The 125868-nt window shown below is 47.3% G+C and overlaps 2 protein-coding genes, 1 long non-coding RNA gene and 2 pseudogenes across 6 annotated transcripts; 1 reads left to right on the top strand and 4 right to left on the bottom strand.

Moving 5' to 3' along the window:
• Positions 1-8107: 8107 nt before the first annotated feature.
• LOC118151723 (small nucleolar RNA U3) lies at positions 8108-8259 on the bottom strand (annotated as a pseudogene).
• Positions 8260-16568: 8309 nt separating this feature from the next.
• Positions 16569-16863, bottom strand: LOC108588415 (small nuclear ribonucleoprotein E pseudogene; annotated as a pseudogene).
• Positions 16864-32079: 15216 nt separating this feature from the next.
• Positions 32080-98108, top strand: CCNJL (cyclin J like). 4 transcript variants are annotated; one of them, XM_035284059.3, is made up of 6 exons: positions 32080-32204; positions 32976-33090; positions 67521-67734; positions 91629-91931; positions 94337-94496; positions 95955-98108. In XM_035284059.3, exons 2-6 carry the CDS (start codon positions 33025-33027, stop codon positions 96373-96375), a joined length of 1164 nt encoding a protein of 387 aa, XP_035139950.2. In that variant the 5' UTR covers positions 32080-32204; positions 32976-33024; the 3' UTR covers positions 96376-98108. The 4 variants fall into 4 exon arrangements, with proteins under 4 accessions (XP_035139950.2, XP_054105319.2, XP_002744160.2 ...); XM_054249344.2 differs by lacking the exon at positions 32080-32204 and adding an exon at positions 32384-32584 and having other exon boundaries at positions 97749-98108; XM_002744114.5 differs by lacking the exon at positions 32080-32204 and adding an exon at positions 32384-32584.
• Positions 47976-55945, bottom strand: LOC144580702 (uncharacterized). Its single transcript, XR_013530702.1, has 2 exons — positions 55899-55945; positions 47976-49998 (listed from the first exon to the last, which is right to left on the bottom strand). It is a non-coding gene; the product is annotated as an uncharacterized LOC144580702 (long non-coding RNA).
• An 11821-nt stretch (positions 98109-109929) lies between the features above and the next one.
• On the bottom strand, positions 109930-119681 carry FABP6 (fatty acid binding protein 6). The gene is made up of 4 exons (XM_008984248.6): positions 119582-119681; positions 116665-116840; positions 114157-114246; positions 109930-110077 (listed from the first exon to the last, which is right to left on the bottom strand). Exons 1-4 carry the CDS (start codon positions 119646-119648, stop codon positions 110024-110026), a joined length of 387 nt encoding a protein of 128 aa, XP_008982496.1. The 5' UTR covers positions 119649-119681; the 3' UTR covers positions 109930-110023.
• Between the last annotated feature and the right edge of the window lie 6187 nt (positions 119682-125868).

The following is a 125868-nucleotide window of genomic DNA, read 5'->3' as shown; positions in this document are numbered from 1 at the left end:
AAATTGGCAGGTGCTGACCGGGCGTAGTGGCTCATGCCTGTAATCCTAGCACCTTGGAGGCTGAGGCGGGCCAATCATTTGAGGTCAGGAACTCAAGACCAGCCTGGCCAACGTGACAGAACCTCATCTCTACTAAAAAATATACAAAAATTAGCCAAGCGTGGTGGTGCATGCCTGTAATCCCAGCTACTGGAGAGGCTGAGGCGGGAGAATCACTTGAACGCGGGAGGCGGAGGTTGCAGTTAGCTGAGATCATGCCACTGCACTCCAGCCTGGATGACAGAGTAAGACTCTGTCTCAAGAAAAAAAAAAAAGGCAGTTACTCAGAGAGCCCCACGGAAAGATTGCTGGAGAGAATTTTCGGTTGGCGCTGCAGCTCCCTAGCAGTTTTCTCTGGCTACTCCCAGAGATCCTCAGGGACAGGTAATGCCGCACGGGATGGTTCCGGAAGGAGTGGTCATCTCCAGAAATAAAATGGGATTTATTTAAAATAACTCCACTCTCTCTGGGCCATAAATGGTTTGAGATTGGGGTGGGTCTGAAAAATTCAGGAAGGGCTTTGTGGCCCAATCAGATCGATGTGTGGGTTGGGGTCCCCTGCAGCACTCCTGTGAGAAGGGGTCAGCTTTGGTCAGTGAACAATTTTTTTTTCTTTTCTTTTTTTTTTTTTTTAACAAAAATAAATTTTAGGAGTGCCTTTAGCTACTTCCTCTTCCTTTCCCCAAGGATATAGGCATTTGAAGGCATTTGACTTAACACTTTGTAGCCAAGGTAATAAACTCAAACTCAGCAAGATGGGCTGGACCCCAGAGCTCTGTGGTTGCCACTTTTGGGCCCATATTGAACCAATGTCCCCTTGGCATATACCAGAGGCTCTTCAGGGAGAGTGTGGGAATGGTGGGGGAAAACTCGACACTCTTTTGTAGAGAGAGGGTGGGGCAGATGATGGCAGAGACCTTCCAGGTCTCAGGGCTCAAGGCTGGGGTCTTGTCTTCCTTGGATGTGGTCTAGGGTTGCTGCAGTTAGTGGGTTTGTGGCAGGTGGGGCCGAAGCGGGTGATGCAGTTGAGTGGGGTCTCTGGTAACTAGTGATGTCAAGGATGAGTGCTCCTTTATCCCCTGACACTTGGAAGATGGCTGCCTCCTCGGTGAGCCACTTGGAGGTCTCAGGCTGACAATGCAGGATGGTGGCCTGGATGAGGAAGGGGCTCCAAGGCAGTGGCCTTCCCAGATGCACTGGGGCCCCAGCCCTTCTTCCTCGCTACGGCTGATTCATGGGCTTCAGCAACCAGGGCCTACCTGTAGGTCTCCATGTTTGTAAGCACCACAGAACCCAGTGCATCTTCATACACACAAATCACCCTTGATTCGGAGGTCTTTTCTTATTCAGGACACACTTTGAAAGGCAGCCATTCCCCTTCTGGAGAAATCTGCAGCTCCCATTATTACAGTGCAAAGAGCACCAGACCCACAAGGCCCACCAGGCCAGCCCCATCCTGGGTGGAGCCTCAGGGTTCACCTGTCAAATGATGGGAGTTGCACTCCATATATCTAGGGGGACTTCGTGGGCTGACTTCTGCATCAGGACTATGATGAGGGTGGGGGAGGGCAATTGAGGCACTCACCTCATGCACAAAATGTAAGAGGGTGACAGAAACCTCAGTAATCAATATAATTTTTTTTTTGAGACAGGGTCTCGTTCTGTCACTGAGGCTGGAGTGCAGTGACATGATCATGGCTCACTGCAGCCTCCACCTCCTGGGCTCAAGCAATCCTCCCACTTCAGCCACCTGAGAATCTGGAACTACAGGCCTGTGCCACCACACGTGACTAATTTTTAAATTATTTGTAGAAACGAGAGTCTTGCTATGTTGCCAAGACTGTTCTCTAACTCCTGGCCTCAAGTGATCCTCCCACCTCAGCCCCCCAAAGTGCTGGGATTACAGGTATGAGCTAGCGCACCTGGCAGAAACAATTTTTTTTAGATGGAGTCTTGCTCTGTCACCCAGGCTGAAGTGCAGTGGCACAATCTCAATTGACTGCAACCTCCGCCTCCCTGGTTCAAACAATTCTTGTGCTCAGCCTCCTGAGCTCATCCACTACCACATCTGGCTAATGTTTTTTTTTTTTTTTTTTTTTGTATATTTAGTAGAGACGGATTTTCACCATGTTGGCCATGGTGGTCTCAAACTCCTGACCTCAAATGATCCGCCTGCCTGACCTCCCAAAGTTTTGGGATTATAGGCATGAGCCACTGCCCCGGCCAGAAATAATATTTTAATACAGTATTTTAATAAATCAGAATTAACCCAAAAATCTCTATGATAAACAAAATAGCAAAATGTTGAGTGAAGATGAGATCTGACAGGGCTGGGATCAGGGTGAGGTGAGGGAGGGCGAGTCATGCAAGAGCAGCTCGGGAGCCCTCGGCAGTCAGGCCTTGTAGGTGGAAAAGCTTACCCCCCCCCCCGCCTGTCATCTTCACTTTTGCCACTAGAGGGAGACCGTCTACTACACAAACCTCCAGGTCTGCGGCGTGGAGGCTGGGAGATCCACCCTGCCCTCTTAGGCTGTTTTCTAGATTCCTTCCCACAAAGCGGGTTCTTGTCCAGTCCACTGGTCTATTTCAACTCAGCAGACATGATCCGAGTATTCACTGAGGCAAGGCTGGAGAATGCACCTGGGGTCTCCAAGCCAGGTGGGCAGTTAGATCTATTTGGCACCACAACCTCATGCAGCAGCAGAACCTCCTGTGGGGACAGCTGCCTCGCGCTTTCATAAAAGCTCCTCAGCTGATTCTAACCCACATTCTAACCCAGCTTTGCCAAGCCCTGGGCCAGGCTGAGGAGAAAACTAACACAGGAAATACTCCCGTTCTGCCCTTCAAAGGAGGACATTGTGTGTGCCTCCCCTGTTCTGGTGTCACTTCCACGGTTGTCCTCAGGCCAGGGTGGCATTAGAGCATGGAGCTGAGTGTGCGTTTGAAGGTCACCTCACAAGCCCAGCTCCTCAGCCACAGCATCTGAGGGTGCTCCCAGCCACCTCTGTGGCTTCTCCAACATTCCTCTCTCCCTGGTCCAGAGACAGAGACCCAAAAAGAATTTCTCAGAAAGAGGCTGGGCGTGGTGGCTCATGCCTGTAATCCCAGTACTTTGGGAGGCCAAGGCGGGCGGATCACTTGAGGTCAGGAGTTCAAGACCAGCCTCGCTAACATGGTGAAAACCCCGTCTCTACTAAAAATACAACAACAACAACAAAAAAAAAATTAGCCAGGTGTGATGGCAGGTTCCTGTAATCCCAGCTACTCAAGAGGCTAAGACATGAGAATCACTTGAACCTGGGAGGCAGAATTTAAGGTGAGCCAAGATCTTGCCACTGCACCCCAGCCCGGGCAACAGAGTGAGACTCTGTTTCAAAAAAAAAAAATTCTCAGAAAGAGCCTAAAGATGGCTCCAGAAAATGGTGGGTTTTCTTGTTGTTTTCAGACATTCTCCACCGACTTTATATTTTTGCCTCAGATTGGCCCTGAGTTAAAAACAGGAATGAAGAGTTCAACTTCGTCACTGGCATTTGTTTTTGCCGAGGCCCTTGCAAACTTCCAACACTCATTTATCTCCACCCCAAGTGGTTTTCAAGCTGATGCTGACAGCCATTCGAAATGACTTTCTCGTGAGAAATGTCCATATTCTTTCTATTTGGGGCTCACTTATCCCATAAAACACATTTAATGTGTGACCTTCATGACATGGAGATCAAGGGCCTCAGAGGTGGAAGGCTAACTGGGCATTAATTCTGAAACACATCACAGCTCCCAGTCACTTGGCAGAACTGTATGAGAAAATCACTTGGAAAATCTCCTTATTCCCTAGTGTTGAGCCTGGTTCTAGGCGCCCTACAACCTGAACCCGAGGAGGGTGCAGAGGGTCTATAGGTGCACCTGCCATAAGGAGTGGTGGCTGTTCAGCCTTGAGAAGACTGGGAGTCCTGAAGGCTCCCACCCACCCCTGAAAGGTGGTCTTGGGGTAGAAGTGCTGACTGCTTTGAAGAGCTACAGAGGGCAGAACTTAAACTGCTGGTGTACTTTATCAAGAAGCCAATTGGAGCCAGTTTGTTTATGCAACACATATTTATTGAACCTCAGCTATGTGCCAAGCAGTGAGTTAGATACAGAGGGATCATGGGATCAGCAAAACAGGATCTCTGTTCTCCTGGAGCTTAGCATCTAACACAGGTGACAAGCATTGCAAAAATGACCACACTAATAAATGTAAGATGTCAGCTGCGGCATGATGCCTTGAGAATGGCAAGGTGAGGATTTGTCCTGGTGAGAATGTCAGGGAGGGGCACCGGTAGAGTAACAGCAGAGCTGAAGGGCAAGTGGGAGTTGGCAAGGGAAGCTGGGCGGAGAAGGCTTTCCAGGAGGGGCATGGCAAGCAAAGGCGCCATGGTAGGGCAAAGCATGGCTGAGGGGAGAATCAAAGAAGCCCCTCCCCAGGTCATGAGGGCAAAGGGTGCAAGGGGAGAAGATGAGGGGGCAGAGCCCAGACCTTGAAGGTTGATAGGTCAAACTAAAGACATCTATCTTGACCGTGAAAATGACAGGAAACCACAGAATGATTTTAAGTGGGCAAGTGACATAAGTACACTTCGCTTTTGAGAAGACCATTCTTGCAGCCATAGGAGAAACATTTCAACTTACCCTATAGAAGAGCTCTCGTTGTTTTTTGTTTGTTTATTTGTTTTTGAGATGGAGTCATGCTCTGTCACCCATGCTGGACTGCAATGGTGCCATCTCAGCTCACTGCAACCTCTGCCTCCTGGGTTCAAGCAATTCTCCTGTCTCAGCCTCCCAAGTAGCTGGGATTACAGGCACCCACCACCACGCCTGGCAAATTTTTGTATTTATAGCAGAGACAGAGTTTCACCATGTTGGCCAGGCTAGTCTCAAACTCCTGACCTCACGTGATCCACCCACCTGAGCCTCCCACAGGGCTGGGATTACAGGCATGAGCCACTGCACCAGGCCCAGAAGAGCTTTCTAATAGAATGCTAGACCTTGGAAAGGTAGTAACAATAAAAGCTACCATTTACTGGGTTTTTACTAGGAATGAAACACTGTGTGCTTTTCATGGATTGATACATTTGGCCTTAAGAACAATATATAAGGTAGGTGTATTACAACAATCCACTTTTCACAGATGAAGAAATAGAGGCTGCAAGAGGTTCAGAAAGTTGACTGAGGTTATCCAGTTGGAGAAGCTGACAAGCAGGAGCTCAAATCCAAGTCCATCAGACCTCAGAGGTCAAGCTCATAATGACTGCAGCACCCTGACAGCCAGGCTGCAAGGGACCACAACTCTGGTTCTAGCCCTGATTGCACCTGGGTGGAGGGTTAAAACTTCTGTCTCCCACCCGCTAAGTGACTCTAATGCAATTAGTCTGGAGTACAGCCTGGACACTGGAATTTTTGGAAGCTCCCCAGCTGAGTCTGTGGTGCAGCCAGGTTGAGACCCGTAGGCCTACAGCTCGTAAAACACTTAAGAGAGATGTTGCAGGAAAGAGCCATCTCTCTGGATGGACTCAGTGATCTCTGAGTTCCCTTCTAGCTTGGATATTTCTTGATTTTATGGTTCACCAGTTCTGCTGCCAGAAGCCTTTTCCCCAAGGTGACTGAATTTCTAGAACTGACAGATGGAGGCTGAGGGACCTTGGTAATACTGTATCAGCTCTAATGGCCGATCAGGGAGAGCAGAGTCCTCAAGGCTACATCTCCATGCCCTGCCAACCATCTTCCCTCTGACCCAGACCAAGCCTGCAGACCAGTGAGAGGAAAAGAAGAAATGAAGTCAGCTGACCCACAGTCAGCACTGCGAGGACCGGCTGCTGCTGGCTATTGGCCAGAATCTGATCCACTCCTTTGAGCTTGTCAGAAGCTGTGGAAGGTGGACGGGGTTGGCGTGGGGGAGGGGGGGTGGGATTCCTCCCAAAGCCAAGTTCCCATAGAGATCAGATGAGACTGAGCTGGAGCAGTGCAGTGATCTTGACTCACTGCAACCTCCGCCTCCCAGTTCAAGCAATTCTCCTGCCTTAGCCTCCTGAGTAGCTGGGATTACAGGTGCCTGCCACCATACCCAGATAATTTTTGTCTTTTTGGTAGAGATGGGGTTTTGCCAAATTGCCCAGGCTGATCTTGAACTCCTGACCTCGAGTGATCCACTCACCTCAGCCTCCCAAAGTGCTGGGATTACAGGGCATGAGCCACCTCGCCCAGTCCTCCGGGTGTTTTGAACAATAAAGGACTAGTAGGTAAACAGGAAATACATGTGAACTCAAGATCCCCCTGCAGAGATGCTGATTGTGTGGGCCAGAATCTGGCATTGTCCTGATGTAGGTTTCATAGTGAGTAACAAGAAAAGGGGAGCAGGGTAGGAAACAGCTCAAGAGAAACGCATAACCCTAAACAAGTGATAGATAAGAAATAATCCCCCGGAGTAGGGCGGGGATGCTTTTCCTAGCCTTTTTCTGCGGAGGTTCGGCAAGGCGATGGTGGAGATCTTAGCGGCACACAGCACTGGGAACTGGGACGTCCTCACCTGGCTGCAGCCCTTCTCACCTCCCCTCATCTGCCCGGGGGTCCAGACACTTCTAAATGCTTTACAAACAACATCACACTTTAAGGAATGTAATCCTCACAGCAACCTCGAGGGGGTTCTGTCATCTTTGTTATGTTTTAAATCAACACCATGTAAAAGAAATGCTTTCAATTTTAAAATTTATCTGTTAAAAGACAAGCACTACCCCTTCAGATTGATTGATTGATTAATTAATTAAAACACATTCTCAGTAGCAGAAATGCCGAAAAAATTAATAATACAATAGAGGAAATGTGGAATGGACATCTATTTCATAGATAATGAAATTTAGCCTCCTGCACTTGGAAGTAAACTGTCAGAGGCTCAAACCTGAAACTGCTTCTTCCAGCCCCAACTCCCTCATTTTAGTAACTGGCAACTCCATCCACCCAGGTGCTCAGCTCAAAAATGTAGAAATAATTCCCTCTACCACAGTGTTGTCACAGAAGGTTTGTCTTAGTCCTGAATTAGCGGGACCTTGAATTGGCAGATGGCACCTCCTACCATAACTCCCATCTGTTGATTTCTTGATCCATGGCTCAGCTCGTGAATTTTGCTGATGCGTTTTAATCTTTCAACTATATGTGATTTTGACATTCTCCTTATTAATATCTCTATTTGTATGAACATAAAAATAAAATGTTTTTCTTAGCCAAATGTTTGAATAATATTGAAGCTTGAGGAAAATGGGCCATGGCCTTGGGTACCTGGAACACGCTGATAAAGCTGATCCATTTGGTTGTATGTTTCCAATTAGCCAACCACAGCTTGCAACTTGGCAGATACGAGTAACAGATGAAAAAACACTCTCTGTGTCAGCACTAACGGATAACTGAAAGCAAGTCGGTGAAGATTTGTAAAATGAAGCATACATCTAAAAGAAAACCACAATATTATTGACTGAACTATCACAAACACTTGGAGGAGTAAGTCAATCTTAATGTATTTAAATAGAAGCACATGTTTGGATGTGTTTTGGGGTTTTGGGGTTTTGTTTTGTTTTTTTTTGCATGTTGCTTATTATAAATTCTTAAAGTTAAAAAGTGATAATCACTTTCACTCTGGCAGTTATACTTTTGATTTATTCACATCATGTATACATATATATACATACACATATAATGTATATATACATATATATGTGTATATACATGCAATATATATACATACTATATTATATATACACATACATTTCTTTTTTTTTTAATTTTTTATTGCATTTTAAGTTTGGGGGTACATGTGCAGAACATGCAAGACAGTTGCATAGGTACACACATGGCAGTGTGTTTTGCTTCCTTTCTCCCCTTCACCCACATTTGGCATTTCTCCCCAGGCTATCCCTCCCCAGCTCCCCTTCCCGCTGGCCCTCCCCTTTTCCCCCCAATAGACCCTAGTGTGTAGTGCTCCCCTCCCTGTGTCCATGTGTTCTCATTTTTCATCACCCGCCTATGAGTGAGAATATGCGGTGTTTCATTTTCTGTTCTTGTGTCAGTTTGCTGAGAATGATGTTCTCCAGATTCATCCATGTCCCTACAAACGACACAAACTCATCATTTCTGGTACTCTACACGTTCAGAGAAACTTCTCTAGTAACAAATTATAGAAATGATCCCTGAAAGTATAGTCTTAAACTCATCATTTCTGATTGCTGCATAATATTCCATAGTGATATACATACATTTCTTAAGTATTATCCATGTCTTGGATTTTACTGCTCTATCTTCAAAGCCATCTCTTGTTTATAGGGATTGAGGTTTAATTACAAGTGCTAGGCTAGATTATGGCACTGCAGTTAATTTTACCAGGTCTTTTTTAGGTCTAAGAGTAGTTTTAGTTCAGGTGCAGGGGCTCACACCTGTAATCCCAACACTTTGGGAGGCCGACGCAGGTGGGTCACCTGAGGTCAGGAGTTCAAGACCAGCCTGGACAACATGGTGAAACACCATCTCTACTAAAAACACAAAAAATAGCTGGGCATGGTGGCACATACCTGTAATCCTAGCTACACGGGAGACAAAGGCAGGAGAATCACTTGAACCTGGAGGTGGAGGTTGGAATGAGCTGAGATCACGCCACTGCACTTCAGCATGGGTGACAGAGCGAGACTTCGTCTCAAAAAAAAAAAAAAAAGAGTAGTTTTAGTATACTTAGGATGAATGCAGTTACTGAGCTTTTACAATGTGCCAGGCCCTATGGTAAGTGCTTTATATGCATTACCTAACTTAAGTCCTTACCTATCTGAGATTTCATGGGCCAAGACTATAATCATTCCTTTATACACATGCCCTTATGTCCCTGCCCTTTTCTCTCATCATTCTTTCCTAGCAAAACCTTAATCCAGCCAAACCCAATCCTCCTCTCTCTTCATTCTGTGAATAAAAGTTTTCTAAAAAGGAATTTGGAGGAAAGAGGCCTTATTTCAGTGAACAGTTTACAGACCAAGGAGACACCACTTTTGGGGAAAATGGAGATATGTTCCAAAAACAAAGAGAGGATTTGGCTTTTTTTGTTGGTTTTTTTTTTTGGGGGGGCGGTAGTGGGCAGGGTCTCACTCTGTCACCCAGGTTGGAGTGCAGTGGCCGGATCTCAGCTCACTGCAACCTCCTCTGAGCTCAAGATTCTCCCACCTCAGCCTCCCAAATAGCTGAGACTACAGGTCCACACCACCACACTCGGCTAGCTTTTTTTGTATTTTTTGTAGAGATGGGGTTTCACCATGTTGGCCAGGCTGGTCTCAAACTTCTGACCTCAAGTGATCTGCCCCCCTCGACCTCCCAAAGTGCTGGGATTACAAGTGTGAGCCACCCGTGCCTGGCTACAATGTATGTTGTATATATAAAATATTCGGAAGCAGTGGTGATGGTTGCACAGCAGTGTGAATGTAATTAATGCCACTGAACGGTACAGCAGCATCACCTGGGCAGTTGTTGGAAAAGCTGATCATCAGCCCACCCCTTCTTGTGATGGATTCAGAAGCCCAGGCAGTGAGGTCCAGCCATCTGTGCTTAACAAACCCTCCAGGTGGGTCTGAGGTGGGTGTCATGTGAGAAGTCTGGCTAAAGGAAATGTGGGAGAAATGCTGGATAACACTGAGGGTGTGTGAAGTTCATGAATCCTGAGAGGCCAGTGTGGTGATCCTGAGCATCAGTTCTGGGGCTGAATTGCTGGTTCTGTTCTAATTCCTCCACCCACCTCTGTGATCTTGGGCAAGTCTCTTAACCTTTCTGTGCCTCAGTTTTCTCATCTTGAAATGGGGATGATAATAGTAGTATCTCGTAAGTTTGTCGTGAGGATGAAATGACGTACTATATGTCAAGCACCTATAATAGTACCTTGCCCATGGAGAGCACTGTGAGGATAGCTACTATGATTGATTTAAAGTGAGGCCAACGGCATTGATTTGTATCGTTTTATCGTGCCATCTGGTTGTGCAGGTGCTGAGTAGGTGGAGTGCCGTCTTTGATAAGGGCTGGGGTTTTGCCAGGTGAAAATCATGAATCGAGAGTAGGCAGCCTGGTGGAGCATGTGTGCAACCAAAGGATTTAATGATGAACCATGGAATCTGCACTGTGTAAAGCAGCAAGCATGGTCAGGGCAGTGAAAAGGTGGAGGGACCAATGGATGGAGAACAATCGGAGCAGGGTGGTTGCTAAAGGTGGAGTGCCTGAAGGGTGAGCTGGCAAGACGGGGTTGGTGATCATAGCATGCGATTCCTGAAGTGGTCAGTTTGCAGTTATTAGGAGCAACAGAGTCTGGGTGTTGGCCACAGAGTAAGTGGCTGAGTTAGGGTAGAGAACAAGATTGCTGGAGAGAACTTCAAGGAACTGAAAAACCCTGTGTCTTGGATGAATCATCCACCAAGATAGCAAAGTCACCAAGAATTTTGATGAGGTAATGTTGGAATTGCAACAGCAAATCTTCCAGGAGTGAGGGGAATACCTGGGGGGTCCACAGGAGACAGGGGCAAGATGGCTTAGTCTGATTATGTGAATTTCTAAGCTGGGTTGGGGAGGGTAGAGAAGGGAAGGAGAGTGGCTTGGCTATGGTGATGGGGAGCAGGGGTCACTATCTTCCACTCAGGCCCCTTGGCACAAGGGGAGAGGGACAGAAAACAACTCCACCTAAGGGGGCTACAGTGGAAGCTTGTTCTCAGAAGAGAGCCAAGTTTTAGCTAGACGGAGAATAGGAAGGGATTTTTTTTTTTTTTTTTTTTTTTTTTTGAGACAGGGTCTCATTCTGTTGTCCAGGCTGGAGTGCAGTGGCACGATCATGGCTGTGTGCAGCCTTGACCTCCTAGGCTCAAGCAATCCTCCTACCTCAGCCTTTTGAATAGCTGGGACGACAGGTACACACTGCCATGCCTGGCTAATTTTTTAAAAATTTTTTATAGAGACAGGGTATTCATATGTTGGCCAGGCCAGTCTCAAACTCCTGAGCTCAAGCAGTGCCCCCGCTTTGGCCTCCCAGCATGCTGGGATTATAGGAGTGAGCCACCACACTCAGCTGAGGAAGAGAATCACTGATGAGGTTGATGATCTTAATTCACTGATCCACTTCTATGCCTGGCACTCAGCCGACCACTGAGACGGAGAACAGAGTAAGGTATTTCCGCTGTCATGGACTTCACACTCCACTCAGGATATGAGAGTAAACAAGATTTTAAAAGCCAAACATGTAGTCTATTAGTGCTAAGGACTAGGAGAAAAAAAGAAAGCAGAGAAGACAGATAGAAGTGTCAGTAGTTAAAACTATAATAGGTGACCAGGAAAAGCCCCCCTGATAAGATGATATGGAGTAAACTTGGAGGATACTGGAGAGCTGGCTGTACAGATATGCGGGGCTGTGAAGAACGGCAAGTGCAGAGGCCCTGAGGTGGGTCCATGCCCAGAATGTCTGAGGACTAGCAAGAGGCCAGTGCGGCGGGAGCAGGTGGACAGGGCGGGGAGCGCGGGAGAAGATAAGGTCAGACGGGAACAAAAGTGTAGGTAGATCACACAGGGCCCTGTAGGGATAGGCCTTTACTCTGAGTGAGATGAAGAATCACAGAGGAGTTTTGGGCAATGGAAGGATGTGAATTGCATTTTGATGGAATCGTTCTGGCTGGGCAAATTTGGGGGCAAGGGCAGATGTAAGGAGACCGGTTTGGGAGATTTTGCCACTATCCAATGGCTAGTTGGTGGCAGCTTGGACCAGGGAAGTCGTGGGACCCAGCTTTAAAACAAGATGGTCTGTGGGTTCTCAATAAAAGAGAGCAGGCAGCATGTATAGGCACAGGTGCAGTAAGAGGAGGCAGAGGTGTGGTGTGGGAGCTTGTGGAAGTTCCTCTGATGTCTCCTATTTTCGTAGTATATAAGGAAACTAGCTGATTGTGAGGAGGGGCGAGGAAGTATTAGATGTCAGCAGGGAAAGGAGATGGCATGAAATATTCATCTTGGAGAGAGGGAGGGGGGACAGACTCTAGCAATGGTTTAAACTGTGGTCCATGCATCAGACTCCCCTGGAGGCCTGGTTAAAGCAGAGGGCTGGGCCCATCTCTAGAGTATTTGATTGAGTAGGTCTGACATGGGGTCTGAGAATTTGCATTTCTAACAAGTTCCCAGATGATGCTGGTGCTGCTGGTTCAGGGACCATCTTTGAGAACCACCAGACAAGAGAAATATAATACGCTTGCTTGGCCAAATGGAAAACCCATTTGTGCTTAATGACGGTGAATTCACTGGAAGGCCATCAGCATGGCTGTGCTTCTGTCTCACGCTCAAGGCACAGGACCTGGTGCAGAACAGGCAGCTGGATTGAACCTGGGTTGAAGGTTGGCTCAGTGGGTGCTACAAGTTATGAGAAAGTCAAGAGGGTTAAGGGGAGATATAAACGATTGATTCCACTGATTGACTTTGGAATTGAATCTGGACAAGGTGAGAAGAGAGGAGGTGAGACAGCAGAGAGGTGACCAGATTCAGAGCTTTAAGGACAACTGGAGTCGGGGTCCTGGGGAGGATGAGCTGGAAACATGGGAAGTGTAAGTGGTGAGTGGTAAAGGAGTTATTGGAGACTGAGACCACGGATGGTGCGAGACCATCACAAGGAACGGCAGAGATGGGTGGAAGACAGGTGACTAGAGGACAGGAGATCAGAGTTTCAGAAGGTTTATCTATCTGTTTGGATATCGAACACTGAGAATTAAGACAGGAGCAATGGGCCGGGTTCGGTGGCTCATGACTATAATCCCAGCACTTTGGGAGGTCAAGGCAGGTGGATCACTTTAGATCAGGGCTTCAAGACCAGCCTGGCCAACATGGTGAAACCCCGTCTCTGCTAAAAATACAAAAAGTAGCCAGGTGTGGTGGCACATGCCTGTAATCTTAGCTACTGAGGAGGTTGAGGCAGGAGAATTGCTTGAATCTGGGAGGCGGACGTTGCAGTGAGCCAAGACTGTGCCACTGCACGCCAGCCTGGGGACAGAGCATGAAAAGAGCAGTGTTAGAGAGAGTGGCAGTGAGCCAGGAGCTAAAATCCTAAAGCAGTCAGAGGTGACCTGGTGGTCAGGAGGTGACTTTGATGACATGAGGTTCAAAGCCTGAAGGTTTTACAGGAACAACGATAGAGAAGAGTGTGGCAGTGACAAGGGGGAGCAGAGAGGAGAGAGGAGCCCACTGCACCTTCAGACCCAGGGTTCGGGGGCAGCAGAGAGCAAACACAGCCACTTGAGGCAGCTGAGCTCTGAGGGAAAGCCAGGGACTATTCCATCTGTGGTCCTCGACCCAGCCACAAATTAGGAACACCCAGGGAATTTTGAGAACATGCCAATACCTGGACACCACAATCTGAAATCTTACTTAATTGGTCTGGTGAGGAGCCTGGACTTCAGGATGTTTTTAAGCCCTCGAGGTGACATGAATGTGCAGCCCAGGAATCAGAGCAAGAAGATCAAGGGGACCCTTAGAGATCTGCACAGGAGTCCAGAACACAGAGTGGCAGGTTTCGGGAGACAGGGTCAGAATTGAGGACAATGGCAAAGGGGGCATGGGGATTCAAGTCTGGAGGAGCAAGGGGAGACCTGGAAGACCTGAGCTTCTATAGTAACAGACATGAAGAGGGCTCAGGTGCCTCACTGTGGTCTCAAGGCAGATCGTGGTGCTGAAGCTGTGTTGGAAAGTAGCAGGGGTGAGTGGGGGTCTTGCCAGGAGCACAGAGAGGGTGGTGGTCTCTCTCCATAACATCCACAGTGTTGATGTGGACAGGAAAGGGGTGTCCTAACAACAACACCTGTCTCAAAGAACAAAAAGTCAACAAATCGAGTTTCAAATATTTAATTGACTTTTACTAGCAACTCATGAGTTGGGCAGATCCCCTCTGCAAACTAGAAGGGTGCCTCAGTGAGCTGAGCAGAGGTGGTGGACTTTACAGGCAGAAAAAAGCTGAAGAAACTGGAAATGAGGATCAAGAAGCAGAGGGATCATTTCCAAGTTACCTTCCCTAGGGTTAAAGCAGAGAAGACTTCCTTATGGTGCTGGCTCAGGTTGATGAGCCCCTTTGGGCTGGTAGCTGTGAATCTCTTGTTTTTCAAGAAACTCCCCTGTTTCCAAGTTTAGTTTGACTACATGGCACCTAGCATGAGGGATTCCATTCTGGTTTGATCTGTTCTGTTTGGGTCTAGTATAGGGGCTCAGTCCAAAACAATGTTTTTTTGTCTCATAAATTGTATTTAACATCTGGGCCTCCAGGGCTGCAGCTTGGCTCCTAGCTTCCTCTTCCCCTTACCTCCATGTCAGATCCCTCAGCCAGGGGGTGGGTTCTAGTGGGGCAGGGAAGTCTGCAGTGGTTAGAGTACAGACTGTTGAACCAGATGGTCTTGGTTCAAATCTCTGCTCTGGGCAACCTTAGATAAGGTACTCAATTGTTCTGTTCCTCAGTTTCCCCATCTGTAGAATGGGGCTTATAATAGTACCACCTCTGAGGGGTTTTGTGAGCATGAAGTGATATATCTCCTTGCTAGAAGAATGCATTTCATATTGTAGGGCCTAGTGTGTTTGCCATTATTCTTTTTTTTTCTTTTCTTTTCTTTTTTTTAAGAGACAGGATCGGCCAGGCGCGGTGGCTCAAGCCTGTAATCCCAGCACTTTGGGAGGCCGAGATGGGTGGATCACGAGGTCAAGAGATCGAGACCATCCTGGTCAACATGGTGAAACCCCATCTCTACTAAAAATACAAAAAATTAGCTGGGCACAGTGGCGCGTGCCTGTAATCCCGGCTACTCAGGAGGCTGAGGCAGGAGAATTGCCTGAACCCAGGAGGTGGAGGTTGCGGTGAGCCGAGATCGCGCCATTGCACTCCAGCCTAGGTAGCAAGAACGAAACTCCGTCTCAAAAAAAAAAAAAAAGAGACAGGATCTTGCTGTATTGCCCAGGCTGGTCTTGAACACCTGAGCTCAAATTATCTTCCCATCTTCACCTCCCAAAGTGCTGGGATTATAGGCTTGAGCCACAATGCCCGGCCACCATTATTCTTTACAAAACGTCTCCCAAGTCATCTATTTTTCTTCATCCTAATTATTCCAACACCAATCCAAGCCCCCGTCATCACTTGCCAGGAGTCCTGCAGTAGCAGGACCTTAATGGGTCTCCTGTTCCCACTCCATGTCTACTCTAACCCAATGTCTCACTGCAGCCAGGGCGATTTGAAACTGAAGATCAATCCCTGTTCCTCCTATGCTTAAAATCTTCCCATGACTTCTCATCCATGGCATTTAGAATAGAGTCCCAAATCAGTATACCCAGGTTACGGCAAGGTCTGTCACAATCTGGCCTTCCCTTTCACCTCATTTCTTCACCCACTGAATTCCAGGTTTGCTGCCCTTTCTCTTCTTCAACATGCCACGCACACTCCCACTGTGATCCTTGGCACCAGCTGTTCCCTCTGCAGAGTACTCATCCTCCAGCCAGCGCGTGGCTGGATTCCTCCTGTCACTCAGGTCTCATCGGAGGCCTTCCACGGCCCCAGTTCGGGGGTCTCCGATCACTCACTTTGTTCACACCTATTCTCATTTTCTGCTTGGCACTTACTACTCTTTTATATTTTCTTGTTTTCATTTGTTTACAATTTGCTCTACTTTGGATTTCTTCTGAAGGAGAGACTGCAACAAAGGTTTGGATACGGGCAGTTTATTTGGAGAATGTTGCCAGAAAGCAGGGAAGGTGAGACAAGAAAAGTGCGGTCATGGTGAGGGTGTTACCAGCCTCTCTCCTTACCCTGGAGCTTTATCCTGCCGGGACCTCTGAGGCGGGTCATACAGAAAGCCTCCCAGAGTCGTTCTTCTGAAGGACGGGGTCCTCAGCCTCTCTCGCCCGCTCCTGGCCCACACTGTTGAGGGCTGCCTTTGGGGCAGTAATTTCTCCCTTCCAGGTTGTGCTTGCCTGAGAGCCAAACTGGTTCCAGAACTTTCCCCCACAGCTGTGGCTGAACTCAGCGGTGGCCCAAGTGGCTGGGACAGGCACCAGTGGTGTCTGCGGCCTGCTCCATTTCCCTCACAGAGTTTAAGCTCTTCCTAAGTGGAAATGTGGCCGTTTCTGCTCACTGATATATCCCAAGAGCCTAGTACATTGCCTGACACAAAGTAGCTATCACTGAATATCGGTTGAATGGACTCCTTCATCAATGCAAGGGTAGGCACTGCTGTTATCCTCATTTTCAGACAAGGAAACAAAGACTCACCCAGCTCACACAGGTGGCACAGCTGGAATATGAGTCCAGGCAATCTGACTTTAGACTTCAAGCTTTTAAAAAAATAAAACAAAAATACAAACAATCCCATAGCATTTATTGCCATCTTGTAATAACATAAGAATAATCAGAACAATATGAACAAATGTTCATATTGGACAAAGGACATCAGAAAACCAACTGTATCCTTCTCAATAAATTCTCACTTCATGGATCATTTCTAGTTGGAGACACGCTGTAGCCAAGTACTATCATCTCCTTTCAGCATAATCCGACCCATTGTTTTCTTGACTTTGTTTTAGAGTGACTCTCCTCTGCGTCATCTAATACAAGGTTCATATACTCATCAAAACTAACGATACAGCCTTCTATTCATATATTCACTCGCTCATAGAGCCACACCTCAATCTGGGATCCATTTTGTAAGTACCTGAAGATGAGGTTGATGGGCTGCACCATAATCTTCTGCACTTTCTGGCCTGGCCACAGAATGCCTTTGTGGAATTTCACAAAGAGCACACCTGCACACGGACTTCAAGCTTTTAACACTAAAAACCTAGGTCATCAGTAGCTATAGTTACTGAGGACTATTATTAGAGTTGATCATTTAATTTACATTGGCAGTGTAATGGTTTGGGATATTTATTTTAGAGATTGCCTTGCCTATATGGCAAAATGGCTTTTTTTTTTTTTCCTTTTCGAGACAGAGTCTTGCTCTGCTGCCCAGGCTGGAATGCAGTGGTGCAATCTCGGCTTACTGCAACCTTTGCCTCCTGGGTTCAAGCTATTCTCCTGCCTCTGCCACACAAGTAGCTGGGATTACAGACGTGTGCTACCACGCCTGGCTAATTTTGGTATTTTTAGTAGAGACGGGGTTTCACCGTGTTGGTCAGGCTGGTCTGAAAACTCCTGACCACAGGTGATCTGCCTGTCTCAGCCTCCCAAAGGGTTGGGATTACAGGCACGGGCCACCACACCCCACCAGGCATAATGGCTTTCGAATTATGTTAGAGTATGAGCAAGAGTACTAAAAAGAATGAAAAACCCCAACATTTTGAAGGCCTTGGAAGACAGGATAAATACTTGCAACCAGCCTGGTCTAATACGCAGTAGGAAGAGGTCCTGGGGCATGTGCGTGCTCCACAGTTGGTGCCTGGTAGCAGGAGTCGGCAAGGCTTTTTTGTAAAGGGCTGGATAATAAACAGGCTTTCTAGGCCATAGCGTCTCTGTGGCAACTGCTCACCTCTGCCGCAGTAGAAGGAAAGCATCCACTGCGAATAGATAAACAAGCGGGTGGGGCTGTGTTCCAACCAAACAGAGGCCAGGTCAGATCTGGCCCACAGGCTGTGGCTCTCTGACCCGTCTTTGAGGATGTAAGCTAGAACTTCTGACCTTTCAAGAGAAGATGAAAATCAGGAATTTTATGTAAAAAAAATTTCCCAATTCTGAAAATACAGTATGGGCTCCCCATTTGCTTGCCATATCACCTCAAATATGTGTATACTTTTGCTCAGTAAATAGGATATAAATATCACCAACCATAATACCCATGGCATGTGAAAAATACTGTAGTTCAAATGAGTGACAGATTCCCCTGGAACAGGCTAATAATCACTAATGGCTTAATTCAGGAGATGGCGCTTAGCTGGGATTTAAAAGTTAGATAAAGTTTACCCATATAAAATTTAAGGTGTGGGAACATCCCCAGCAAAATCAGTAGTATGAGCAAAAATATCTGAGGAACCACAAATATTCATTTTGACAAAGAGCAGCAGGCGATAAGTTTCGACACGTGGGAAGGGAGACCAGTGACTGCTGAGGGGCTGGAGACTGGTTTATGGACTGTTCCAAACGGCACTTGTAGGGAAGCTGGCGTTAGCAATGCCCGTTAACAACTGGGACATGGAGCAGTCAAAAATGGGGGGACCAGTTAACAGACTGCTGTGCTAAGTGGTAACTGTATCTTGAAATGAGCTCTCAACCCATAGCCAACATGCCCAATTTGTAGCTCAAGAACTAAAATCATAGGATGCCAAAGCTAGGAGGAAGCTCAGAGGTCTAACCACCTCTGCCCCCATTTACAGATGGGGAAGCTGTGATCGGAGAGATGTCGCTTGCCCACAGCCACAGAGCAAGCTAGGGCAGAGACAGGCCTGGAACCCGGTTCCCAGGAGCACACACACCAAGTGCTTGGAAATACATACTCTCACAAAGGAGAAAAGGTTTGGCTGCTCGTATTCTATAGTGTAGGTCACAAAATCCCAACACAAAATTTAAAGACAGCAGGAAAAACATGTACAACAAATCAGCAGACCAAGGCTTGTTAGTTTTAATGGATAACTAATTTTTCCTTTAGCAAAACTCTAAGACACCAACAGAAAGATTGATAAAGGACAGTTTGTAGAAGAAATGCATATGACAGAGTTTCACATTCAAAAAAACAACAGTCTTGCTGGAGAGCAAAGAAATGTGAACTAAAATCATATATTCAATTTCATAATCAATCTGAGGACACACTGATTCTAAATATATATTTGTGATATAGAGATAGATAGATTTTTTTTTTTGCACTCCAGGCTGGAGTGCAACGGCATGATCTCAGCCGAGTGCAACTTCTGCCTCCTAGGTTCAAGCAATTCACCTGCCTCAGCCTCCTGAGTAGCTACGATTACAGGCTCCCACCACCCACCATGCCTGGCTAATTTTTGCATTTTTAGTAGAGATGGGGTTTCACCATGTTGGCCAAACTGGTCTAGAATTCCTGACCTCAGGTGATCTGCCTGCCTCAGCCTCCCAAAGTTCTGGGATTACAGGCGTGAGCTGCCACGCCCAGCCAGATATATTTAACAATGACTTAGTTTCGGTGGGAGTCCACTTTTTCACATTGTTGATGGGGATGTGTTTTAGTATAGCCTTCCTGGAGGTCAATTCATAATCTATTTCAGAAGTCTTAAAACTGTTCATACCCTTTGTCTAAGTCAAGGTTCAATGGATTGATTGATTATAAGGAATTGATTCACATGTTCCTGGAGGCTGACAAGTCTCAAGATCTGCAGTTGGCAAGCTAAAGACCCATGAGGTCTGAGGGTGTAGCTCCAGCCCAAGCCCACAGGCCTGAGAACCAGGAAGGCCTTGGGGATAGGTTCCAGTCAGAATGCCGGGGCGCTTGAAACCCAAGAAGAGCCAGTGTTTCAGTAACTGAGTACAAAGGTAGGAAAAACCACAGGCAGAAAAATAAATTCTCTTTTACTCAGCCTTTTTGTTTTATTCAGGTCTTCACCTGACAGGATGAGGCCCGTCACTCTGGGGAGGGCAGTCAACTTCACTCCATCCATCAATTCAAATATGACCTAGAAATACCTCCACCAACATATGCTGATCAGTGTTTACCTAAATATGTGGGCACCCCCTGGCCCAGTCAAGTGGACACACAAAATTAACTGTCATACCCTTCGTTGCAACAATTTCACTTCCAGGAGCATATCCTCAGGTTACTGGAGAAGCATAAAGAAAGTATGTTTTTAGGATTTTCACCTCAGTGTTGTTTACAATGGATGGAGAAAAGCCAGAAGCAATGTAAGAGTTGCCAATAGCTCTTAGTCATATTTGAGGCCGGGCGCAGTGGCTCAAGCCTGTAATCCCAGCACTTTGGGAGGCCGAGGCGGGTGGATCACGAGGTCAAGAGATTGAGACCATCCTGGTCAACATGGTGAAACTCCGTCTCTACTAAAAATACAAAAAATTAGCTGGGCATGGTTGCTTGTGCCTGTAATCCCAGCTACTTGGGAGGCTGAGGTAGGAGAATTGCCTGAACCCAGGAGGCGGAGGTTGCGGTGAGCCGAGATCGCACCATTGCACCCCAGCCTAGGTAACAAGAGCGAAACTCCCTCTCAAAAAAAAAAAAAGAGTTGCCAATAGCTCTTAGTCATATTTGAAATACCTAACAATAAAAGACTGGTTAAATAAATGAATCGTCTATATGACAAAACATTATGTAGCCTGTAAAAATCCCAGCACTTTGGGAGGTCGAGGCGGGTGGATCATGAGGTCAAGAGATTGAAACCATTCTGGTCAACATGGTGAAACCCTGTCTCTACTAAAAATACAAAAAATTAGCTGGGCACAGTGGCACGTGGCTGTAATCCCAGCTACTCAGGAGGCTGAGGCAGGAGAATTGCCTGAACCCAGGAGGCGGAGGTTGCGGTGAGTCGAGATCGCGCCATTGCACTGCAGCCAGGATAACAAGAGCGAAACTCCGTCTCAAAAAAAAAAAATACTTTCTGAGCCAGGCATGGTGGCTCACACCCATAATTCCAGCTACTTGAGAGGCTAAGGTGGGAGGTTTGCTAGAGGCCAGGAATTTGAGACAAGCCTGGGCAACAGTGAGACCCTGCTTCTAAATAAACAAACCTTTGAGGGAATCTCTTTTTCTTTTTTTTTTTTAGTTAAAAGACAGGGTTTCACCATGTTGGTCAGGCTGGTCTTGAACTCCCAACCTCAGGTGATCCGCCCACCTTGGCCTCCAAATTGCTTGGATTATAGACATGAGCCACCACGCCCGGCCTCAACTTTTTTTTTTTTTTGAGATGGAGGCTTGGTCTGTCGCCCAGGCTGGAGTGCAATGGTGAGATCTCAGCTCACTGCAACCTCCGCCTCCAGGGTTCAAGTGATTCTCCTGCCTCAACCTTCTGAGTAGCTGGGACTACAGGCGCCCGCCACCATATCTGGCTAATTTTTGTATTTTTTTAGTTGAGATGGAGTTTCACCATATTGGCCAGGCTGGTCTTGAACTCCTGACCTTGTGATCCACCCACCTCGGACTCCCAAAGTGCTGGGATTACAGGCGTGAGCCACTGCACTCGGCCTTGAGTGACATTTTGAAAGGTATCTCATGAAAAATGCTCATGAGATCATTCTGGGTTTAGAAGTAGCAGGCTAGAAAACTATGTATGCATACAATAACAACTTAATGATTACACAGTAATTTGGGCTCACACTTATTCAACACCCTTTATGTACCAGGCATTGTATCATTTGACCTCCATATAACCCCATAAAGGCAGTGCTATTATTATCCCCATATAGGAAAGAAGGAATCTGGGGTTAACTAACTTGCTTGAGATTATGAACTAGAAAAAATCAAGGCCAACATTGAAATCTGGGGCAGTCTTAGACTCTTAGCTGTAACCACCGAGCAGGTGGAGGCAGGCTGGGTTGGGAAAAGAGGGAAGTGGGTAACACATCAACAATGTCCTGTGAGATGTGATTAAGTTCCACATCTCAGTAAATGGGAACTTCACTCTTTGGGTGCACAAAGCTAACAGCTGGGGTCATCCTGATTTCTTTCTCTTACACCATCAGCAGATCCTATTGGCTCTCATTTCTAACTATGCTCAGGATCTGGCCTCTCCTCACTTCCTCCATCCACCTCTTCCCCTGCCCAAGGCACCCCCATCTCTCAGGATTATTACAGTATACTCTGACCTGGTCCCCTATTGCCTATGTGCCCTGCCAAAGACTATTCCATGGATATCACAGAGGTTTCCTGCTGGTAGGGGGCGGGGGGGGGGAGGCGTTGTTCGGCATCTTAATAATATGCATATTATTTGAGACTCAGTCTCACTCTGTTACCCGGGCTGGTGTGCAGTGGCGCCATCTCGGCTCCACACCCAGCTGATTTTTTTTTTTTTTTTTAGTAGAGATGGGGTTTTGCAACATTGGCAAGGCTGGTGTCGAACTCCTGACCTCAGGTGATCCACCCACCTCAGCCTCCCAAAGTGCTGGGATTCTAGGCATGAGCCACCTCACCCGGACAGGATCTTAATAATAGTTTAAGCATGCTTTAGTAGTGGTACAAGGAGAATGATACTTGCATAATCAAGAAATTTTTTCGTAGATTTCCCCCAGCCTGAGTCCCCTCAGCTGAGCATCTGGAACCATAATCCTTGGTTCTTTGACTTTGGGTCTTTGCAGCCCTGGAAGCTATGGCAGCTCCTCGGAGAAGGCGGCTTTGTGGCATCCAGGTGGCCCCAGGAAAGCAGCGCCCTGATGCTGGGAGGAACTGCTAGGCATGAGGGTCCCCCGGCAGGCTTGTCTGGTCACCTTTCACTGTCCAGTCTCAGTCTCCTTCCTGTTTATTGTCTGTTGGAGGAGGGGGGCTGGCAGGCTCGGGGGCTTTGAAGTTAATGGTGCCTTTTATTTCCTCCTCCTGGAGTCTGGGGAGCTCTTATCACATTATTCCCTGCAGAATCCCCGTCAGGCTGGAGGGCTCCTATCATGCACCTACTCCAGGGTTCCCAAGCCAGGGCGGCGTGTGGTCCACATAGTGTTAAAAGAAAAGCCAGTATTTTAAAATCAGGAGATATCTCAATTTCCTCTTTCTTTTGAAGTCAAACAGTCTGGCAATGGTGGGCACCAATTCCCAAGCTATAACAATCTGAGGGGGTGCAGAGGGGGCTCCCCACCCTGGATGCAGCACATGCCCACTGGCCCACTGGCCGACCGCAGTCCTCACTGCTCTGCACTGCTTCCCGGCGCTGTGGCTGGTGTGGATATTGACTGTCAAATGCAGGGTGTTTTTTCCTCACAAAGAGGAGTATTTCTCTCCCTCCGAGTTTCTTCCAAAGGTTGGAGAGAGGGGGAAGTTAGACCAGGAGGGCTGTAAGACTTCTTGTTCATGTTGCTTTCCTGACCCTCTTATCCCCCCTGGGTTTCTGTCCTCTGGGATCAAATCCCACCCTTCCTTTCACAGAAGGAGAAACTGAGACCCATGGAAGGAAGGCTACTCACTGAAGCCTCACCATGGGTCCACACCGCTTGTTTCGGCCTCCAAAGAGCAATGTCATCAGAAGGTTCTAGCCTGTTCTGTTATTATGAATGACAAAATAATATTAGAGGGCAATTTATACTTCATGATGCTTCATGTTGTACAACAGTTCTTTAAGGAAAGAGTAGTTTTCTCATTTTACCAGAATGAACAAGGAGGTCCAAAGAGCATAGGTGGCCTGTGGAGAGTCACACACTCTCTAGATGCCATCTGAAAAAGGAGGACAGTAACTCCTGACCAGTCTGAAGTCTGGGCCACGTGATTCCCATAGCCCCCGTTAGTTCCACTATCCACGTGTCCATTGTTTGTTTGCTTGTTTGTTTGTTTATTTGTTTATTGAGACAGAGTCTTGCTCTGTTGCTCAGCCTGGAGTGCAGTGATGCAATCAGGGCTCACTGCAGCCTCGATCTCCTGGGCTCAAGCGACCTCCCCCACCTTAGCCTCTCCACCTTAGCCACCTGGCTAAATTAAAAAAAAAAAAAATGTAGAAACAGAGTCTTGCTATGTTGCCTAGGCTCATCTTAAGTGCCCGGACTCAAGTGATCCTCCCAACAAACTGGGATTCCAGGGGTGAGTCACCTTGCCTGACAAATTATTTATTATTTCAGTAAACCTATATTGACCATGTCCTTTACTGCAAGCACTGGGCTAGCTGCTGGGGATACAAATATGGAAAAGAAACAGGTCTTGTCTTCAAGGAGCCTGAGCTGTGTGATGTAAATAGATGTAGGTGTGGGAGAACAGGAAGAAAGGCAATGGATAATTATTTGGGAAGTAGGCAAGCCTGCTCTCAGTGATTGCTTGGGCATGTGGCACAGTGCCTGGCATATGCTAAGCATGCCAGAAATGGTAAATTTTCTCATGTTTATCAACAAAAATATATTACTAGCAAGGGGGAAAACTTTGCCACAAGGATTGCTCACAGAGAAGAATGGGTGACTTCAGGTTCAAAACAATATGGGCTGAGTGAGGTGATCCTTGCCTATAGTCCCAGCTGCTCAGGAGGCTGAGGCAGGAGTATCCCTTGAGCCCAGAAGTTCCAGGCTGCAGTGAGCTATGTTCATACCACTGAACTCCAGCCTGGGTGACAGAGCAAGACTATCTCTTAAAGCAAAAGAGAGAATCTCTTTGAAAGGAAACATCAATGAATTCCTTCTGGGATGGCAGTCAGGTGGGACAGGGTGGGAGCAGTGTGGGATAGTGTGGGGACAGCTTATGGAACCCTCTCTCAACTTGCTGTGAGTTCTTTTTTAAACATTTTTTATTGAGATATTTTAAAAATATACTATTTAATGTCATTTTAAGTAAAGAAAAGTTCAAAATTTAAAGTATTAGCATGAGTTTTTATCATTTATCTTTATATTATGCAATGCCAGTTTTTGTTTTTTTTTTTTTGAGACAGAGTCTCACTCTGGGATACAGTGACGCAATCTCAGCTCACTGCAACCTCCACCTCCTGGGTTCAGGCAATTCTCCTGTCTCAGCCTCCCGAGTAGCTGAGATTACAGGTGCTTGCCACTATGCCCGGTTAAGTTTTTGTATTTTTAGTAGAGACCAGGTTTCACCACATTGGCCAGGATGGTCTCGATCTCCTGACCTCGTGATCCACCCGCCTCGGCCTCCCAAAGTGCTGGGATTACAGGCGTGCGCCACGGAGCAGGGCCTGCCATGCCAGTTTTAAATGCAAAAGTAAGAACATTTAACTCACAGGCAAAATCACTGAAATTATGTGATTTGTATTTTGTAGCTCGAACATGCATATGTATTTCATTCTTTCCATAATGGTGAAAACACTGCACAAAATTAACTATTTTTATTTCACTCTTGATACGTGCACATCCAATCAATAATCTCTACCTTAGGCACAATACCAATAAGTAAGAAAGAGCTGAAGGAGGAGGAACTGGGGGTTGCCCCATTTTCCCCTTTCTTTCTATGTCATAATACATGGTTTCCTAACACAGGGAAGTAACACCCCTTTGTCATTCATGTTTCCTAGAGTACTACTGCCTTCTGTTAGGAGTTGAATGGAATACCTCCACAAAAGATATCTTGAAGTCTTAACCCTCAATACTTCAGAATGTGACCTTTTAAGGAAATAGGCTTACTGCAGATGTCATTAGTTAAGATGAGGCCATATTGGAGTATGGTGGGCCCTTAGTCCAATATGACCTGTGTCCTTATAAGAAGACATAGTTGGGCCTGGTGGCTCATGCTTGTAATCCCAGCACTTTGTGAGGCCTAGGAAGGCAGATCACTTCAGGTCAAAAGTTCGAAACCAGCCTGGTCAACATGGTGAAACCCCGTTTCTACTAAAAAGTAGTTGGTGTGGTGTTGTGTACCTGTAATCGCAGCTCCTGAGGGGGCTGAGGATGGAGAATTGCTTGAACCTGGGAGGTGGAAGTTGCAGTGAACCAAGATCGCGCCACTACACTCCAGCTCTAGCCTGGACCATACAGCGAGACTCTGTCGGAGAAGAAGAAAGGAGGAGGAGGAGGAGGAGGAGGAGGAGGAGATGACTATGTGAAAAGAGAGAAAAGCCATGTGAAGACAGAGGCAGAGTTTGGAGTGCTGTAGCTACAAGCCAGAGAAGAACTGGCTCCAGTTGCAATCCCTGGCCAACCCCAAAACCAGGAAGAGAAAAAGAGAATTTTTCCTTGGAGTTTTCAGAAGGATTGTGGCCTGCTGATGCCCTGATCTGGAACTTCTAGTATCCAGAATTGTGAGGGAAGAAAGTTCTGTTGTTTCAAGCCATCCCATTGCTGTACTTTGTTATGGCAGCTGCAGAAACTGTTAACACCTTCTTTCTGTGTGCCAAAGCAAGTTCTAGTTCAAATAGAAAACGTCCTCTCAGGTATTCCCCACACCTCACCCCATGCCCACTTGCATGCATGATCTACTGGCCTTCTACTCCCTTTGAATCTCAGCAAACTCCATGCATCACAGGTCCACTAGAATTCTGTGCATATGAGGCATGGGGAATAGTACATGCAAACAGAGCGAACGGAACAGCAGACACTTATCATGTGTCTCCTCTGTTCCCTGCATGCTCCACTGTCTTGAAAGACTTCATTTACAAAACACAGGTTCAACAATAAAATTTTCTATATGCGTGGAGCTGACCCTGGGTGAAAGGGAGATTTATTTTTCACTTATTCCTTCTGTACTGTTTTAAATTTAAAAAAAGTAATGTGGACCAGCTTTATAAATGTCCTAGGTTAGAGTTCTGTTTGCAAAATGCTGCTTTTTTATTCTTCCTGCCTGGTTCTCAGACCTAATCTGCCAACTCATATCTCAAGAACTTGTAGTCAAGGGTCATAAAGGATTTAGCAAATGTTCTCTTGACTAAGTAGAGCACACGACTAAAAATCATTTAAAGGCATTGGAATGGTTTTTGGTTAAAGATCAAAGTGGTAATAAGGCAGATGTCTTCCGTCTGTCTCTATAAACTAAGCCAGGCTTCGTGATTTTGGTCCTGAATGGAGCAGTGCAAACCATTAACACCACGAGGAAACACTGTTCAAAGCGTATGCCTCAACTTCCCCTGAACAGCTGAGTATTTGAGGAATTTATATGCTTGACCCTGTGCAGGATATTCACTGTGATGTGGTTACATAGAAGCAAAAGGCTAGAAACGTATGGACGTTCCCAGGCCAAATGTCCGTATATCATGATACTATGGGACTACGGGATGCCATGCAGCTCTTTGGGCGCTGTCACGAAACAACAAAACAGAAAACACTAAGGCACAGGCGGTTGTGTAGAGTATGCTACCAGTCACGTAAAAGGAGAAAAAGGCGTGAATGTCTATGTTGGTGAATGCATAAATCACTTCCAAAGGAAACATAAGGTTATCACTCGGGAGGAGGAGAACAAGGCCTGGAACCACGGGGAGAACATGTATATTTTGCTATGCTCGAGAGTTTATATCACATGAAAAGCAAAAGAAAAGTTCAGTGCAAACTGAGCAGTTGATGATATTACAGTGAAAATATTACACCAATTTGTCCTCTAAGAAAGATTGAAAAGGGCAGATTTTTATTTTTATGGATACATATGAAAGTTGAAGGGAAGGCCGGGTGCGGTGGCTCATGCCTGTAATCCCAGCACTTTGGGAGGCGGAAGCAGGTGCATCACCTGAGGTTGGGAGTTCGAGACCAGCTTGACCAACATGGAGAAACCCCGTCTCTATTAAAAATACAACATTAAGGCCGGGCGCGGTGGCTCATGCCTATAATCCCAGCACTTTGGGAGGCCGAGGCGGGTGGATCACGAGGTCAAGAGATGGAGACTACCCTGGTCAACAAGGTGAAATCCCGTCTCTACTAAAAATACAAAAATTAGCTGGGTGTGGTGGTGCACGCCTATAGTCCCAGCTACTCGGGAGGCTGAGGCAGGAGAATTGCTTGAACCCAGGAGGCGGAGGTTGCGGTGAGCCGAGATCGTGCCACTGTGCTCCAGCCTGGTACCTGGTGATGGAGTGTGACTCTGTCTCAAAAAAAAAAAATTAACCAGGAATGGTGGCACATACCTGTAATCCCAACTACTCAGGAAGCTGAGGCAGGAGAATCGCTTGAACCCAGGAGATGGAGGTTGCGGTGAGCTGAGATTGTGCCACTGCACTACAGCCTGAGCAACAAGCACAAGACTTCGTCTCAAAAACAAAAAACAAAAAAAAAAAAAAAGAAAGCTGAAGATAGGTAGAATGTACTTGCTCTAAATCTGTCATTCCCAACCTGTGAGCTTCAGAGGTTGAGGGTGGAGGGATGGTAACTGACTCATGGTAAGCAATTAATAAAAGCTTAGTTTTTGAATTACTTAATGAATATTTCTTCTTGGCTTGGTTGGGGGTGGATGGGGGAAGTGATTCCAGTTGCACTGATACTTCCTGCTGCCCAGCACGGGAAGCCTTCTCTGCTAAGAGCACCTGTGGACAGTGACTCACCGCAAAATCATCAGTTTATTGGTGCAATGTATATGTACTCTTCAGAAATACTGAGAAAATGAGGGACTCTGGAGAATTACACGCAAAGGGGTGTGGAATGAGTATGCTTAGTATCCTACTGAAAGAGCCTCTGGAGAAAAGCCCAAAGTTTCTGCTTCCCTTCTCAGTTATCCAAACTCCTGATAATTGATAGCCAAAGTTTAGGAAAAGGGCAGTACAAACCAGTGGCTGGCTGGGCGCAGTGGTTCATGCCTGTAATCCCAGCACTTTGGGAGGCCGAGGCGAGTGGATCATGAGGTCAGGAGTTCGAGACCAGTCTGACCCACATAGTGAAACCCCATCTCTATAAAAAAAAAAAAAAAAACCACAAAAATTTAAAAAAAGCAAACTAGTGGATAATAAAGGCCTATCTTCTTTCAATGTACCCAGCATAGAAAGACTGAGAAAGAAATAATACTGCTATGAAAAACAAAACAAAACAACGCTGTGCATTGTTGTTGAATGGAAGAACCCTCTAGTACATATTGAAAGGTCAGGTAATTATTTTAAAGTAACATTCACTCTTTTTTTCTGGTTATGAAATAATGCATATTTCTTGTAGAAAATTTAGAAAATACAGAAATATTAGGAAAAAAGGTGAATTAAAATTTACCATAATCCTACCACTCTGATTCTACAGTTAATATTTTTGCATATGTGTGTGTGCATGAATGTAGTTTAACTGGGATCATACTGTAATCTTTTTTTTTCTTTTTTATCCTCTTAAAGACAGCTTATTCTTTCTCTTGTTTTGTTTTCAGAGACAGAGTCTCGCTCTGTTGGCAAGGCTGGAGTGCAGTGGCACAATCATAGCTCACTGTTGCCTTAACCTTTGGTGCTCAAATGATTCTATTTTAACTTTCCGAGCAGCTAAGACTACAGGTATATACCACCACACCTGGTTTGTGTGTGTGTGTGCGTGTGCGTGTGTGTGTGTGAGTAGGGGGGTCTATGTTGCCCAAGCTGGTCTTGAACTCCTGGCCTCATGCAGTTCTACCGCCTCAGCCTCCCAATGTCCCGGGATCACAGGCATAAGTCACTGTGCCCAGCCCAGTTTATCCTTTTCATTTAATATATTATAAACATTTTCTCCAATTCATTATGCCTCCTTTTAAAAATGTTTTAAGAGACAAATAATTATTAAACCAGTTCCCTGTTCTAATGGTTCACCATAATGAAGCAGCGTTTTTAATAAAACCCCTCTGAAATAAATCTGCTTTTTTTTATTTTTTATTTTTATTATTATTATTATTTTTTGAGACGGAGTTTCGCTCTTGTTACCCAGGCTGGAGTGCAATGGCGCAATCTCAGCTCACCGCAACCTCCGCCTCCTGGGTTCAGGCAATTCTCCTGCCTCAGCCTCCTGAATAGCTGGGATTACAGGCATGCGCCACCATGCCCAGCTAATTTTTTGTATTTTTTTTTTTTTTTTTTTAGTAGAGACGGGGTTTCACCATGTTGGCCAAGATGATCTTGATCTCTTGACCTCGTGATCCACCCGCCTCAGCCTCCCAAAGTGCTGGGATTACAGGCTTGAGCCACTGCGCCCGGCCAATCTGTTTTTTTAAAAAGAATAAATTTCTATAGGTGGAAAAGTTGGATCAAATAATACAGTTTAAAATGTTTTGATTTATGTTGTCTTTCAGAAAGATAGTATTAATTTATATTCCCAACGACATTGTGTATTTATCAAAAATCCTTAACAAAAAGTATCCCACTGTTTCTTAAAAAAAGCATTTAATTTTGTGTGCTGGGGAGTATGAGCATTTTAAAAATAACATCTACCTGTATGAATTCCCTCTTTGACGGCATACCTATTCATGTCCTGCACCCATTTCTGCATGTAGGGTGCTAATGTTTTATATACTGGTTTCTCAGAGGTCTAGACACTAACATCAACCTTTTATCACATTTGTTAAAAGACATTTTCTCAAATATATCATTTGCCTTTTCGGTAATGATATTTGATGTATCTAGATCTTGCATATTTATTCAAACATGTCTACTCACCCTTGCCTTCGGTTTCCTCCCATGCCTTAACACCTAGGCCTTCCCACCATATAATTCGTGTATGTTTCCACCTAATTCTCTTGTGATTTGTTTGTTTGTAGTTATCTGAGTTCTTATATTTATTTTGATGATATTTAAACAAGTCCTTAGTTTTACTTTTTTTCCAAAGTAATTTCCCCAACCTAATTTATTAAATAATTTAGCCATTTGTCCTTTTCCTCACAAAAGTGAAATGCCACCTTCATCATACAGTGAATTTTTAAGTATATTAAATGTTCCTAGACTTTCAGTTATTCCACTGATGCTTAATCCATCCATTCTTTTTTCAACACTACCCAGTTTTAACTACAGTGTTGCAATACGCCTTAAGATTTTATAATCCACGTCTATCTCCCCCTGTGTTTGTTTGGTTTGGTTTGGTTTTTTTGGCTTTTTGAAATAGAGTTTTGCTCTTGTTGCCCAAGCTGGAGTGCAATGGTGAGATCTTGGCTTACTGTAACTTACGTCTCCAGGTTCAAGCGATTCTCCTGCCTCAGCCTCCCAAGTAGTTGGGATTACAGGTGAGCGCCCCGATGCCCGATTAATGTTTTGTATTTTTAGTAGAAACAGGGTTTCACCATGTTAGCCAGACTGATCTCGAACTCCTGACCTCAGGTGATCTGCCCGCCTTGGCCTCCCAAGGTGCGGGGATTACAGGCGTGAGCCACCAAGCCTGGCCATCCCCCTCATTTTTAAAAGATAAATTTCCTAGCCTTTCTCACAGATATTCTCCCATTGAATGTTAGAAAAAATGTTAAGTGCCCCCTCCCCCAATCTACCCACAACTATGAAAATTTTATTAAATAGAGTAATTTGCATTAAGTTGGTCTTTGTGCTTCTATTCCTTCAAGCCTTCCTTATGTTTCGACCTTTGTAATGTCTTCATTAAGAGCCTGCACATTTATTCAGTTTATTTTTTAGGTATTTTACAGTTTTCCAATAGTTGGGTTTCTTGTTTGTTTGTTTGTTTGTTTTTGCTTTACATTAAAACTGCTCTTCAAGGTCCAGTTGAAGCTTATGAACGCTGATTTAATTTTTTTTTCCCGATACGTCTTTATGTGCAGGAAAGCAGTTAGAAACTAAAGGCTCGGCCGGGCGCGGTGGCTCACGCCTATAACGCCAGCACTTTGGGAGGCCGAGGCGGGTGGATCACGAGATCCATCGAGACCATCCTGGTCAACAAGGGTGAAACTGTCTCAAAACAAAAAACAAAGAAAGAAACTAAAGGCTCTTCAGTAGCAGTTATTTATTGAGTGTTCACTTTATATCTGGTATAGTGATTATCCTTTTACACGCATTATCTCATTTAATTTCCAGCAGGTTCGTGCAACTTTTATTCCCATTTTACACGACGGATTCCAAGCTCCGAGTTTCAGGAACTTGACAAATATCACCCGGTTGGTAGGTGGATTTGATTCTAAATTTGCGAATCTCTAAAAATATCACAAAAATCAATCCGTCAAGAGGATAGCCCAATATTACGCCATCGGATGGGCTGACTTAAAAGAATGACCCTCCAAAAACAATCAACTGAATTAAAACGACGATGTTTTCCATCTACCGGACGACCCGGCAAAAAAAACAAACGAAAACAAAACAAAAACAAAAAGTTTTCCTTCAGTGTGAGGCGTGAAGTATTCGGTAGGAGCACAGCAAATACCAGCGACTTAGGCTCCTTTAGAATTAGGGACTCGTGGGTGAACAAGGGTGGTTTTTCCGCAGCGTTCGCAGGAATTGTCCATTTGGAAATCTACCTCCTCATGGCAGGACAGGTTTAAAAGAAGAGGAAAAACAAAAAAACAGAAAAAAGAGAGAAACAGAAAAACAGGTGGAACCGATGTAAGGACGGCTAGAGCAGAGCGCGCGGAAGGCAGAACTTTCTGGGGGCGTCCAGCCCGCGCGTTTCACGCATGGTGAGCGCAGGTGGCGCCGCGGTCCCTAGGCTCCCCGGGCAAGCCGGCGGGGTGCCCAGAAGGCCACTGCTAGTCTCAACGAAGGTGAGAGGGAAGCTTTCTGCCGAAGCGAGGGAGGAGGGAGGGCAGGAAGCGGAGCCAGAGCTGGCAAAGAAAGGCTCCAATTCCCAGCCCCCCGCCCCGCGGGGCGCGGGGCGCCCGCAGCGCATGCGCGAGGCCCGGCCCCCAATTCCCCCAGCGAGGGAGGGAGGGCCCCGGCGGCCGGGAGCCTGCGAGCCGCGGCGGGACCCGAGCGCACGTAGGGGCGCGGCGGCGGCCAGGACTAACCGGGCTGCAGAGGCGGCCGTCAGGAGTGCGGGGCGCCCCGGGCGAGGGTCCAGCCGCCGGCAGGCACCAGAAGGCACAGCTGCCTCGGCCCTGGGAGGGGCCTGGCGCCCGCAGCCCCCCACGCCCAGAGAGGATGCGTGAGTTTCGCCCCGGCTCGAGGGCAGGATGTGGGAGCAGGACAAAGGCTGGGCGGCGGGGGAGGAGTTGGGGACTGCGAGCCGGTGGCCGCCGCCAGAGCCCCAGCCTTGAGCGAGCTAGCAGAGTCGGCAACTTTCTCTGCAACTTTTGGAAAAGGGAAGATAAAAATTCTGCAAGTTGTTGCACAGCTCCATATCGCCCCGTGTCCGGCGAGCTGAGGGGAGAGGGCACCGAAGCCTTCCCCAGACGGGAGGCTACCGCCCGCTCCTCAGAGCGGCGCAGGAGGGGGCGCCCGCCCGGGCCCGGGGCTAGGGGCGAGCGAGGATAGGGACACAGGGGGTCGGAGCCGGGAGCACGCTCCGGCCGCTGAAGTTGCCCCTGTCCACGCAGGGTGCGCCCTGAGAGCCCGGTAGCCTCGGATCGCGGCGCTGCGTACGCGATGATGGATGAGCCGTGGTGGGAAGGGCGCGTCGCCTCGGACGTCCACTGCACCCTGCGCGAGAAGGTCAGTCCCTCCCTGCCCTTGTCACTCGCAGGACTGGGTAGTCTCCTTCAGTCTCGACTTCGTGTTCTCAGGTCGCCCGCGTGGGAACTCAGAACTCCCGGGTGCCTTTCTTTCCTCCTACCCTTTACCTTCTCTCGAGTGTCTGGGTGGAATTGGGGTTCGGGGGTTAGAGACGAGAGATTGGAGAGATTGAAGTTGATTTTTTTTATTAGGAGCTCACAGCTCTGGGCCAACTAGTCAGAGATAGCCACTGTACCTCTAAGGCAGTGTTTCCTATAGTATTGCCACCCTAGATTATTTTAAACCATACGTGAATGGGTCTTTTAAAAATATTGTGCATTTATTCTCATGTGTAATTTAAAAATGTGTATATGCCTAACAAGCTCTGCATTTGCGATTTTCCATTTATTGTAATAATTATATAGCAGTTTCTCTTAAAACAAATTTATTTTGAGTAAAAGTAGTGACTTTTTATATATTTTGTATAAAGATGAGTGGTAGTACAGGGAATACATGGTTATGGCTAAATACATGTATCTGTGTATATATCTGGAATGGGACCGAATGAAATGTAAGGAACACCAGTGTAATTGAAAGAGGCTACAAAACTGGGAGGCTGAGGGATGAAAACAAAAACTCCCCTGCGGGTTTGCCTCCTGTGGCAGAAGGTGGGTGGCAGCAACTGAAATGTGATCTGTGCACACCCCTCCCCTCGAAGAGAGAAGAGCTGAGGGGCACTGGGAAGGTGGAAGAGTCCAGGTGGGCTGGAGGCATGGCCTGTGTGTCTTGCCTCCAGCCCTCCGGCTGAGCCTGGCAAGGGGTGGTTTGGGGAACAGGTGTGAAGTAGGAAGTGGATTGGTTTCCTAGGGCTGCCATTGTGAAGGACCACAAACTGGAGGGCTTAAAGCAGCAGAAATTTATTTCTGCTCTGGAAGCTGAAGATCCCAGATCAAGGTGTTAGCAGGGCCGGGACTCTCAAAAGGCTCTAGAGGAGGATCTTTGCTTCTTCCTTCTTAGGTTTGCTGGTGCTTGGTCATCCTTTGTCATCCTTGGCTTGTAGGTACATCATTCCAGTCTCTGCCTCCACTGTCATGTGATTCTGTCTGTGTGTCTGTCTGTCTTCTCTTCTTTCAAGGATACGCAGTCATTGGAGTAGAACCCACCCTAATCCAATGTGATGTCATCATAATTTAATTATACCTGAAAAAACTCCATTTCCAAGTAAGGTCACATTCTGAAGTTTCAGAGTGACAGATATCAGATTTGGGGGGACACTACTGAGCCCAAGACAGGGAGGAAAAGGTCTTCCTAGTGCGGTACTCGAGTTCCCATGCAGGTCTCACAGTCAGTGCGTTTGTACCGAGTGTCTGGAGGAGCCCTGCTTAAATAAAGGGTCTCCGGCTCCTTAGTGTTTGGTCCTCGTTGAGTAGCTGTCTTCCAGTCAGATTAATGCTGTTTTCTTTTCTTTCTGCACCTGCTGACCTGTCTCCGTCCTGCATTGCTCAGCAAGGCCGTAGCTTTTCTCTGTTCCCTTGGTCTTCTTCCCAGAACAGAGTGGCCAAGGTGTAGTACATTCTAGGCATCTGGACAAGAGGAAATCTTGTAGTACATTCTAGGCCTCTGGACAGGAAGCTTTTCTCTGTTCCCTTGCTCTTCCCAGAACGGAGTGGCCAAGGTGTAGAACATTCTAGGCATCTGGACAAGTCTTGTTGGTTCAGTTGAAATATAAGGGAAGTGGTAGGGGGATGTGGACCAGGCAGTATGGTTCTGGTCCTTTTCTGGAGGTAATGGCTGAATGGAGTTAGGACTGCCGTGGGAATTGGGCTTCCTTGTTAATCAATCATAGGCTCAAATGTTGTCGTTTCTGCTCATAGCTTAGGAGGAACGACTTCGACCTGGTTTGCCCCTTTCTAGAAGGAAGGATTTCTGGGAGCAATAAATGCCATTTGTTTAGTTACCTGAGAATGCCCAACCTTTATATAAGAGAGGTTGTCCTAAGTGTTCCTTCAGCTGCTCAAAGAAGCAGGAAAGGCAGTTCTCCATTAACTGCTTTAGCTATGTCATAGTGTCATATGAGTTTACTATTGGGCTGCCCACCTGGAAGACAAGATGGGTTTGTCCCAGAAATAGAAAGCTCACCCAAGGACTGATGTCCAAGGTCAAACTTGACTTAAAGCTGGCCATATTAGGGCAAATCCTAAGTTTCTTTGGTTATAATGCCCCATCTCCTCAAAATACTGCTAATTGCTCTTCTTTATTTCCTCTCCCTCTTCAAAGAAGAAAATGCTTCTGGCCGGGTGCGGTGGCTCAAGCCTGTAATCCCAGCACTTTGGGAGGCCGAGGCGGGTGGATCACGAGGTCAAGAGATCAAGACCATCCTGATCAACATGGTGAAACCCCATCTCTACTAAAATTACAAAAAATTAGCTGGTCATGGTGGTGCGCACCTGTAATCCCAGCTACTCAGGAGGCTGAGGCAGGAGAATTGCCTGAACCCAGGAGGCGGAGGTTGCGGTGAGCCGAGATCGCGCCATTGCACTCCAGCCTGGGTAACGAGCGAAACTCCGTCTCAAAAAAAAAAAAGAAAATGCTTCTTCAAAAATTTGGCTTCATGGAGTTTGGCAAGAAGAGCCAAGACTAGGGGAACTTAGTAGCCAAACTGGCCTCGCCTTTCTTGAGGAATGAGGGCTGTCCTTCTGTTTTACCCAGACAGGGTAAATTTTATTTTAATCAAATATCTACTCTCATAATGTGTTTCTAACACTATAGAACAACTTTATAAGTGCCTGGCACACAGTAGACACTCTTTGTTGCATGTTGCCAGGTGAATACAAAGCATGTTTACATATATGCTGTGTAACTGTTACTATAGAACCACAAGCAGTTATCCTCACGTGACCCACACAGGAGGTGAAGCTGAGATCACTGAGACAGTGGGAGCCCCGCTTTGTCAGATATGAGATTCCAGTTGAGCATCATACTACAGGATATTAAAAACTTGACACCATGGAAACAAGTCTTGGTATTGCCTGCACGCTAGTGATGGAAGTGAAACCCTGAGCTGCTCATTCAACTTCTCTAAATCTGGCCCCTATCGTCCATTCTTCCCAGAATAGCCAGAATTTAGATTGTATCATTCTCTGCTTAAAGACCTCCAATGTCAGGCGGGGCACGGTGACTCACGCCTGTAATCCCAGCACTTTGGGAGGCCGAGGTGGGTGGATCACGAGGTGAAGAGATTGAGACCATCCTGGTCAACATGGTGAAACCCCGTCTCTACTAAAAATACGAAAACTTAGCTGAGCATGGTGGCGTGTGCCTGTAAGCCCAGCTACTCCGGAGGCCGAGGCAGGAGAATTGCCTGAACCCAGGAGGCGGAGGTTGTGGTAAGCCGAGATCACGCCATTGCACTCCAGCCTGGGTAACGAGCAAAATTCCGCCTCAAAAAAAAAAAAAAAAGACCTCCAATGTCACCCACTGCACTTACAATAAAATTCCCAGTCCTTACTGCTGCTTGGAATACCCAGCAGTCTGGCTCTGATCTGCTCTCTGACCTTGTCTCCTACCCACTCCTAGCCCCCACCCTCCATTCCATTGCTCTTGAGCCACACCTCTTTTCTGTTACTGGAATAAGTCAAGCTTGTTCACATCTCAGGGCCTTTGCACTGGCTGTTTCCTCTATTTGGATTCTGTGTTTCTCAGACTGACACATGGTTGCTTGCCTCCCTTAATCTATTACTGCCTCTCCATGTCACTCTACTAAATCACCTTGTTTTTCTCTTCCTAGCATTGACTGGGGTCTGAAGTTATTTTTTGTTTGCTGCCCTTCTTCCCACACTAGAATATATGCTGCATGAGAAGAGGCCTGCGTCTGCCTTGTTCTGTGCTGGGGTCTCTCGGTGCCTTGAACACCGCCTCCCAATGTGTATGGAATGGCAAGGAGAATAAGTCAGTCTTTGCTTTTCTGTTCTGTAAGCTGGGAGAAATGTTTTACAGCAATTTGGGAGGCCGACGCGGGTGGATCACGAGATCGGAAGATCAAGATCATCCTGGCTAACATGGTGAAACCCTGTCTCTACTAGAAATATAAAAATTAACTGGGCATGGTGGCGTGTACCTGTAATTCCGCTACTCTGGAGGCTGAGGTAGGAGAATGGCTTGAACCAGGGAGTTGGAGGTTGCAGTGAGCTGAGGTTGTGCCACTGCACTCCAGCCTCGCGACAGAGCAAGACTCCATCTCAAAAAAAAAAAAAAAAAAAAGGACAGTGTGAGATGCGTGGTGGGTTCTTGGCAGGCATTGTGCCTCTCCACCTGGGGTTGCTGCAAGACACTCGTAGCCCGTTCACATAGTGCTGCTCGGAGTAAGGCTTAGAGTTTGTGACCACCCTCCAGAGGGTCCACAGATGTTATAGGTAATCCTTGTAAGATAGGCACTGTTAGTCCATTGGACCATTGGTCCTGTGATGGGATTGAAGTCAGGAGAGGGAGGAGTTTGCCAAACATTATGTGTCTGTTGAGGGCTGAGACCCAGGAGTGAGACCCCATTGGCAAGGCCCTCTACCAACCTGGCATTCCGATGGGTGAGTGTGGGGAGTTGAACCCTCCTCCTGCCCAAATTGCTCTGGAGAAATCTCTCCCTCTCCTTTCTGTAGCCACCTTTATCCCATGCTCAGCCCTTCAATTCCTCCTTGGATCCTCCTTCCTGTCCCTGTTTCATCTGCAGAAGCTCACCTAGTACCCGCTCCCTTCAGCTCCTCTCCTCTGACCTTTCTGCTGGGGATGGGGGTGCCAAGCAGTACAGGAATGTGGGGTTTCTTACCTGCTACCTGGCTGCCCCTTGACTGTCTTCTCTGAACCAAAAGGAGGAGCAGATTGTCACCAGGCTGGAGTCACCAGTGAGGAGGCTGTTAGTGGTGTTTTTCTGGTGACCAAGTCTGTGCCAGGTCTGTCCAGACTAAAACTCGGGGCCACTTGTTTTTTTCTTGAAAGATGCATCCACCTAAGTTTAAAATTAATAAGGTATTGAATCCAAGAACTAATAGATTTTGGTGAGTTCTAGTTATACATGATGGAATGAGGGCATTGAATGGTACGCAGCTTGAAGGGCATGTTCCTTGTCCCTCAAGCCTTTCCTTTGCCATGTGTCCTGGCCCTGACCCCAGCCTCATCCTTGATTCTTTCACCATCTTTGTCACCCTGTGTGGTGACTTGTCCTACCCACTAGACTGTGAGCTCCTTGCAGGTATGAGGTGTACCTTGTTACCTTGGCATTCCCAAACCAGTGTCTGAGTCAGAGGGGGACCTTGGGGTGTCCCCACCTCACCTGATGCAGGCACAGGCATTGTGAGTGCACAAAAGAGTGAGACAGCCCCAAATGGACTCTTCTGGGAAATGTTGAATGAATGCTTGTGCAGGAACGCTTCCTGGGAATCCTTCATCATGTCTTTGGCATCTGCCAGGAGATGTCCCTGGCCCGCCCGGTACAGTCTTTGCATGTGTGGCCACAGCATTGGCTGTGGTGCCCAGCACAGGATCTGGTTGCTGGGAGACGCTGCCCCAGCTTCCTACAGACCTGCATGTTCTCCTGTCAGATAACATGGGGCAGGAAGTTAGAAAAACAGTTATCCAGGCCGGGCATGGTGGCTCACGCCTGTAATCCCAGCACTATGGGAAGCTGAGGAGGGCGGATCATGAGGTCAGGAGTTCAAGACCAGCTGGGCCAACATGCTAAAAACCCATCTTTACTAAAAATACAAAAATTAGCCGGGTGTGGTGGTGCACGCCTGTAGTCCCGGCTACTCAGGAGGCTGTGGCAGGAGAATCACTTGAACCTGGGAAGCAGAGGTTTCAGTGAGCCAAGATCGTGCCACTGCACTCCAGCCTAAGCCTGGGTGACATAGCAAGACTCCGTCTCAAAAAAAAAAGAAAAGCAGTTACTCACAAGAGCAGATTTACTGGCCTGGACCAAAGTACAGCTTAAGGATCTTAGAAAAATAACTGCAGGTTGAGCCTAGATAACAGAAATCTAGATAATTCCTCCCACACTTCTAACAGGAGGTCCCATTTTTCTTCCTGAATTTTCTGAGTAGCAAAGTCGATCGAACTTGCACTTGTCTCCTTTTGATTTATGTCCATTTTACACATAATCTTCACTTTCCAGTTAGAAGGAAGTAGTTATGTTAGTAAGCAAAGACAGACACCCACTGTCACTCAAGGCTTCTGGAGTATGTAGAAGACCTTCTGAATATAGGGATTTCTGGAGTTCTTGGGGGAAAAAAATCTCCCTCCCAAAGCCATGTTTATAAGCTCTGCTTGACATGACCTGGTAGCTTTATCTTCCTGGGACCGGGGAGTCGGGCACTAGGGGCTCCCTCCTGCTCCTCCACTGGGTGTTTACCTTCTCCCAGGGTGGGAGTCATGTGACACCTTAGGGTCTTCTCTTATCCTGCGCAGACTTGAGATTTGCAGAGCAACCAGCCACCTAATGCGTTTTTCCCATTTCCGCCTGTAATCCCAGCTACTCAGGAGGCTGAGTTGGAGAATTGCCTGAACCCAGGAGGCGGAGGTTGCGGTGAGCCGAGATCGCGCCATTGCACTCCAGCCTGGGTAACAAGAGCGAAACTCCGTATCAAAAAAAAAAAAGATGTTTGATTTGTGACTGAATCTGTGCAAAGATCTTCCCAAACATGAACGGCAAACGTTTTGTTTAAGGGTGATAATGTTAGTAGCTACTATTTATTGAGCACGTTCTAGATTTCAGGCAGTATGCCAACATGTCCCGTATATTATCTCATTTACGCCTCACTTTGGCCCTAGTGCTGGGATTAGCCCCAGTTTACAGATGAGAAACTGCAAGGCTTCGAAGATTAAGTGTCTGAGATGAAACCACGGATTGTATCAAGGCTTGAACATAAATTCATTTTTAAATATTCATTTCAACAAAAAATGGAAATACAAAGCAGGAGAAAATTGAGGTTCTGTCAACCACGACGCTACAGGCTCTTGTGTTTTAGTTTGTTTTTTGGTAGTCTCTAAGGGATGCGCTCTCTCCAAACTATCCTGAAAAGCTAGCCTCTGTGGGCGCGGGTCTTGCTCTGGGCATTGGAAAGGGGGGATGAGTAGGTGAAGGTCGCCTTTATTTGGCCCTGGCGGGTGGCCATACCTGGCCCTCACCTGTGTGTGGTGCCTCTCCCCTCTACGTGATTTGGCCTCTGCCATTGCCTGTCCCTAACTTGCCAGGGAAAAGGACACCTGAGGGCTGGGTAGTGGTAGAATTTCATTCTGGCTTCGTCCTCAGCCCCTGCAGCAAAACCGCATCATTTTTAGTGACCCCTAAAGCTTGCATACCCTTTTCTTTCAACATCAGTATTTTTTTCTCACTCCTTCCCCTAAATTCCTCAAATTTCCCCACTTCAGGGCTCAACATCTGTCTCCTTATAGAAAGCAGTGACCAAGGTCCATACTCAACACAGAGCTCAAGGATTTGGGTAGGTCATCCTCCACTTGGTTGTCCTATTCCCTTCCCCTCCTTTTGGGTTTCTGCATCCCCCAAAGGGAAGTTCTCCCCAAATCGCAAGATGCTCCCAGATCTACCAATAAGAAAGTGTTCCAAACTCTGGTGGTGGGATGTGTCTGCCCGGCTTAGTTACAGGACTGTGTCATTCAAATCTTTCAAATTCAAACGCTGGCCTTGACAAGCTCCTTCCTTCTCTAATGATAGGGCTGTCTCATGGTTGTGGTCTTCAAGCGAGACCCTAAGCAGTCTGCCCTCATGACCCCTTCCTGGAGATGAAGGTGTGGGGGCTCTTAGAATAAGGAGAAGTTTCCTGCAGTGTAACCTGCAGAGGTGATTCAAGCTGCCTTAGAAGGTGTATACAGAGGATGGAAGATGGATTGTGAAGAACTGAAAACCACAAATGAGGTTGGGGGACAGGATGGGCTGCCATTCAGGATAGTGTCTAGCTTTGAGACTGACTGCAATGTTTCACCCGGATTCTGGAGAAGCTGGTGACAAAACTGAACCAGAACTTGGCGTTGTCACTTGAGGTCTTAGAATACCACAATTCTCAGTGTGCACAATACCCAGTCAGGACATGGTCTCAGGGCACCTTATTGTGACAGAAGCAAATTACCTTCGAAGGTTTCCTTTCCTCTGCAAAACGAGGACAGCAATCCCTGCCCCACCTGCCACCCAGGTATCCCAGGGAGAAAATGGATGTGGGTATACCCCATCAATCTCCGGGGCCTTCAGATTGTGGGATGGGCAAGGGACTTGGCTGGGCACCCTGGTTGGCTGGGGAAGCCTGTGCTGTCTAAGGGAGGGGAGGACATTTAAGTCTTAGAGCTGGCCCTGTGCCCTTGCCCTTGACGACTTCTTTGTCTTCGCAAATCACAGAGTCCCTCGGGTAAAGGGAGTGCAGCCAACAATTCTTTAGTGTGTCTGAGCACCTGGCAGAAAGAGGTGACACTGTGACTCTGCTGTTCTCTTTCTCCTATTCTTTTTTTTTTTTTTTTTTAGATATTACACACACACACACACACACACACACATTTGTTTAGGAAATGACAAAAACGAATACAAGCAAACAAAAGAAAGTAAAATTCCCCTCACAATCCTACCACTCGGAAACAAACTCTGTTGACATTTAGGTGTGTTTTTTTCTGTGCGTGTCATCGCAATCCATTTTTATTTTGAATTTTTTTTTGTTTTTTAAGTAAAAATGGAAAATACTGGCCAGGTGCAGTGGCTCATGCCTGTAATCCCAGCACTGTGGGAGGCTGAGGCGGAAGGATCACTTGAGGTCAGGAGTTTGAGACCAACCTGGCCAACATGGTGAAACCGTGTCTCTACTAGAAATACAAAAATTAGCTGGGCATGGTAGCACACGCCTGTGATCACAGCTACTTGGAAGGCTGAGGCAGGAGAATCACTTGAACCTGGGAGGCAGAGGCTGCAGTGAGCCAAGATCAGGCCACTGTACTCCAGCCTGGGCGACGGAGAGAGACTCTGCCTCAAAAAAAAAAAAAAAAGGCATAGGACATTGCCATCAACCTAGAAAGTTCCTCATCAGTCCCATCCTGCCCCTAGCCTCAGGCAATCACTGATCTGCTTTTTGTCCTTAAAACTTAATTGGTCTTTTCTAGCGTTTCCTGTAAATGGAGTTATATATATGTACTCCTTTCTGCCTGCCTTTTTTTTAATGTAATGCAATGCTTTTGAGATTCATCCATGTCATTGTGTCTATCAGGAGTTTATTTCTTTTTATTGCTGATTACTATTCCATTTTATGTCTATAACAATTTGTTGATCCATTTCCCCACTGAATGCCTCTTTGGGTTGTTTCTAGTGTACCATTTGATTTTATATAGCACTGCTGTGGTGATCTATAAGTAGGCTCAGGAATAAGTTCCTAAAATGGACGCTCTGATCACAGGGTATGATTTTAAGAACCTTGCATCTCACCAGTTAATAAATTTCCACAAGATTGCACCAGTATACTTCCACTGGTGGTATGAAAGAATGCCTGCTTCCCAGCAACTCTGCTAACCCTGTATTTTCCCCTTAAAAAAAATTAGTACCATTTGGATAGATTTAAATGGTCTCTGAATGGCTGTGTTTAAAAGGACCAGGAGCTGGGCATGGTGGCATGCACCTATAGTCCCATCTACTAGAGAAATTGAAGTAGGAGGATCACTTGGGACCAGGAATTCGAGGTTGCAGGGTGCTATGATCATGCCAGAATGAGACCCCTATCTCTCTCTTTTTTTTTTTTTTTTTTTAAAGAGTGGGTGAATCCAGCAGCACATCAAAAAGCTTATTCACCACGATCAAGTCAGCTTCATCCCTGGGATGCAAGGCTGGTTCAACGTAAGCAAATCACTAAACATAATCCATCAAGTAAACAGAACCAAAGACAGAAAACATATGATTATCTCAATAGATGTAGAAAAGGCCTTCGACAGCCTGGGCGTGGTGGCTCACACCTGTAATTTAAGCACTTTGGGAGGCCGAGGCAGGCAGACCATGAGGTCAGGAGTTCGAGACCAGCCTGACCAACATGGAGAAACCCCATCTCTAATAAAAATACAAAAATTAGCTGGGTGTGCTGGCGTGCGCCTGTAATCCCAACTACTCAGGAGGCTGAGGCAGGAGAATCGCTTGAACTCCAAAGGTGGAGGTTGCAGTGAGCCGAGATCGTGCCATTGCACTCTAGCCTAGACAACAGAGTGAGACTCCATCTCAAAATAAATACATAAATAAAAAGGAAAGGACTTTGACAAAATTCAACAGCCCTTCATGCTAAAAGCTCTCAATAAACTAGGTATTGATGAAACATATCTCAAAATAGTAAGAGCTATTTATGACAAACCGACAAACCCACAGCCAATGTCATACTGAATGGGCAAAAACTGAAAGTAAGCATTCTCTTTGAAAACCAGCACAAGACAGGGATGCCTCTCTCACCACTCCTATTCAACATAGGATTGGAAGTTCTGGCCAGGGCAATCATGCAAGAGAAAGAAATAAAGGGTATTCAGTTAGGAAAACAGGATGTCAAATTGTCTCTACTTGCAGATGACATGACTGTATATTTAGAAAACCCCATCGTCTCAGCCCAAAATCTCCTTAAGCTGATAAGCAACCTCAGCAAAGTCTCAGGATACAAATCAATGTGTAAAAATCACAAGCATTCCTATAACAGACAAACAGAGCCAAACCATGAGTGAACGCCCATTTACAATTGCTACAAAGAGAATAAAATACTTGGGAATGCAACTTACAAGGGATGTTAAGGACCTCTTCGAGGAGAACTATGAACCACTGCTCAAGGAAATAAGAGGGTACACAAACTAATGGAAAAACATTCCATACTCATGGTTAGGAAGAATCGATATCGTGAAAATGGCCATACTGCCCAAAGTAATTTATAGATTCAATGCTGTCCCCATCAAGCTACCATTGCCTTTCTTCACAGAATTGGAAAAAACTACTTTAAATTTCATATGGAGCCAAAAAAGAGCCTGTATAGCCAAGACAGTCCTAAGCAAAAAGAACAAAGCTGGAGGCATCACGCTACGTGACTTCAAACATATGAAAAAACTGCTCATCTTCACTGGTGATTAGAGAAATGCAAATCAAAACCACATTGAGATACCATCTCACGCCAGTTAGAATGGCGATCATTAAAAAGTCAAGAAGCAACAGATGCTGGAGATGATGTGGAGAAATAGGAAGACTTTTACACTGTTGGTGGGAGTGTAAATTAGTTCAACCATTGTGGAAGACAGTGTGGTGATTCCTCAAGGATCTAGAAATAGAAATTCCATTTGACCCAGCAATCCCATTACTGGGTATATAGCCATAGGATTATAAATCATTCTACTATGAAGACACATGCACACAGATGCTTATTGTGGCACTGTTCACAATAGCAAAGACTTAGAACCAACCCAAATGCCCATCAATGATAGACTAGATAAAGAAAATGTGACACATAGACAGCATGGAATACTACGCAGCCATAAAAAGTGATGAGTTGATGTTGTTTGCAGGGACATGGATGAAGCTGGAAACCATCATTCTCAGCAAACTAACACAAGAACAGAAAACCAAACACTACATGTTCTCACTCATAAATGGGTGTTGAACAATGAGAACACATGGACACGGAGGGGAACATCACATATCAGGGCCTGTTAGGGGGCAGGGAACTAGGGGAGGGATAGCATTAGGAGAAATACCTAATGTAGATGACAAGTTGATGGGTGCATCAAACCATCATGGCATGTGTATACCTATGTAACAAACCTGCACTTTCTGCACATGTACCCCAGAACTTAAAGTATAATAATAAAAAAAAACTAAATAAATAAATAGAATAAGAACCCAAAGTGGGAAAATGACTAAAGCAGGGGTATCCAGTATTTTGGCTTTCCTGGGCCACACTGGAAGAAGAATTGCCTAGCTTATACTAACACTAATAATAACTGATGAGAAAAAAAAAAATCACAAAAATACCTCATAATGTTTTAAGAAAGTTGATGAATTTGTGTTGGCCACATTCAAAGCTGTCCTGGGCAGCATGTGGCCTATGGGCTGTGGGTTGGACAAGTTTGTGCTAGAGGATGGCAAGGCGAAAGGGAGCTCTGAATCCTTTAGGTTGCATGGAGCCCCGTCTGCAGCACGGAACTGGCCTGAGACCTGCATCGGGCTGGGTGAGGGCTGTTAAGTTGACCCGTCTGGAAAACTCCTCCAGCTCCCTGTTAGCCCCCACATTGCAGTGTGTGCTGTGATTGCTAACTGGATCCTTCAGAGGCAGAATTTGAATCATCCTGAGACACTGAGTGTCTTGTAGGTCCCTGGAGCAGATGGTTCCAGGGCCTGGGCATTCTTGTGATAGGAATACCCATGCCATGACACCAGCTGCTAAGTCTGGAAGTGGTCATCAAGTGATTTATTTGGGAGGGTTGGAGGGACATGAGGAGGAAGGAGAGGATGTCATTCAGAGCAGAAGATCAGGAATTGGATAGAGTCAGTTATTGCAAAGCAAAGTTGGAAAGAACTTCAACGCACATCGGAAGGAAATTGGCCATACTGTGGTCCATCCATGCATGAAAATACGGTGCAGTCTTTAGATGTGATGTGGTAGAAAGCCATGGTGTGCAATGGACTTTTCTGATCATTGTAAAAAGTCCAGGCAATTCAGAGCACTTCTGACTCTTTAGAGTGAACCGCTGTTTTTTCCTTACCTTTTTGTTATGGAAATTTTTTTAAAATACACACATGTGGAAGGAACAGGAGAATGAGTCCCCACATACCTTCCACCCAGCTTCATCACCTGTTTCATCTGTTCCCCAGTGTGTCATTTTACCTGTAAATACAGCTACCTGATAAGGGCTTTTTTTTTTTTAACAACTATGTCATTTTCACACCTAAAAAAGTACCAATAATTCATTAATATCTTCTGTTGTCCATTCCTCTGTAGTCTCAGAAATGTTTTTATAGTTGGTTTGTTCACATCATAATCCAGATAAGGTCCATGCATTACATTTTTTTAAAAATTTTTCTTAAACTGGGCATGACAGATGATTCCTATAATCCCAGCATTTTGGGAGGCCAAGGCAGGGGGATCCATTGAGCTGAAGAGTTTGAGACCAGCCTGAGCAACATGGCAAGCCCCTGTCTCTACAAAAAAAAAATGAAATATTAGCTAGGCATGGTGGCACACACCTGTAATCCCAAGCACTTGGAAGGCTGTGGTGGGAGGATTGCTTGAGCATGGAGGTCTGGGCTGCGGTGAGCTGTGTACATGCCACTGCATTCTATCCTGGGCGACAGAACAAGACTCTGTCTCAAAAAGTAAATAAATATAAAATACATAAATGTTCTCAAGTCTTTTATTCTCTAATGGTCCCCTCCCCTGCCTGAAAATATTTTTTTCATACTATTGATTTTCAGAGAAAACAGTCCTGATAGTTGTCCTGATAAATGTCCTCTATTCTGGATTTGACCTGTTACCGCCTCATGCTGTCCTTTAACTTGAATTCATTGTTGGCAGATCGGTTTCTACACTTCCCTACTCGTGTGAGATTATAATATGCTTTAACATACCTGTTTTCTAGCCATAGACTCAACACCGCTTCCTCAGAGAAGCCGTCCCTGACTCCCAGACGAGGACAGGTTCACCCTTTGTGTGTTCTCCGAGCACCCTTGGCAATTCCTTCAGCACTTAGCACAATTTGTAATTATACACCTGTTTCTGTGATTGTTTGATGCCGAGCTAGCTCCCTCTCCAGACTGCAGGCCCAGGGGAGCAGGCACTGGGTCTCCCCATCTCTCAGCAGTGTCTGTGGCCTAAGAGTCCCTCCGTCAGAATGTGCCCGTCACTGACACCTGATCTGACTGAAGTCTGTGCTGTGCAGCCCACAAATTGCCTACCTGGACTTCACTGTCGAAACAGTTTTTTTTTTTTAAACAGTCTCTCTCTGTTGCCCAGGCTGGAGTGCAGTGGAACAGTCTCACTGACTGTAACATCCCCCTCCTGGATCCAAGCCATTCTTGTGCCTCAGCTTTCTGAGTAGCTGGGATCACAGCGCACCACCACGGTCGGCCTCAGCAGAGTCTTGTGGGGTAGGTCGCGTGGCTACCAGTAACTCCACCATGTGCTGGTAGAAAAATGGCATCTGAGGGGTTAAGCATTTGACCAGAGTCCCCCTTTTTTTTTTTTTTTTTTTTTTTTTTAATTTTTTATTGGATTATAGGTTTTGGGGTACATGAGCAGAGCATGCAAGACAGTTGCGTAGGTACACACATGGCAGTGTGCTTTGCTTTTCTTCTCCCCTTCACCCACATTTGGCATTTCTCCCCAGGCTATCCCTCCCCACCTCCCCCTCCCACTGGCCCTCCCCTTTTCCCCCCAATAGACCCCAGTGTTTAGTACTCCCCTTTCTGTGTCCAGAGTCCCCTTTTTAAGCAAGGCAGTTACTATTTTGCGGCTCTGTTGTCACCTCCCCACCCCGCCCCGCTTCGACAAGGCACACATGGAGCAGGTATTTGCAATGCAGCCTCCAAGATGGTGATGGTGTAACGTGGACTTCCCCTCAGCAGAGCTGACACCCTGGGCAGCCACCAAGCTAGGTGAGAAGGCGGGGGCCAGTGGAGCAAAGCTGTTAACTCAGCTTTGAAATTTCTCTTTGGCCTCTCCTTTTGTGTTAACTTTTGGTTTTGAAATCATTTCAAAGTTGGAGAAGAGTTGCAAGCATAATGTGCAGTTCTGTGAGCATTTAAACACCTTTGCCCTGGCATTCTTTTTCTCTGTGTGTGTCTTTTCCTGAACTAAGTTGCAGAAATAATGCCCCATTATCCCTTGATAGTTCAGGGTTTATTTCTCCTGTTTTGTTTTTTTTTTTTAAACAGAGACGAGATCTCATTATGTTGCCCAGGCTGTCTCTTAGGTTCAAGAGATCCTCCCACCTTGGCCTCCCAAAGTGCTGGAATTACAGGTGTGAGCCACTGCACCCAGCCATGGTTACTTTTAAAATTGGCTATGAAGTGGCTTCTGTGGGAATTTTTGTCAGATCACTAGGGACATCTTCCCAGGCATCCAGGACCTCCCTGAGCATTGTTTTAGGAGGAGGGGATTCAGCATTCTGGTTAGGAAGGAAGAAGCCAAACGGCCGCTGATGGGCTTTGCTGGCCTCAACTGTGGGGAAGGTAGCACTGATTTCCTGGGGCCGTCTCCTTGGCTTGGTTGTCAAACAGGGCCCAGGAAGCAGCGGCTGTATCTAGCGGTCATTTAGTGAGCCCCATGTGTAACCTGCAAGACTTGCGGGAGACTCTGCCAGGAGAAACCATGACCCAAAATCTGCCCTGGGGCCCTTAGCATAGCTGAAGATACAGTCATATAAAACCACCTACAGCCATATGTTAATGGCCATTATGACCATTTACTGTTAGTAGTGATAGTCCACTTTTAATGGGTGCTTATCTGTGCTGAGAGCTTGAGCTTCCCTCCATTAGCTAAGTCCTCAGGCAACTCCTCCTAGTAGGTCCTATAATTATCCTCATTTTACAGATGGGACTCGCAAAGTTTAGAGAGTTACATACCTTCCCCAAGCCCACACAGCTAGTAGGCAACCCGGCTCCAAAGCTCACACCCTCACTCTACCAAAGATGGGTCCAATTGCCCAGGGAAGTCTTAAAAAGCTTCAAGGAGGAGATGTTGTTTGTGTTGGGTTGAAGGATGAGTAGAAGTTTGGCAGGCAGAGAAAAGTGTGAAGTTCATCTCTCTGCAGGGTCCAGGGAAGCTCAGCAGAGTCATGCATCAGTGGCCTGTGAGGCGTGGCTCAGTCAGTTGTGGGGAGGACTGGGAGTTGCTCCAGGAACATTGCTTTGAGGATGTGGGTCTCCCTAGTTGTTTGCACCTTATCCTGAGAACCCATGGAGAGTAATAAGAAGGATGTGGGGAGGGGAGTGCCAGCTCCCCGGAAATGCACCCTGGCCTCAGAGACTAGTTATTACAGGTATTGCAGCTGCCCCAAAGTGATGGCATCTGAACTAGGGGAGGAAGTGAGGAGGCTTGTCAGGTTTTAGACAATAGGGTCAAAAGGACCAGCCAACAGAGAGTGGAAGATTTCAAGTTTCTTGCTAGTTGGAACAAAGTAGCTTTCCTGAGCTGAGCTTGTTCAGCCTTTTCCATAGTGAACATTATTCTTGGAGGGCCGTTTCTGGAAACTGTCAGTTGAAGGACTCCCACTGCCCAGGAGGTTGAGGGAACTGACTTTCATTGGGCACCTGCTGAGTGCCAGCGACTGTTAAATGCCTCATGTGTGTTACCTGGTTTGATAATTAACGTTGCTTCAGGAAAAAAAAGGATGAGTTAAACGTACCGACCAAGGCACTGATAGTTCTTGAATATCTGTGCATGTTTATTCCTGCGTTTAACATACTGTTTGGAGCAGCCAGCTGCATGCTACACGCTGCTAGCCACCACGTAAGGGATGAACAAAAATTGTGTCATGGAGCTTTCAGTTGAGCATCAGGCTCAAGTGGAGAACTTGTAAAGCTCCATCCTCAGGAATTCCGATTCGGTAAGACAGGAAATAGAGGGTGTATTAGGTTCCTAGGGCTGCTGCGACAACGCGCCACAAACTTGGGCTTTCTCACGGTTGTGGAGACCAGAAGTCTGACATCAGAGTGTCGGCGGGCCACGCTCCCTCTGAAGGCTCTAGGAGAAGATCCTTCCCTGCTCTTCCAGCATTTGATGGCAGCTGCCATTTCATCCGTGCTCTTCCTTGGCTTATAGCCGCATCACTCTGATTTCCGCCTCCATCTTCACAAGGCCTTCTCCTCCGTGTCTGTCTTCACCTCGTCTTCCCTCTGTATGTCTCTGTCTCTGTTTGCTCTTCCTAAAAGAACATAGTACACTGGATTAACGCCCATCCTAATCCAGAATGACCTCATTTTAACTTGATTGCATCTGTAAAGACTCTGTTTTCAAAAAGGTTACATTCTGAGGTTTTGAGTAGGCAGGAGCTGTCGGGGAACACTATTCATCCCAGTACAGGGGAGGAACCCCCTTTTTAAGTAGGTCCCCAGGGATTCGGATGCATGTGGTCAACTGGCAACCCATTTGAGAAATCTTGGATTGTAGATGAGTAGGGAGGTAGAGCCACAGCAAGGGGATAGTGGTGCAGTCACCCTACTGTCCCATTTTGGGCTTCTTATTAGGGTTGAAGCTCCCAGGAGAGTCTGCAAAAGGGATCTGGAAATCGGGGCCAGGAGCTGGAGGTGTGGAGGGAAGAGCTTTGGAGCCACTCTACAGAGTGATCCAGGAGGAAAGCAGAGAGATCCAGGAATTGGATTTTTGGACTTGTGACAGAGAACCAGCATGGAGGGCACACTGGGACCTCTTCCCCTGGATAACAGAGGGCATGGGAGGATGAGGGGCACCCCAGTCCTCCACTCCAGAACGTATGGGGGATGTGGTCCTGTAGGAAGCTGGCAGAAATAAAGAATTCAGTTGAGGGGGTGCAGTGTCTTAAAAAGGCTATAAGCAGCCATTTCTGTGCATGTTATCGCAATACATTTATATTTTGGATTTTTAATTTTTTTTTAGTAAAAATGGAAAATATCAGCCAGGTGCTGTGGCTAGGGCCTATAATCCCAGCACTTTTGGAGGCCGAGATGAGTGGATCATGAGGTTAGGAGTTTGAGACCAGTCTGGACAATATAGTAAAATCCCATCTCTGCTAAAAAGATACTAAATTTAGCCAGATGTGGTGACACGCCCCTATAGTCCCAGCTACTTGGGAGGCTGAGGCAGGAGAATTGCTTGAACCCAAGATATGCCACTGCAGTCCAGCCTGGGTGACAGAGTGAAAAAAAAAGGCCATGAATGTTGTCTGTGGAGGTGTTTGGAGGTCCCAGAGCCATGGGTTGGATGGGGGGTGGCCAGTGAGGGCCATGCAGGCATGTGTGTGGTCACTGTGGATGCTCTGGCAGCTGTGGCTGAGCTTGGTACAGACTTGGCCTGGAAGGGCAGTGGCTCTGGTTCCTGGAATGAGGAGGTGTGCTTGGAGCTGGCCTGCCTGCCATCTGCCCAGGAGTAGTACAGGGGCTGGCTGTGGATGTGGTGGCGGGGTTACCTTTCACTCTGCCGGAAGGAAGCCACAGGCTGGACTTCAGCAGGAAGGGACGTTTCAGGCATTGTTGACTTCACGTGCCACCGGCCACCCTCTCAAGAATGTTGAAATAGTGTTCCCACAGAGGTGTTGATGCTTTACGGAAAATGCCTCCTTGGGCCTTATGAAGCAATCAGGGTAGACAGAGGAAGGAGGATGAGCCTCCCGCCTTGCTGGGCCTCCCAGGTCGTGCTATGTAATCCTGAGGCCTCTGAAGAACCAGGCTTTCTCCCCCCTTCCTTTGTCCCTTTACATTTGCAAGTCTCCACTTCCTGTTGGTCACCTTGGTTACACATGGTGTTTCTTCACCTCTCTGCAGCTCTTTGTTCTTAGACAAGACCCCTCTAGCTGTTGTCTCAGTCCAGGGCCTGGATTTCCCCGCTCTTGTGTTGTTGATAGCAGTGGGGAAAAGCGTGGTAGGGAGATGAGAGGAGAGCAGAGTGGTTTCTCTTGGTGGCTGGTGTTTGAGAGCAGCTCAGCCCTGCTTTACTGGACCTTGCGCTGTTTACGAAATGGTTGTCACCCTCCAAGTTGTGTTATACCCCAAGCCCTGGCCAGCTCCTCTGATACCCAAGCCCAGGATTCACCCCTCACCTGCAGTGTGGCATTGGCAATTACACTTCTGTGCCTCAGTTTCCTGGGTACTTGGGCTAGTGCTGGGCCCACCTCAGGAGGGTGGGTGTGGGGACATAGCAAATGCATGTAGCACCTGCATTAATTCTAGTTGTAAAGGAGAAGATGGTCCCATAAGAGAGAGAGAAGTGGGCATGAGTGCGCACAGAGAAACAGGATTGGACCGGTGTATGCCAACATGTGTACATACGCTCAGTGTTTTCCTACTGGTGGAATTGCTGGTGACTCTAATTCTCTTTGTGCTCCTCTGTGTTTTCTAAAATTCATATAGCGATTAAGTATTTTATAATCAGTTAAACATTATTATTATTATTTCTGAGATGAAATCTTGCTATGTTTCCCAGGCTGGAGTGCAGCTCACTGCAACCTCTGTCTCCCAGGTTCAAGCAATTCTCTTTTTTTCAGCCTCCTGAGTAGCTGGGATTACAGGCCGTGTGCCACCACACCCGGCTAATTTTTTTGTATTTTTAGTAGAGATGGGGTTTCACCATGTTGGCCAGGCTGGTCTTGAACTCCTGACCTCAGGTGATCCACCCACCTCGGTCTCCCAGAGTGCTGGGATTACAGGCATGAGCCACTCCGCCTGGCCTAAAACATTATTTTGAAAGGAAAATACAAACAAACCTAAACAATCATATGGCGCATTAAAACATAGTGTTTTGAGAGCACAGTGTCTAGAGAACAGCAGAGTCAGAAGACCCAGGTTCAGATTCACCATTTACTAACTGGGTGATCTTAAGCAAGTGACTTAATCTCTCTGAGCCATCCTTGTCTGTGATATAGGGATGCTGGTAATCTCAGAATCCTCTTCTTTAGGAAGCATATTTTGACATTGTGTGACACAGAACACATATTGAGAAATTGCCTTTGAAATGAGTGCTGGGTACATAGTTTATAATTTTTGAAGCTTCCAATCTTTGTGGGTCTATTGGAGAATTAAAGGACAAGATGCATGGAATGGAATGTCTGCCAAATTATAGAAAAAAATATATATTAAATTTTGAATATACATACATATAGATTTTCAAGATATATATATATATATATATATATATATATATATATATATATATATATATAAAACATATATGTGTTAGATTAGAGACAGGGTCTCACTCTGTCACCCAGGCTGGAGTGCAGGGGCATAATTACAGCTCACTGCAGCCTCAAACTTCTGAGTTTAAGTGATCCTTTCACCTCCACTTCCCAAGTAGTTATAACTACAGGTGCTCACCACCATGCCTGGCTAATTTTTTATCTTTCATAGAGATGAGGTCTCCCTAAATTGCCCAGGCTGGTCTTGAACTCCTGGCCTCAAGTGATCCTCCCACCTCAATCTCCCAAAGTGCTGGGATTATAGGCATGAGCCACCACGCTTGGCCTCAAGTTACATATTTTTAATGTATATCTATCTATCTATGGACAGCTATATCTATACATCTCATAAGGCTGTATAAAACTATTCGTCATAATGAGCAATTCCAAATGTTCAAGAAGACTTGCAGGGAGGTAGAGAAGCTGGAGTTGCTAAATTTTAGGGGAAAGAGAAGGCTGTGTCCTTCCTTGCCCTAAGATGGTGCATGCCTCGGTCTATCAAGTAGCAACAGAGGATTTCCAAGGAGGAAGCGGTTCAGTGTTTTTGTTTTGTTTTGTTTTTTAAAAAGACAGGGTCTTACTGTGCTGCCCAGGCTGGAGTGCAGAGGCTGTTCACGGGTGCGATTCCAGTACTGATCAGCATGGGAGTTTTGATCTGTTCCATTTCCGACCTGGGCCAGCTCACCCCTCCTTAGACAAGCTGGTGGTTCCCCACCCCTGAGAAGTCACTGTATTATATACATAAAATGTAAGGGATGGGCCCCTGGACCTCCCAAGGCAGGGTATCCAGCACTTGGCTGCCTAGGGCTTCCGTGAGCTGGAATGTGCTTTTTGTCGGCATCTCCTAGGCTCCTGATGCCATGGCCATGTGGACATTCTTACCAGGGCATTTCCACAGGTGAAAGCTGTTGTTCTTAATCTCAGCAAGCTTTTCAGTAAATCTCTAGGCTTACAATCAGCAAATTATTAGGTACCACGTCAGGGGTTTTTGCAAGTCTTGCCTTGCAGATGCACTGTAGTTTCATTTTCTCCACCGTACCAGTGCCCTGCTGCCAGCACCCTCAAGCACCTTTCCCCAGAGTCAGCTTTCTGGGATGCTGTTACTCTGCGTCCCCCATCCCTGCCAGGGAGGAGGGCAGGAATAGTGACCTGTGGATAAATTCGACCTACAGTTTCCCAAAGTTATATTAGTTTTTTGCTGAACAAATGTTTCAGGACCTCTACTGGGCTAATATAGGCTTCCTTTTAGGAAGGAGCAATGTAGTGCAATGTTTCGCCAAACTGGGGCCCACAGAACCCCTTGTTTCAGGGAGCATATCTTGAAACCGGTGTTTCACAGAACACACACTGGGAAGCATTGCCTTTGAAAAATGACTGCTAGGTGCACAGTTTATAATTTCTGAAGCTTCCATTTCTCCATAAACACTGACCTGCTTCCTCCATGGAAACCCACTGTTGTTCTTGGGTAGACTGAGGCATGTGTCACCCTAAGGCAAAGACAAAGCTTTCTCTTTCTTCTGCTGGAATCCACCTCCCTCAATTTCCTTTCTTCTTCCCTTCCTCCCTCCCTCCTTCCTCCCTCCCTCCCTCCCTCCCTCCCTCCCTTCCTTCCTTCCTTCCTTCCTTCCTTCCTTCCTTCTTTTCAAGGGATGTTTCTATGTTGCCCAGGCTGTTCTCATCAAGCTATCCTCCTGTCTCAGTCTCCCAAAGTGTTGGGATTACTGCTGTGAGTCATCCTACCTGGCCCCTGCCCTGTTTCTTGTGCCTCCTCGCTGGTCTTCATGAGTACTGGGAATTGCTCATTATGATTAAATAGTTTTATACAGTCTAAGATCAGGAACAAATCACTTTGTTTTCCCTCCTGTTCAAGTATTTGCCATTCCTGAAATTTAGAGGTTTTGGTAATTTTCAAGTGTTCCTTTTGTATCAGATATTAAGGTCATAGAGCTGAACAAGACAAGCCCAGTCCCTGCCCTCATGGTGGTTACAGTCTAGCAGGCAGGAGGACAGTAAGAACAAATGAATGAGTACATAAAAAGTCCTAGGTGCCTGGGGAGGATCTCACAGAAGCATAAGCCTGAAACATCTTTTTCAGAAGTGACTTTTAGGCTGGGCGCAGTGACTCATGCCTGTAATCCCAACACTTGGGAGGCCAAGGTGGGCGGATCACATGAGGTCGGGAGTTCAAGACCAGCCTGGCCAACATGGTGAAACCCCATCTCTACTGAAAATTACAAAAATTAGCTGGGTGTGGTGGCATGCACCTATAATCTCAGCTACTCAGGAGGCTGAGGCAGGAGAATCACTTGAATCCAGGAAGTGGAGGTTGCAGCGAGCTGAGATCGTGCCACTGCTCTCTAGCCTGGGTGACAGAGTGAGACTCCATCTCAAAAAAAAAAAAGAAGAAGAAGTGACTTTCAAGCTGAGATCTGAAGGAAGAATGGATTAATAATTAGAAGTAAAACCTCAAGGCAATTAGAAGAAAATAATGCAGTGCAGGACACTAAAGGTTAAACTGAGGACTTCACTTCCACCCATAATATAAGAAACCAAGGTGCCTGGCAGAATTTTCACAGTACACGTCACCTTCTGACCCCTCTGAGGTTAGCCTCAAAATACCTTCAGAGCCTGCGTGTGAAGAGCACGTGCTGAATTTTCCACCTGTACTCCCCCGTTTCCTGCAGCAGTGATAGTATGGGTCTCTTGGGGGCAGTCTCTGCCCTGCACATCTGGCTGTGGGCCCAGGGTCTAGAGTGACTGACTGCATTGCACCTGGCCTCACCTGCACTCCCAGGCACATGTGAGCCCAGCACAGGTATGGGAAGTGTTTGCCACTCTGCCAAGGTCAGCACCTGGGGAGGCAGGTTGGGAAGAGTAGCCAAGGACCAGGCACATACCTGGAATCGTCACAGACCTGTCCAGGCAGCCCTGCTTCCTCTCTGTCTCTCTGTGTAGCTTGGTTTGAGGTTTTATGTGGGCTGTGATTCATGAGTCCTTGGCCTTTCCCAGGGCACTTTCCCTCTCTGATAATCCTCTTTCTGCTTGAGAACTCCAAGGCAAAACTCTTGGGCAGCAAGGAGAGTGGTTTCTAAAGAGGTAACCACCTCTCCTTCCCCCAAAATGGCTCCTCTGGTCTCAGAAATGCTGGCTCACACGTCACAGTGGGGGTTTCCCACTTGGGGGCGGGGCAGTGACCCCTGCCTTGGGTTACCCTAGGGAAGGAAGCCCGGGTTAGGTAAGGGAGCCCTGAGGGGAAGGGAGGGCGTAGAGGGTCACAGGCAGAGGGAAGCTTCCCCAAAACACTTCATTTATTCAAACGTCCATTCACTCAGCCAGCAGCTACTCATTAGCCCTTACTGTGTGCCAGGGACTGAGGGTACAGCCAAGAGCAGGAGAGAAAAGCAGCTCCCTCCCTCACGGAGACCCCCTTCTCTAGGGGGTGGGAGGACGGTTCCTAAACACGCTTCAATGTCCAGTGACGGCTGGTGGTGGCTGCTGGGTAGCAGGGAGGTCAGGGATGGCCTCAGAGGAACAGTCTGAACAGGGACCTGAAGGAAGAGAAACAGCCCACATGCCCAAAATCTGGTTTTGATGACATCATGGCTCAGCCTTACTGTGAAAAACTAGGCAGCCCTTGCAAACATTGTTTTCCATGCTCTCTGAGGGGGAAGTGGGAAGCAGTTGTAGAATGTGATGGCATTTCATGAGAGTTTGCACAGAGAAACCTCTGAAGAATCCAGGTAGAACCTAATAGTACTTCTCTCTGAATCCCTCTAAGTGAGGGATTATGAATGATGTTGGTTATTCTTTTCTACTTTTTAAGATTCATCGGTGAACATATAATGTATAATTAGTGAAAAGGAAAATTCCTTCTGGAAGGGGCTTTGCATTGCACGAAGATGAAGTGAGATGCTTACAGGGCATGGGGTATTGCTGTGACAGGGCTGATTTTGTTCAAGGGATGATGTGGGATGGCCAGGAAATCCTAGGGGATAAATTTTGAGCTGGGCCTTAATACATTGGGTATCTAGTCATTTTGTTTGTTTGTTTCCAAACTGAAAGCATAGTAACTGAAGTAACAAAATGGCTATGCATTGAACATTTTTTAAAAATTCAGCCTGTTGAAAAGCACGATTGTGAAAATCATGTGAGGTATCAGTGCCCACCCCAACCTCCCCTCCGTAGCCACTGTTAGTATTTTGATGTAGGCTGGGCATGGTGGCTCACACCTGTAATCCCAGCACTTTGAGAGGCCGTTAAGGGTGGATCACCTGAGGTCAGGAGATCGAGAGCAGCCTGACCAATATGGTGAAACCTTGTCTCTACTAAAAATACAAAAATTAGCCAGGCATGGTGGGGCCTGTAATCCCAACTCCCCGGGAGGCTAAGGCAGGAGAATTGCTTGAATGGGGAGGTGGAGGTTGCAGTGATAGCGCCACTGCACTCCAGCCTGGGCAACAGAGTGAGACTCTGTCTCAAAAAAAAAAAAAATTTGATGTATATCTTCTAGGTTTTTTTCTAGCACCTAGCTATTATGTTACAAATAATAATAATAATAATGATAATAATGAAGGATGATGATAACAAAAGCAGGGGTTTTTGTAAGGTGGATTTCTTGTTCCCGGAATTCCCCCATGGCCATCTGTCCACGACTCCACCTGTTCACCCCTAGATACTCCTGCAGCAGATGGGCTTCCCCGACTCAGGTGATCAAGGGCCAACATCTGGGGAGGGAGAGTAATCAAGAAGCCTCTGCCCTTCCCTCCTCTCCTACTTCAGCCCCCTTCTTCTCAAGCCTCCCCACAGCCTTGCTGCTGCCCACACTCATGCTGCCTATGGCCCTGCCAGGCATGCCGACAGGAAGGTCACCCTGCCTGGCCGAGTTCCTGCCCGCCCAACGTCTGCCTGATTGCTGAGTGCCTGCCAAGCGCCAGTCTAATCTGAAGAGAGCTTTAGAAGCCACCCTAGGGCGGGCTGCTCTTTTGTTTCTGGAATCCAGGCCACTCCGCAGAGGGGCTGGCTTACTGCACTGCTGCTGCAGCCTGCCTCTGAGCGAGGGGACTTAGGTCAAGAGTGTCTGGGGAGGAATGCAGACCCTTAGAGCAAAGCCCTTGTTATGAATGCCTTCCCCGCACCCCCTAATTGGGTTAGCAAAGTGATCATCGGGACTCTCAAACTACACAGGAAAAGCATGCTGCAGCCCTATGTTATTTATATGCCAAAGAATCTCCCTTTTCCCAGTGAGGAGAACAAGCTGAGGCTCACAGCTGCTATCTCTACTTGGTTTGGGGGCTCTGCAGAGAACACGCTGATAGACAGGTGTCCTTCCACGCAGAGGCGCCTCTGCTCTAAGGTAGAAAGCCTCATTGCACTTTCCTCAAAGCAGGTTTCTTTGAAAGCCCAAAGAGCCTTTGACAGAGGTAGATCAACTCAACCCTGAGACTTGATTCCGCAGCTTGAGGGTAGGGGAAGGGCCACTATGCTTGCTGAGCTGCTGTTATCACCAAACACGCTACATTTATGGCAGCGTGACCGCCATTTCTCAGATAAGGACACTGAGGGTCAGTTCACATGCCCAAGGTTAGTAAGGAGTGGAACTGAGATTCCAACCCAGAACTGCCTGACCTCACACTCTGTATGTATCAAGCTAATCCCCAGTGTACGGGGGCGGGAGGTGAGGTGGTTGGTACAGGAAGTGATTCTGCATTTATTCTTTTTTATTCAGTACATATTTATTGAACACCTGCATCTGTGCCAGCTACATAAACAAGTAAATTTTTGGCCACAAACAGGAGATTACTAAAAGAGAGGATAAGGTGAACCTGATTTGGAATGATAGAGAGGTCAGAGAAGGCCTCTTAGGAAGTGACATTTAAATCAATATTTGAGGAACTGGGGAGAGAGAGCATCCCAGGAAGCCAGTGTTCTAGCTTCAAAATCCTGTCCTCTTGAGATTAGCCCCTTCCAGCATGCTGTCCCTACTAAGCCCTTCTTGACATGTACTGCTGCGCATTCCAATTGTCCATAACTTTTCCTTCCTTCATTCCCTTCTTTCTCTCTTTTTTTTCTTTCTTTTTTTTTTTTTTTCATATAAAGATGGGGTTTCACTATTTTGGCCAGGCTGGTCTTGAACTCCTGACCTTGTGATCCACCCATCTCAGCCTCCCAAAGTGCTGGGATTACAGGTGTGAGCCACTGTGCCTGGCCAGCCTGCCTTCCTTCCTTCCTTCTTCTACTTTCTTTCTTTCTCTTTCTTTCCCTCTCTCCTTCCCTTTCCCTTTCCTCTCTTTTCTTTCTTTGAGTCTGACTGTCACCCAGGCTGGAGTGCAGTGATACAGTTTCGGCTCAATGCAATCTCTGCCTCCTGGGTTCAAGCGCTTCTCATGCCTCAGCCTTCCAAGTAACTGATGCCACAGGTATGCACCCCCACACCCAGCTAATTTTGTATTTTTAGTAGAGACAGGGTTTTGCCATGATGGCCAGGCTGCTCTTGAACTCCTGGCCTCAAGTGATCTGCCCACCTTGGCCTACCACAGTGCTGGAATTACAGGCATGAGCCACTGCACCTGGTCCATAACATTTTCTTTTATGCACCAATGTCTCTCTTTGAGAATCTGCTCAAGGTAAAGGACCCTCTTCCCAGGAACATGTACAGGAAAGACGTTCTGTGTGTTGAGCTCTCTTCTCTCACTTGGCTCAAGGGAAAATCTAGAAGGCTTTGACTTTGGCGAGTTGAATGGGGAGGGAAGTCAAGACGTTGCCTATCTGACCTGTGTTGTGGGGTTTTGGACTGCACTGATGAAGGCAGCGTGGCCTGGCCAAAGGTCACTTGGCTAAGGCTTAATTTCCGGCAGCTGCAGCCTACCAGACATCAAGGATCTGTGGCTGTGGCTGCTTCTTGTCATGACCCTGAACTTAGAGCCCTGTGCTTAGAGGAAATACCCACATAGCCTGCAAGCTTGTGAGGGCTGATGGAAGGTGGGAGCACTGTTGAGGGGAGCTGCAGAGCCCCACACTGGCTGCTGCTACCAACTATTTAGCCTTACCTTGGGAAGAAACTGTCCGAAAGATCTCTGTGCAAGGCTGTTCAGATAGGGCGGATGCCCTGTTCTAATCCCTTCAGTTAGTATTGCCCTCAGGGTAGGGCAAGGCAGTTTTCTTAACAGCACGAAAGCCGGGCCCCTGCCGCATTTCCAGCCTGTGTCTAGGCACACCCTGCCTGGCTGGCTGTTACCCAGATAGGACACTTATGTGGCTTTACAGCTGCTGTTTATCCTAGTGAGATTCTTACCTTTCCTGCATCTTCAACAGGTAAATTTTTAAAACTTGGCTCAATCTTCAACTTAGGTCTTCTTTGAAGTTCCCACGGACTTGCTTCTCTGTGGAGTTGGTCACTACTTCCCTCTGTAGGCCACGACCTTCTGTATCCACCACTGCAATTCTTTCCTTTCTTTCTTTACTGCCTCTCCCTCCCTCCCACCCCTTCTTTCCTTCAACAGTTAGTTACTAGGCACCAAATCCTGTTCTTGTCACACTGGGGTGCTGAGGAAATAGTGATGTGTAAAGGAGACCCAGATCTGCCCTCAAGGAGTTTGAACTCCATGGTGGCCACATAAATTCATCAAATCATGAAGATGAAGAATACACAAGCACATCAGTTATTTTCCTTAAAGAAGGTAAGCTGGGACTAAAAGAGCTCCATGACTTATTTGTTTATTTAGAGACGGAGTCGTTCTCTGTCATCCAAGCTGGAGTGCAGTGGTGTGATCTCAGCTCACTGCAACATCCACCTACCAGGTTCAAGTGATTCTCCTGCCTCAGCCTTCTGAGTAGCTCAGATTACAGACACGTGCCATCACACCCAGCTAATTTTTATATTTTTAGTAGATATGGGGGTTTCACCATGTTGCCCAGGCTGATGTTGAACTCCTGACCTCAGGTGATCCACATGCCTTGGCCTCGCAAAGTACTGGGATTACAGGTGTGAGCCACCATGCTCAGCCAAGCTCCATGACTTAAAAAAAGAAAAAAAAAAAAAATTCTGGTAAACCCAAGCAATTTTTTAAAAAATTGAATAAGGGGATACTTTGAAAGTCTTCTAATTCAGATCCTTGCTAGTTAGATAAAGCTCAGGGACTCGGGGATGTTTTGAAACGGAATTTTTTCATATATAAACATAAGGGAGAAGAAATAATTTATTAGCTTTGAGCACCTTCCATGAGAAAAGCTCCAGGACTGTGAAAATAGCTGTCCTGACTTCTGGGCTCTCCGGAGGGTCAAGTCAGAGGAGAAGGAATCAGTGTGAAATCTCAGCTCAAGTCTCCTTGCAGGAGGCAGGCCTCCCTCCCTACAGAGACTGCGGAGCCTCCCAGAGCGTCTGTGGCTTTCCTTTGTAGTGTTTGCTCGTCACAATTTGGAATTCTGCAACTGTCTTGTTGCTGGATTACCACCTCTCTCCCTCGTTGGACCGTGGTGGACTCCATGACTGTGGGTGATACGGCTGTCTTACCTTTTCTATAGCAGCTTTTTTGAGATATAATAATTCACATATCGGCCGGGTGCGGTGGCTCAAGCCTGTAATCCCAGCACTTTGGGAGGCCGAGGCGGGTGGATCACTAGGTCAAGAGATCGAGACCATCCTGGTCAACATGGTGAAACCCCGTCTTTACTAAAAAAAATACAAAAAATTAGCTGGGCATGGTGGTGCATGCCTGTAATCCCAGCTACTCAGGAGGCTGAGGCAGGAGAATTGCCTGAACCCGGGAGGTGGAGGTTGCGGTGAGCCGAGATCGCGCCATTGCACTACAGCCTGGGCAACAAGAGCGAAATTCCGTCTCAAAAAAATAATAATAATAATAATTCACATATCATAAAATTCACTTTTTTTAAGACAGGGTCTGGCTCTGTCGTCCAGACTGGACTGCAGCGACACAATCTCAAGTCACTGCAACCTCTGCCTCCTGCGCTCAAGTGATCCTCGCACCTCAGCCTCCCAAGTAGCTGGGACTACAGGCATGCACTACCACACCAGGCTAATTTTATAATTTTTTGTAGAAATGGGGTTTTGCCATGTTGTCCAGGCTAGTCTCAAACTCCTGAACTCCAGCAATCCACCCACCTCAGCCTCCCAAAGTGCCGGGATTTCAGATGCGAGCCACTGCACCCAGCCAAAATTTAGCTTTTTGAATGTGCAATTAAGCAATCTAACTGTCCGTCAGCAGATGAATGGATAAAGAAAATGTGGTACATATACAAAGTGAAGTATTATTCAGCCATAAAAAAGAGTGAGATCCTGTCATTTGCAACATGGATGGAACTGGAGATCATTATGTCAAGTGAAATGATCCAGGCATAGAAAGACAAACTCAGTGTGTTCTCACTTATTTGTGGAAGCTGAAAATCAAAACAGTTGAACTCATGGACATAGAGAGTAGAAGGATGGTTCCCAGAGGCTGGGAAAGGTAGTAAGGGTTATGGGGGAGGTGGGGATGATTAATGGGACAAAAAAAAAAATAGAAAGAATGAATAAGACATATTATTTTATCACACAACAGGGTGACTATCATCAATAATAACTTAATTGTACATTTCAAAATAACTAAAAGAATGTAATTGGATTATTTGTAACACAAATGATAAATGCTTATGGGAATGGATACCCCATTCTCCATGATGTGATTATTTATTTTTTTTTTTTAATTTTTTATTGCATTTTAGGTTTGGGGGTACATGTGAAGAACATGCAAGACAGTTGCATAGGTACACACATGGCAGTGTGTTTTGCTTCCTTTCTTCCCTTCACCCACATTTGGCATTTCTCCCCAGGCTATCCCTCCCCAGCTCCCCCTCCCGCTGGCCCTCCCCTTTTCCCCCCAATAGATCCCAGTGTTTAGTACTCCCCTCCCTGTGTCCATGTGTTCTCATTTTTCATCACCCGCCTATGAGTGAGAATATGCGGTATTTCATTTTCTGTTCTTGTGTTAGTTTGCTGAGAATGATGTTCTCCAGATTCATCTATGTCCCTACAAATGACACAAACTCATCATTTCTGATTGCTGAATAATATTCCATGGTGCCACATTTTCCCAATCCAGTCTATCATCAGTGGGCATTTGGGTTGATTCCAGGTCTTTGCTATTGTAAACAGTGCTGCAATGAACATTCGTGTGCATGTGTCCTTATAGTAGAACGATTTATAGTCCTTTGGGTATATACCCAGTAATGGGATTACTGGGTCAAATGGAATTTCTATTTCTAAGGCCTTGAGGAATCGCCACACTGTCTTCCCCAATGGTTGAACTAATTTACACTCCCACCAACAGTGTAAAAGTGTTCCTTTACATTACATGCCTGTATCAAAATGTCTCATGTACCCCACAAATCTATACTCCTGCTATGCACCCACAAAATTAATAAAAATGTGCAGTTTAGTTGTTTGTATATTCACAGAGCTGTGCAACCATCACTGCTATCTAATGACAGAACAGCTTTATAACTCCAAAAAGAATCCCCATACCTGTTAGCAGTTACTTCCCGTTAACTGTTACCCCTAACCTCTGCCAACCAGTCATCTACTTTCTGTTTGTATAGATTTGCCTATTCTGGACATTTCATATAAATGGAATTATATAATACATGGCCTTTTATGACTGGCTTTTTTCACTTAACATAATACTTTCAAGATTCATCCCTATTGTAACATGTATAATATTCTATTGTATGAGGCCGGGCACAGTGGCTCACGCCTGTAATCCCAGCACTTTGGGAGGCCAAGGCAGGTGGATCACGAGGTCAGGAGTTCGAGACCAGTCTGACCAACACAGTGAAACCCCATCTCTACTAAAAATACAAAAATTAGCCAGATGTGGTGCTGGGAGCCTATAATCCCAGCTACTCGGGAGGCTGAGGCAGGGGAATTGCTTGAACCCGGGAGGCGGAGGTTGCAGTGAACCGGGATGGTGCCACTGCACTCCAGCCTGGGCAACAGAGCTAGATTCCACCTCAAAAAAAAAAAAATCTAAAAAAAAATATTCTATTGTATGGTTATACTACATTTTGTTTATCCATTCATCAGTTGATAGGCGTTTGAGTTGTTTCTACTTGGGAACTGTTAGGAATAATGCTGATGTGAGTGTTCATAAACAAGTTTTTGTGCAGCTGTATGTTTTCATTTCTCTTAGGTATATGCCAAAGACTGGAATGGCTGGGTCATGTGAGAACCCTAGCGTTTTGAGGAGTTGCCAGACTTTCCCACAGTGTCTGCACCATTTTACTTTCCCACCAGTAGTATATGAGGGTTCCAATTTGGCCCTATCCAGCACTTGTATATTTTCAGTTTTGTTTTTTATTTTGTTTTGTTTTTGAGATGGAGTCTTCCTCTGTTGCCAGGCTAGAGTGCAGTGGCACAATCTCAGCTCACTGCAACCTCCACCTTCTGGGTTCAAGCGATTCTCCTGCCTCAGCCTCCTGAGTAGCTGGGACTACAGGCGCCTGCCACCAAACCTGGCTAATTTTTGTATTTTTAATAGAGGTGGGGTTTCACCATGTTAGCCAGGATGGTCTCCATCTCCTGACCTCGTGATCTGCCCGTTTCGGCCTCCCAGAGTGCTGGGATTACGTGTGAGCCACCGAACCCAGCTCAGTTTTGTATTGATTTTTTTTTTTTACAACAACCATTCTAATGAGTTCGAGGTCATATCTTATCGAGGTTTTAATTTGCATTTCCCTAATGACTAGTAATGTTGGACACCTTTTCATATGTTTGTTGGTCAGTTCACTGCTCATTTTTAAATTGGGTTGTTTGTCTTTTTACTGTTGAGCTGTAAGAGTTCTTTATATGTTCTGGATACAGTCTTTTATTAACATAATGATTTTCAAATATTTTCCTCCATTTTGCAGGTTGTCTTTTTACTTTCTAGATGGTGTAATTAGAAGCACAAATGTTTTAAGTTTTGAGATTCAACGTATGTATTTTTCCCTTGATTGCTTCTTCTTTTAGGGTCATATCTAAGAAACCGTTGCCTAATCTAAGGTCATGAAGATGTCCTCCTGTTTTCGTCTAAGAGTTTTATAATCGAAGCCAGTGGTGGTGGCTCACATCTGTAATCTCAGCACTTTGGGAGGCCAAAGCGTGTAGATCACAAGGTCAAGAGATTGAGACCATCTTGGCAAACATGGTGAAACCCCTGTCTCTACTCAAAATACAAAAATTAGCTGGGCATTGTTGCAGACGCCAGTAGTCCTAGCTACTCGCAAGCCTGAGGCAGGAGAACCACTTGAACCCGGGAGGCAGAGGTTGCAGTGAGCCAAGATCATGCTATTGCACTCCAGCTTGGGTGACAGAGCAAGACTCTATCTCAGAAAAAAAGAGTTTTATAATTGTAAGTCTTTTTTTTTTTTTTTTGAGACGGAGTTTCGCTCTTGTTACCCAGGCTGGAATGCAACGGCGCGATCTCAGCTCACCACAACCTCCGCCTCCTGGGTTCAGGCAATTCTCCTGCCTCAGCCTCCAAGTAGCCGGGTTTACAGGCACGCACCACCGTGCCCAGCTAATTTTTTGTATTTTTAGTAGAGACGGGGTTTCACCTTGTTGACCAGGATGGTCTCGATCTCTTGATCTCATGATCCACCCACCTCGGCCTCCCAAAGTGCTGGGATTACAGGCTTGAGCCACCGCGCCCGGCCAATTGTAAGTCTTATATTTTGGTCTGTGTCTAACTTATTCCATACTGTATCCCCAGTGCCTAGAATAACAGCTAGTGTAGAGAAGGTACTTGTACTTATTGAGTGAAGTGAATAAATGAATGAATAGCTCTTGAAGGAATAAATGATTAAGCAGATACCTCTTTCTAGTCCTGGATCTGCTGCTGGTTAAGTAAGCCCCAGGGTTAAGAGAGAGGCATTAGGGCCAGGGGCAGTGGCTCACGCCTGTAACCCCAGCAGTTTGGGAGACTGAGGTAGGTAGATCAAGAGGTCAGGAGTTCAAGACCAGCCTGGCCAAGATGGTGAAACCCCATCTCTGCTAAAAATACAAAAATTAGCAGGGTGTGGTGGTGGGTGCCTGTAATCCCAGCTGCTCAAGAGGCTGAAGCAGAGAATTGCTTGAACCCGGGAGGCATTGTATAGAAGAAGGGCACCAATTTATTTCAGTCTCATCTCCCTGTGAGCCTGCCATTAATGAGTATTCACATTCCTTTTCTGTTAACTTATTTCCTGTTTTCCTTCAATTTTAACTCTTTTTAGTTTCCTTCTTTGGCAAAATGTTACAACGACATTTCCTAAACAGATAATGTCTAGGCTGGAAGTGGTGGCTCAGGCCTGTCATCCCAGCCCTTTAGGAGGCCAAGGTGGGATGGATCACTTGAGGCCAGGGGTTTGAGACCAGCCCAGGCAACATGATGAGACCCCCCTGACTCTACAAAAAAATTCAAAAACAACTAGCTGGGTGCTATGATGCACGCCAGTAGTCCTAGCTACTTGGGAAGCCAAGGTGGGAGGATTGCTTGAGCCCAGAAGTTCAAGGCTTCTGTGAGTTTCTATTGCACCGCTGCACTCCAGCCTGGGTAACAGGGGGAGACCCCTCTCTTAAAAAAAAAAAAAAAAAAATCTTAAAAAAACCCAAATAGTGTCTAATCTACTTTGATTATATGGTAAATATGATAGATACTGCATATAAGATCATTTTTATGTTGTAAAAATCTTTGTTGGTTTGATATTTCTTTTATTAGTTTTTCTTGAGTTCAGTAATGTGGCAGTATATAAATTGCAAGGTAGAAGTAAAACTCATCTAGCCGCCTCTCGGGGGCGTGGGGAGTATCATGATGTCTGAACTTACTATTAGAAAAAAATGTATATGCATGTAGAAAGAAAGAAGACAAATGTCAAAAATTAGGGAATTGAGGTAAATGGTATTTGGGAGTCCTTGTACTATTATTTCAACAACATGTTTAGGTTAATTTTTTTCAAAAACCCATCCCTCGTAATCCTGCCCTTAGAAAGAATTACATGTGGACCCTGAAAGGTCACAGGTGTGGTAACATTTGCATACATTTTAAACTTGGTTCTCAGCTCTTGAGGAGGAAGCAAAGATGATGGCAGGTGAGCAGGGTCACACAAGTTGGCTGTGTAGTGGAACCAGAATTTGGAAGTGTTACTTCAGATCAGACCCTGGGTGAACGCAGGGGAGCATTTGGACTTAGACCTCTGACCTCAAGTCCTTTATTCCTTTATGGCCTTGTGTATCTCAAATAGCAGACCTTTCCCCTGGGAAGGAATGACTGGCTTCCTCGCTCATCCTCTAAGCCCCTGATATTTTTTGAGCCTGAGCTTAGTGAAAGCAGACGGGAGATAGCCCAGGAGGGGCTGCCATCCTGGGACTTGCAGGAAAACTAATCAGCGTATGGAGGGAATCGTCACCTCCCATTCAGTCAGCAGGCAGGCCTTGAGGTCCCATTTCCTGGAACCGCTGAGACTCTGGGGAGGCAGCCCTGACCCACCCTTCCGCCCCACCTGCCCTCCAGGAACTGAAGCTGCCCTCCTTCCGAGCCCACTCCCCACTGCTGAAGAGCCGCCGGTTCTTCGTGGACATCCTGACCCTACTGAGCAGCCACTGCCAGCTCTGCCCTGCAGCCCGGCACCTGTCCGTCTACCTGCTGGACCACTTCATGGATCGCTACAATGTCACCACCTCCAAGCAGCTCTACACCGTGGCCATCTCCTGCCTCCTACTTGCAAGTAAGCGAAAACCTATGTCTTCCTCTGCACTTGTGCGGTTTCCTCACGTCAGTGCACCTGGCTGCTTCCAAATCACTTTACATCTCAATGATCTTTGCAGGTCTTCTGTATTCATCCTTCACCGAGTGCTTTTTAGCATCAACATTTTTAGATGCAACATTTTTTTAGCATCTATAATGTACCAGACCAAGTAATAAGGATGTTAGCAGCTTGTCTCAATTAATCCACACAGTGGCCCTAGGAGAGAGATACTCTTAGTATACCTCACTTTACAGAGGCACAGAGAGGTGAAGAAGCCGGTTTGGGCCTGCCCAGATAGTATATGGCAGACAAGATTTGAGCCCAGAACTGTGTAATGCCAGTCTGTGCCCTTAACCTCCTGTCTCCTGCTTTCAGTATGGGGGATCTGAATGGACTGGGAGGGGAACCGTAGCAACCACTGTTCTTAGAGGTGTTTTGAAATGTGACAGCTTGATTTGGTCCTAAGCAGGACCTATTGTGTGTCACCAGGCCTGGGCATAGCCCTCTTGGGGTTTGCACCTTCCAAAGAGGCCTCACTAAACTCACAGCATAGCTTTGACCATCTGTCTGTCTGCCTTGGTATTGATTACTGTATTAATTCGCTGCTACTTGGATGATCTTAAAACACAGTTCTGCCATGCCACCCTGCCACTTAACATCACCCGTGATTTACCGGCAGTCTTAGGATAAACAGCAACCCTCGAGTTCCTGCCTCTTTGACCTGTGCCTTTCTCCTCATCACTTCCTGGGTTCCAGCCACACTGGCCAGGCCCCCTCCTGTCATAGAGCTTTGCACCTGCTGTTTCCTCTACCTGGATCACTTCTCACTCCCTCCCGCTGCCCACCTGGTTCTGGGTAAACATCACTCAGGCTCTACATCCCTGTGAAAACCTTCCCTCACTTCCCTCAGCAGGTGAGGTCTCCCGAGTATACACACCCTCAGCATGGTATGCTTTGAATTAAAAACCACCGCCCCCCATGGATAGTTTCAGGGATGGAAATGAGCTTGGCACATAATAAGACCTCAAAAACAATTTCTGGAATCAATGAAACTAATGGAGCTAAGGGTTTCTTGAGAGCCAGACCTCTACACTTCTGTAGGTTGCCCTTAATGCAGAGGAATGGAATGCCCCAGAGGCCTCAGGCTCAAAGTGGCCAGGTTCAATTAGGACATTTCTTTGACATCTGGTGTTGTATTCTTGACAGTCAGATTTTACATTCTCCTCTGAGACCTGTTTCTGTCCTATTTCATTATACATTTCCCCTCCCAACCCTGCCATCCTTCATCCTGCTTGATGCTGCAGGACTGTGGCACCCACTTTCTTCTGTGGCATTGTCTGCTTTTGGCAGGCTGCCATAAACCCTGTGGGCACAGTCACCCTGTTCCAGAAGCACAGATTTAGAGTTTTCAGAATTCCATCTCATTTTCCACGCTGGCACCTTCCACCTGCATGTTTGTGATCACAGTGGCTGCTTTGGGCTCACAGACCCACATTTGGTGATTTTCCTCTACCTTGGGCTGACTGGATTCCCTTGTTACACATGGGAGCCAGTCTTGCCAGGTGTCCAGTCTGTCTCAGCATCCCAGATCAACATACAGCTCCCTTTCATCTGTGGGGCTTGGGAGACATCTCCATCAGTGGAGGGCATGCTGGGCCTTGTATTTCATGCAGCACAGGAGAAATCCATGCCATGGCCTTTGGCTGCCGGTGTTGTCTATGACCTGTGGGATGCATCGAGGCCTGCTGGGGCAGGGGACTTATATTTCCATGGGGCCATGGGAGCTCTCCCCGATTGTCTGGGGAGCTGGGACGTGAGGCACACACTGGAGACTCCTTTGTGCTGCTGCCACTGTGGTGGAGGGAGGGGGCATTTCAGACTGAGAGGCAGACGCCCCCACCCACATGTCTGAGGGCAGCACAGCCCTGGGGCAGCAGGAACGGATTTTTCAGGGCACCTGCCATATGCTCCAGAGACCAAAAGGAAGAAAAGTTTCCATGACAGCCTGAAATCCTATTCTTCCCTCCTCCTCTCTCCCCAGGCCATTGTGGGCCACAGTGAGGGGGGTCACCTTGCCTCAGGAAGTTTGGAGATCTGCTAATTTGGTACCAAATTATTCTGAGACAAGAAGAGCTGGGTTCTTGCCTCCCCCCGACTTGTCAATCTTCGGTTTTTAAATCTGCTTTCAGAAAGACAGGCCAGGCACGGTGGCTCACGCTTGTAATCTCAACACTTTGGGAGGTGGAGGCAGGTGGATCACCTGAGGTAGGAGTTCAATATCAGCCTGGCCAAGATGATGAAACCCCGTCTCTACTAAAAATACAAAAATTAACCGGGCATGGTGGTGGGTGCTGTAATCCCAGGTACCTGGGAGGCTGAGGCAGGAGAATTCTTTGAACCCAGGCGGCAGAGGCTGCAGTGTGCTGAGATGGTGCCACTGCACTCCAGACTGGGCAACAAGAGCAAAACTCTGTCTCAAAAAAAAAAAAAAAAAGATAGGAAGCAGGGATGAGATCTTCTCATCTACCTACAGCCCTTTCTGCTCCATAAAACAGGGCTCAGCCAAGAGCCCATGTCTGCAGGCCGCAAGAGGAGGCAGAACAAGCAAGAGCTTTCCGTCATTCCACAGTGGACTCCTGGCGAAGACACCTTCTCTCCCTCAGAGTTCATTGTTTGCGTCCACTACCTTAACACAGGATAGAACTGTTCTATAAATACAGTATAGAGATCACTCTGCTGTAAATGTAGTTGAGCCACCCTCTTCTTTTATCTTTCATATATACAGCACCTCTCCCACCATGTCTTTTTGTTGTTCCTACTGTTTAATTAAAAGAATAATCTGACAGCCGGGCGCGGTAGCTCAAGCCTGTAATCCCAGCACTTTGGGAGGCCGAGGCGGGTGGATCACAAGGTCAAGAGATCGAGACCATCCTGGTCAACATGGTGAAACCCCCGTCTCTATTAAAATACAAAAAAAAAAAATTAGCTGGGCATGGTGGCATGTGCCTGTAATCCCAGCTACTCAGGAGGCTGAGGCAGGAGAATTGCCTGAACCCAGGAGGCGGAGGTTGCGGTGAGCCGAGATCACGCCATTGCACTCCAGCCTGGGAAACATGAGCGAAACTCTGTGTCAAAAAAAAAAAAAAAGAATAATCTGACAACATGGAAACCCCACGACTTCCAGGTGAGTTGGCCTTGGCAGTGTCCCCGGATCATTGGCATCGCAGTGGCTATGGCTTCCTTTCTTACTGTTCTCTTTCTACGTGCTGGACCCCCTGCCAGGCACTTTACACACATCGCATGGATCCTCACAACCAACCTATGCGGTCACCACCCCTTTTATAGGTTCAGAGAGGCGACGTAACTCACCCAACTTCTAGTATGGGGTTGTGTGTTGTTTTTTTTTAATTGAGATAAAATAAACCAGATGCAGTGTCTCACATCTGTAATCCCAGCACTTTGGGAGGCTGAGGTGGACAGATCCCTTGAGGCCAGGAGTTTGAGACCAGCCTGGCCAATATGGAAAAACCCCATCTCTACTAAAAAGAAAATACAAAAATTGACTGGGTGTTGGTGGCCTGGGCCTGTAGTCCCAGCTACATGGGAGCCTGAGGCTGGAGAATTGCTTGAACCCAGGAGGTTGCAGTGAGCTGAAATCACTCACGCCACTGCACGCCAGCCTGGGTGACAGAGGAAGACCCTATCTCACAGAAGGAAAAAAAAAAAGAGATAAAATTCATGCCACAACATAAAATTGAAGATTTTAACCATTTTAAAGTGTACAGTGGACTGGTGTTTAGTACCTGCACACTCTATCTACTTGCAGACCATTTTTATCACCTTAAAAGGAACCTTTGTACCCATTAAGCAGTCATTTCCCTTTTCTTCCTACCCCCAGCTCTGGCAGCCATGAATCTGCTTACTGTCTGTATGGATGTGTCTATTCTGGCTCTTTTATATAAAAGGAGTCATACAATATGTGACCATTTGTGTCTAACATCGTTCGCTTCATACAAAATGTTGAAGCCTCATCCATTTTGCAGCACATTATCAGTACTTCATTTCTTTTTCTTCCTTTTTTCTTGAGATGGAGTTTTGCTCTTTTTTTTTTTTTTTTTAAATAGAGACAGCGTTTCAGCCAGGATGGTTTCTATCTCCTGACCTCGTAATCTGCCCACGCTTGGCCTCTCAAAGTGCTGGAATTACAGGTGACCAGCCTAGGTGGAGTTTCACTCTTATCACCCAGGCTACAGTGCAATGGCATGATCTCTGCTCACTGCAACCTCCGCCTCCCGGGTTCAAACAATTCTCCTGCTTCAGCCTCCCAAGTAGCTGGGATTACAGGTATGCTCCACTACGCCCAGCTAATTTTGTATCCTTAGTAGAGATGGGGTTTCACCATGTTGGCCAGGTTAGCCTTGAACTCCTGACCTCAGGTGATCCACCCGACTTGGCCCTGCAAAGTGCTGGGATTACAGGCGTGAGCCACTGTGCCCAGCCTTCATTTCTTTTTATGACTGAATAATATTCCATTGTATATCCCAGAGTGTGTTTATCCAGTCATCTGTTGATGGATGTTTAGGTTATTTTTGCCTTTTAGTATTGTGAACAGTGCTGCAGTAAACATTCAGGTACCAGTTTTATTTGAACACCAGTTTCTTTTTTCTTTTTTTGAGGTGGAGTCTTGTTCTGTGACCCAGGCTAGAGGGTAGTAGTGTAATCTCGGCTCACTGCAACCTCTGTCTCCCAGGTTCAAGTGATTCTCCTGCCTCAGCCTCCCGAATAGGTGAGATTACAGGCACCTGCCACCATGCCTGGCTAATTTTTATATTTTTAGTAGAGACAGGGTTTCACCATCTTGGACAGACTGGTCTCAAACTCCTGACCTGGTGATCTTCTCGCCTCAGCCTCCCAAAGTGCTGGGATTACAGGTGTGAGCCACCGAGCCTGGCCTTGAATACTGGTTTCTAATTCTTTTGGGTATATGCCTAGGGGTTGGATTATGGGTCATGTGGTAATTTTGTGTTGGACTTTTTGAGACACCTTGGAGTTTTGCTTTTGCATGGTGGTTGCTGCCAGATGACTGCAGTGTTGAGTCTTTGGCCCCAAGACATGGACCACCCTGAGGAGGGAGGGAGGGTGGGGGAGAAAGCCAGGAGGGCAAGAGGTGACCTTTTGCTAGGCTAGCTAGGCCTTAACTGTAAGACCTTATTATTTCATACAAGAAGTGTGAGATACGTTTTTACTTTTCAAAACCTGAAAGAATTTAGCCAGGCCTGGTGGCACGTGCTTGTAGTCCCAGCTACTTGAGAGGCTGCGGTGGGAGGAACTCTTGAGCCCAGGGGGTAGAGGCTGAAGTGAGCTGAGATCTTGACACTGCACTCCAGCCTGCGCAACAGAGCCAGACCCTATCTTAAAACAAACAAACACAAACAAACTGAAAGTTACAGAAGTACCTAGCACGAAAGGTTGGTTTCTTCCCTTTGCTCACAGGCCCACTCCCACAGTTTTGTGTGCATCCTTCCAGACCTGGGCCGGGTGCGGTGGCTCATGCCTGTAATCCCAGCACTTTAGGAGGCCGAGGCAGGTGGACCACTTGAGATCAGAGTTCGAGACCAGCCTGGCCAACATGGTGAAATGCCATCTCTACTAAAAATTCTAAAAATTAGCCAGGTGCGGTGACACACACTTGTAATTCCAGCTACTCAGGAGGCTGAGGTGGAAGAATTGCTTGAACCCGAGAGGCAGAGGTTGCAGTGAGCCAAGATTGCACCACTGTACTCCAGCCTGGGTGACAGGGAAAGACTCTGTCTCAAAAAAACAGAAAACAACACAAATCCTTCCAAACCTAGATGTGTTTTCATAATTGGGAAAATAAACTTATTTTCATTTGTGGGGCAAAATGAATCACAGAACCCATCTCTATACACTACCCAATGAACAAAATTGCCAGATTCCCTCTCTTTCTTCCTTTTCCATCCCTATCTAATTGCAATTCTATCATACTTTTTCTTTGCAAACTTCTGTTTTCTTTCACTGTCACTTCCGGGCCCTGAGCCTGTCCCTGAGAAAACAAGGTTTCTCACTGCTGAGTGGTTTTCCTCTGTCCTCTGAGCCCCTCCTGCCCCTGGCCAATTGCCTGTCATCTGTGAAAAGCAGTGGAAGGTGAGGCTGATAGATCTGACTCTTAAAGTTCTGACATCTGGTTTCTGTAGGTGGGGCCACGTCCCGTGCTGACCCCGTCCTCTTCCCTAGGAGAAAGAAGTGAAAAGTGTCTGGCAGGAGGTGGTCGCAGGGCCTTTATTTCAGGGGAGGGGAAAACCCCCGCTCTGGCCCTGGTCCTCCTGCAGAGCAGGGTTCCTTAGCTCTGTGAGTGTGTCATGCTGTGCTGAGCTTACCTGTGTAAAGGCCCATCCCTTTACTATAGATTTTTTTTTTTTTTTTTTTGAGACAAAGTCTTACTCTGTCACCCAGGCTAGAGTGCAATGGTGCGATCTTGGTTCACTGCAACCTCCACCTCCTGGGTTCAAGTGATTCTCATGCTTCAGCCTCCCAAGTAGCTGGGATTACAGGTGAGTGCCACCATTCCCAGCTCATTTTTTGTATTTTTAGTAGAGATGGGGTTTCACTATGTTGGCCAGGCTGGTCTCAAATGTCTGACCTCAAATGATCTGCCCAGCTCGGTCTCCCAAAGTGCAGGGATTACAGGCATTAGCCACTGAGCCTGGCCCTTACTATAGATTTTTTAAATTACAAATATTATACTCACTTGTAAAGTGAGATCCAAAGAATAAAATAAACATCCTTTTTCCCTCCCACTCTCCAGAAGTAACACACAGTTTCTTGTGTCTTCTTCCGAATTTGATCTGATGTATTTTTCTGGAATTATTCCGTGCATATACAGACACACAGTTGATCCTCATTATTCACGGATTTTGTTCTTGTGAATTTGCCTACTCCCTAAAACTGTTTTGCAGGCCGGACACGGTGGCTCATGCCTGTAATCCTAGCACCTTGGGAGGCCGAGGTAGGTCTTTGGGATCACCTGAGGTCAGGAGTTCGAGTCCAGCCTTGCCAACATGGGGAAACACTCTCTCTACTAAAAATACAAAAAATTAGCCGGTGTGGTGGCATGTGCCTGTAGTGCCAGCTACTCAGGAGGCCAAGGCAGGAGAATTGCTTGAATCTGGGAGGCAGAGGTTGCAGTGAGCCAAGATCGTGCCACTGCACTCCAGCCTGGGTGACAGAGCGAGACTGTCTAAAAAAGAAACCACTTTTGTAAACCCGGAATCAGTGGCAGCGCTTTTGCAGTGCTTCATGAACACACACAGAGCCGTATGTTCCATATGGGTTGACCCATACTCATATTTCGAGCTGAGACCCAGCAAGAAGCTCTCTGCCTTCTTCTTTCAGCAATCATGCTGTAAACAAATGTCTTTTTGGTGGACTTAGTGCCACATTATTCATATTCTTATGCTTTTTGTTGGTGATTTTGGTGTAAACAAGTCCCTGAGAACAGGGCTGAAGTGCCGTCTAGAACTCCCAAGGTAAAGGCTGTGATGTGCCTTGCAGAAAACATGTTTGTGTTAGAGAAGCTTTGTTCAGGCAGAAGTTATAATACTGTTGACCAGGAGGTCAATATTAGTTAATTAATGTATTAAACAAATCCACAACACAAGGTTATATGCTGATCAGTTGATGAAATGTTGGGATCAGAGGCTTACAGGAACCTAACCTTGTACCTTCCCCTAGGAGCAGTGATTCAGTATTCACTAATTCAATGTTCACAATGGCTTTATAAAGCAAAACTCACATGAATAGCAAGAATTGGCCAGATATATTTACACAGGTGGGTTGCTACGAAAGGTGCTTTCTTTATAGTATGTTAGGGAACCTCTTTTCCTATTAGCCCTTGCGGATTTACTTCACTCTTTATTGACTGCAGAGTCCTCCGTTTTATAAACACTGCCATTTATGTAATAATTTCTTTATTTTTGGACATTTAGGTTGCCATCTGTTTTTTTCTTTTCACTGCTAGCAAAACATTTTTTACTTAGAAAGGTCCTATTAAAAAAAAAAGAAAAAAGACATTTTTTCAGGCAGAAGAATATGACAATGACTGGCTTTTTCCCTGTGTCTTTGCACACTTACATGAGTCTGTAAGATAAATTCCCAGAGGTAGAGTTGTTTTGGTCAAAGGATAGGTGCACTGAAGATTTGGTAAGTAGTGCCAAATTGCCTTCTGGAAGTTTTAACTCAACTGACAGCTGATGAGATCCGTTTTTCCCTAAATCTAACTTTATTTGTGGGAGACTTTGGAACTGTTAGCATTGGTGGTATGGTGGTGAGCACAGCTGCCTTCCAGAAAAACATCTATTTGACTTATGTACCTAATCAATAAACATAAAGAACAAGTAGTGTCTCTAATGCATCCTGGCCCCTCACCTGTGTCCACTTGGGGCTTCCCTTCTGTGCTCCCAGCCACCAGTGCCTTTGCCCTGCGTTTCTGCCTTGCCCTGTCCAGGAAGCACAGACAAGAAATCCTTTCCAGACCGATTGCTTTTAGTGCTTGGGCAGATACCACTAAAAGCTATTGCCTGCCAGGTACTTGCATTGGTGCTTTAGGAGATTCTAGGAGAGGCCTCTCTTCCTCCCAGTAAACCAGCATCACTCCCCCTGCATCCTCCGTCCCTCACTCACCCCTGCTTTGATTATTTGGCAGCCGTTGCTTCTGAAAAGTAACTTCTTTGACAACTAGGTAGGGGATGAGATGGGGTCTCGCTGTTGGAGATTTCAGAAACTTGAAAGTAGTCTTAATCCTTTCTGGTCGACAAGGATGAACGAACACGCTGCTTCCTGCCTGGAGAAGTTACGCACATCAACTCTCCCCAAAGCTGGGAATGCTTGAGATGCCTCCACGGCTCTAATTGTAGGCGATGGCTGCAAATGGGACAGGATTTCCAGGTGGTCTTTTTCAGGGCTGTATGTCTGACAAATCATGAGATTTATTGATAGAATTAAACCTAAATCTGCAAGAAAACATGGCAGCCCCCCTGCAGGAGATAATTTAATAGCTCCCTGCATCTCATGCAAGAGTGGCCAGGAGGAAATTCCATTTCCTCCCCGTCTCGGAGAGCATTGGAAGTGCTTGAGCCTTTCAGTGTTTGAACATTTCCGGAATCAGAATAGGTCTTACATTTGATGTGTGCAATTAAAGTGACTGTTGGCTGTCTTTCTTCCAAAACAGTGCTATGACATCAGTGGTGCATCTCTAATCAGTGCTGTTTGGGTGGTGGCCACGAGGCATGGGGCCACTGGAAAGGGTGGTCCGTCACATTAGTGAGTGCCACGCTGAGCAAATCCGGGCACGGGGCTCGAATGTCACAGCACAAGTGAGCGGAGGACATGGTGATTTTCCATTTCCTGTTCCCATCTCTGCAGACTGGCAGGCTTAGAGCTATTTCAGAGGAGGGATTTTGTGTAAACTGCCTGTCAGACAGCTGGCTGGGCCGGAAACTCTTAAATTGTTCAATTTGCCTTAGCAAGTCTAACACCCAGACTTGTTTGTCCAGAGCCTAAGTTTCTGGGCTCTGCCCAATAAAATAAAAGCCGTTTTATTTTATTTTATTTTGTTTTCTTGGAGTGGGGTTTGGGTTTCAAGCTGCATGAGTTAATTGAACATGCAGTGTTCAGAAGCCCCTGATCACAGCAGCCCACCCCTTACCACGCAGGCACTCACCTGTCAGTATTGTCAGTTGTGATGGCCAACACTGCAGGGCAGCTTTGGTTGGTTTTGAAATCAGTTTCAGACTCAAAGGAGATATGTCGGCCTGTTCTATCCCTTGATGCTCAGATCAGAGATTATTTTTATGTGTGGAGCATTTGCCTGGATTTTTGAAATTGTCTTCAAGAAGTGTATGTTGCCTTCCCCGACCTCCTAAATCTTCATTTTAATTACAAGCATTGTGGTGTCTAGACAGGAAAAGTCTCTTCTTTGTCACTGACACTGGGGTTTCTGGGACTTTTCTAGGAAAGTCTGACGCCTCCTGACTTGTGGGCACTTGTAAACCAGGTTCATGCCGAGATATTCTTGGACCGGAGCAGAGCTATGTTCTGGAACCTTCTCTGGCAGTTATTCTGCTAACTCTGGCTTCTAGATTCCCAGCAGCAGGGTCTTGCCTTCTGAAGAGTTTAAAATGTTTTTATCAGCAGGAGAGTAATATTTGTTCCTGCAGAAAACCAGAAGATGGGGAAAAAATTAAAAGAACAAAATAAAAATCACTTGTAATCTCACTACTTTTCTTTTTTTTTATAATCAGAACCTGGGAGTGGAGGGTAAATCCTAGCCTCAGTGGTGATGGGATAGCTAATGTTTATTGAGCATTTATTTATTTTTATGTATTTATCTTTTTGAGACAGGATCTCACTCTGTCACTCAGGCTAGAATACAGTAGCATGGTCACAGCTTACTAAAGCCTCACCCTCCCTGGGCGATCACCTCAGCCTCTGAGTACCTGGGACCACAGGCGCACTCACACCACCAGGCTCTGCTAATTTTTTTTTTTTTTGAGATGGAGTCTCACTCTGTTGCCCAGGCTGGAGTGCAGTGATGCAATCTTGGCTCACAGCAACCTCTGCCTCCTGAGTTCAAATGTTTCTCCAGGTTCAAACAATCCTCCTGAGTAGCTGGGATTACAGAAGTGCACTGCCACACTGAGCTAATTTTTCTGTTTTTAGTAGAGACAGGGTTTCATCATATTGGTCAGGCTGGTCTTGAACTCTTGGCTTCAAGTGATTCACCTGCCTCAGCCTGCCAAAATGCTGGGTTTACAGGCGTGAGCCACTGTGCCCGGCCTTTTTTTTTCTGTAGAGACAAGGTTTTGCCATCTTGCCCAGGCTGGTCTCTAACTTGTGCACTCAAGCAGTTCACCTGCCTTGGCCTCCCAAAATACTGGGATTACAGGCATGAGCCACTGTACTTGGCCTGTTGAGTGTTTATATGTCACACAGTGTTCTAAGTTTTTTACACAGGTTTACTCATTTAATCCTGAAAACAATTCTACAAGGTAGGCTGTAGTTGTATTTTTCCCAAGTATCAGAGGAAGAATCTGAGGCCCAGTAAGTTAGGACACTTGCCTAAAAGTACATAGCTAGGATGTGGCTAGGGATGTGGCTATGGCCCTAGTTGTACAGCCAGACCATGTCCTTCCTTGGCTGTGCCGGGAAGCCTCGGGTCAGAAAACGGAGAGATTGCTGGGAGACTCCTAGGCCCACTGCCTCCGGAGCCAGCAGAGCAGCATTCGTGCTGATCTGGATGAAAACATCAGCCCTCAGGACCAGCTCTTGTGTCTGGAAGCACACAACCTCTGAACTTCAAGTTACCCAAGATGGTCTCTCCTCTTCCTTCTCCCTGCTCTCTGCAGAGGTTGGAACAAAGGATCAGAGTCCCCAGTGCCCACACATTCAGCGCAGCACCCCCATCAGACCTGGGCCAGAGACAGCCCCTTTGAGTTAGGAGTGAGCTTTCTTTAAAGCAGTGACACCAAAACCTTCGTGACAGGAGATAACTCCTGTCCTCCGTATGAGGACAGAAGCACTTGTGGGACCCCAATGCCACAGATCCCAGCTATACTCGTGACAAATGGCCCCCGCCCCACAGGCCCGGCTTTCAGTCAGTGACACTTATTTGGGTCCAGTGTAAAGCGGAGCGTAAAGGAACCAGGGATTGCCTGAGGCCACAGCGTGACGTCATCCCAGCAGTTTCTCCATCCTGACACAGGGAAGTCCTCCCAGCAAGAAGGGAAGCCCGTGGGTGACCCAGCTGGCCCAATGCCACCTCTGACCCGAGAGGCATTTTCACAATTTCCTCCTAAGGAAAACAACCACCCACAACCTCACCTCTGGTCTGTGTTTTTAAAACTGGTCTCAGGAATTGATTTAGCTGTCAGAAACAGGCTTGCTTTCATTCTTTCATCCATCTGTCCTTCCATCCATTCATTCATTATGTATCAAGGCCTATTCTGTGCCAGAGACTGGAGATGCAGCCATGAACAGATCAGCAATGATTTTGAGAGAGGAAAGAGAGGAAGAGAGCTTTTTCTTTATTTCCTGAGCATGAAAGGGAGCTCAGCCAAGCAGGGTACCCAGGCCCACCTTCACACCAGGTCCACCCAGCAGACCTCGGAATCCCAGGAATGGCTGGCTTTGGAAGCTTGTTTCTCCAGGGCATTGCCTAACCACAGGATCAGAGAGGGACCAGAGACCTTGGACATAGCTACAGCAGGTCCATAAGAGCAGAGTGGGAAGGAGAGGCTACCTGGCCTCTAACCCCTGTGATCCTCACAGCTTTCTCCCTTCCTTGAAGACCACTGAAGCACCTTCTTACAGATCAAGGATTTTCTTGCTTTGTCCCTGGCTTTCTTTCTCCCCCACATCAAATTGCATCCAGAAACCAAACTGTCATTGTATCTGTGACTGTCACTGCAGGGCTGGGTCTGAATTGAGCACAGGTTTTTTTGGGTTTTTTGGGGGGTTTTGTTTGTTTGTTTGTTTTGAGATGGAATTTTGCTCTTGTGTGTTACCCAGGCTGGAGTGCAATGGTGTGATCTCGGCTCACCGCAACCTCCGCCTCCTGGGTTCAAGCAGTTCTCCTGCCTCAGCCTCCCGAGTGGCTAGGACTACAGGCGCGTGCCACCATGCCCAGCTAATTTTTGTATTTTTAGTGAGAGACGGGGTTTCACCATGTTGACCAGGATGGTCTCGATCTCTTGACCTTGTGATCCACCTGCCTCTGCCTCCCAAAGTGCTGGGATTATAGGCTTGAGCCACCGCACCTGGCCCAAGCACAGGTTTATAAAGGGCACTGTTCTGGCCAGGCACAGTGGTTCACGCCTGTAATCCCAGCACTTTGGGAGGCTGAGGTGGGCAGATCATGAGGTTAGGAGATCAAGACCATCTTCGTAAACCCCGTCTCTACCAAAATATAAAAAATTAGCTGGGCGTGGTGGTGGGCACCTGTAGTTCCAGCTACTCAGGAGGCTGAGGCAGGGGAATTGCTTGAACCCGGGAGACGGAGGTTGCAGTGAGCTGAAATCGAGCCACTGTACTCCAGCCTGACGACAGAGCGAGACTCTGTCTCTAAATAAATAAATAAGAATAAAATGCACTATTTTTTTTTTTGAACAATCTCGCTCTGTTACCAGGCATCAGGCTGGGGTGCAGTGGTGCAATCGCGGCTCACTGCAACCTCTGTCTCCCGGGTTCAAGCAATTCTCCTTCCTCAGCCTCCCAAGTAGCTGGGACTACAGGCGTGTGCTGCCATGCCCAGCTAATTTTTGTATTTTATTAGAGATGGGGTTTCACTATGTTGGCCAGGATGGTCTTGATCTCTTGACCTCGTGATCCGCCCACCTTGGCCTCCCAACGTGCTGGGATTATAGGCTTGAGCCACAGTGCCTGGCCTAAAGGGGACTATTCTAAGCACACTAAGCCATCATGTCACCCTTGCCACAATTCTATCTATTTCTCTTACTCCCATTTCACAGATGAGGAAGCAGAGGTCCAAGAAGTTGTGACTTACCCCAGACCACATGGCTAGTAAGTGGCTGCCACTCTGTAGAATCCAGGACAGTCATCATCAGAGTGTGTACCCTGCCCCCTGCACTGCCTTACACAGCAAAAACAGCTTGCCAGAGCATGGTGTCCTCAGAGTAGTTTCACAGCCTCTCCATCCGTTGCTCAAATTCTATCTCCTCTGGTTCCTTGAAAAGACACTTAGCTGCTGGACATATGAACAGTGCCTTTTTTTGCAAAGAGTAGGAAGCACCTTTCTTGCCTTCAATAACTTCAAGAAGTCAAAGAGGGTTTTTTTTTTTTTTAAGTTGGGCAGGGGAACACCTCCAGTACAAAACGTTTCCTGACAGAGAGCTGCTCCTTTAACTTATATGCTGTCATTGGAAGAAAAAACTTAAGTCCTGTTGATCATCTAGCTCTTTAGAGGAAAGGCTCTGGAATTAAATTGCTAAGTAGCATAAGCAAAGGGGAGATTGAAGTCAGGAGGCTTTGTGGAAGGGCCAAGTGTGGTGGTGCATGCCTGTAATACGAAAACTTTGGGAGGCCGAAGCAGGAGGATCACTTGAGCTCAGGAGTTTGAGACCAGCCTGGGCAACATGGTGAGACTCCATCTCTTCAACAAGTAAAAAATTTTAAAAGAACAGGGTGATTATATGGGGTGAAGCTGAAACTAGTCTGACCCCCACATCCAAAGGAGTTCCTCTACCCAGATAGATACATCATTATGGAGCTTGTAGCATTGCAGGGGGCTTGTGACTGAATGTAAGATTTCCTGCTTAGGGTGTAGAAAGCTTGGGACTTTGGAATCATTTATTCATTCATTTTTTTAAAAACATAAAAGCTGTTTGTTATTAACTTTATGCCAAAGGCTGTGCTAGGTGAACAGGATCTGTGATGTTCTACAAGACAGATTTGGTCCCTACCCTCACCGAGCAGACAGACAGACCTTTAAATGTTGTTTTGTCCCTTATCAGCTGGGAGATTGGGGCAACTCAACCTTTCTGAGCTTCTGTTTCCATGTGGGAAATGCGCCCAACCTTCCAGGATTGTTGCCAGAATTAACTGAGAGAGCATCTGTTAAGGGCACAGCAAGCGCAGTTCATGGACCCCTACCCAGCCCACCCCACCCTGCAGTAAATCGAGGTGTGGTCCAGGGGCTGCCAGCACATTTGAAGCCTGCTGTGCCTTGGGCCTGGGATGCAGCAGAGAACCGGATGCTGAAGCTCCCTGGCCTCCCAGAGCTCACATCCTGGTGCGTGGATTCTCTGCCTCTTGCTAACCAGCTGGGTTACCTGGGAAAAGTCTTACCCTGGGGGAGGGGGACATCCGGGAAAGGCCTTGGGAGCAGCACTCACTCCCTTTCTTCCTCCTTGACTGTAAGCCTTGAAATCACCAGCAGGAGGTCGGAGTTCTAGGTCACAGTCCTGGGAAAAGGAAGCTGCAACGACTCTAGTCCACTCCATGCATACAGCACATACTGGGCTGTAGAGTCGGGTAGGGGCAAGGAAGCCTTTTGTTGGGCTTTTTTCTGCCCCTTTTTCAGAACCTTTAAGAAAATATTTCTAGCTAACAGGGCTTGAGAAGATCCCATGTCTGGAATACAAAGAATACCATGTTCAATAAATAATACAGCAGCTGCTACCATTTATAGAGAGCCTCCCACGTACCTGTCATGTTACCCAGGACGCCCCTTGCACCTTCCCTACTGTCCTGTGAGATGTGGCTTTCCAGGTGACTGCCCAAGATCACACAGATGATACCAGGAGTGAGCCCCCTGCCTTGCCCTTGCCCCAGAACATTCCTGCCTGTTTCTGGTGGGGACCTCCCCCAGAATCCTGGCTATCTCTGGTTACACTGGCTGCAAGGCCATAAATAAAGCTGGTAGGAGTTCTGCCTTTTCTAGGGCAACATTTCCCCCCTCCAGGAAAGAGGAATCTGAGCAAAAAAAGCATTAGCATCAGAAAGGTCTCTATTGAGCCTGGCCCTGCCTGGGCTTCCACCCTTGGGACACGGGCCTCCCTGCCCAGCAAAGGCTGCAACGCTGGGGAAAAGCCCTTTCAGCCTGAGCTTTCTCTTGCCTCTTCTTCTGTCCCTGCCACCTGACGGCCTAGCACTACCCATGTGTGCCTGGGAAGATACATGTCAGTCCCCACCCGGGACAAGGGAAGGCCTGGACAGCACTGGGCAGCTCTTGATCCCTCTGACCCACCAGCCCCTCTTTCCTTTACCATCAGCACCTGCAGGGTAAGCCAGCGGCTGCTGGAGCGGAATGGGATAGCCACGGGGTCTCAACTTCTGATAAAATTCTGGTCTCATTCTCAGATAAAATGAGGAAGAGATTTTTAAATAGGAGAGTGGCCATTCTTGGGGAAAAGTAGCTTTGCCTGTTTTTAAAGGCGTTGCATTTCTTTCCCCCCTCCCGCCCCAGACGGAGTTTCGCTCTGTTGCCCAGGCTGGAGTGCAGTGGCGCAATCTTGACTCACTGCAGCCTCTGCTTCTGGGGTTCAAGTAATTCTGCCTCAGCCTCCTGAGTAGCTGGGATTACAGGCACGTACCCACCATGCCCAGCTAATTTTTGTATTTAGTAGAGACAGGTTTCACCATGTTGGCCAGGCTGGGGCATTGCATTTCTTTTTTTGTTTGTTTTGTTTTTTAAGATGGAGTCTCAGCCAGGCGCAGTGACTCATGCCTATAATCCCAGCACTTTGGGAGGCCGAGGCAGGTGGATCACAAGGTTGAGGGATTGAGACCATCCTGGTCAACATGGTGAAACCCCATCTCTACTAAAAATCCAAAAATTAGCTGGACATGGTGGCGCAGCCTGTAGTCCCAGCTACTCGGGAGGCTGAGGCAGGAGAATTGCCTGAACCCAGAAGGCGGAGGTTTCGGTGAGCCAGGATCGCGCCATTGCACTCCAGCCTGGGTAACAAGAGAGAAACTCCATCTCAAAAAAATAAATTAATAAATAAAGATGGAGTCTCACTCTGTCGCCCAGGCTGGAGTGCAGTGATGCAATCTCGGCTCACTGCAACCTCCGCCTCCTGGGTTCAAGAAGTTCTGCTTCAGCCTCCCAAGTAGCTGGGACTACAGGCACTCACCACCACACCTGGCTAATTTTCGTAGTTTTTAGTAGAGTCAGGATTTCACTATATTGGACAGACTGGTCTCAAACTCCTGATCTCATGATCTGCCCACCTCGGCCTCCCAAATTGCTAGGATTGAAGGCATGAGCCCCAGCACGCAGCCCGCATTGCATTTCCTTAGGGAAGAAAAGTAGCCAGCTGTGGCTTTAAAACCTGTTTGTCTTTAGCCGGGAAACTTTGGCCTCTGAGTCTGGCTTTAGCACCTGAATGGGCAGCAGGTAGCCCTGAATGGGTCCGTCAGTGGGCATCTTCCCAGGCATAAAGGACTTTTGGGGGAATTCGTGGGGCACTGTGCAGAACACAGCGTGTCTAGTTGGGGGTAGGCCGTGCTTGGGCCTGAGCAACAGGAATGAGGCAATGTTGAATTTTTACAGAATCTTGTTCTGTGCTGGTTACCTTTTTGTTTAGGTTATTGGTTTTATTTTAAAGTCAGTGTAAATGTTGATGGTTCTTGGAACTGGATAATAACATTCAAGGGAACTCATTATAATAACATTTCTCTCTTTTTTTGTGTATTTAAAATTTTCTAAAATAGGCCAGGCACGGTGGCTCATGCCTGTAATCCCAGCACTTTGAGAGGCCGAGGTGGGCAGATCATGAGATCGATATCATCATGGCCAACATGCTGAAAACCTGTCTCTACTAAAAAATACAAAAATTAACTGGGCATGGTGGTGCGATCCTGTAGTCCCAGCTACTCAGGAGGCTGAGGCAAGAGAATCACTTGAACCTGGGAGGCAGAAGTTCCAGTGAGCCGAGATTGCGCCACTGCACTCCAGCCTGGTGACAGAGCGAGACTCCATCTCAAAAAAAAAAATTGTCTAAAATAAAATGGCTTTTTAAGCAATTAAAAATACTGCTTTTCTTGGCCCTAATTCAGAAAAGTCAGGAATTCCGTTTGGTCTGCCTTGAGGCTTGATTGCCAGGACAGTAGGTAGAAGATAAGCCAGTCTTCATAGTGGTCACCTTCATAGAGAAAGAAAGTAGAACGGTGGTTGCCAAGGACTCGGGAGAGGGGAGGACTGGGAATTATTGTTTAATAGGGACAGAGTATTAGTAAGATGAAAAGAGTTCCGGAGGCTGGTAGAGTGGCTCATGTCTGTAATCCCAGCACTCTGGGAGGCCAAGGCAGGCAGATCATCTGAGGTTGGGAGTTCAAGACCAGCTTGACCAACACAGTGAAACCCCTTCTGCAGTAAAAATACAAAAAGCCGGGAGTGGTGGTGCATGCCTGTAGTCCCAGTTACTCGGGAGGCTGAGGCAGGAGAATCTCTTGAACGTGGGAGGTGGAGGTTGCGGTTGAGCCGAGATCGCGCCATTGCACTCCAGCCTGGGCAACAAGAGTGAATCTCTGCCTCAAAAAAAAAAAAAAAAAGAAAAGCGTTCTGGAGATGGATGGTGGTAATGGCTGCCCATGAATGTGAATGTCCATATAATGCCACTGAACTGTGCAGTGGAAAATGGTAAATTTTATATTATGTGTTCTTTACCATGAATTTTTTCTGATTCAAAAATAAAAAAGCCAGTCTGTAAGCATCTTGCCACCATGGCCTCATCCATGGTTAACCATGTAGGCCACATGGATGGACACATGGTCATCCTAACCTACCACAAATTGCCTAGGAGCTCTGTGCGCCAGCGTCAGGAAGTGGTGTTCGGTATCAGTCAGCCAGGTGCATAAAGGGCACATAAGAGGCATCACTTACAGGCGCCACCATCACCACCAACACTAAAGGTACACGTGCGGCTGTGTGGCCTCTGAGAGCCAGAGGAAGTGCTTCAGTAGGTTTCAAGTGTTTAGTTGTTGTTGTTTTGAGGCAGTCTCACTCTGTGGCCAGGCTGGAGTCCAGTGGTGCTATCTCAGCTCACTACAACCTCCGTCTCCTGGGTTCAAGCGATTCTCCTGCCTCAGCCACCTGAGTAGCTGGGATTACAGGCATGTACCACCATGCTCAGCTAAATTTTGTATTTTTAGTAGAGATGCGGTTTCACCATGTTGGTCAAGCTGGTCTCAAACTCCTGACTTCATGATCCACCCACCTTGGCCTCCCAGAGTGCTGGGATTACAGGTGTGCGCCACCGTGCCCAGCCTAGAATGTTTTTTAATCTTAGAAGTATGTTGATAGTGGCCAGGTGCAGTAGCTAATGCCTATAATCCCAACACTTTGGGAGGCTGAGGCCAGCAGATCACCCGAGCCCAGTAGTTCAGCCAGCCTGGGCTTTAATAAAAACACAAAAACTAGCTAGGCATGGTGGCGTGCACCTGTATTCCTGGTTACTCAGGAGGCTGAGGTAGGAAGGTCACCTGACGCCAGGAAGTTGAAAATGCTATGAGCCGAGATTGAGCCACTGCACTCCAGCCTGTGCCATAGGAGTGAGACCCTGTGGTCCCACACCTGTAATCTCAGCACTTTGGGAGGCTGAGGCGGGCGGATCACCTGAGGTCAGGTGTTCAAGACCAGCCTGGCCAACATGGTGAAACTGTGTCTTTAAAAAAGAAAAAGAAAAAAATTTTTAAATTGAAAAACTTTTTTTAAAAAAGGAGGTTGATAGGGCTCCTGCTGCTCCAATTTAGGACAATATGAACATCAAAAAAGAAAAATGAAATAACAAAAAAAAAGAAAAACAAAAATTAATTAATTAATTAAAATTTAAAAAAAGAAAAATGTAGATGGAATGATAGGATTTTTAAAACTTCCTTTTCAACCCCCATTATAATAGTTTTTCAGGAAAGGATCATCCATGGCTGCAAAGCCATTGAGCTAAAGGTTGTTGAGAAATTGGATATTCACCAAGTGCCCCCTCACAGATTACTTGTTAATCTCACAGGGAGGCTGGTACCTTGAACTGGAGCAGCCTGTGTCACCACCTTAATCAAATGATGTAACGTAGGCTGGGACACAGTGAATTTGCCAAGGACTCCTGCTGTGGTCCAGTGGGTGAGGAGGACAGAACAGCCTCTGTAGTTTCTTGCCCGTACTATTTGACCTGCATCTAATTGTGAGGAAACAATCAGGCGGATCCAGAATGTGGAGCATTTTACCAGACAACTGGCCTCGATTCTCCCAATCGGTGTCATGAAAAACAAACAGAACACGGGGCCTCAGCAGTAATAGACTCCGTGTGTAAACCTGGTTTGGATCCCGCATCCAAAAACACAAAGCAAAGGTTATAAAAGGCATTTTTAGGACGCCTGGAGAAAGTCAGATGTGGACTGAGTATTAGAAAATGTCGTTGCAATTGCTTTAATTTTCCAAGGCTTAAAAAAAAAATAAAAGAAAAAGAAAATATCATTGCATTAATGTTGATGTCTTAGAAATGCAAATAGCATTACGGTTTGTAGGAAAATGACCTCAGGAACGGATGTGAAGTGTTCGGGGGTAGCATGTCACATCTGCTACTTCACTAGAAATGATCCAACAAAACCAGTATTTATAGGCAGAAGACACCCAGCCAGAGCACACACGGATCTGGGTCAGCAAGGGCAGGATCTGGTGAAGGGTAATATGTGTTCATCGTTCTCTTTCACCTTTTCTCTGGATTTGAAAATTTCCAAAATCAAAAATGCATCAAAGGAGTCGGAGAATCTGTGGCTATTGTCTGGCTTGGAAAAAAAGACTCAGACTTCTGTTCCCAGCCTCTCCCAGGGGACCTGCCTGAAGTCTTCTAGGCATCTGTTGCCTGTGCAGTTTGTCAATAAGGAGGAAGTAGCTGAGTAACGGGTGCTTGGTGGTGGCAGCACTGGGGGTCAGGGGTCAGCCCCACTCACAGTCCTGGGAGGAGGGGAAGACATGTCTGCCAGGCACGTGCAGCATCAGGAAACTCATAAAATCTTTTCTGGCTGCGAAAGGTATTGTGCTGGGCAGTAGTCGCTAAGCTGGGCTTGGCCTGGCCAGCAATTAAAGCAAGGGCTCTGAAGTCGGCTTCTGGGTATAGAAGCTGAGTTCTCCCATCAGCTTTTTCTCTGAACCTCTGAGGACTGTAAAGCACCTACCTAGAAGGTTCCTGTGAGGAGCCAGCGCATGTCCAGCTGGAAGCACAGCCCATTCTGTGTGCTGGGGGCTTATGAAGCACTTTCCGTTCTGCAGCACCATTTTATCTCCATGTGGGACACGGTCCTACATCACAGACAAACAGCCTGTGGAGTTTAGTGCTCGTAGGTCTAAAGCAAACTCCTGAGGACTCAGACCCAGCTCTGCCTGGCTCTGGCCTGGCGTGTGGTGGGTCCCCAGGAGGCGGAGGGAGCAGGTGAAGTCAGATTCTGCAGTAATCCTTGGCGCCTTCCAATGGAAGATAATCCTCCTGGGCCTGGTAGCAGAGCTCTGAAAGGTTTGAAAAGCAGGGAGGGGAGGAGAAAACTAATCTGATTGAGCACATCTGCCAGTTGTAAGAGATTGCTGGCTGGCAGCAGTGCCATGCGAAGGGTCTTAGTGCCACCCCAATACAGTGTACCCTTACCTTGCCACCTCCTGCTCTTGGTGGGAAAGAGATATCTATTGAATGCATGCGACCAAGGCTGGCTCAGCACAAGATTCATGGAAACTAGGGCAACTTTGCAAAAAATAAAAAATCAATAAAATTCTTCCTTTTTAAAACTGCACAAAGAATACATGATCATTGGAGGAAAAAACCGAGGAATACAAGATCGTCAGAGAAAAATTCAAACGGCCTAAAATTTCTCTTTCCTGGGAGGACTATTCATTCATTTTAACAAATATTTATTGGGCACCACTTATGTGCCAGGCATGTGTTGGGAACTGGTGGCAGAGCAGCAAATGGGTCGGACTCAGTTCCTATTTTTACGAGGCTTGGAGTCAGATGCCAGCCATTAATATTATTACTTGATGTTAAGCAAGTAATCTGAGAGTGGGAAGTCCCTTTGATGTCTGGGGGTCTCTAAACTGAGCTCTGAAGGACACAGATAAGTTGGGGGTGGGTGAGGGGGAGAGCACTCACAGCCAGAGGAGGGGTCTGAGTGCCACGTGGCTGGATTCTGGGCTTGGAGAGGCAGTGCTGTGTCAGGGGGCTGCAGAAGCCAACAGAGCCGGTCGGCCAGAGCCTCAACCCTGGGATTTCCAGCCATGCAGGAGGCTCTTCCTGTTTTGGCAGCTTTGACCTCACAGTGGCCTGCCTTGTGTTCAAGACAAGAAGGTGTGTACTTCAGACACAACACCATTGTACGCTGAGCGACTGGGCTCCGGAACGGGATGGAATGTGGGCTTGCTATAAGCTGCATGGTGCGAGGCTGGTGGTGTGTCTGCCTTTCACTGTCTTGCACGTTTCCACTCACTCCACTCCTCCACATCAAAGACCAGAGCTTTGTGTCGGGTCATCATTACCACTGAGTGGGCTGCCAAAAATCTTGCAGAGAAGGGAACGACCCTGGCCTGCCGAGACGGGGTGATTCATTCTGCAGTGACGTCTTTTGAGCCGTCCTCGGGAATGTGTTGTATCTACTGTGGAGCAGCCTGTGGTGGTTACTTCCTTATCTCCCCGAAGCAGCATGAGAGGCTGATGGGAACTGGGTCAGAGGCACTTGTAGCTGGGAGCAGGTGTGTGCATGTTATTTGCCCTTCCCTTCGTGATCACCAATGTGTGCTTTGAGGTCAGCTGGGCCACCCCACTGCCTCTTTTGGCATTTATTCAGTGGCAGCTCCACACCCTATGAGGCTGGTGTGGGGTCACAGGTGATCAGACTGAGGCCAGGCCCTTGAAGGCCTCATCACCTGATGTGGGAGTCATACAGTACAGGAGGCTGGTGTGGAAGACAGCTTCTGAGAGGTGGGGATTCGAGTTGAAAGACATGTCAGGGTTGGCTGAGTAAGGAGCGGATAGGGAAGTGTTCTCCAGGCAGGGGCGGGGGCTGCGTAAATGAAGCCTTATAGGCAAGAACTGCCAGGGATGGGGTCCATGGCCACCTGTGGGGTGGTTTCCCCAGAGTGAGTAACTTTTTTTTTTTTGAGACCGAGTCTTGCTCTGTTGCCAGGCTGGAGTGCAGTGGCATGATCTTGGCTCACTGCAACCTCCGTCTCCCGGGTTCAAGTGATTCTCCTGCCTCAGCCTCCTAAGTAGCTGGGACTACAGGTGCCTGCCACCACGCCCAGCTAATTTTTTGTATTTTTAATAGAGACGGGGGTTTACCAGGATGGTCTCGATCTCTTGACCTTGTGTGATCTGCCCACCTCGGCCTCCCAAAGTGCTGGGATTACAGACGTGAGCCACCATCTGGGCCCAAGAGTGAGGATCACTGAGGCTGGAGAGGCCCACACTCTGCAGCACTTCACACAGTGGAAGCTGTCATGCCCCCCCAGCCCCTGACTCTTGACTCTCAGTGCACAAGGAGCTCCTTTTTTCCCCGGGAGCATCCACACTGATGACTACAGGGGTTGCTATGCAAATGTCTCTGTTCTTTGACCCCTGGGTAGGGTAACCTGAGGCCTGTGTTAGGCTATTTCTCAGAAATCCTCAGTAGGATTAAGCTCTGATTGTCCACAGTGGTGACTAGCGTATGTGTCCTTTTGGGCTTTCTTCCCTTTCTGTTCTCTTCCCTCACCTACTGATCTTCCCTGGGCTTACCTTTCAAGCCCTGGAAATCAGAGGGGACCCAAACTAAGACCCCATTTACACAGTTTGAACTCAATACCAAGGATAGTGGGAAGCCATAGAAGGGCTTTTTCTATATGTGGAGGGACAGAGCCAGGTTTGTGCAGTCATGCTGACTCTAGGCAGGAGGTTGGATTAGTGAGGGCCGGTTGGGGAGTAGGGAGGGGACTATATTCCCCAGCCCCTGGATGCTGCTCCTGACCACTGTCTCCTGCCTCCTCTGTTCCAGTGGTTGGTTTGAGCATTTGGTGTGCATTTTCCCATTGAATCTAACAAAAGCCTAATGAAGTATAGGTTCCATCTTACAGATAAGGAAGCTGAGTCACAGAGAGGTTGAGACACCTAGTCATGATCCCACAGCGGGAAGTGATGGCTTAGAGATTCAAGCCTAGGTTTGACAAATCTGGAATGTGTGCTCTTATCCCTTTGCAGTCCGGCCTGTCTGCTTTCTGTTTTCTCTGCCAGCACTGTCCAGGCACTGTAAGGTGGGCTGTTAGCTTCCTGAATGCAGGTAAATGTCTTCCAGTAACCTCTGCTTCCCCTGCTTCCCCACAGGTAAGTTCGAGGATCGGGAAGACCACGTCCCCAAGTTGGAGCAGATAAACAGCACGAGGATCCTGAGCAGCCAGAACTTCGCCCTCACCAAGAAGGAGCTGCTGAGCACAGAGCTGCTGCTCCTGGAGGCCTTCAGCTGGAACCTCTGCCTGCCCACACCTGCCCACTTCCTGGACTACTACCTCTTGGCCTCTGTCAGCCAGAAGGACCACCACTGCCACACCTGGCCCACCACCTGCCCTCGCAAGACCAAAGAGTGCCTCAAGGAGTATGCCCATTACTTCCTAGAGGTCACCCTGCAAGGTGATGGCTGGGGCCCAAGAGCAGGACCTCCTACCCCCTCCCCACCCACCCAGGGGTCAGGGTTAGGTGGCTCTCAAGGGCATGTCCATCCAGATAAGGCCTTCTCACTGGGGCCTGTGCACCACCCATATCAGTCTTACTTTGCAGGGAATAAGCAAAGAAAGGGCAAAAATTTGCCCAGTGTGTTACCAGTAACATATAAAAGAGAAATACCTGCTTATATACAGGCAGCCGGAAACCTAGAAACTTACAGATCACCTTTTTCTTACAGTAACCTAGAACATTGCAAATGATTTAAATAGCACAGATTTGCAGGTCGGTTATTCTCAAACAGCTGCCGTCATACAGATAGTATGGGGAGAGGGAATTAGGTTTCCATCTGCTTTAGCAATAAAAGTTACCCTGTTTGGAGAGTCTTACTTGAAACTCACTCTTCCCAGTGTTTTAAAATCTAGATGTTAACTGGGTCAAAAATACTGCTGATAGGGCCAGATGTGTGGCTCACTCCTGTAATCCCAACACTTTGGGAGGCAAAGGTGGGAGGGTCATGAGGTCAGAAGATTGAGACCATCTTGGCCGACATGGTGAAACCCTGTCTCTACTAAAATACAAAAAATTAGCTGGGCATGATGGTGCGTACGTGTAGTCCCAATTACTCAGCAGGCTGAGGCAGGGGAATCGCTTGAACCCGGGATGCCGAGATTGCAGTGAACCAAGATTGTACCACTGCACTCCAGCCTGCAGTCAGAGCGACACTTTGTTTCGGGAAAAAAAAAAAATACTACTCATAACAACCATCCCATAACCTACCACAGACTAAAATGTTTGGGCATGAGTATCAAGATCGATGATTGGGCTGACCAATCAGTGACTGGTCGGACTCCCCAGCTTCAAATCCTACCAATGAGTAGGGCATGGAAGCTCTCGCCTTAATCCCAGGAGTTTGAGACTAGCCTGAGCAATGCGGTGAGAGCCCGTCTCAAAAAACATTTTTTTTTAATCCTGGCAATGACTTTGGGTAAGTTACAGCATCAGTTTCCTCTTTTGTAAAATATGATTAATGGAGGTGGTGTTGGTATAGGGTTGCTGTGAGGTTCAAATGAGATAATGTATGCAAATCACTGAAGCAAGATACCTGGCATGCAGTAATGCCCAGTTAATGCTTGGGATCATGGTTCCTTTTTTTTTTTTTTTTTAAGATGGCGTCTCACCCTGTCACCCAAGCTGGAGTGCAATAGCGCGATCTTGGCTCACTGCAACCTCTGCCTCCCGGGTTCAAGTGATTCTTCTGCCTCAGCCTCCCAAGTAGCTAAGATTACAGGCACGTGCCACCATGCCTGGCCAATTTTCTGTATCTTTAGTAGAGATGGGGTTTCACCATGTTGGCCAGGCTGGCCTCAAATTCCTGACCTCGTGTTCTGCCCGCCTTGACCTCCCAAAGTGCTCACAGGCGTGAGCCACCACGCCCAGTGAAAATCATGAACAATTTAAGACAACATAGTAATAAACTGAAAACCCAGTGGCATTCAGGAAAACTACAGAAATTTCAACTGTTTGCCTTTGCACATCAATAGTACCAGCTTTGCCATGTGGCCAGATATCTTAGTTGGACATTAAGATTCCTCAGTCAACCTAAGTGCCGGTTTTAGTTATAAATATCAAACTCTTACAGCCATTCATTCAGTACATTTTCACTGAGTACTGTGGGCCAGACATTGTTACAACTAATAAATAGCTTCCTCTAGTCATACCCCGAAACGGAAGCCTTTGAAATTGTATGTCATACACTCACATAACCAAAGAAAGGCCAAATGTTTTGCAGTTCTGTTTGTAGAACATTGGCGAGCTCCTTGCTGCCCCCTGGGAGCCATGGACAATATTTTGAAAACACTGTTCTAGGCTGCTATCAGAAATACCAGACTGGTCTGAGCATAGTGACTCACACCTATAATCCCAGCACTTTGGGAGGCTGAGGCGGGAGGATTGCTTGAGCTCAGGAGTTCAAGACCAGCCTGGGCTACATGCTAAAACTCTATCTTTCAAAAAAGTACAAAAATTGGCCAGGTTTCGTCGTGCACACTTGTAGTCCCGGCTACTCGAGAGGCCGAAGTAGTAGGATCTCTTGGTCCCGAAAAGTTGAGACTGCGATGAGCCACGATTGACCCAGTGCACTCCAGCCTGGGCGACAGAGTGAGAGAACCTGTCTCAACAAAAGAGAAATCCCAGATTGAGAGCCAAGGTTAAGATTCAAAAATGGAACTTCACAGTTTCTAATTTTCCATCCTATTTGTAGGGCAGTGATTAACAGGCTTGCAAATGATTCATTTGTCCATCCATTCTCAGGGTGGGCCTGGGATTGCAAGGGGAGGCTTTGGATGCTGACTCCCTCCATGGCTTTCTTTCAGATCACATATTCTACAAATTCCAGCCTTCTGTGGTCGCTGCAGCCTGTGTTGGGGCCTCCAGGATTTGCCTGCAGCTTTCTCCCTATTGGACCAGAGACCTGCAGAGGATCTCAAGCTACTCCCTGGAACACCTCAGCACGTGTATTGAAATTCTGCTGGTGTAAGTTTCTCCCCTGAATCCCGTGTTTCTGAAATAGTGATTTTGAAAACACTATTCTAGGCTGAAATAGTGAAGTTCCTCTTGCCTTGAGGCCTGCCTCAGGCCACGGGCAGTTTCCTGAGTCTGGAGCTTGTGGTGGTTCTTCCAGCTACGAGGTCTCAGGGAAAGTGGGCCATGGTGACTCCTGATAGAAGTGGGGTTCCAGAATCAGTTCTTCCTATTTTGGATAGCTTCGGGTTTGCATTTTTAAAGTCAGGCAGCAAGGAAGAAGAGGGCTGTTTGCGCCTTTAAATATCTAGGCTATTTGATCTAAGTCCCAGTGTAATCTTACAGGTAATCACATTGAGGGGCTTCCATTATAAGCTACTTTCCTCAGACATGGTCACAAAGCTGACCTTGTAACCAGCTAAGCTCTGAGTGACTTCACCTAAGTGCCACAGCCTCTGCAAGTGTCCCTGGGAATCTTGGGGAGGAAATGTTCAGTGTGTCAGAGAAGATACTTAAAGGCATCAGGGGCCCAACACCCTGAAACTGACATTGGAGGCAAATGTGCCCCGTAGTTACTACAGGGAGCTGTTCCCAGCAGCTACACACAGTCCAGTTCCTCCTCCACCTGCTAGGCACTGCATATCCTGGGTGTTGGCCTAAATGACCTGTGATCTGTGTGGACAAAGCAAAAGCCCTTACCCCTGAAAAGAACCTTCCCCAATGTGGGAAGCTTTGCTGGCGGCTGCCTGTATCTCATTCCTCTGAAAAGTCAGTCCTGCTCCCCAGGCCTTGTTTTAAAATTCGTGTTTGTGAGAAGGTCCACAAAGCCTGGTCTGAGTGTCGGTGTGTGCCTTACATAGAAGCCGCTAATTGTTTTGTTTTCCCAAAAAGCTATACAGGAGGCTGTTTTGAGATGGCAAAAATCTCAGTTCTAGCCCCTTTTCAGATGAAAAATCCTAGGCCCCAGGGGTCAACTTCGTTTGTGTCAGCTAGCTAAGGAGTGGCCCTGCTGAGGAGATGGAGCTGACCCAGAATTGCCTGGAAGGCAGAGATTGGGCTCATTTGGGCCCCAGGAACACTCCAGTGCCAGGGGCAAGGAATGTATTGGTGAGCACAAGCAGGCACAATCCTCCCGGCAGCCGGGTGACTAGAAGTTACCTGCTGGAGCAGGTTACCCTCTGGGTTGTGGACTGTGGAGATGGGGCAGTGTGCGGCTGCAGGGACAGCCAGCCTAGGCTGGAGGGACCAGAAGTTTTCTGTAGGAAGCAGATCCAAGCTGAGAGCCAAGGCCTGAATCAAATTGGTGAACAGCTGGAGCCGTGCCACACATGGCGAGCACGGCCAGGTGAGGCCCGGTGGACACAGAGTACAGACATCTCTTCCAGTCCCACTTAGCAAGGCAGGTAGAAGCGCACACAGGCATCTGGCGGCTTGTGGCCTCCAGTTCTCACCCAGGTCTTCTCGTTTCAGAGCGTATGACAGCGTCCTCAAGGATGCCGTAGCCGTCAAGAGCCAGGCCTTGGCGATGGTGCCCGACACACCCCCCACCCCCACCCAAGTGCTATTCCAGCCACCAGCCTACCCAGCTCTTGGACAGCCAGCTACCACCCTGGCACAGTTCCAGACCCCCGTGCAGGACCTATGCTTGGCCTATCGGGACTCACTGCAGACCCACCATTCAGGAAGCTTGCTCTCAGGGAGCACAAGCTTATCCCTCCATACCCCATACCCCACCCTCCAGCCCCTGGATATGTGTCCCATGCCCGTCCCTGCATCCCTTAGCATGCAGATGGCCATTGCAGCTGAGCCCAGGCACTGCCTCGCCACCACCTACGGAAGCAGCTACTTCAGTGGGAGCCACATGTTCCCCACTGGCTGCTTTGATAGGTAGGCCCCCTCTGTTCCTCACGAGGAAGCCTTGGAGACCTGGGCAGAGGAAGAGGACACCAAACAGGAGAGCTCAGACAAGTGAGGCAGCAGAGGCCATCCCTGAAGAGCCTCATTGCCTTTGAACATGGAGGGTCTGTGCTCCTTCTAAGTAAAACTGACCCAGAGCAAAACATTCAGTAACATACCTCATCCGATAGCATTCCTCTGAGAAATGTCTGCCACATGTGGCTGGGGTACAGAAGGATGGCCTGGTGGCTGTCCTCCCAAGCAGGGGCCCAGTGAATCGAGAAGGACTTGCTAAGAGGCCAGGAGACTGGGAACTGGACACAGACCACTGATCTCAAGCATGTCCAGTTTTCAGCATTGAAGACTTCTCTACTCTTTGCTGGTGGCAGCTACACCACTGAAAAAGGAGGGGCAGCCTGACGTGTTCTCAGGACCCCTGGAAGATGCCGGATGGGGTGCTTTTCTTTCCCTGGCTCCATGCAGAGGGGCCTGAGTTTGTGTTTGTTCCTGAGTGTTCGCCTTGCAATGCACAGTGGCTGGCTGTCTTGCCTTTGTTTTCAAACCTAATTAGCATTTTCAGCCTTTTTAGATATTTCATGTGCTGCTGCTTCCCGAAGTGGTCTCGCTTTCTGTTCCATAAGATTTGTCTTGTTTACACACTGTATCAGGGATTTGGTGATACTTGAAAATTCCTTGGAGAAAAAAACAAATGTAATTGCCACACTGCCTGTCCCACATGAGGGCTGTTAAGTTCCAACCCAAGTTCGAACCCAACTTCTGACGGCCCTGCAGGTAACAACAGAGCTTCCTTTTCAAAAGCATATGGTCGGAGAGAACCACTTTCCCAGCTCTCGGTTCCAGAAGATTCCACGTCTTGGAGGCTGTGTTCACCTCTATAGCTTTAATAACTACCCAGGGAGGGAGAAGCTTGTTGAAAGGAAGACAAAGATTTAAAGAATCCCCACCCCTCTCCACCACATACTTACAGTGCACAAGGTTAAACCCAGTCTCGGCTTTGAGTATGGCTGACAGCAGAGGATGGTAATGTGGAAAATTTGCTTAGTGTCATCTGGATTTGCGGAGTGGGATGTAGATGGGCACATGATACCACCACTGATAGGCAAGCGGCTGGCTGGACCAAAAGCCAGTACTTAGGGATCTACAGCGAGAGGGCTCTCAGGAAGACTCTTGTAACCGTGTGCAATATGTTTTTATTCTGACTTGCAGCTTGTGCTCAGCATGTTCTTTTGTTTGATTTGGGGTCGGGGGACACATTGTTGACCCATCAGAACTGGGAGGTGCAAAGGACCGTGGAAGCAATTTGTGTTTGTTTGTTTGTCTGAGGAAAACCTGTCTTGGTTTTCTTAGCCCCTTGCCAGTCCTGGAGACTGTGGCGGGGGCCACCAGGAAGGCAGCTGCATGCTGCTGAGTGAGATCCGAAGGTGGCGAATCTTCCCAGAGCAGATGAAAACCTCAGCGTGGAAACAGTAAGAAAAGAGACGGAGCATGGATAAGACTCTGCCACCGTGTCGCACTGGCATAGGAGACTGCACGTCCGTTTGCTGTTTTTCTTTTTTTCCCTTGCCAACCTCCCCTCTATTTATGTGCAGCCAGTTTGGATTCAGGTTCTTCTATCTGTCTGTTCTGGGGCTCGGGAATCGTGAGGGTTCCCTCACAGCCAGGACAGCCGCCAGAAAAAGGCATCCTGCAATAAACACGTCACCTGCTCTTAGGTCTCTCGCCTCTTGTCCTAACCATCCCCTCTTGGGCCAGCCCTTCTTTCCCTCTCTCAAATCAGCCCTGGTGGGCATCTCCCCATGATAAGGGATGGAATATTGAGGGGAGCAGCAAGACTGGGTCCTGGGGAGCTGAGTCCAGCTGGACCTCCCTGGACACATAGAGGCCAGCAAAGCGGGGGGGGGGGGGGTGTAAGGCTTTTGACACCCCAGCTCCACCACCATCTCTGGGTTTTTCCAAAAAATTAACCAATAGGCTATACGTGGAGAGAGATTTATTTTAAGGAATTGGCTCACGTGATCGTGGAAGCTGGCAGGTCTAAAATTTGTGGGGTATGCCAGCAGGCTGGAAATTCAAGTAAGAGTTGATGTTGCAGTAGAGTTCAAAAATCTGTAGGCCAGGCCCGCAGGCTGGGCACCCAGGCATGGTGTCTGCATTACAGTCTTGAGGCAAATTCTCCAGGTAACCTCAATCTTTGCTCTTACGACCTTTTACCAATTGGATGGGGCCCATCCACAGCATGGAGGCTCTTCTTAAAGTCAACTGATTGTAAATGTTAATCACATCTAAAAAATACCTTCACAGCAAATCTAGACTAGTAATTGACCAGATAGTGGGCACCACAGCCTGGCCAAGCTGCCATACAAAGTTGATGATCACATCACTTACCAGATGTTAGAGGGCAGTTGATCCAGCCTCTCTCTCAGCCTCGGTCTTCTCACCTGTTAAAATGGGTGTGATAACAGACCTTACCTCATAGGGTTCTCAAGAGGATTAAATAACATAATGTATATCAAGACCAGTACCTCCAAAAAAAGAGATAATTATTATATTTCTTCAAGCATAAGATCAACTTTTTGTAAGATGCACTATTATTTTATGTACTAAGACCTTTTTAAAAAACTAAATCATGAGGCAGTTTTCAAGATACCATTGATTATATGTTGCATTCTTATTTCAGGAATGTTGAAGGTCAAAATATGCATATGTAGAATTGATGGGATATAGCATCAGCTACTATGAAAAATGTCAGATTCCTACTCCTTGAAGGGAGTCTTACTCGAGACTTCTGTATTGCCCTCTGCCCACCCAGGTTCCAGCAGGAGAACCACCTCAGAGAGCTGGTGTCACTGTGGGGCCGAGATAGTTGCTAAGAGCAGATGTTTTCGATTATCCAATTTGGGGAGGAATGGAAAGATGAGCTCAGGGCCTGAGGCTGCAGCCCGGACCCAGGAGTGTATCTGGCACCACCAAGGCGGGGGCTGAGGGCAGTGCCCACTACCTGCCATGTCCAAGGCAGGAAGCTCTAGGTTTTGGAGATTCAGAGACAGGGCAACGGATTTACCAAGAGCACCAACTCCACTATGGACGAATCCTTCCCTCTTTGGTCTTCCGTTTCTCTGTCTGTTACTATGGAGATGGTCAGGTTGATGGATGGTTCTGAGCTCTCGGGGGAGGCTATGCCACAGAGGCCCTGACCCCATCTTCAGCTAGAGGGATCCACTTGTATTTCTTCCACCCTTGGGTGTTCCCTGTAAGACTGTGTTAGTTCCCAAGCTGGAGGATGGCTGTGAAAGCTTTAAGAAGCACAAAGATGGCCTTAAAGTTCCTCCAGGGTTGGCATCAGTTGAATCCAGAGGTTTTCAAGCCCGAGCAAGCTGCAAAATGATCTGGAGCCTTTTCTAGGAGGGGTGGAAACCGGGAATCTGCCCTTTTAGCCAGCTTCTTGGTCATTCATGTGTATGATTTCTTTGTTTTTTATATCTCAGTTGTATTTCTGTAACTACCCAGTTTATTTTGATTTTTTAAACCTTTAAAATTTTTGAGGCAGGCTCTGATCTGGACTTTGTCCTATACTTAGTATTTCTTTGTTCTATACAGCATTTCTTTGGCTTAGCTGTGACTACAGGCACACAGCACCACGCCCGGTTAATTTTTGTATTTTTAGTAGAGACGGTTTCACCAGCTTGGCAAGGCTGGTTTTGAACTCCTGACCTCACGATCTGCCTGCCTTGGCCTTCCAAAGTGCTGCAATTACAGGTGTGAGCCACCACGCCCAGCCTAGCTCTTGATTTTCTTCATAGTATCCATGTGGCCAATCACTATGGGACAATCACTGCTCACTGCAGCCTTGACCTTCTGGGCTCAAGTGATCCTCCCACCTCAGCCTCCTGAGTAGCTGGGACTACAGGAATCTGCCACCACACCCGGCTAATTTTTGTGTTTTTTGTAGAGGTGGGGTTTCACCATATTGCCCAGGCTTGTCTCAGACTCCTGAGCTCAAGCATCCCAACTGCCTTGGCCTCCCAAAGTGCTGGGATTATAGGCATAAGCCACTACGCCTAGCCCAGATTATTTTGAAAACAATATTTTCTGACATACATCTATATGAATTTAACAGAATTACCTCAAAATATACCTGTATATGCTGGCAAATATGAAATGCTGATGAAAGAATACTTAACATATCAATATTTAAGCATGCCAACATAATAGAACTTTTTCCAACTTTTTAAATTATTTTCCCACCTAAGCCAAGTTATATTTGACATTTGGATTACATGTGCACATGGAAACAGACCTATTCCACAACTGACCACAGATAAACCAGCATACAAGTGTCTTTTCTGGATGTAAGTAAGTTTCAGAGGCAGCATGGTTCATATGGGAGCAAATGAGCTGACCTCCTCATGAAATAAACTAGACAAAAAATCAAGAAGTATTAAGGGTGCTAAAGACCGATTCCAAATCTTTTATCTCTTCCTTTTTCTTTTTCTTTTTTTTTTTTGAGACAGGTTCTCACTCTCACCCAGACTGGAATGCAGTGGCCCGATCTTGACTCACTACAGCCTCCGCCTCCCAGGTTCAAGTGATTCTCCCGCCTCAGCCTCTTGAGTAGCTAGGAGTACAGGTGCAGCCCACCACGTCCAGCTAATTTTTGTATTTTTATTAGAGACAGGGTTTCACCATGTTGGCCAGGCTGATCTTGAACTCCTGGCCTCAAATGATATACCTGCCTCAGCCTCCCAAAGTACTGGAATTACAGGGGTGAGCCAACTGCCCAGTCAGTCTCTTCCCTGTCTTTTAAATATACAAGTGTACAGTGTGTGTGTATGTGTGTGTGTGTGTCTGAATTAAAACGATTCTAGACTTGTGAGCTCCTATGGGTGGGGCTATTGTCACTCCATAAAAGGCCCTAGGGCAAAAAGATCAAGGTAGTGCAGGGAGCAGACGGTACCTGTTCTCCATCCAGCCATCATCAAACCCACTGAAGAGGTAGACTCGATTATCTTAAGTCTTAGTGGGCTTACATGTTGACCTGGGCCTTCAAGGGAGGTTTTACTCCACTGTGTTTTATTTTGTTGTTTTCTGTTGTTTGTTCCACTGTTTTTGTTACTGGGGCCAAGTGAGAGGCTCAACTAATCTAAAAACACTTAATATTCTCCAGGAAGCTTCCTGAATCAATGTTTTTATGTTTCTGCCAAACACAACTGATTTTCATCTGCATTTATTTTTTAAGGTAAGAAACAGTAAATCATTGAAGGAAGAGCTGGAACGTTGGGCTATGTGGAACACTATCATACTTTAGCTTGCTCACTGAGAGATGCAGAGCCGAAGGCTGGGGTCTAGTCAGGTTGGCTGCCACAGGGCAAGAACCAGCCTCGATGGGCTTCCTCCAAGAATGTTCCGCAGCACCTGACGCACTGCTGGTACACCATCTCAAAAGGCAACCATTCACATAATAGGGATCTGCATTCAATGAGTTGATTTTGTGGATCACAGCTCCCAAACAGTTCAGGTTTAGCTTTTCAGTTTTTAACCTGATTGCTTTTTCTATTCCTATCTCTGCTAGGCAACGTGGCTCTTGAGAATGCCATGCCTCTTCATGCAGCTGTGCCCTCCGTAGTCAGGGGATTCCCTTTCTCATATCCAGATGTCATCATGCTATCTACCCTCCAATTCCCTGAAATGTTTTTTGGGTTTTTCTTTTTTTGAGCCAGAGTCTCTCTCTGTCACCCAGGCTGGAGTGCACTGGCTCAGTCTTAACTCACTGCAACCTCTACCTCACGGGTTCAAGCGATTCTCCTGCCTCAGCATCCCACGTAGCTGGATTACAGATATGTGCCTCCACACCCAGCTAATTTTTGTATTTTTAGTAGAGACAGGGTTTCACCATGTTGGCCAGGCTGGTCTCCAACTCCAAACCTCAGGTGATCCACCCACCTTATCCCAAAGTGCTGGGATTACAGGCATGAACCACCGCGCCCAGCCCTCTGAAATATTTTTGTCAGTTAGTTACAGGTTTCCTGAAAACTGCTTCTGCAATGGGTGGGCAACAGATGTTACCCAGACACACAAACAGCACCTACTTAGGAACCTGCTCCGCCATCTTTCTGTGCACAAAGGCCCCCAGAGACTGCCCACGTGACTTCTTTGAAGAAACATTGAAAAATTAATTCTGCAGGAACTGGTTCCCAAACTCAAATGAGAGTAAGGAAATACCATCCAGTCTGAACGTCTGAACCGTCCCTAGTCCTAGACCTGGACTTTGTTCTATATTTAATATTTCTTTGTTCTATACAGCATTTCTTTGGCTTAGCTTGTGTGAAGGGCTAGGACACCCAGACTTATTTTCCAAGAATAATCTGCTTCTTTCCAAACTAGCATTGCAGACTAAATGCCTGGATTAGGGTTAGTGTCAGGTTCCAGTTCTCCTGCCCTCCGGGTTCACAGTCCATCTCTCCAAAGCAATTTCTGCCCTTCCCCTTAGTCATCTTTGTGGGACTGGCTCCTCACCATTTTTTTTTTAGATGGAATCTCGCTCTGTGGTCCAGGCTAGAGTGCAGTGGCGTGATCTTGGCTCACCGCAACCTCCACCTTCTGGATTCAAGCGATTCTGCCTCAGTCTCCCGAGTAGCTGGGACTACAGGCACATGCCACCATGCCCGACTAATTTCTGTGATTTTAGTAGAGACGGGGTTTCACCGTGTTGGCCAGGCTGGTCTCAAACTCCTGACCTCAGGTGATCCGCCCATGTTGTCTTCCCGAAGTGCTAGGATTACAGGCATGAGCCACCGCATCTGGCCTGCTCCTCACCCTTTATATCAGTGATTCTCAACAAGGGTCATTTTTGCCCCCCAGGGGATATTTGGCAATGTCTGGACACACATTTGGTTGCTATAACTGAGCGGGGATACTACCAGCATATAGTGAGTAGAGGCCCAGGATACTACTAAGAATCCTACACTGCAGAGGAAAGCGCCTCGGGGCTAAGAATTGTCAGCCCCAAATGGCAATAGTGTTGAGGCTGAGAAACCCTGCCGTAGTCACAGCTCACGGGCTATCTCCCGAACAGGCCTCTGTAACAGCCCTAGTCATCTCTTTTTGCTGTTGATTTTCTTCCTGGTGTTCAAACCATCTGAAATGACCGTACTAACTTGTTTACCTGATTTTATGGCTGTGCCTTAAGCTACCTCCGCACTCTGCCCATATAATAATAGCTCCTAGTGATGATGGTGGGAGTAGTCAAAGCAGCTGGCATTTATTAAATATTTGCTGTGTTTCAGGCATTTGCTCATATCTTATAGCCATCCTAGTACCCCTACAAAGTAGGAAGTATTATTAGTTGTGTTTTACAGATCAGAAAACGAGGGTGCAGAGACGTTGTTTGCCAAAGGGCAGCGGCAGTGAAGGAGCCATAGGCTACTGCCGCCAGCCTGTGCTCCTCATTCCATGGCTTCAGAATGCATAAGATAAAGGCTCCATGGCTGGCCCAGCTGGCCATCCCGATCACCCTGGTAGGGAACATCCCTCCAGGACAGAATATGGGTTCATAAAAGCGGAGTTGCCTGGAGTTTACACTCCCAATTCATGGCCGGGGTTCTGAGAGCACGCTCACCAGTAGACACAGAACCATGGCTCCTTGCACATCTGCCACTGGCTAACATGATCCGTGGCTCCATCTGTCTGCCTCCAATATGCTTGGATCTGGGAGGGGCTCCCTGAGCTCCCAGCTCCATCTGTGAAGGTGAAGGCCTGGGACCAGGTTTGGGGCCTCCCCAGAGCTCCGCTCAGGAGGGGACCTGCCTCTCTGCTGCCTCAGACCAGCTCCAGGCACCATCCAGCTGATGAAACAGCCCAAAGAGCTGCCCTCTTCCTTGCCAACACCCAGCATCCTTGTGTTTCTGAGGCAATCCTTGGCACCAAGTGCCTGGAAGAGAATCTCAGCAGTCCTCATGTACCAGGGTCTGTTCCTCAGAGTAGACCCTTGTGAGATGAATTTCAGCAGAAGGCAGCAGAGCATTTGGTGGGGGTCTCAGGTCCAAAGGCCCACCAGGGCCAGATAAGTACCATAAGTGTGCAAATCCGGCTGGATGACTGGCAGCATGAAGTGGCCAGGACTGTGTTGAGCTACAAAGCCACTGTCCCCTAGAGGATATAATATCTACTCAGCTCCAGCCTGGTATTACCTTTCAGGGATGTAAGCTCCATGTTTCCAGAGAAACTGGAAATCTGGACTTTCCAGGAAATCTAATTTTTTAAATTTTTAAAAATTAAATGTAAAACATTTTAACAAACAGAAAGCCAATAAACATTATAGGTTAGAGTGGAATCTAGGACAAGCGTGGTGGCTCACACCTGTAATCCCAGCACTTTGGGAGGCCAAGACAGGTGGATCACCTGAGGTACGGAGTTCGAGACCAGTTTGACCAACATGGTAAAACCCCCTCTCTACTAAAAATACAAAAAATTAACCAGGTGTGGTGGCAAGCACCTGTAATCCCTGCTACTTGGAAGGCTGAGGCAGGAGAATCGCTTAAACCCTGGAGGTGGAGGTTGCAGTGAGCCGAGATCGCACCACTGCACTCCAGCCTGGGCAATAAGAGCGAAACAACATCTCAAAAAAAAAAAAAAAAGAGAGTGGAATCTAGACAAGAATGCGGGGCCTGAGAGGTGAGAGGTCTGAGTGTGCCTGCTCTTAGCTAGTTGATCTTGAAGACAGCCATCTCTCCACTCTGAACCTGTGTCTCATCGTTTTAAGGGGAAGACTGTCAACCTGGCCTGCTGTTCAGGTGCATGATAAGGAAGCATGGACACACGTGGTATGAGCAGTGAGTTCTACAAGGAACACTAAATAAGTGGATCCTCCCTTCTGTAGGTCTCAGGTGAGACAGCATCACCTCCCTCCAGCCCAGCTCCCACTTTAAAGGAAGAACTCAAGTGGCCAGGCTCTGCTGGGCCAGCTCTGGCTGATTGTAGGCCCCTGCCCTTATCAGAGACACACAGGCAGGACATCTGGGAAGTCAGGCCTTCTGCTGCTCCCCAGCTGTGTGGACAGAGGCAGGTCAATTCTGTTTTCTCGAGCTCAGTGTTTCCCTCTGTAAATGGGAGTGTGGAACTGGATGGTCTCCCAGGTCATACCTAGCAGGGGAGCATGTCCCAGCAGCACTCCAGGTCTTCTTAGAGTCATGTCCAGCAGGTCTGAGATGGGAGGTTTCCCAGGAGAGGCTAGTGCGCAGCCAGGCTGGCACACACCTCCCTGCTCTAAAGCCCTATGCTGTGTGTGGCAGTTCTCAGCAGTAGACCTTTCAAGAAGAGCCCTTAATAGCTCTTTTGTGCGTACTTACTATGTGGCAGGCTCTGTCTTTGGCATGTTACTCATACTCTTATCCTTACTTTTGCCCTCAGACCACCACCATGAGCCAGCTGGATTATCACCATTGCCCAGATGAGGATACTGAGGATTGGGGAGGCTGAAGGTCTCACCATGCCGTTTCACCCCTAGTTGACACATACCCCACACAAAGGCCCAGTCACTCAAGATATCACTGCTCCTTCCCCACAAACACACCAGGTATCCAAGGAATGGCAGGGAGATGGCAGAGTGCCACCTAATGGTGATCTTTTTTAAAAAATGTTTTAAAGACACAGTCTGGCTCAGTCCACTAGGTTGGGGTGCAGTGGTGTGATCTCAGCGCACTGCAACCTCTGCCTCCCATGCTCAAGCCATCCTCCCACCTCAGCCTCCCCAGTAGCTGGGACTACAGATGTACACCACCACGCCCAGCTAAATTGTTTGTATTTTTTGTAGAGACAGAGTTTCACCATGTTGCCCAGGCTGGTCTCAAACTCCCGAGCTCAAGCGATGTATGCACCTCAGCCCCGCAAAGTGCGTGGATTACAGGCACAAGCCACTGCGCCCAGCCCCAATGGTGATCTTTAAAGATGTCATGGGTAGCTCCCAAGTTCACCAAAGGAGCTTGCCAGGAGGGAAGCAGGCGCCCTGGCAGAGTGGGAGAGATGACTCCCAAATGTCAGGGTGAAGATCATGGAGAGCCTGGAGTCGAGGGCGCCTGAACCAGGTCTATGGAATGGGAAGTCACTTCAGCATCTTGCACAGTGCAGCAAATGATGAAGCCAATCTAACTTCCTGGGAGTCATGAGCATGGATTTAAAAACATTTTTTTTTTTTGAAATGGGAGCTCACTCTGTCACCCAGGCAGCAATGCAGTGGTGCAATCATGCCACTGCAGCCTCGACCTCCTCAGGCTCAGGTGATTATCCCACCTCATCCTCCCAAGTGGGTGGGACTACAACCATGTGTTACCATGCCCGGCTAATTTTTGTATTTTTTGTAGAGACAGAGTTTCACCATATTGTCCAGGCTCGTCTTGAACTCCTGGCTCGTCTTGAACTCCTGGCTCAATGATCCACCCGCCTTGGCCTCCCAAAGCATGGATTTTTACCCTTTATCCTTGTAGCTCCCCTGTGATCAAGGAAGGGAAGGTCTTACTAACTCATTTTACACTTGGACAAGATGAGGCTTAGAGAGCTCCAGTGACTCACAAGCTAGTGGCAGAGGCACTCCTAACACTTTGATTGCACTGACCTGAGAGTGATGGTAGTGATGATGGAGGTGATGGTAGGAGCAAATATTGAGTGACTTTGTAGTAACTCTATTAGGTAAGTACAGCTGTTATCTCCATTTACAGGTGGGAAACTGAGGCTCAGAGAAATGGATGAACTTACCCCAAAGTGACACAGCTACTAGGTGATAAAGGAAAGATTCAAATCCTGGTAATGTGACTCTAAAACTAAAGCTCTTTTTTTTTTTTTTGAGACGGAGTCTTGCTCTATCACCCGGGCTGGAGTGCCAATGAATGGCACATCTCAGCTCACTGCAGCTCCACATCCTGGATTCAAGCAATTCTTCTGCCTCAGCCTCCCGAGTAGCTGGGATTTCAGGTGCGTGCCACCACGCCCAGCTAATTTTTTGTATTTTTATTAGAGATGGGGTTTCGCCATGTTGGCCAGGTTGGTCTCGAACTCCTGACCTCAGGTGATCCTCCCAAAGTGCTGGGATTACAGGCGTGAGCCACCGCACCCAGCCCCAAAGTTATTTTTTTGAAGCAGAGTCTTGCTCTGTCACCCAGGCTGGAGGGCAGTGGTGCAGTCATGGCTCACTACAGCCTCAACTTCCTGGGCCTGTTCTGTCCTCCCACCACAGTCCCCCAAGCTGGGACCACAGGCATGTGCTACCATGACCAGCTAATGTTTTACATTTTTGTAGAGATGAAGTCTCCCTATGTTCTCAAACTCCTGAGTTCAAATGATCCCCCTGCCTCGGCCTCCCAGAGTGCTGGGATTACAGGCGTCAGCCACCACACCTGGTCCAGAGTCAGAGCTCTTAACCACCAGCTCTTCTGGCTGAGGAATCTTCCCTGCCAAGATGCCAGTGACATAGGTGCTTTTCTCCATCCAGCTCACCTTGTTCTATTTACCCACACTAAGAAACTGCACCTGCATCAGTGAGTGAAGCCCACCCCCACATTACTCTCAGAGACTCACTCTCTGCTGTTTGACTTTGGATAAGGATAAATTTCTTTTCCTCTCTGAGCCTCAGTTTTCATATCTGTGAAATACAGAGTTTAAACTAGTTGAGAGCAGAGGTCCTGCTTTTCCATAGTCTATAAATCTGTGAGCTTATAACAGTGCAGGCTTGAAAATTTCTCCCCTGCCAACAATTCAAATTTGTCCTTGAATCAATTACAGAAGGGAAAATTCTCTTATCTCTGTCTCTTCCTCCTTCCCTCCCTCCCTCTCTCTTCCCCTTCCTTCCTCTTTCACTCTCTCCCCTTCTCTCATTTTTCAGCCTAATTATAGTTAACTCTGTTATTTAGAAACTTATTATCCAAGCTCATTATGAGTAATTATTCAGTCTGGAGGGGAAACAGCAACACCCCTAGTTTAATTTAATGCTTACCTAGTTCACTTAATTAGCAATAGGTCTTGGCAAAACGGTGGAATTCATGGGTCCTTGCTGGCTGGGTGGGTGGGTGGGGAGAGGCTGTGTGTTGTTCTTAAAAAGATAAACAAGGTTTCAGAATAGAATGTGGAGGAGGCAAGAGAGGGCTGCCTGTGACCTGGGCGGTAACATCTGTCCCGGTTGAGGCTAGCTCCCAAGAGTGAAAGGCTGCAAATTGCACAGAGCTGGAAGGACTTTAGGACAGGTAGCACTTCTTAGGCCCCTCTGCGTGCCAGACGCTGTGCAAAGCTCTGAGCAGACCTTATTCCTTATGTCTCACGGGTGGGACCTGTACATTCAGAATAATGTAAGTACTACCTGCCTTTGGTAATTCAGCTCTTACAGTGAGTACATTCTCCTTTCAGTAGTCTCTATGGAATGTTGATGAGTTAAGGAAAAATTTTCCCATTTGTTACCACTATGTCTTTTACCTTTCTCCCCCTTTTCACAAAGGGAGGCCTCAGGCCCAGGGCCTTGGGCAGGCAACAGAATCTAGCTGAAAGTCACCATTGTTCAGCTTTGACTTTGAAACAGTTTTAGTCTGCTTATGGCAAATGATAGTGCTTGTCCATGTATGGAAGTGACGTGATTTTCCATTATAGTAAATATAAGTGAATTGTACTATAGAAAAATATTGGGTAAAAAGAAGTCAAGGTGGTACCTAGATGTGGCAACACTTCCAAGGGAAGAGGAGGATGAAAAAAGTTCCCTTCAGGACTCTGAGTTAGAGACTGCCCAAGGACATCTACCAAACCCGAATGCTGTCTCAATGCTTCTCAACCCAGGATTCCAGGCACCAGATGTCAGGGTGACCATGCCCCCACCCCCCCTTCCCAGCCCACCGCAGCCTCTCAAAGTTCCTCCCAGGCACCCCACCCAAGCCCTACAAGTCTCCAGTTCCTCCTGTCGCTCCTATCACTGCCATTGCCCCTTTGCCATCTCATAGACCACTGCTCCCCCTCATCTTGTCATTGGTCCTGCTGGACCCCCTTTGTACCTCTCAGTGGGTAAACTGAGGCCCAAAGGGATGACTCCACAGTGAATAACAGCAGAGCCCTGGCTAAGCTGAAACAGCTTCCCTGGGCGAGCCCTGGTCGGTCCCCACTTTGAGCTTCGGAGCCCAGCAGCCGGGGCCCTTCCTAAAGGTACAGCTCCCACCCCACAACCCCTAAGTCCTGATATGCCTGTCCTGTGGCCCATCTGAGAATCAACATGTTACCCTTCCCAGGTGACTTTGTCTCCATAAAGGAAACTTCATGCAGCACAGAGTGGTGGGTGGCAGAGTGGGACAAAGGGGCCACAGAAGTGTGCCCACCATGCTTCCTGTGTGCCACCTTCAGCCTCACCCAGGGGCAGGAGCATTGCAGTCACCCACATTCATGTCTTCCTCTGCCATGATATGGATCCCACAGGGATCTCAGGGCCAATCAATGTGTGGCCCATGTGGCCATCCCTGGGGACCTTCTGCACCCTGTCACCCAGCCGGAGGCTGTCTCAAGACACCAGAAAACAAAAACAAAGAAGTTCTGGAGCGAGCAGCATCTGTCCTTATATCAGCTTTATTGGCAGGTTCGTAGCTCCCTGGGCCGGGCCCGGCTGCTTAGGCCAGCCTCTTGCTCACACGCTCATAGGTCACGCTTCCGATGGTGGAGAACTGAAAGAAGCAGCCGGGACAGAGGCAGTCAGTGCCCCGACCCAGGCCCCACCCTGAGGTAGCCAGGAGGCACCTCTGAAGGAAGATGGGCCTCTAATCCCAGCCTTGAATAGATGGGAGTCAGGCACACCACTTCTTTGAGCCTCAGTTTCCCAATTTGTCCCACCAGTCAGTGTAATGAAGGGTAACCAGCTGTGAGGCGTGATGTGGCTCTGGGTGTGGAAGCTGCACCTCTTTTCCTCTCCATTCACCCATGCCAGGCTCTTCTGCCTCATGAATCCATTTACTCCTCCCAGCAGCCCTGTGAGGTTGTTCCCATTGTACAGATGGGAAAACGTAAGTTTAAAGAAGTCAAGTAACCCTTCCAAGGCCACACTCCATGGCTGCATCACACAGTGTTTATGAGCACCTGTCACAGGTTCACTGATGGGAAGATACAGTCCCTACTCTCAGGAAGCCTAAGGTTTAGTGGGAGAGGCAGGCAGGGGGATACTGTTCATTGTAGGCCCGCAGCGTGCGGTGCCCCGGGCTCCATGCCATGGAACTGTGCTGCCGTTCGATGTGCACAAGTCTTCAGTTGGTTCTGAAACCCAGCACAGGAAAGCAGCATTTCCATGAGAAGGGCAGGTGGCAAACAGAGAGCTGTGGGAGAGCCCAGAGGAGGTAGGGAGCCCCTGACGAGGGAATAGGGTGGCGAATTGGCTGCTGGACAGAATCCTGAAGAAGTAGATTTGGAAAAGCAAACAGGAGACTGGGAATTCAGAGCAGAGGAACCACATGGCACAGAAAGGGAGATAGGAACAGCTCTGGCCAGCTCAGGAGCAGTGGCTGGTCCAGGGAGACTGGACAACGCATACCTGTATGATTGGGCAGTAAGGCCCTTGAAGGTCAGGCGGAGGAGTTTGGTCCTGATTCATAACAAAGGGCAGCAGTGTGAAGTGATGTGTGATTTGCATATGGGATGGATGGAAGGTGGAGGAGAGGTGGAATCGAGGAGGCTGGGGCTTAGTGTAGGGGAGAGGTGATGAGAACATGGCAGGGGTACTGGTGGCAGGAGGCAGGAGGAGGGATGCTTACAAAATGCGCTGTCAGTGGAGAAGTGGAGAGGTGCCAGGATCATTCCGGGCCTCTAGAGACAGGAGATTTGCAATTAAGACAGCTCCTCTGAGGGCCTAGTCATGCAATGTTGTTCATGTGTGCACGTGCCTGGGTCTATGTGCATGCAAACCTGTGTGTACCTAGCTGTGTCATGTACGTGTGTGTGGATGATGACCCTGAACCCTGCACTGCCTATACCACATGGGCTCCGTAATGAGGAGCCTCTGGGAATGGAGAAGCAGGTTCGCTCAGCTTGGGAAGATAATTCTCTTGTCAGTCCCAAACCTGCTTCCAGTTCTCCTGCCCTATGTTCACCCCACACACCTCACAGGCTGGTGAGCTTTGCTTCTTCTGGGAGTCACTGACTGACATTTTATGTAAAAATGCGTCAAAAACCCTTTCATCAGACCCTCCAGAATGTCAGTTTTCACCCAGGAAAAGAGGGATATAGTCACTTTTGTTCTTTTTACAGTTTTTCAACACTATACATCTATTAATTTTTAGATTTTTTTTTTTTTTTTTTTTTTTTTGAGACACAGTTTCACTCTTGTTGCCCAGGCTGGAATGCAATGGGGCTATGTCAGTTCATTGCAACCTCTGCCTCCCAGGTTCAAGTGATTCTCCTGCCTCAGCCTCCCAAGTAGCTGGGATTATAGGCGTGCGCCACCACGCCTGGCTAGTTTTATTTTGTATTTTTAGTAAAGATCTAGTTTCACCATGTTGGCCAGGCTGGTCTTGAACTCCAGACCTCAGGTGATCCACCCACCTCAGCCTCCCAAAATGCTGGGATTACAGTCGTGAGCCACCACACCCGGCCAAGTTTTAAATTCTTTAAACAAAAATGTTAAAGGGAGATAAAAGACCTAACTACCTCTTAAAGGTCGTATCTCCAAATACCATCACATTGGGAGTTCGACCTTCACCATATGATTTTGGTGGCGGACACACATGCAGTCCATAACACCACCCAAGAGATTCAGGGACCACCCACTATCCTCATTTTACAGTGCGGCATTACAAGGCTCAGAGACAGCAGGGGACTTGGCCGTGGCCACACAGCTAGTACATGCAGAGGCAGACTTCATCTGCCAATTTCTGCCTTGGCAGAACAGGCAGAGGGCCTAGTCTAGAAGTTGGACTGCATGTGTGTCCTCCACCAAATTCATATGGTGAAGGTCGAACTCCCAATGTGATGGTACTTGGAGATAGGACCTTTAGGAGGTAATTAGGTCATGAGGGTGGAGTCCCCAGGAGGGATTACTGCCCTTATAACAACAGACACAAGGCCTGGTGCAGTGGCTAAAGCCTATAATCCCAGCACTTTGGGAGGCCAGGGCGGGCAGATCACGTGAGGTCAGGAGTTTGAGACCAGCCTTACCAACATGATAAAACTCTGTCTCTACTAAAAATATAAAAATTAGCTGGTGTGGTGGCACATGCCACTCAGGAGGCTGAGGCAAGAGAATCACTTCAACTGGAGAGGCGGAGGTTGCAGTGAGCTGAGATTGTGCCACTGTACTCTAGCCTAGGCAACAGAGTGAAACTGTGTTTCAAAAAAAAAAAAAAAAAGGCCAGAACAGTGGCTCACGCCTGTAGTCCCAGCACTTTGGGAGGCCAAGGGGGGCAGATCATGAAGTAAGGAGTTTGAGACCAGCCTGGCCAAAATGGTGAAACTCTGTCTCTACTAAAAATACAAAAATTAGCTGGGTGTGGTGGTGTGCACCTGTAATCCAGCTACTTGGGAGGCTGAGGCAGAATTGCTTGATCCTGGGAGGCGGAAGTTTCAGTGAGTGGAAATCACGCCACTGAACTTCAGCCTGGACAACAGAGCAAGACTCTGTCTCAAAAAAAAAAAAAAAAAAAAAGACACAAGAGAGGTGATGTCTCCCTGCCATGTGAAGAAACCAGAATGGAGGCCCTCATAAGCCTGGCACCCTGGTCTTGTACATCCCAGCCTCCAGAACTATGTGAAATAAGTGTCCGTGGTGTAAATCATTTACACCACAGTGTCTGAGAGAGGCAGTGTGCTCCTTTCCTCTTGACAGGGCTTGAGATGAGGGCACAAGGAAGAGAGAGAGAGAGAGAAAGGGAGAGAGGAGGATCAAAGAAGGAGAAGCAAGGGGGTTGCGAACTCTGCCTTCCTCATCACATCTTCCCTGCTGGAGAGCTTCAGAGAGGAGGGAAGGGCCCTTTCTAGATCTACACAGGACCCCAGAGGTCTCTGGCCCAGGTCACAGGCTCACAGTGAGGGAAGGAAGTGTGGAAATGCCTTCTTTTCCCTTTTAACTTCACGCCCATTTCTTCCACCTGGGGAAAACTTGAAGACCCATGGGAAAGAAACAGAAGTGAGAGGAAGGCCAGCCAGGGCACCACCTCCAGTGTAGAAGGGGTGGGTCCACAGGTGTGTGTGTTGGACCTGCCAGCATTTAAAGAAATTTTGTAATTAGTTGTCAATATTTAACAGTGTGGAGATTTCACATGAAAATGCAAATTTCCAGCTTCTCTTGATAAATCAGAAGATCTGGTAGAAGGGGCCTGATGTCCCTCATGGAAATGGAGTGGAGTGGTGGCTGTCCTTTGAGGAGCCCACCTGGACCACCTCCTTTATTTATATTCTAGGAAGGATCTTCCGGGCTTCCAATCTTGTGCCTCAGAGGTGGCTGAGTGTGAGTGCTGGAGTCAGGCTACCTAACATCAGATCACAGCTCTCATCAAAACTGTGTGCTCCCTCATTTAGCTTCCCTGTGCCTCAGGGAAATAATGACTTTCCCTGTGCCTCAGGGAAATGGAGATTAAAATCCCCACTTCATAGGGTTATTTTGAAGATCAAATGACATCACGTGCATCCAGCACTCAGCATAGAGCCTGGTACAAGGGAAGTGCTGGTAAAGCCAGCTGCCCAGAGGCCTATCTCTGAGGGGCTGTAGCCAGGAGGAAGACAAATGTCCAATCATCATCCCAGGAACCAGGAGGACACTTACCTCCACCAGCTTGTCACCCACAATCTCTGAGGTCTGGTGATAGTTGGGGAAATTCACCACCAGTTTCCCACCCTCCATCTGCACAGTGGCCTGGAATGGAAGCACAACATTAAGCCTGTGATGTTGCAAGTGATTGGCAACTATCTGGGGCTGGTGGCTCAGGCAGTAGGAAGAATTTACCAAGGCCAAGCGCAGTGGCTTATCCCTATAATCCCAGCACTTTGAGAGGCTGAGGCGGGCAGATCATTTGAGGTCAGGCATTGGAGACCAGCCTGGCCAACATGGTGAAACCCCATCTCCACTAGAAACACAAAAATTAGCCAGGCGTGGTGACTCATGCCTGTAATCCCAGCTACTTGAGAGGCTAAGGCACGAGAATCACTTGAACCCGGAAGGCAGAGGCTGCAGTGAGCTGAGATTGTGCCACTGTGCTCCAGCCTGGGCAACAGAGCAAGACTCCGTCTCAAAAAAAAAAAAATTAACCAAGACAGTTGTAGGTAAAGAAAGTCAGATTTCTTGTTTCCTATGATCCATGTTAGAGGAAGTTAAAAAAAAAAAAAAAAAAAGGCCGGGTGTAGTGGCTCACGCCTGTAATCCAAGCACTTTGGAGGCTAAGGCGGGCAGATCACCTGAGGTCGGGAGTTCAAGACCACCCTGACCAACAGGGTGAAACCCCATCTTTAAAAAAAAAAAAAAAAGATTAAAAAAAAGAAAGAAAGATTTCTTAGAGAACGTATGAAAACACATTACAGGAGTGCACTGGGCAGGTCAGCAAGAGAGGAGCTGACTGCAAGGAGACAAAAGTCTTGCTGGGGAGTTTATAGACTGTTGCTGACGCTGTGTGCTGAAGGAGGTTTTGTGCAGTATTGATAAAGCAAAGGTTGCAGTGAGATAACTTACATTTTTCTATCAGCCAAGGTGTTTGATGATGGCTAGACACAGGAAGATTGTGAGTTATTTGCACAGGGAGGCTGTGTGTCCTGGACCATGAAGAAAGGCACTTACAGCTTATCTGCGCTCTCTTTTTGCTTTCCCCTGGTGCCACCAGCCTGACTCCTTTTCTATAATTAGAACGCCACATGGATTACCAGAGACTAATGATAGAGGCAAAAAGCTGTGGTTCAAATCCCTGGTCCCAGCATGTTCTGGCTGCAGGGCCTTAGACACATTACTTGTCCTCCCTGAGCTTCAGTTTCTTTATTTCTGAAACAAAAGCAAATTGCTGCATTTTTTCTTCTCGCATTCACTGTGTGGCAGGCACTATGCTAGGTGCTTTCACGCGCTGTCTTGTTTAATCTTCGCCATGGCTCTTGGAGCCAGAGACTGCATGTAGTCTCACTTTGCATTCTAGAGATACAAGGCTCAGGGGAGTGAAATGACTTGCCCAAGGCCCTACAATTGCTGGCGGGAAATCATGGTTTCAAACCCAGCCAAGGCTAACTCCAGAGTCCAGCCTCTATCTCTGTGCTACACCAGGAGGCAGCATTAAAAAAAAGCACTTATGGCCTGTCAGGGTGGCTCACGCCTGTAATCCCAGCACTGTGGGAGGCTTAGGTGGGCAGATCACAGGGTCAGGAGTTCCAGGCCAGCGTGGCCAACATGGTGAAACCATGTCTCTACTAAAAATACAAAAATTAGCCAGGCATGGTGGCAGACACTGTAATCCCAACTACTCAGGAGGCTGAGGCAGGAGAATTGTTTAAACCCAGGAGGTGGAGGTTGCAGTGAGCTGAGATCACACCACTGCACTCCAGCCTGGGTGACAGAGTGAGACCCTGTCTTGAAAAAAAAAAAAGCACCTTTGCTCTCTAGCGCCTGGTGTAAAGACCTGCCCCTGCTATGTGACTAAAGCAAGTGGGTTTTTGTTTGGTTGGTTTGTTTCTTGTTTTTGAGACAGTCCCACTCTGTCACTCAGGCTGGAGTACAGTGGCCCGATCTTGGCTCACTGCACCTCTGCCTCCTGGGTTCAAGCAACTCCCCTGCCTCAGCCTCCTGAGTGGCCGGGATTATAGGCACGCACCACCATGTCCGGCTTTTCATATTTTTGGTAGAGACAGTATTTCACCAGGTTGGCCAGGCCAATCTCAAACTCCTGGCCTCAAGCCATCTACCCACTTCAGCCTCCCAAACTGCTGGGATTACAGGCATGAGCCACTGCACCTGGCCAGCAAGCTTTTTAATCCCATGATTTAGCCTCCCCCTTCAATCTAGATTGAGTAATTGTAGCAATTTCATAGGATTAACTGCATTAAGATGAAAAAAACTGTTCAGCAAGTGTCTAGGTTATATCAAGTGTTCAGCAAGCATTAGCTATTTTTCTTACTGTTTTAGTGCCCATTTTTGATTATTAAAAACCAGGAGCATTAAATTGCCACATAACACAAGTTCTTAATGCTAGAGGCCAAACTGGAGAAAGAAGCCTCAGTTTGGGAGCAGGGAGGCCGTGTTTGAGATGGAGAAGTCGGATGGAGACCTGCGGAGGGAGGGGGACAGGGAGTGGCCTCTCACCTTGAACTTCTTGCCCCCCATTGTCTGTATCTCACTTTCCTTGCCAACAGTGAACTTGTTGGTCATGGTGTGGCCCCCGGCGTAGTGCTGGGACCAAGTGAAGTCCTGCCCATCCTGCTGCACCTCCGTGACGATCTTGAAGTTGCGGGCCTTTTCGATTGCATTGCTGGAGATTCCTGGACCCGGGACAAGCAGAGTAGCCATATAAGAGTTGCTTTTAACCCTGTGATTTAGGGAAAGAGCTTTCCTGCCTGCCCCCACCCCCCTACCCTCTGTGCATGGTAGGCTAGCCTGCAGGTAAAGAGCACAGTGCCTGAGACAGATAATATATCCTGTGAGCCATGTGGCTGGGGCAAGTCACTATCTCTCTGAGCCTCAGTGTATTCATCCACAAGATGGGGATAATAAGGCCCATCCCAAAGAGCTGTTCCAAGAATTATATTCCATGTGAGTGTGTTGTGAAGCTCCTGGCACATAGTGGGTGCTCATCAATCATAAGCAAGATTCTGATAGTAATATAAACATGACAGAATCTTGCCAAGCTCACAAAGTTCTGGAATGAACAAGGCTTCCGAGATTGTATCTTCTGGCCAGGTGTGGTGGTTCATGCCTGTAATCCCAGCACCTCGGGAGGTTGAGGTGGACGGATCGTTTGAGGTCAGGAGTTCGAGACCAACCTGGCCCACATGGTGAAACCCCATATCTACTAAAAACACAAAAAATCATACAGGCATGGTGGTGGGCACCTGTAATACCAGTTACTTGAGAGGCTGAGGCAGGAAAATCACTTGAACCTGGGAGGCAGAGGTTGCAGTGAGCTAGGATCATGCAGTGCAGTCCAGCCTGGGCAAAAGAGCTAGACTCTGTCCCCCTCTAAAAAAAAAAAAAGAAAGAAAGAAAGAAAAGATTGTGTCTTCTAATACTTTGATTTTACAGATAAGGAAGTGAATACCCACAATGGGAAAGGGACTTCCCAGTATTTCCTTGAAAGGTCACGAGTTCATGACAGAATCAGGTCTAGAATGCAGGTGGGCTCACTTCCCCTTCCACAACATGAGACTGTTACAGGTGAAGCCAGGTCATTGCTCCTTCAGGGCCACTGCCCATACATGACTCAGAAGGGCTATCAAATCTTCAAGGCCACAGGGGCTGCTCTGACGCAGCTGGCCGGAAAGATGTGGCCACCGAGACAGAGGGCCTGGGTCCCCTGGAGCTGTCCTCTGAACCTTGAGAGTTATACTGCTTGAGACCTTTAAATAGTGAGATACTGAGATTTCCACAGGATTGTCATATCCACTGTCTCACGGTTCCTCACAGCAGACCAGTACTACAAGTCAAGCAGTGAGAGAGGAAGGAAATCATTGGTCTCTCTGCCCAGTGTCTAGCACAGTGAGAGGTCTGTGTTTGCTGAATGACTGTATGAAGAAGTGACTTGTCAAACCTGGTCTCCGTGATAACCCTTTGGTTTCCTCTCCTAGGCAGGATGTGGTGACACCACTCATCATAGGCTCCTGGGTGCCAATGGCCTCTGCCACTGACTTTGGCAAGTCACGCTGAGTCTCCATTGGTAACATAGAGATAGCCTTGCATATAGCTGGTGTTCAATAAATGTTTGACGGGCAGGGCACGGTGGCTCATGCCTGTAATCCCAGCACTTTGGGAGGCCGAGGTAAGCAGATCACCTGAGGTTAAGAGTTCCAGACAAGACTGGCCAACAGGGTAAAACCCCGTCTCTACTAAAAAATACAAAAAATTAGCTGGGTGTGGTGGCATGTGCCTGTAAATCCAGCAACTCAGGAGACTGAGAGAGGAGAATCACTGGAACCCAGGAGGCGGAGGTTGCAGTGAACTGAGATCGCGCCACTGCACTCCAGCCTGGGAGACAGAGTGAGACTCCATCTCAAAAATAAATTAAGAAAAATAAAAATAAATGTTTGACCAAATAAACATCAAATCTCTACTTCATCAACCAAGTCCCTACTTTACCAATTAACTAGCTGTTTGACTGGACTAATTACTCAATTCTCTGGGCCTCAAGTTTTCCGTCAGTAAAGTGGAGATACTAATAAATTCTATATGTGTTTTAAAGTTAAAGAGTGTCTAGGTCGGGCGTGGTGGCTCACACCTGTAATCCCAGCACTTTGGAAGGCTGAAGTGGGTTGGATTACCTGAGGTCAAGAGTTCGAGACCAGCCTGGCCAACATGGTGAAACCTTGTCTTTCCAAACAACAAAAAATTAGCCCAGTGTGGTGGCGCACACCTGTAATCCCAGCTCCTTGGGAGGGTGAGGCAGATGAATCCCTTGAACCTGGGAGCCAGAGGTTGCAGTGAGCTGAGATGGTGCCACCGCACTCCAGCTTAGGTGACAGAGTAATACTCTGTCTCAAAAATAAAATATAAAATTATTAAATTTAAAAGTCAGGCTAGACACAGTGGCTCATGCCTGTAATCTCAGCACTTTGGGAGGCCGAGGTGGGTGGATCACAAGGTCAGGAGTTCGAAACCAGCCTGGCCAACATGGTGAAACCCCATTTCTACTAAAGATACAAAAAAATTAGCCAGATGTGGTGGCACATGCCTGTAATCCCAGCTACTCAGGACGCTGAGGCAGGAGAATCACTTGAACTTGGGAGGCGTGGTTGCAGTGAGCCAATATCACACCACTGCACTCCAGCCTCGGCAATAAGAGCGAAACTCCATCTCCAATAAATAAATAAATAAATAAGTCAAAGAGTGTCTTTTAGTTCTTATTATCCTCAGCGCCTAGGAGAAAGCAGTTATTCAACAAATGTGTGAATGGATAAGTGAGTGCATGAATGAAGTCCTGTCCCATTCTACCTTAGGGGGTTGGGTTCCTGGCCCAGAGCTGGCTGTGACAAACCAACCCCGAGGAAGGCATACTCAGGAGCTCACTCACCCAGCAGCTTCATGAACTCATCATAATTCTTCTCACTCTCTATCTCGAACTTGCCATTGAAAGCCATGCTGTTAGGAGGCTGGAGGCCAGAGAGCAGAGTGCCGAGGGGTGTGCTGTCCCAGCTTATAAACTCTCCCAGTTGTTGAGGTGCAGCCCCTAAATCACCCCACTGCTTCTCCCTCCTCCCCTGAAAAGGAAGCTCTTGCTATTTTATGATGTGGGCAAGACCTGGAGGGGCAGAGCCCTGAGGTTATTCACCCTTGGGAAATGCTGGCTGTGATCCCATTGCCATTGCCAGCAAGGCCAGGGCGAGGATGGCCACAGGTTTGAGGAGTCATCACCTCTCTGCCCATGTCTCCCTCCATTCCTGCACGTGCTGCCCTCCATCCATGCTCTCACCATCTCTCGTCACTCATGCACTCCCTCACTCTGCAGCCAAAGCACATGAGCACTTGCTGCCTGCAGGGCCAGCACTAAAGAAACACAAATGAATGACACACACACCTTTGTGTCAAAGACACAAAGAGCCTTTTGGTTTAGTCCAGAGACAAGCACACACCTGCAGAGAGTTCTTGTGTAAGCAGGGTGCAATGCACCCCAAGAGAAAAGCAGATGGCTGGCCTGGGCATGGGGAAGGAGCAGTGGTGTCCAGCAGGGGGCTGGTTCATGTTTGGGGAGGAGGTGGTGTTTGGCATCGTCTTGGAGGACCCATAGGACTTGGACGTGTAGAGAAGCAGGAGGATTGGAGGAGATTGAGAACAAAGGGAGACAATACTCTGGGATGAGGGAACAGTGAGATGAAGATGGAAAGGGCCACAATGAAAGGAAACAATGAGTTTGCCTGGAGCAAATTACACTTGAAGGAGAACAGATGCCCTGAAGGGTGCAAATAATGCAACCAGAGTAAAGCAGCAACCCATGGACCTAGGGAGCGCACCTGGAGGAGAAGGTGCCAGGTACCTTGAACCTGTGCGCCAGGCACTGGGCTGGGAGTTGAATGAATTTTATTTTGTTCAAGTCTCAGCTGAAAGCGGTTAGGGGTTCAGACTCTTCCAGTTCCTCTCTCTCTCCCAGTACCACTTCACATGCAGGAGCTCCATCTCCTCAGTGATTGCTCCAGCCTACCTATCTTATGAGATCGTCCTCTGCACTGGGTAAAATTGACAGTGCAAAGTATAAAACACTCTGCAAAGGCCCTCGTGATTATTTTTATTATTAGAGATGGAGTTTTGCTCTTGTTGCCCAGGCTGGAGTGCAATGATGCAATCTTGGCTCACCGCAAGCTCCGCCTCCTGGGTTTAAGCAATTCTCCTGCCTCAGCCTCCTGAATAGCTGGGATTACAGGCATGAGCCACCATGCCCAGCTAATTTTGTATTTTTGGTAGAGACGGGGTTTCTCCATGTTGGTAAGGCTGGTCTCAAATTCCCGACCTCAGGTGATCCTTCTGTCTCAGCCTCCCAAAGTGCGGGGATTACAGGCGTGAGCCACTGCACCTGGCCAATTATTATTATTAATTCAGGAAATCCCTGCACATCTATTTCCTTTTCCAAGGTCTGCTCTTCATGAATCTTCTTCATTTCCATCCAAAGCTAAATGCAATACTGACTTCCAGACATGGGACAAAGGGGTCTCTGAACTGATGAAAAACCAACTTTGCCACATTTTACCAGGTTTTAATCTCCAATCCTGGAATTGAAATTCCAGTCTTGGAATTTCAGCCAGGACTCTTCTTTGAGGCAGACAGACAGACACACACACACACACACACACACACACACACACACACACACACATCATGGATGTTTCTGATAAGTTATATATATAAACATTTCAAATAATTCAGAGCAAGCAACAGTCCTATCAGAGGTGACCTGTGATAATAGTTTGGTATCTCTCCTATGCTTTTTCTTTTTTTTTTCTGAGACAGGGTATCTCTTTGTTGCCCAGACTGGAGTGCAATGGGTGATCTCAGCTCGCTGCAGCCTCAGCTTCCCAGGCTCAAGTGATTCTCCCACCTCAGTCTCCCGAACAGCTGGGACTACAAGTGCATGCCACTATGCCAGATTTTTTTTTGAGGGAGGGGCCAAAGTCGCCCTCTGTCGCCCAGACTAAAGTGTAGTGGTGCAATCTTGGCTCACTGCAACTTCCACTTCCTGGGTTCAAGCGATTCTCCTGCGCAGACTTCCTGGTAGCTGGGACTACAGCTGCATGCCATCATGCTTGGCTAATTTTTGTATTTTTAGTAGAGATGAGGTTTCACCATGTTGGCCAGGCTGGTCTTGAACTACTGACCTCAGGCTACCTGCCTTGGCCTCCCAAAGTGCTGGGATTACAGGCATGAGTCACCGTACCCAGCCTGCCTAATTTTTGTGTTTATTTTTTGTAGAGACAGGTTCTTGCTATGTTGCCCAGGTTGGTCTCAAACTCCTGGGCTCCAGTGATCCTCCGGCCTCCCAAAGTGCTGGGATTACAAGCGTGAGCCGCCACACCCAGTCCTTCCAGGCTTTTAAATGCACATATTTGCTTTCTTGTATAAATGAAACTATATAGTTCTGTTACCTCCTGTTTATGTAATGATATAGGCACATGTCTATATCATTACAAAAAGGTATATATCCCGTTCAGTAGTTCCAGAATATTCTATCGTGTGTATGTCTCATAACTTAAACTTAGTTATTGCTGGATTTTTAAGTTTTTTCCAATCTTTTGCTATTATAAATAACTGTGATATAACTATTCTTGTTCACACCTTTCACTATACATGTCAGATTATTTACTAAGATTACTTGCTAAGAATGATTCCCAGACATGAAATTCCTGGAGCAAAGGGTTTTACTATTTAAAATGTGTCTATCTCCTACTTTACTGCCTTCCAGAAAAGCTGCAGCAGTTTACACTCCTGCCTAAAGCATGTGAGAATGTCCCCTCACTGATAATAATCATGATGAAATAACGATGACAAGAATAGCTCACATCTATTGGCTCTTTATCATGCACTTGGCACTCACCTGTTTTACATGCATGATCTCATTTAATCTGCAGAAGAATTCTGTGAAGTATATACTGTTATTGCCCCCATTTCGCCTAGGAGCAAACAGAGGTTCAGTGAAGTACTAACCTTGAAAGTACCTTGCCAAAGTCAGAGTCCCAGTGTATAGTTTATATTTACTCTTAAAATAGCTTTCGTGGCTTTTAAGGACATTTTAAAAAATTCCTATAATCCCATAACCCTAACACAAGTAACTGCTTTTATTTATTTATATATCTGAGACAGAATCTCACTCTATTGCCCAGGCTGGAGTGCAGTGGAGCAATTCGACTCACTGAAACCTCCACCTCCCGGGTTCAAGTGATTCTCCTGCCTCAGCCTCCCAAATAACTGGAATTACAGGCACATACCACCATGCCTGGCTAATTTTTCTGTTTTTAGTACAGACAGGGTTTTGCCATGTTGGCCAGGCTGGTTTTAAACTCCTGACCTCAGGCTGGGCGCGGTGGCTCACGCCTATAATCCCAGCACTTTGGGAGGCCGAGGCAGGTGGATCACAAGATCAAGAGATCGAGACCATCCTGATCAACATGGTGAAACCCCGTCTCTACTAAAAATACAAAAATGAGGCTTCTTTGATTACTCCAACCTATAGATATTGCCCCTTGCAAAAATCCCCACAGCCTGTACCTTCTCTTTGTAATGGATCAGTAGGGAAACCTGGGCTTTAGAGTCACTCAGCCTTTTCATGTATTAGCTCTGAGACTTCAGACACACCATTCATTATTCAACAAACATCACATGAGCACCTATAGTTCACTGGGTTCTGGAGATGCAAAGTATCTAAAGTCTCAGGTCTTTTTTTTTTGGTCTCACTCTGTCACACAGGCTGGAGTACAGTAGTACAATCTCAGTTCACTGCAACCTCCACCTCCCAGGTTCAAGCAACTATCCTGCCTCAGCCTCCCAAGTAGTTGGGATTACAGGCACACACCACGACACTCGGCTAATTTTTGTATTTTTAGTAAATATGGGGTTTCACCACATTGGCCAGGCTGGTCTTGAACTCCTGACCTCAAATGATCTGCCTGCCTTGGCCTCCCAAATTGCTGAGATTACAGGCGTGAGCCACGGCACCTGGCCTGTCCTCAAGTCTTGTGAGAGACACAGTCTCATAAACAGGCAATTACAACGTGATGTGATCAAAGAAATAAAGGCTGTAACATAAGGATATTTTTGGAACACAGAAATATCACTGATCACTTCCCGAGTATCAGGGAAGGCTGATACAAGAAGACTTGACAGGGCCGGGCGCAGTGGCTCACGCCTATAATCCCAGCATTTTGGGAGGCCGAGACGGGTGTGGATCACAAGGTCAAGAGATCAAGACCATCCTGGTCAACATGGTGAAACCCCGTCTCTACTAAAAATACAAAAATTAGCTGGGCATGGTGGTGCGTGCCTGTAGTCCCAGCTACTCGGGAGGCTGAGGCAGGAGAATTGCTTGAACCCAGGAGGCGGAGGTTGCGGTGAGCCGAGATCGTGCCATTGCACTCCAGCAACTGGGTAAAAAAAGTGAAACTCCGTCTCAAAAAAACAAAAAAACTTGACAAATAAGCCAAAGCCTTAACTTATTTATTGTTGTTATTATTATTATTATTAGGCAGGGTCTCACTCTGTTGCCCCGGCTAGAGTGCAGTGGCACAATCAGCCTCAGCCTCATAGGCTCAAGAGAACTTCCTGTGTCAGCCTATCTAGTGGCCGGGACCTCAGGCATGCATCACCAAACATCACTAATTTTTTAATTTTTAGTAGAGACGAGGCCTCACTATGTTGTCTCAAACTCCTGGACTCAAGCGATCCTCCTGCCTTGGCCTCCCAAGGTGCTGGGATTAACAGGTGTTGAGCCATCACCTGGCCTCATTCATTATTATATGGGGGAAAAAATACCTGTCTTCCAGAGTTGTAATGAGATTAAATGAAAGTACACAGCAAAAGTGCTTAGTACAGGATCTAGCATTTCACAAGCAATCACTGAAGGATATCTATTGTTATTCTTACTCATTGGCAATTTGTCCAGCCTATCTGCCTATTTTGAACGACTGTTTATATGTTGCAGCATTAATTTAACCCTTCACAAAGTGAGTCTTTTATCTCCTCAGGCTGCATTTCATACTTCCTTCTGTGCGTGTACCCGGTGGGCTCAGGGATAGTGTTGATTTTGTTTCATTTGTTCAGATCTGTCTGTAAGTGTGTGTTCATACACTGCTGGGGATGTAGGAAGGGAGGCTTGTGAAAAATGAAAATTCCTACGACCTGACTCCCCAAAATTCTGATTTGGTGGCTCTGAGGTGGGGCCCTAGAATCTGCGTTTTGACCAACCCCCTAGTGATTATAGTGCTCAGCAGCCTTGAGAAGTTCTAGGCCTGGGGATGTGGGCAAGAAGGACCAGGTGTCTTCTCCAGGCCCCTGCTGAACTCCCCTTCCCACTGACTTCCTCCTGCACGGCCAGAGCTGTGTTTTCCTTAGTTGCTGCTTATCCAAGGTCAGTGTCCACGGCAGGATGGGCGTGGTGGGGCTATGGGAAAGGATGACATTGGCACTCGGCTGCCTGACTCAGCCATGCTCCCACCCCTTCCCTACAGTCCACGTGTACATTTGAATCTCCACCTTCCATCCACCCACAGCTGCCTCTTCCCCTCTTCTCCTGGGTTTTCCTATTTGTTCAGACCCTCAGTAAGAACCTCCCAGGTGGGGTAAATGAACTCAAACTGCCTCCATATCACAGTGAAGTTTTATGGGGCAATAGAACCAATAGAACAACTATACCCCAATGGAGATAAAGAAGGGCCCAAGGCTGATTCCCCTGGTCACCCCAACTTTCCATCTGAACTCTGGCCCCTGTCTCAGCCAGCCACCATTATTCTCAGAGTAATGCCTGAAGAAGGGAGTGGGAATACAGGTTCTCAAGTCCATAGGTGGGGAGGAACCCCGGGCACCCTCCTAATCTCTCCAGCCCCGGGACCTTACAGGCTTTGCATAGAGTAAGTGAGCTTTTAGAGTTATCAATTCCTTAATTAAACTCCCCTTCCTCTTTCCTCAGCCAAAATCTGAAATGCTAATTGGCACTGATCCGTAGAATGTCAGGGTTAAATGGGACCTCCAAGAGCAATACTTTCCCATGATGATACTTCTAGTTTCACTCTCAAGAACCAAAGGCCAGGAGTTTGTGGCCTAATAGTAAGACCCTCTCTCAGCCAGGCCTGGTGGCTCATGCCTGTAATTCCAGCAATTTGG

This window comes from Callithrix jacchus, chromosome 2 (assembly GCF_049354715.1).
Source record: "Callithrix jacchus isolate 240 chromosome 2, calJac240_pri, whole genome shotgun sequence".
Classification (NCBI taxonomy): domain Eukaryota; kingdom Metazoa; phylum Chordata; class Mammalia; order Primates; family Cebidae; genus Callithrix; species Callithrix jacchus.
This window is presented reverse-complemented; position numbering and strand designations above follow the sequence as displayed.

Excerpts from the sequence above, each read along its gene's own strand:
- CCNJL (XM_035284059.3), top strand. The coding sequence starts at position 33,025 with ATGATGGATGAGCCGTGGTGGGAAGGGCGCGTCGCCTCGGACGTCCAC. Across the intron at positions 67,735-91,628 it reads CTCCTGCCTCCTACTTGCAA|GTAAGTTCGAGGATCGGGAA; the intron begins GTAAGCGAAAAC and ends GCTTCCCCACAG. Across the intron at positions 91,932-94,336 it reads CCTAGAGGTCACCCTGCAAG|ATCACATATTCTACAAATTC; the intron begins GTGATGGCTGGG and ends GCTTTCTTTCAG.
- FABP6 (XM_008984248.6), bottom strand. The coding sequence starts at position 119,648 with ATGGCTTTCAATGGCAAGTTCGAGATAGAGAGTGAGAAGAATTATGAT. Across the intron at positions 114,247-116,664 it reads TGGGGGGCAAGAAGTTCAAG|GCCACTGTGCAGATGGAGGG; the intron begins GTGAGAGGCCAC and ends CTTCCATTCCAG. Across the intron at positions 110,078-114,156 it reads TGGGTGACAAGCTGGTGGAG|TTCTCCACCATCGGAAGCGT; the intron begins GTAAGTGTCCTC and ends TGCTTCTTTCAG.